Below are 112,513 nucleotides of genomic sequence, written 5' to 3'. Positions count from 1 at the left end.
GAAAGCGGATAAGCATATTATAATAAAAACTACCCATTTAAAATGTATTGGCTGTTTACTTGAATTAATCACAAGTTTTCTAATAGTGTTATTATTTCCAGATGCAGTACCGATATCTATATATATACATATACCTCTTTGCATATTATTCATTTTGACAATCAAAACACAGAAGAATCTTAGTTAATTTGCTGTCTTCCCTCTATCCAGAGTGTTACTGTACTAACTTTACTGACAAGTCACCCTTACTTTTACATTTTCTTTTGCCATTCTGATACTGGATTTTATTAACTGTTGCCTGGTCCGAGATCAGTTGCTCAAACTTTCATGAATGGTAAGATGCGTTTATTTGCCTTCCTACATTTCATGAACTGAAACTTTTTAATATGAATGAATCTTTCAGGATCCCCTTATCTTGAACGGGTCGATGATATTCTGGAGTTATGTAGTTCTAGCATCTGGTTTCAGCTCTACTGTGTTGAAAGAAATAGACCTCCATATGTCCGACCATCAATCATTTATATTTAAAGCTCCATCAGTCCCTCTCTCGGGCTGCAATCGTAGCGCTCCATCTCTCTCTTGCATCTTTAACTTCTGAGAGGCTTTGAAAACCTTGTGTAAAAGCTTCAAAGTGACTTTTCTTTCCCCGATATTATAAAATAATGCTCACTTTTCTTGGGTTGGGTGGGAGAACTTTGAATTTTGATGAGGCATTGCATTTGCTCAAACTTTTCAGTTTATGAGCGATAACCAGTAATGTAAGTGAATTTAGGTGGACCTTCTGTTTTAATCCTTTCATATCTGAACACAGCCTTTGTGCCCGTGGCAGAATTATTTGTTTGGCATTACGTTCGCTGCCGTAATTTGGTTCAGCTTCCATCTTTCTCGTGGCCTACTGTACAACCTTTTCTGATCACATTGAAAACTCATCACGCGGTAATCCTCTGCAGACAATAACACGGGCAGGGTTCCTCAAAAGTTCAACCTTAGGTTGTTTCTTTCTTGCATTCGCTCAGTCTGTCTTTTCTTCATGTTTTATACTGTATTCATCAGGTCACCCCTGTCAAATCTCATAGTGAACACACTTTGCATTTAATCTTTGACAAAATATGCCATTAATGCATGTACACAAGATGCTGACGCTCATTTAAAAGTATGTTATAATTCTTTAAACTTTTTTGTTCTCCACATTAATACTTGGGAATGTGATGTGAAGTCCTTTAAGCGCCACCTAGCCTTGTTTTTTGATTGCATTTGGGCGTAAGATGCAAGTAAACGGTCACTTTTGTTCAGATGGTTTTAATTTCCACAAGTGTCTGATTCATCGATCCAAAATACAAAGCCGAAGCAAGTCATTCTTAAAAAAACATAATTTAAGAGTTTACAGCCATGCTAGCAGCTTTGTTAATCTGTTCATGTAGGACAATGGTACTATGAGCTACATGCTAACACTAGCATGGCAACATTTTCAAGAGGAAAATGCTAACAAAATGAGGTGTAATGTTTACCAAGTTGGTTTTGTGTGTTAGCATGCTAACCTTTGCTAATTAGCGCTACACAATGTAGCCTACAGCTGAGGCTAACAGGGAGTCATTAGTTTCACAGGTGCTTGACAAAGCACCTAGCAATGGATGTGCTGCTAGCATGGCTGCAAAAGTAGGCTACGCTTTGGGCCCCGTTTACACCATCTGGATTCATAACGAAATCCTTCCAAAAGTTACAGTTGTTTGATGCTGAGCTAACTCTTACACAACTTTAACTCTGTTTGTTCCTGCACCAGACAAACGCCTCTCCAACATATGGCTGCTGTTAGGATCTTACCTGAGGCTGACAGAGGAAATCAGCTCTCCATTCTGCATTCATTTCATTATTGATAGGCGTTTGTCAGAACAGATGGATTGAGTGGGCTTACTGCTGAGTCTGTCGTCTAAAACGCAACCGTGAAGTCATTATGCTCTCAATACAATTCCTCCCTGGGTCATTTGTCATATGTCACCCTCCCTCTGTTTCATATTTTCTTGTCTCTTATCAGCCTAAAGGGTTCGATTACAGACACACAAACAACATATTAAAAGCATACATTCCTTATTACTAACCAACCTGGATCATCCCTGATGAATAAATTCCAAAAAGATCTTCCTCTATGGATTTTATACAATCAATAACCCCTTTGGTGCCCCTTTTACCTTGAATAATTCTGTATATTTTGTCACACTGTTTGCTTTATACCTTGATCTTGAAAATGCTGTCCTATGATGGAAATCAGCCTTGAGGGAAAGAAAAGTTACAATTGTAAGAAAACCTATAGTTAAATAAATAAAATGAACTCGATTGGCTGTAAATACATAAACAAGTTATCAATACATTTCAACTTGCTACCCTCTCAAGGCCATTTTCAGTGTGAGTCAGTGTCTGACACAAACACTAACACATATATTGGAGATGACCTTTATGTTTGTATTGTATAGGTCAGGAAGAGAAAAAGTTCATAAAAATAGAAAACAAGTACAGGTAGAAACCCATTACGGACTTATCTAACAAAATCCTCACCTAAAAGAGAGGATATACAGTACCAGTCAAAAGTTTGGACACACCTTCTCATTCAATGGTTTTTCTTTATTTTTCTACATTGTAGATTAATATTGAATGCATCCAAACTATGAAGGAACACATATGGAATTATGTGGTAAACAAACAAATGCTCAACAAACCAGAATATGTTTTATATTTTACATTCTTCAAAGTAGTTGAATGAGAAGGTGTGTCCAAACTTTTGACTGGTACTGTATGTGCCAAAAACATGTTTAAGACAAATTCACGATTATTTAGACGAACATCTTTTTTTGACATCAAATCACTTTTGAGTCTCAATACAAAGACAGAGAATCAGTAGATAAGTACAAGTTTGTGTTCCAAAATTGGACGCTCTGGCAAGTCTGTACTACTTCACAAAAAAAAATAAAGATTCATATTTGAAGAATGTCGATTCAAATATCGGCAATATGCTGCATTTCAAGAAAAGTGAAGAGGTTGCAGCACATGACTTTGAGAAAGTTGTTATTTTGGCAGAGGGATTTTATGAGGGGAAAGTGCTTGCCAATACAGTTTAATATTTATAGTTACAAAGTAAACTAAAAAGGTCATAACTGAAGGTCAAAAGTGAAAATCAGTTTGTTTAACATGTGTTAAGTAAAAGTGATTTATAAAAAGAGTTTTACTCCCATTAAGACAGATATAGGTTTATGCTCTCAGCTTGTATAGATCAGTGTTTTCTGCGCACCATTGGAGAGACACACGGTTTTATTAAAAGACGTTTCCTAGAGGGAACTTGTTCTGTAAAGGGACAAACTGACGTGACCTGGAATTGAGCTCTGTGGGACTTTTTAAGAGGCTGTGTGCCCCCGGGAGATAAATTGTCTTACAGACAAAGGTCTATTAGAAAGACGGGATCTGAGACAGCTCAGTGCAGAGCCAGAAACCTACCCCAGCGCTTAAGTGAGTCGATTAAAATTTCATGATCAAATCTCAAATGCTGCACTAAGGTCTAAAAGAGGTAAGACGGAGCAATCTGCTGGCGGCGTCCAGTTTAGTTCTTCTCAGTTAAGGAGGGAGAGTCAATGTGCTCTCCGATAATTGAAAATCTAAGGGGAGTTTTCTCGAAATGAATGTGTTGACTTCTTCATTTATTGCCATTATATGAGTTCTCAAAAGGATCCGTAATGAAAGAACCACAGTTAATATTGATTCTTCTGACTCTGAAGGCATAAGTCAAAATTGCTTAATTGAAAAGACACAATAAAGAAGCCAAAAGGTGAAGATGCGTATCTTCATTCCTAATCAAGAGCATTCATGTCGGCTGTACTTCCATCACCCCTTTAAAAATAATGATAAGCCCATGAGGCATTTAATGCAAATAGTCCTCAGATGAAACTCCTCACATTCTTGTTTACATATATTTGAAAAACCTTGGGTCACTGAACAAGCTGTGAGACAGCAGACAGATCTAAAGTTCACGTTGTGCCTTGAGATGTTGTTTGTTGGTGTTTAACTGAAGCACCAGTCTGGATGAATTAATCAAAAAACGAACGCAAGGAGGCTTGTGGGAGGATAGAACTGAATATAATGTGCGAGTATGTAAACTCATTTTTGCATTTTATTGATGATGCACATGAAAGAACACACTCAACTTTTTTTATTTTTTTTATAACATTTGCCAATGAAGGTTCATGCACCCTGGTCACTTTGGCAAGGTAAATTGGCTCTTGCAGACTGTAATGCAAAAATAATTGGTGTGTATGTGTGTGTTGACGTTTGTTTTTTGAATGATGAAGTAGTCGTGTCAGTGTGGTTTGTTTGGGTGAACTGCACAGACTTTATCTCTCGCTGCCAGAGATAAGTCAGACAAGTGCCACAGGTTAGAGCGGTCGGTGATTTCACACTACCTCTGCTCCTGGAGGCATGTAATTTCCTGAAAGAAAAATAATTGACTGCTTTGAAACAGTGTCTGCAAATACGGAATGTGTGCCAATGCAGTGGCTAAACTCTGCCTGGTAGAAAGTAAACTTGAAAGGGCTGGAAGGTGTTTTTTTGTCTGTTAAAAATGGTTTCACAATGTCCACTGAGCATTACTAATATGGATGTGGTCAAAATGTGATTGCTGAATACTTACAGCTGTACTGTACAAATATGTAAACCTGCATTCTTTTTTTTGGGGCCACTTGGGGCCATCGAATCAAGCTGTTGTGTTACATATTATCAGCGTACAACATTGCCTATTAGCACATTCAGCAGACACAACAGCCGTGTCTTTGTCCAATATTCACTCTCCTGTTAGCTCTGTTTTTGGTCCCCACCAACTCCTGAGGATAAAACCTGGCTCTTTAGCTGCTAGCTGTTCTACTATGTCGACCAGCTAGTCACTTAACTTTGAATTCTGTTTAGTGCTGAGCAGGTGGTGCACAGTGTGTTTATCAGAGCCTTTTCCATGAAAACAGCTCCCTTTATATCTGAGCTGTCAGACTGAACCGAAACAGTGAAGTTGAAGTGAATTGTAAATACAAAACATTAGCTTTAATTTAAAGTCATGTTTCTGTCTCTGCTGTTGTCAGCCGGAGCAGGCAGCTGTTTTAAGCACTGTTGAACCCACTAAGAGATTTTATTTCGGTCGCCAAATAAAACTGCACAATTTCTTCCATAGTTCTTTATCTAATATTTGTATCTGCTGTTATGGTAATTGTAGCCTACTTATAACATTGAACCAATATTAAAGGCGTATATTCTGTTTGTTTTTACTGATGAGAGGGGAAAATAGAGAGCCTGTTAACTCAGCCTAAACACATTATTTTGGCCCAGTTTATCAAGTATTTCCATTTGAATATGTTTTCAATAAAACAAAGTTGTGATAGTGAACGTATATCGCTCTGAAATGGTTGTTTTACTTATTCAAGATAATAGAAGGTAATATTGAAATGGCGGTAAAAGTGGTGAGGTTTAGTTATGCGCACATTTGCTCTTCTCTTATTGATAACGCCTATATTGTGACGGTTTGTCATTCTTTGAAAAGTGGGTCCCCTAGAAAAAAAGTTTGGGAAACACTGCACTAAGGTACAGCATATCTGCCCAGCGCCGAATAACAGACATACTAAGTGAGCTAGCTTAGAGTTGGTGGAGAACAAAACAGAGTTAAAAGGAGAGTGAATACCGATCTTGTAATGGCCAAGTTTTCACTCCAAATGGATGCTTTTTGCTGTATATAAATGGATCAGTGAATGTTTTAAAAGGTGATAATATATCAGTATTAGCAGCTTGTTTCAAAGTGCACTGCCCCTAAGTGCCTGAAATGTGTCAATGAGGCGGGCCATAAAGGCAAAACAATAAGCTGAAAGAAGCTAAAACAGCTTCCATAGAACTGCAGAGTTACTAAAGACATAGTTTAAAGAAGTTTCAGTGCACTCTCTGAGAAATGACTCACAAGCTGTATTTCTACAAGACATGACAGCCTCAAACTGTTTGCCAGTGAAGATTGAATCGGCTAGCTTGGCATAAGTACAGAAGCACCATATTCAAGCGATCACCCTCAAGAGAGCACCAGCAGCTACGGCAGCTGTTCATGGCGAGGAGGTTCAGACAACATGGCGGTCAGGGAGGTCACCACCAAGCGAGTGGAGACTCTGAACTACTCTGTGTGCCAGCGTTCCACATCTCGAGCGGAGAATCAGGGAAAAGAACATTTCGACTATAATACCATCTACCAGCTTCTCCTTTCAACACTTCCGCCATATTGTTACACCGAATTATTAAATCAAGGTAAAGCTGATGAAGTGGAACAAGCAATTAGGAACTCAATCACAGAGTAGCTCGAATCTCAATCTGCTCATTTGTATTAAGACAGTTTAACGGCCGTAGATCAGAACGGCGCTCTGCGGCTTTCCATTTAATGCACTTCAGTCTTTATTGTTCCTGATGGGCACATTTGTTCTGTAGGGCAAAGGCGTAGGAGACAGCTTTGAAGAGGTTTCAAACATTCTTAAAGGTATCACGTCTTTGCTCTTTCTATCCATCATTAGGCTAACAAGGACTTCCATAGCAGGGTGATCATTTGAGAAAGATGTGGAAAAACACTCCCTAAAAGGACGCCTTCTGGAATGAAAGTAAAAAGCTGAAATCATTAAGGTTTGTGAAGAAAACATCATCACCGTTTCTTGCGTAGGTGTGTTTTAGACTGAATGGATGAGAGAAGAGGCTTTTTGAAAGATGTTCTTATGAATAGATTAAGAAGACAACTGTTACCAAGGAAATCACTCACAATGATGTTTTGGATGACTATTAAATACCTTTGTACCTTCCTTCTTCTTTTGCTATACTGTATGCTTTTTTTCTATCAGCTCCCAATAAAGCTTGTATCTTGGTTCAGTTCAAAGCTTAAAAGTCATCGGAATTTTTTAATGGTCTACAGTAGCCCAGAATGGACAAACCAAACAATCCCCAGGACAATTGTCTGGCTCTGTTTGAAGGTATGCACAGTCCAGCTACCAGCACCTAAAGGTCACTAATAACCTCTACAAAGGAGCTTATGTTTATCTACGATTTGTTGGTTTATTTTAGTTGGTTTGTTTGTCAGAAGGATAATGGAATATCTACTAACGCGATTTTCATGAAACTTTATTGGGTGGAAGGGTGTAGCATGGACCAAGAAGAACCCAATACATTTTGGAGAATATCCAAATCACAGGGCAGATACACATATTATTCTTCATTTTCCTTGTTGTTCAATTGATATAAAACTGAAGTGCAACAAATTGTTGTAATTCTCAATTTTACACTGGTTTTTATACCAATAAAACAACTGAGATATAACACGTTAGAGAACTCTTTTTATGCTTAACTAAGCTTCTTTTCAGCTTAGTTTTAGATTTATGTAGTGCAGACTTTAAGGTTGTATTCATTTTCTAAGTGAACTCTAAGCAAAAATCCAATTCAGTTGACTTTGGCAAATTTTGACGCTTTGGTTAGAACCTGGCTAGCTATTTCCAGTCATTATGCTTAAGCTAAGCTAAGCTAAATGATTCCTGTCTGTAGGATTTTTGACAAATTACTGATGAATCATGGGGAAAAAAAGTATTCAGGAAACAAAACACTAGCAAAAGAGATTCTCCTTAGCATTGGCTTGTACCCGACCTATAAAGCATTAATAAATGATTAATTAACCATTTATAAAGCCATTAGTTACAACATATAACACTTAAAGACGGCTTGTTAGAAGGTGGCACTGAACTCATGGGCATAAGTTTTTGTGTAGGGAAAACTGTGAAGACCAGGTTTTAAGCGTTCTTAATGATATCCTGTCTGTTTGGTTTTTATATACACTGTCAGCTTTCTGCTAATGAACATTTTAATTCCGGAAAGTGAGCATGCATTTCGCTAAAACTGCATACGCGGAACCGTCAAAAGCTCCACCAGTAGCTATCTGGTTCACTTCAAAGCTTAAAACCCTTTATGTTGAAAAGTTCTGTATTCTGCAGATAGAATATGCATTCTCCAGCTCGCCCTCCTAGACTGTTTCAACTCCACCTCTCCCACGTATTAATTGATGAAGTTTCTGGCATATGCTGGTCACACTTACCAATAGCTTTGTGTCAGTCTTCCTTGACTTGGCAGGGGCAGAGTTACTCAGTGTTATCAGAGGCCAGGGGAGGACAGAGGCAGCCAATTGAAGCTGTTCGACATCTCCGGCCACTCCATGACTTTTTAATGCTCTCCGTTCCATTTTTCTACTTTATAATTCAGCAGCGGGACAGTAAACAGGGAGCTGACGCGTCATTAAGGAGGAGTTCAGATTGCGGGGCCGACTGGCTTTTGACTCCATCTGCTGGTCAACCACTTTGTTTCTGCGTTTAATATGTGCACACTGGAGCTCTGTGAAGTGAGAGCAATAAAAGAAAAACAGTGCAGGGAATATGTAAAATAGAAACGACTTCAAAGGAAAGGCTGCTTGTGTGGCAGGCGGAATATTAAATAAAAAAAAGAATGTCCGGCCCAGGCAAGAGAGAGAGAGAGAGAGAGAGAGAGAAAGCAAAGAGTGTGTTCCCTCACACTGAGCGGTCTGGGTTTCCTCAGGTGACACAGAGCTAATCTCAGAGTACACATCACAGAGGAGGCCTGCTGTTCCCTTCCTCTCCTCCGTGCCACCGCGCTCCCCTTCAGCCGCCAACGCACCATCAAAAATGCAAAAACCACGGCATGGAACCGAAAGTGGAACATGGCTCGTGGTGAGGGAGAGGGGGGGGCGACGACTTACAGTCAGAGTACTGTATTAACAAGATACACCGGTGAGCGCAGAAGGCCTTTATAAGGATGTGGGGGGGGGGGGGGTTGTTATAAATTACTAAAAGAATCTTGTAGACTTACACGCTCATTAATTGACTTAAAAAAAGGAAAATGTATTATTGCTGACTGCATTAAAGCTTTGATTCAAACAAAAGGAGACATGAAAAATGTATAATAAAATTTAAAAAAAAACAGTAGTTAATTAAAGATTCAAGTTCTCAACACCTGTCTGACAGACGTTTCCTGGGAAAAACCTCTCTGCCACGTGGAGTGATGCATTTCACAGATTGGAAAGTGAGCAGCGAACGCCACAATTGATTTCGGGGAACAAAAAGAGCGCCATCTTTGGAAACTAAACGTCATTAAAGGGGAGCTGTAGTGATTTAGTGTTGCTCCTCTCTGTTTCACAAGAGACGGATTAAAGAAAGAAGTGAAACCTGAAGCAGCAGAATGAACCAATACTGTAGCGTAGGTTTTTTTTTTTGGACTCTTGCTGCAAACTCCATGTCCCCAGTTAATAATGCTGGCTTTCTGTTGAAAACATAACCAAGGTTATTTTTTCAAACTTAAATAAGCTCCTTCAGGGCCAAAGAAAACCTTTATCAAGCGTTTGCACGTACTCCTCATGACGAGAAAACTAAAATGTTAAATAATAAATAGGTTTAAATGAGTACCAACTGAACAAAAACAGACCTGAGCCTCACCTAAAATTGAATGGCAATATTTTATTAAGTTAGGAAATCAACATATTTAAGAAATGTCATTATATACACTGGTTCTACTGTATGTTTTTTTTTTAAAAAAGGACAAAAATAAGCTTGACACACCAAGCTGATACATGTTATAGACTTTGCATTTCACACACCCATAAATAGTGATCTTGGTTTCAAATTATAATTACAAGTTCATGTCATCCTCATGACTGAGTGGATGATGTGCAATAACCCCTCCCAGTATTTATTTGTTCACATCAAAAAAAAAAAAAAAAAAAAAATCAAGAACACTGTCACTGAACTGTTCTTAAATACCTTAAAACTACACTATAAAATACATGAAGCATATCTACCATGTGTTCCATGGGAAACAAAGAAAAGGCAATGGTATAAGAAATCATTTCTCATGAAATATTGGTAAGCCTTAAAATAAACTTTCAAGCGATTTCAGTAAGGTCATGTACAACAGGTAAAAGAGGCAGAGTTTTTTTTTTGCTTTTTTCACCATTAAAGCAGGCAAATAATGCTAACATTCGCTACTTTGTTCAAAATATACAGAAAAACGACATTGGTGCAAAACGCTTCAGTCAGAGCCGCTAGTGGCATAACCCACAGTAAACAACTAAGCTGATATTCACAGGCTGGAGCGGGTCAAAGTGGAAACGTTTGACAAATGTGTTGTACAGTAGTGGCTGTTGTAATACAGTGATCCAGTGATCCAGTGTTCGTGACCTGTAGGGAACGCGTGCACAGCTTCGATTACAGCGGTACCAGCGTTCCTCAGTGTTCCTCAGCGTTCCTTAGTGTTCCTCTTTGTCCCGGCCTTTCTTGTCCTTCTCGTCCTGCAGGGCGGTGCCCAGCTTCTTGATGAGCACCGACAGCACCTTGTCCAGCGGGTCCATCACGCCCCTCTGCAGCCACTTGGGGATGGTGGTGCGGGCGTGGTGGAAGCCCAGCTTTTGCAGGATGTAGTCCACGCCCACTGGGTCAATCTTACGTCCTGTCCAGGAGATGAGCCTGAAGACGGAAGAAATGTTAAGTTTCAGTTTCCAATTGTCATGCAGTATTGTTTATGATTTTAACTTGAGAAAAGGAGTGTTTTTAAAATTACAGACAAGTTGTTCTTTATATCTTATTTCCGTTATTGTATTTTAAGTCTATGAGATTATAGAATAAAATGCAATGCAACTTATTTAACTATCCAACAGTATGCCAATACAAAACTGGCTCCATCTCAACCAGCTGGTTAAAACTCTAAAAAAAATAGCACTAAAACATCCCGGAATCCTTTTACCTGATGTTTTGTTTAAAAACTATTATATTTATTGCATCACAGATAGGTGACACAAACAAACAATCTAAAATAAGGTAATCATAACTCATGAAGTCCCCCTCCATGAATAAAGGATAAATAAATAATAAGAGAAATAACAACATTGTGTGAGTCTGTTCTTATATGATGATTCCAGTTTTTTTTCTATCAGACTCTATTTTTCCAGGATAGCGAGCTTAACAATTTGGGAATATATATTTACAATCCTCCAAATGATGTAAATTCACCACGATCAACTTATTATGGGTCTTTTTTTAAATCGTCTGAGATAAAACCCAACCCGTCCCTAACTGCAAAATAAATTGATGCTTACACATTAATGCTATTATTACAACTTATAAATAAATAAATGATCTATTAATAAATATTGTACTTGTACTTAATAACATAACTTGAGTGCAGAACTTTTATTCACAGTTTTAAAACAAACAACAAGATGAAAACAGCTTGAAATTAAATTTCAGTGTATCCTATATATGCTGAATTAGTAGCAACACTTAGCTGACTGAGTTTATGCTACTCCTACTATAAATAGTAGAAAGTTTTACTTCAGTGTAAAAGAAGTTAATTTGATATCATGTTTTGTTTGTATTTCTTTCTTTTTCCTTAAACAATGCATCATTGTAGAAGTCTGGCGTGGCCACGAGGTCACGCAGAATGATGCTCACACTGCGTCACCAACGCTCTCTTCTATTTTTCCCTCCGCTGCTTTTGAATGAGCATTGTTCATGAATGAGCGCTGTTGAATGAATTTGACTCCGTCACAGCGGAGGGTGTAACCCTCCACATGTCAGCGGTGCGGTGGAGCGGAGCTGACCTGAGAGTCGGCTCCAAGTGCCAGGTGTTGCACATGAACTCCCTCCAGTCCACCGTGGTGTAGTTGATGCCGTCGTCCTTGTCGTTGTCGTTGTCCGTGGAGCTCTCGTCGTGCAGCGCCGTGGGGCTCTTCTGGCCGGGACGCGCCGCGAACATCCGCGGGTTAAAGAGGGCTGAGGACACAGAGGGGGAGGGTGGGGGGAGGAGGAGAGAGGCATTAAGGAAGCTCCGCTGCCCTGACGTTTTCTGTCTTTTTTTTTTAACATTACAAACACATTCTCCAGCCACAACATCCAGAGGCAGAACACAATAAACATTCATTAATATCCCCTGAAAGCGGAGTCGGCACCTCCATGGCATACACCTGGACTCCATTCACATTCAAATACCCATCTGCCCCGCTTTGATTCATCAGGACGGATCAAGCTCTGGTGAATCTCCTCGGCGCTCGCCTCTCTTCTCTTTCTATTCCCTCTGCAGAATCAACAGAACAAAGTCGCGGGCGCTATTCTAATTGTCAGGGAGAATGTGATGGGTTGCCGGCATAAAAGGTGCTAATTTGTTCCTCTGTGACAATGAGAAAGCACTTAAAATGCTGCCGGCATTGAGCCCTCTGACCTCCCCGCTGTGTGTGAAAATAACACTCAGCTGCCTGTGCTTCATGCTGCTCTCCCAAATGTGTCCGGCCGCATACAAACAGCTTCACAGCGACGGAGGCAGACAGACGTGGTTCATATTGTTATATTTCTATTGTGTTGCTGGTGTCTGGTTTAGAACGTCGGTGGCTATTTTTTTTTTTACCCTCAAATAAAAACTCTCTTCATTGTTGCACCTGTTGTACATGACTTCCCAGAGAGTGCGGCCGGTTGAAACGACTGAACATTGTTTATTTTCTCACTGACTGACTGACTGACTGAAGGAACGAATGATGTAAAGCCAAAAAAAAACAAAAAACCTTTCTCCTTCTCCTTCAGGTAGGCAGACACCAGGTCGTGAAGAAACATGATGAGCTCGGCGTCCATGGTGACGCAGATGTGGTCTGTGAATTCTGTCACCACGCTGCACTCCACTTTGGGTTTGCTGTTGGAGTCTGGAACAAATACAAACAGTCATTAAAAAGACCAGAGATTTTGACGTCCTCAACGCTGGTAGCTAAGCAAGATAGATAACCTCTGGAGGAAAAAAACAACTTCATACGTGAACGAAAATGTGTTTTTCACATCTCAGGGACAAGTTTGCAGCTACTGGACGTTAGTATAGTGATTCCAAAGGGGACAAAAAAATAATACTATTGTGTACGAGCGTTTGGCGCTGACTACTAGCCCGCTTTGATCGAATGCAACATGCCACAGCCGCTCAGTGAAGGTCTGTCTCCAGAGTTGCTGAGCGCTCCCAATTCTTGATTTATTTATCTTGTCTTTATATTTGAGGCTTATCTCAAAATAAATTTCGATTAATCTCGCCCAAGGATAGGTGCGCTCCATTGTTGTGGTTGTTTCCACGGTGCCAAACTGACCCTGAAGTGCATAGATTTCTTCTTTTCATTTATTTTTCTTACATTGATCCTAATGAAATCGTTTGCATCATCGACTCATTTTTTTTGTACAAATAAAATGATGTGAAGGGCAACGGTTTATACATTATTCGCCGACAAACATAAGAGGATACAGTCCATCAACAGACGTGTTACTGCCTTTATGTACAGTGACATCGCTCCGCGGGCTCCAGTCCTACCTGTCAGAGAAGGTTCATCAGGATCTTGCACGTGGATGGACTTGAAGTCCAGCTGCATCCTGGGTAGAGCAAAGATAGTCTCCGTCTCGTGGTTGTAGCTGGAGGAGCTGCGGAAGCTGCTCAGCAGGCTCGCGCTTTTGGCAGCCGCTCCGCTCTCCTGGTTGTTGGCTTCCACGTTCCTGAGCAAGTTCAACTCTGAGACGAGAGATAAGACGCGTCAAAGCTCTGGAGTGTAAGGCCGCGTTCGCTCTCCTCTGCTTCGTTACGTACTATCTGCACCTATTTTACATTCTAGATAACAGGCAGCAGCTGAAAGGAAAGGCAGACGGAAAGAAGCCCTCATGGAGCAAAAAAGAAAAGAAGAAGAAACTGCTGTCTGTCTTCTTTTAGTCAGAGCTTTTTAAAAAAAGTTAAAACTTTGAGAAGACACTTCAATGAAGCATCTATTTGCATTCAGTTTCCACCAACTGCAATAAATCCTTACTTCATTAAGGTTATTGATCGATTGTGAGTCGTGTCTTCAATATTCCTTCAACTACATTTACATCCATAATGGCAGTGTTTATGTACTTCAACATGCAGCATGTGTGATTAGGGATTCACAGATCTCATACGCAGGATCGATATCAGCTCTAATACTGAATTTATTAAGGCCAGACGTGAGCGATCCACATTTAAAGGATGGTTCACCTGTTTCCAGTCCATCTTAAAACACTCCCATAACGTAACAATTTCTGGTTGATGTAATTGTTGTTCACACAGGCCTTTAAGAGATCCATTTTCATTGTATTTGTGTTGTTTCCAGACAGACTTGAATGCAATGTGAATATTTAATATTAATATTTTTTTGTCAGTGTCATTTTAATTAATGGGAAAAAGAAATGAGATATCGGGGAAGACAAAGTTTGATGCGCATCCCTGTGTGTGATGATATACATAAATAAACAAATAAATAATTAGGTTACCTTCATTCCTCATGGCAGTGACGTAGTTAAACCATTCTTTGACTGTGGCGACTCCATGTGGGGGGTTTTCATGGCGCCGGCGGGTTATTTTGGTTATGGTGGCCATTGGACTCTCGAGTGCACCACAGGGTTTGGTGACCATAGTGTTATGACCGAGATGGAAATCTAGTGTCTGAACTATGTAGGTAGAGTCGTCTTTGGAGCCTGGACGTGATAGAAACAGAATCTGGTTATCAGAGAGGGATTATGTAAAGCAGCAAATGTTATTATTTTTTTTATTATATAATCATTGTCAGACACCAGTCCCGCAATGAACATTTTGTCTCACCGTCCTCCCAGATCTTCTGCGCCTCCGTCCAGAAGGCGATGTTGGGCTCCTCCAGGTGGAACAGAGCCCACGACTTGGAGCGGAAGTTGGGCCCGTGGAAGCAGGCCAGAGTCATGTGGTTGCCATGGAGGCTCATGGAACCGCCCAGCTGAACGGCGTCCTCAGGCAGGGGCATCTGGAAGAGGGAGATGTGGCAGCCGGCGATTACCTTCAGCACCCCGGGCCAGTGGCGGTGATGGGCGGCGTCCATGTCTGTGTGACAGAGACGGTTAGGAGGCACAGGGTGAGAGGCTGACCGGAACGTGACAGGATCAGTCCTGTGCATTAGGATGCTTTGAAGCCTTATGAGGCCTACAGTCTTTTTAAATGTATGCTGCTTGTGCCTTCTTTATTTATTTTTAATTATCTCATGAGCATGTTTGATTACATTCAGTTGTTGAACCGCTTTGTCAACCGTTTGAACGAGTGGTATACAAATGAAGAACATTAGAATTACAAATCAGTTCACTTCCAGCGCAACTACCCTAACACACTTGCTGTGCATACCTTAATATGCCACAGTGTGCATTCAATATGTCTCCCAGCAGCGAAGGAAAAGGGCATGCTTACAGAGCTCTGCGGAGCCTTTCTCAGCGTTGATGACGGGGGTCTTGGGGGGCAGGTAGGGACCGGGGCCCCAGGTGGAGAGGGCCCGCTTGCTGGTGTCGAACTGCTGAGTGAAAAACTCCTGCAGCTTCATGCCGATCTTGATGAGGTCCGGTGTGGTGGAGCGTGAAATGATCACCTGGAAAATGTCCCAATGCAAGTCTCCGTGGACGAAGATTTCACTGGAAGGGCAGACGGGGGAGAAAGGATGGGGAGGGAGAAGGGTGGGGAATAGGCAGGATAGAAGATTAGGACAGTTGAGAATGTAGAAAAGAGTAAAGCAAGGCAAGAGAGCAGATGGTAACAGTGTAGATAAAACACCACTGCATCTGGAATTACAGATTTGTATCATTACGTTGTTACACTGGATGGCCAAGTAATTAAGAAAGCCATATTGAAGGTCTAAAGAACCAGAGCCTGCGTTCTCAAGTGTTCTTGATGCTCAGCTGGTCCTCACTGCACAATAAATAGCATTAGCATTCTATCAATGATGATCATGATGAGCCTCTGCTGACGTCATCTCCCACCTTTTCTCCGATAGGCTGGTGTCCACGGTGCACAGGTTGACCTTCCACTCGTCTTGGAGCTGCAGGTCGGCATTGCTGAAAACTCCCATCAGGATGCTGGAGCCCATGTAGTCCACGCGCGCCTCCGTCGAGCCCATGGTGATCTGGATCTTATGGCTGGGTTGCTGGTTGGGGTGTTCGGAGATGTGGGCTAGAAAAAAAACAAAACAGCAATTGGTTTTCACTGCAGCTTTAAGTTCCCGATTACAACCAGAAAATCCAGTATATACTAGATACTTTACTGTTAAATAGTTTCAATTTTTTTTCCAAAAGGTTAAGGTAGTAAATGAATAATCTCAACGATTTTCATTTAAGTTCATTTCTGTTAAGTCAGTATCTATCGCAGAATGAGGTAGCCCAATGGTGGTTGAGCTCCGATGGCCTACTGATGAAAGCGCTTGCATTTGCTGTATTACGAACCGGGTTTCTGTGGTGAATTGTCCTTTAATGACAAGTTTCCCCATCACCCAGCAGTGGTTGGTCTGCCAGACCAGTGTAGGCAGAGCTAATGCAACAGACTCTCTCTTTAACTCACTTGTGTATGAAGCAGTGTTTTGTCTTTTCCCATCTCTGCTATAGTTGCAAGTAAACAGTTGCGAAACAAAGAAAGAGCAATGACTACAGACCATGAATCTTCAAAATGAAATGCGAGTGTGGAACTTTGCAGAGTGAGATCAAAAAAAATTCAACCAGCAATTACAGCTCATCGCCATAGGTGCCGCCAAAAGGAATAAATTGGAGATCTTTGGGATTTAAACTTTAAATTACAAAAATAAATGTCCTTCCCCTCAAAATAATCATAAAGATTTATTTCACTTCAGAAGCAAGAGCAAGTTTTTACCTTAGTAAATATTTTTATATTTATAGTTAATATTTCATTTTTTTTAAAATAAGTTTCTTCATAAAAAACTAAAACAATGTAAAAAAATCAAGGGCAGTGACCAGAGTGCAATCTGCTACATAAAGTTGGAATTTATCAATGAATAGTGTTACATGCAAAGCTGCAGCAGTATACCCATGTACACAGGTTTGAAGAAATAGTCCCTTCTAAATACTTTATATTTACAAATGTAACACATTAGCTTTTTTAAAATCACCAAATGCAATATATTTAATGAAGTATACATTTACAGTGATGTAGTAAAGTGAGAGTAAAATGTGACAGTGTCTTTACGTCTGCAGTGTAGAGTGAGAACTCTGCACTAAACTCTGGCTCGGGTCCACATCCAGTTTACAGTCTGCTAGAGAGCCGCCAATGAGATTCAGATGTCTGGAAAGTCGACGCTTTGTTTACTTACAGACCATCTCCAGGGTGTTCACGTCGATATTGCCGCCCACCACCCCGCCCTTGGAGTCGAGCTTGGAGCGGCCCAGGCCGACGGACATGCTGATCTCTCGGTCCCGGTTGCTGCCTACCGACAGTCGGCCCTGACTCTTCAGCCCGCTGGTGGTCCAGCTGCGGGGACAAACACAACTGTGAGCTCTCCTGAGACGCCGCTGAATAATGCAGCAGTGCTCTCTATGAAACAGAAAGGGCTCTCACTGTGAGAGCTTGCCCAGGAATAAACACAGGTAACTGGAAAAGGAAAAAGAACAGCAGACCTTGGAGCACTAAATCTGATTGACTTTTCAAAATGTCGGCTTTTAAGACAAACAAGCCATTATGAATGAATGAAATTTATTTATTTATTCAGCACCTTTTATGCAAAGAATGCAGCAGAAAGTGCTTTACTTTATCCTTTCGATAGAGAAAATCACAAAGCTTTTTATCAGCAAAATTAAAAAGATGCGTTTTGAGTTGGCGTTTTAAACTGTCCACTGAGTCAGCAGGGCTTATATTTAAAGGGCAGAGTGTTCATTATTTTGGGGGCCTTGGGACTTAAAGTAGCATCCCTAAAGGTTTTTGAGCAGCTGTGGAGAATCTTATGGTTCTGGGAGGATCATAATAGTGGAGTCTGTGTTGTAAAAGTGGACAAGGACATTTAGCGCCTTAATAAACTAAAAGAAAGACTTTAGAATCAATTCTAAAAGAGACAGGGAGCCAGCATAGGTTGCGTAAAACAGGACTTATATAATAACTCGTATTAGTTGTTGTTAAAAACCTTTGCAGCAGCATTCTAAATGCTCTGCAGTTTTCCAACGGCTGCTTTTGTTAGGCCAGTATACAAAGTTTTACAGCATTCAAGACGACCAGAAACAAAAGCATGAACAAGCTTTTGTTTGGCATCTTGCTGGCTCAGCAGAGGTGTCATCTTTGCTATATTACTCAAACAATAATAGACCAGTTTTTGTCAACGAATTGTGTTGAGATCATAATCTCAAATGACACCGGGTATTTTCTTTGTATATCATTATTTCAACACGTCAAATGAATGTCATTCTCAGGCCAATTTCTAATGTCTGAGTAGAGCTTTTTTGTAGACACAACTCTTGCTTTATACATAAACAACACCTACGCATGAATGTTTTAATGATGGAAGAATATCCTAAAGTCCTATATCATTTAAACTAGAGTTAGAGTGAAGGAGAGGCGTCGTATACCCTGACTTGGCGAGGAAGCAGCGGGAGACGCATGTGTTGCTCAGAGAGCCCACACACTTCCAGCGAGGAGGAGACTTTTGTACTTTACGATGACGCAGAGTTCATAAAACAGTACTGCCTTGGTTATGAGGGTGTTGTGCAAGTCAAAGATTCAGCTGGGTTTTTCTGCAATCCTGACTTAATTTAAATGAAAGTTGAAACGGCTGCTTATCATTGAGACCGGTGAAACACAACAGTCAAGCAGACATGAATTGAGGCCGTAAGAGAGTGGGCGATAAAGGAGCATAAGGAGCTGGAATAACAGTGTGGCAGCAAGGAGACACTCCAGAGACATGAGTCTATACTGGTGTACATGCAGCAGCAGAGTACTCCAATAAAGGTAAATAAATGATGCCGACTATGTGCAGCTTGGTCAATAACATCTTCAATTTATGTCCTCCCCTTTACTTAATCCCTCGATCCTTTCACACTACAGCAGTGTTTTCCAGACGATGTGTCGATGATAGATTGGGCTTTCTTTGTCCAACCGGATACGGGAAGCAGGAGTCACATTCCCTATATTATTGTTTTATCATTCTCAGCTTCTCATGGCCAACATGAATCCCTCAAACACTCTTTCGCAAGAATTACTTCCACATTTACGTTTGAGGCCAATTTTAAGCGAGGCTGAGAGGATGTATCTACACAAAGCCCTGAGGGTGGAAATACTGCTGTCTGTTTATGCATAAATACTTCTGAACTATTGCATCATCGGTTTTATTTTTGCAGAGAGGGAACAAAATATTAGGAATAAACTGTCAAGTAAAGTTCATATAAAGTTGGGAAAATGTCTTGGTCAGCTTATTTCTCATTAAAACTATTATCATGAGATTTACCTTTTATTTATGTGATATTATATTATATTAAATTTGGGAAAATATGTTTATTGCCTTTATTGCCAAGAGGTAACATTGATACCACTCTATTGTCTGTACAGTAATGGCCAGCTCCATTAATTAATCACATGATATCTTATTTTTGTCATCCATATGCAGCCCAGCTTGTACGTGGATTTTGTCACCTTTTAACTGAGCCAGGCCAGCTGTTTTAAAGGCGTTATGCTAAGCTAACCATCTCCTGTCTGTAGCTTCATATTTAGCATTTAAACATTAGTGGTATCTATTCTGCCTGCCTGAGAGCGACCTTACAGATCTAAACCTTGCCTTAAAAAGTTAAATAAACATTTTCTTGTTAGCCTAACAGGAAACCGACCTTTGTGCCCTGCAGGTTTATCAATCGTCCCATTTCATTCACAGCGAGAATAAGCATTTTAAATAAAAAGTCACTCACGTATTGTTTCCCATGACGTTGCTCATGTTCATCTGGACGGTGAGCTGCTTCAAGTTGATGGCGAACACCACCAGTGTCTCCCACGGCGCCCCCTGCTGACCCGCCGCCTTACCATTCTTACTGAAGGCGGGGGTGGAGGTTTTTGTAACCGAGTCTACACGAGAATGAACAACAATTAGGTGAAAGGTAGTAGAGGACTAATTATGAGCAGCATGTACCAGTCATCATTGCAAAAGGGACATTTTTGTTTGAATCCCATCTGGAAATGCCAAGAGTGTTTGTAGTCACCTCTCCTGGGAGCGGAGGAGTCGGACACGCTCCTTGTGCGTCCAGGTGCAGGGGACTTGAGGTGGCCCAGGCCCGGGGACATGTTGCTTCCGGTGGAGTGCTCCGAAAAGACGTTGGGGGATTGGGGCATGTGCTGTGTCCCGGTGCTGCCGTCCCACGTCCTCCAGTAGGCTTTCCGGCTGGACTCGGGGGACAGATGTTGCGTGACGTTCTCGGCCGAGTCCGGGGTGGCGGGGCCAGAGGCTGAGGCGAGGTAAAGGTTGAGAGGTGTATAAGTAAAAGGACAGCCGTGGAAATGTCAACATGATGCAGTGGGAGGAAATGTTGGCTGAGGGAAGGTCAGCGAGATGGGATATAATAAAAAATGAACACAGGCTAAACCCGTGGAGATTGGTAGGTAAATGAAGGCCGACATGTTCGGGGGAAAAAAAGCGATTTTCTTTGCATGTCTCTGCATATTTCTACAGTAATATTTCTTTTGTCCATATTATATATTTGAATTGAAGGCCATGTTAAAAGTACGCAACTGCAGTAATACTATTCTGAAAAGACTAATTATGTGTCAGAAGCAGAGAAAAGCGCTCTGTTCATTTTGTTAGCTGCCCAGTAAAAGCGGGCGGTTATTTTCTACAGAGCAGCGGAGAGGTTAAACCATATCATACTTATGCAACGCTTAACAAACCGACGGAATGGTCGGAGGCTCACCTGGCAGGTTGATGGTCTGGTCTCCCAGGAAGAGGCGCCTGGCGATGCTCCGGCGGTACCAGGCCCTCGGGAAGGCCAGGATCTCACTCAGTCGCCTCATGTCGTACTTGAAGGAAGCCGAGCCAATGTCACACACAGCTAGGGGGAGAACATTAAATCTGTTACATTGATACATTAGTCTGACTTTTTAAAAAGGTTTAACCGTGCAAATAAACTGATAGCATCTGCTCCTTGAAACTAATCTGTCGGGCAAAAATAAGCTCTTTCGCATTCTGACATTCAGAAATTGGAAAGTTGTGTAAAGTCTTGTTGTAGCTGCTAATACATTTTTTTTCATCAGCAGCTACTGTGCCTTATTATCAGTAGACAATTTAAAGGAAGATGAAGGGCAACATCAGCAGCCTAACTGTGCTGTGTATCGATAAATACACGGCGCTGTCCGTGGTGCTGAAGTAGTAACGATTTCTCTGAGGCCTGCTTTTCTGTCATTTATGTCTCGGATCTTTGATATTATCCCGTTGCCGGTGAACAAAACAAACCCGTCCCCGATGATAAAAATGTAGAAATCACCTACTGCTAATAATGTATTTCACACATCCTACGGATCCTACGCCGTAAGTATTCAGCGCCGTTGTATAAAGGACTTCAAATAATATTTATCAATTTTCCTTTTGCGAGGAATTTATCAGATTCCCTGACTTTCCCCTGCTTGTATAAACACCATTTCAAGTCCTCCAGAATGTTTGAGACCGACCCTTGAACCGAGAGCATTAGTCAGTTTAATGCGTTGCATGTCTCACAGAGAAACGTCTCTTTCTGGGGCCGCTGATGTACCTGAGATGTTGATGAGGGTCGTGTCCATTTTGCCACCCTTAGCAGGAATAAAGCTTTCAATGAAGGTGGGGCCTCCGGTACGCCTCATCCTGGACAAGCTGACCTTTACAAACTCCAGGTTGATACTCAGAGAGTCTTTCCTTCCTGTTACTGAAGAAGGCTCCTCGTCTACTGTACCTTAAGGAGAGAGTGTGATAGTCAGGACAGTCTCAAAACATCATTTTTATTTTACATTCATTGTTATCCCCATATCCATTGGATCTAGCAGGTTTCTACATCATCTCCACAGTAAAGGAGGGAAATAAGTCATTGTCAGCAGCGACATTAGAAACTGCAGCCCTGTATTATAAGCACATTAGAATACGCCGACACACTTTTCCTTTTCCCTTTCCTTTACCTAATGGCCCTTGGCCCGGAGGCAGGCCTGTGACAGCAGATTTCTGCTTCCCGGCGCCGTAGGGGTGGAAGACGTAGAGGGAGAAGTCAGACATGCAGGCGGTGAAGCTGAGGCCTGAGGAGTTACTGGGGGGGCCCGTGAGGTCGGACTGGCTGCTGCTGTGGCGGCTCCTGCCCAGAGGGCTCCCCAGCAGAGGAGACGCTGGAAGGAGGCAGAGGAGGGCGGAAACACACGGAGGAGGGTAAGAAATGCAGTAACAGTCATCAGGCATAAAATAGCTAAAATATGACACCCAGTAGACAGTGGACTGTATTTGTAAGATTTGTGATTTAAACCTGTGTTTGATGCTACGTGGTAATAATTAAGGTTAAATTCACACATGTTGAAAATCAAATCTGAAAAACATCATAGAAATTAAATGTCAGAAGTTTTGTGAAAAAAGCTGTTTAAGGTAATAAAATAAAATGGCACCAACATGTTGCAACAAGGGCATTTAGGCTTCCCCATATGATTTAGATTATGAACACAGGGTCTTAATAATAATAATAATAATAATAAAAATACCACACAGAGAAAAAGAGTGACGGTGCATGCACTCAGAGCATACTGCTGTTAGCGACGGATGCAGAGAAGGACTTAGCAGTAAGTCCTTCAGTTGTTATTAAACGCACAGTCACAAAAACACCTTCCTTATTCTCATGCGTCAGAGTTGCACGACGCATACTTAGCAACATCATTGAGAGGACAAGGCTCAACAGAGTGGAGACCCAAAGGAATTGTCTGCTAAAATCTAAATGCATCGGATGCATACTAACACAATTTTTCCTTTGGCTTAAGAACAAACTGTCGTTTACTGTAGATATGCATGGACTAAATATGAAATATGGAATACACAGAGATGCTCCATAAAAAAAGCAAAAATAGGGGGAAAAAGACATAGCAGAAGTTGCATGATGTTGCAAAAAGACTGACTGGAGGGCAAAATAATGAATGGATGAGAACAAGCTGTGAGCAATGTAAGATCAAACAGGGCCCAGACGTAGCATGGAGTGACAGCTAATAAATATGCTCATGATGTTTGAGAGACTTCAAAAGACTTTTACTGCAAAGGTTTTGTTCTTCACATATCTCTGCATGGATTAGAGCGTCATTATTACGCAAGACGTGCTCTACGTACCTTTGCTGGGGGGTGGTTTGGGGATATGTTGCCCTGGCGGAGTGGAGGAGGGGTGGTGAGTTCCCTCAGCGGGATGGGCTCCTGTCGGAGTCTCCAGCTCGCCACGGTTAGAGGAGAAGACCAGGTCTAAGGAGGGCAGTTTGAGCATGCACTCCACCCTGGACATCGGCAGGCAGCTGAAGCGGATCTGAGAGGGCTGCAAACACAGGTGATAACTCACTACTATGTCAGGTGTCTAACTGTAAGTCTTTATGGCTTGATAGATAACAAAAAAAGGGACTGAATAAATCGTGGAATTAATGACATAAATATGATGCAAAGTATCAATAACAAACATTACATCCATAGCTTACATGCAATTATCTTTGAATAGCTTCGGATTTTAATGACCTGCAATTATTGCAAATGTTTGGAAGGTAAATGAGCTCTTGAGTACATAAGAGGTGAAAAGTAGCAGCCATCAGATATGTTGGAGGGAGTGTGGATCATTTAGTGTGGATCAATGTCCAAAAATAACAGTGTTTTGGGAAAATGAATGCCAAGGATATAAGGTCTTTGTGAGTTGTACAGTATCTTATCTCTGTAAATTCTCCAAATTCCAAGAAAGCTAAACGGGAAACGGCAGATATTTGGTTATCATCCAATGAAAAGCAAGTAAAATAGCTCTTAAGAGGAAATGCGAGAAGGATGTTTTTGTTGCTGCTATTATCCAACGTTACAAATGTCTTGGCAATAAAGATTCTCGTGAAAAAAATGGAAGAATAACAGTCCGTCAGTACCTGGACTCTGACGTAGACAACCACATCCACAGGGAAGGAGGAGTAGGCCGATGTGGAAGAGGACACCAGGGAGGTGGTGGATTCCTCCATCTGCTCCACCGTGTCAAACTGACCCATGTCCTCCTCCTGGGTAGCCACCGCTGATGGGAGGTGCACAAAGACATGCGGTAAACACCACAAGAGTCGACTACCAGTACCAGAAGGAAGGCTTAGACGTTTCAACGGACAAACAAACCTGCGTAACCCCTCTCCACTGGAGTGATGGGAATGGTCTCCAGCGCTTTTTCCAGGAAGTCCAGCAGACAGGGGCTGATGACCATTTCCTCCGGCAGAGTCTGGAGGGCCACCCAGGCGTACAGCTTGGCCGTCTTTACCCCGCCACTGCCCTTACCTTTGGCTGCGAGGACACATGGGAGTTTAAAATCATCTGTATTTAGACAAACCCTTCTCATTTCTTAAAGTTTAAATCAACCGGAACCGTATTAATAAACGTTTTTGGAGTTTTCCCCACTGTGTTGCGCATCAATATGCATGAGCCCAGTTTGATCAAAAGGTACCCTCTGGATTCATGCCTTGAAATAAAGGATGAATTCACATGCATTTGATTTGTTGGGCTCCGCGTATTGATGTAAAATCATCACATCGGAGCTCCGCAGCGCTCTAATGTCGGTGATTACGGACGGTGCTAGGGCATGCAAGGAGAAAGGAGGGAATGCTAAGTACCTGATGGAATAGGTGGGGGCGGGGGAGGTAGGAGCGAGTTAGTCTTGCTTTGGGCTGCATTGGGAGGGCCGCTATCTTTCATACCATACAGCTTCGACTCTTTGGAGAGAGTGCGAGGAGGGAGGATCCGCGCGAGGCGTTGGGCGACTCTGTCTTAAGTGTCTTGGAGTTGTAGTGCAACTAAAAAGGAAAGCAAAATGGAAGATTGGATCATTTAAAGAAAAAAAGAAATATAAACTAGAGTAGAAACTTGTGGAGACTTTAGATGCTACCAGGGAGCAGACCTTAACGTCCACTCCTGGAATGTAGAATACTGTGGTCTCCATGTCGTTGGATTTGGTCTGCAGGGAGGAGGGGCATTTCTTGCCAGCTAGGAGATGGGTGGTGGAGGTGTAGGTGGGCTGCAGCTTCTTCTTCTTGGGAGGAGACTCCTGGTCCAAACTCCTGAGGCTTCGATCACAGCTCCTGCAAAACCCACAGGAAGACAGAGGCATATCAATAAGATGTGCTTATGCCTAATTCTGTTTACTTATCTGAATGAAGAAGGTTTTACTCTTTGCATCCACTAAGGACAAGCTACTGCAAAAACTTTGATCTGGAAAATCATTCGAGTAGATTCTCTAATGTAGAGTTTGATTTTCTTTCTTGAGGTTATTAAAAAAAAAATAGCAGGGAAACTGACTGAGACTTTCAATGGAAATCTATTCTCACCGCGGTAGTTATCGGAATAAGAAGTGTGCCTTTCATCGTACCTCCTGAGGGAAATGTCCTCATGCTCTGGTTGCTGAGTAGTGGGGTGAAGGACACACTTCCCGCTGTCAATCTCCACGCGCACATCCAGCTCAAAGTCGATGTTTCTTTCAGTCGCCGGGCCGCCGAAGCTGCGGTTGGCAGGCGTGCTCGGCCAGCGCTCGCTGAACAGCTGACTCACAGCCGAGAACCCCGAGGACTTCCTGTGAGACGCTTGGCTGGGAAGAAAGAAGAAAGCGAATGTTCAGTGAATGCTGAAAACCGTGAAACATTATTCATAGTACAAAAGAAATAAAAATCGGAAAGAAAAGTTTCCGTGCAACTGTAATGTGAGATTAAAAAGGTGCCTCCTTTCATCTAACGTTCATCACTAGAATGCTTGAGATGGGGCGAAAAAGAAAAAGACGACTCACATGGGCCTTCGGTAGCTCGGCGGTCTCTCCCGTTCGAACTCGTCATCCTTTTCCGAGTCCTCGGAGGAGGATGAGGACAGGTCATCGCGCCTCATGTCGTCGTGCTGGAAGGGAAGTGCGGGTGAGAAGACGGCAGGGGTGCAGGGGGCACTGAAAACCGAACCCTGGCCCTCGTAAAAGGATGGAGAATGGAGGTGATGGTGATGAGGATGGGATGGCTCATCAATCGTGACTGACAACAGGTCCACCTCGGTCTCCTCAGGAAACTTCAAAGAGGGGTAAAGAGTCAAACTCACACAAGGAAACAGCCTTCATCAAGCTCTTCATACTTAAGGACATGATGTCTTAAGCAGGAAGTCAGCCAATGAATCATAACTTCGAAGGAGGCGGTGTTCTGTTAATTGGACCACAGGGTGTTTTGTTTTGTAGTCTATAACTGAATGCTGAAATCAAATCTCTCAGCACGGTTTAGATGTCTTGTTTTAAGACAGGTCCAATGACAGAACACTACCAGCCCTCAACAGTCCCAGAGGAGCGGAGAGGTCATGCACTTTCTGTAAAGAGGAGGAATGAAAGAGAGACAGTGTGAGACAAGGAGAGAGATGAGGATGAAGTGATGCCCCCGAAAGGAGAAAAAAGGAGAAAACACACTCTCGAGAGGATGACGATGGAAAGATGCCCAAGAAAGCCTTCAAGTACAAAAAGTCTGCTATCCTTAAAGACAGCTGTAGAAGAAAAAAAGATAGAAGTATTGAAAATGTTCGCCAACTGAATCGGAAACCATCTGGACTTGAAATTTGAAAACGATGGGTCATTATTGGCCTTTTATTTTCATTGACTGGGAGTACGTGGGCGGTTCAAGCTGAACGACAGAACATAAGGGCCGACAAGTGAAGCAAACTCGGTCACGTGGCCTAAAGCAGTGTCCGTCTGGGTCTGTCATCATTAAAAGAGTAAATACCGGAGGCATTGTTGCGAGGAACTATTTCATCATTCCAGCAGGAAAATACCTGATTTATTAACATTCAATCAGGGCATTATTTATTTAGTTATAAAACTGAATTGACTTACTAAACTTAATTTAAAAAAAAGGTGCGTTTTTACTAAACATTGTCTGGAACAAAAAAGGATTTGTGTCAAATTAGTGGATTTTAATCACAAATTGGTTAGGACTAGTTTGAGTCTCCCTGTGTCTCAGCTGGATGCCTGGCTAACTTGCAATAACTGCAAGACTCCAAAAAGTCAATGTGACCAGCAAAGAAATAGTCCAACACATAACTTCGCCTAAAAACACAAGTTGTAAATGGTTATTTCTTTGGTTTTTGGACGGATTAAATAAAAGACATGTCAATTAGCGAGCGTTAGAAGAGCTAATAGATTGGTATTTGTTGCCTTGTACATGGCCAGTCTTTATGCTAAGCTAGGCTAACCGGCTGCTTGCATTCCCTTAATATCGAACATACAGATATGAGATTGGTAGCAATCTTCTCCTCTAACCCTCAACAAGAGAGCAGAAAGGTAGTCCTACCATGCCAGTCCTTAAAGACCTATTAGCTGTTTAGACTTGTCTAGTGCAATATGGAGCATTTCATCAAGAGACAATGCTAAACAATTTGTGCCACTAAGGTTGATTAGGGGGATGCTTCTTCACAGCAGAGCAGACTTAGGTGAGGGAAGGAGTGAAATTGTTTATGATAAACTTTTTTTTCTTTACGGGAATAACAAATAATTAGAATTTTAAAATCATGCGCCAATGACCTTTAAAGCCGGATTGATGTCCATCTGTCATCTGTGTTTGATCGGATATTGTTTGGGGTGAGAGAGGAGCTACAGTTGTGATGAACAGCAGCTGACAGGCTGTGATTCAGAGCCTAGCCATGCATAGTTAGAAACCAGACAGTATATTAATGTTTAAGGCAAGTTGATTTGGTTATTTATGCAGTTTCAAAACAGGATGATAACGTGCAAGTCTATAATTCATTAGCAGCATTCTAACGCTGCACTTGTATTTACAGGCAAGTCTCATTATGCAAGAAAATCAATTTCTGAGAGCATGCTTGCGTTATCCAAATAAAATCCTGTTTCTATCTCTCATATCTCTGTGGGTGAAGGAATGCTGCTGGTATTTATCCAGTGAGTGAGTAGTAATAAAGACTAGAGAAGATTTATTCCACATATACCATCACATAAATCATAGTTTAACTAGGGACACAAAGAGCGGGATTAAAGTCAATTATCATGCAAATAAACACACTGTTGTTCAATAGAACATCCTGTTTTGATTTTGCATATTCAAAGTTCCCATCAGCACGCTCAAGGTAATCACAGAGGAGAAGAGGAAACACCAGTATTTCTTGCTGTTGGTTAGGTATTTTAATTTGTTAAATGTATTCTTTCGAGCCATATACCTTGAATACCTCTCCTGGACTGACCGGTGCATGTGCAGAGTCCAAAGCCTGATTATTTATCTTCAATTGAACAAAAGAGTTATTAAAAAAAGAAGCTCATCCAAAACGAAAAAAATAAATCCTCAGAGCGTAATGGTCTCTCCCTTTGAGCCGTCTTTAAAATAAAACGTGAAACCCATGATCACACGACATGTGAGTCGCATTAAATATCAGGATGTATGGAGATCAATTACAGTGACACATCGACATGAAGGATGAGATGATTTTGATCTTCAAACTGTCAACATAAAATGGCACAAAACGGAAAATATCCACTTTCATCACACTATGATCATTTTAGTTATTGATTTGGTTAAAACATATGTTTCTAGAGCATACTTACAACAGTGCAATCAAATCTGTACAAAGGTAAGATGTGTTCCTTTAGCTCTCGCCATGTTGTCAGCATGTGAGTTGCGTTTTACATTTACCGTGTCCTGGATGTTGAAGGTGACCCGAGGTCCAGGTGAGGACGCGTCCACGCGCATGTCTGGTAGATCATCCACATCCCCGATTCTGGAACTATGGACACAGTAAAGCAAACTGATAAGATACAAACTGCATGAGATGCAATAATACAAATACTTTAAGTTGTAAGTGACATGAGTACAACATTTCTGCCAGCAACAAAAAAAATTAAAAATAAAGATTTGTGATGGAAAAAAAAAAGGTCCTCAAAGGCATTTTAATGACAAACTTTCACAAAGTAACGACTTAGTCATTATTTTTTCCATTCCCCAAGTTTTCCATTATTTTGCGATGCTAAGTCATTATTCTGAGATACTAATTCATCTAAAATAATGACTTAGTATTTTAAAATCTAAAAACTTCTATTCCTATTCAATCTGCTTAAACCTGGTATTTCTGCACAGAAAGATTAGGATTCCATGTCTGTGTTTGCAGTATTTTCATTCTGTACTAATACTATAAGTCATTATTTAAAGATACTAAATCATTATTTAAAGATACTAAGTCATTATTTAAAGATACTGAGTCATTATTTAAAGATACTGAGTCATTATTTTGGGATACTGAGTCATTATTTTGGGATACTGTTATTACTTTGAGATGAGTAGGCCATATTTCATTATTTCGATATAAGTAATTATTTTAAAATACTAAGTAATTATTTTAAAATACTTTGTTATTATTATTATTATTATTATTAGATACTTAATAATTATTTTAAGGTTTGTAAGTCATTATTTTGAGATGAGTCAGCCATTATTTAGAGATACTAAGTCATGTTCTTGAGATAATGAAGTCATTAGACACGAGAACGTGTATCATTGCAATGACTGATCTATTTGTTTTCATCCCGCTGGAGCAAAAGAGCTTGGATACAACATACACTACATTATTGTTGATTTCATAAAACACTGTAACCTCTCAATCAAAGCTCAAAGCCAAAATTGTTACCCACCAGATTCATTTCCAGCTGTTTTTTTACTCATTCATTCTGACCCTGAGTTAACGTTTCCCCATTGCTTACAGCGTTGTCAACGGTTTTAACATCATTACTACATTCATTCTGAGATATCTGCATAATTACTATAAACAAATACGCTAAGCACTTCCTCTCCTCTACCTTCCATTCTAAGTTGTGAGTCACTGCATCCTCTTTGTGAGAAGGTTAATAGGAAATGCGTCTCAAAAACATGTAGCGCCAAAGCATTGATGTGAAGCAGAGGTTAGTTTGTCTTGTTTGTTTACAGTAAATGCTGGATGAAGCACCCTTAATAGTGTCATTTCCATAATAATACGAAACCAGGCAGGGTAAGTGGCTACTCTTGCCCTCATTTGTTTTTTTTACCTCTGTCTGTCCATCCTTTTTAGAGGAGGTCGACCTGCTGCCGCCGAAATGCTTTTGGAGCGGTTGTAGCTTGGTTTGTAGCCAAGACCCCACTTATCCTTTAGAGAGGCCGCCTGGTCAGCAACAAACACAAAGTCAGACACAATGTTTCCTAAATCTAAAAGAGAGACACTCAGGTCTTGTAAGGTATGATGGGTAACATTTCAATTGACAGTGTCCAAAACGTCATCTGATCAATACAAATTGCTTATTGGGGATGGTAAATGGATGAGCATTCACCCTCATGCTGGAGCGACGCAGCTTCTTTCTGACATCTCTCCTGATGTCGTTGACGGCCACGGACTCCATCTGCTGATAACGTTGGATCTCCTGGTTGATGGTGCCTTCACTTGCCCCTAATTTCCTGTGGTTAAAAACAAGAACATGTAGATAGTTTTAAAAGGACGGCAATGGATTGTTGGACTTTTTTCTTCACTAGTTGAACCATTTAGAATCATTTATATCGCATCACAATATCACATCTTACTTGAGGTCGTCGATGACCTTGGCCTGTTCGTTCAGCTCCCTGATGTCCACCACCCTCTTGGTGAACTTCCTCCCACGAGCGTCGATTACCTGGTTTCCCATCGCCATCTGCCTCCTGGGGTCAATGGTCTCCTGTTGGGTCGAAGCATTGATACACACCCAAACATATTTATCTGATAAAACCGATGTCGAAATGAAAAAAAAACCTTCTGATCAAACCCCCAAAGATTTCCGCCAGGCAGCTGCTGCAAATGTGAATACAGCCTTCTAAAATCTGTCTGAAAGAGGTGAACTATTTAGATTTTTAGGATTCAATTACAGCAGAGTTATATGCAGCCCGATCCGCACACCACGTATCATCAAAAACACTAGCCAACACCACCACCACTTCCACCATCACCACCACCACCACTCAAATTTCAAGAGGGAAAACAAAGCTTTATTCAATCAGGGAATTGTCTAACACTAATTCATTTTTCCCCCCATCATTAAGGCTTAATGAGTAGGGCAGGGAAAGCAAATGCTAAGCAACACCATTCTCCATCATCATGCTAATTAGTCAAAGCATGACATAGCACTGCTCAGCATTTTGGAATAAACAACCCCTCAGGTGACGACTGAGATGTAACACCACCTAGCAAGTGATTTAGACAGCCCAGAGAAGAGTTTAACACTGTGGGTGGCTACATACACAGGCCCAGGAGAGGGGTCTTTGGGCCCTGGCACTGCCCCCTCGGGGGCGGGGCGATGCACAGTTTAAGTAGTCAGCTGGGACAGACACACTCTGAGGCCTGGGGCTGAGGCCCAGGATGTGGTTTACCAGACGCTTCCTTAAGGTCAGCCGAGGGCTGAACTGGCTCCCTGGACTCTGTAGACAACGGCAGGGACAAATGGATGCAGAGGTGGAAGAACGGTCGACTCGGATCAGACTTTACCTTCTGAAGCTTTAAAAGGTAAGCCAGGTAGGATTTGCTCAAATGTACTGATATTAAAGGAATAGTCGGATGTTTTGGGAAATACGCGTAGTTGCTTTCTTTCGAGTTAGATGAGCAGACCACTGTCATGTTAGTCTGTTAAATATGAGGCCACATTGGGAAGCCAGTTAGCTTAGCATATAGCCTGTCCAAAGGTGAGGAAATCCACCTATCAGCACCACTGCAGCTCACAAAGAAACACATTATGTCTTGATCTGTTACTAATGGAAAACCAAGGTGCAAAAATCTTCTTATCAGAGTCTTATCGTCACTGTGAGGTTGCCACACAACCAGCGGAGACTTAAACCCCGCCCCATAAAATCTGGTAAATTCCGTTCTTCAGACAGAGCCGGTGTAGTTGTTTCTAGGGCTGTGTCTCAAGGTAAGTCTCTTCCAATCGGAATATCAGCGATTAGATCTCCAGCTCCTCCAGTCCAAGTCGACGTGTCCTTTGGCAAGACATTTATACCCCAAATTGCTCCTGAAAGCTGTGTCTATGAATGGCTTAGTTAGTCCTGATCGGAAGGTGGCACCTTGCATGGTAGCCCCTTCCATCATTGTATGAACGGGTGTGAATGGGTTAATGACACGTAGTGGTAAAGCGTTTTGAGTGGTCCAAAGACTAGAAAGCTGCTATACAACAAGTCCATTTACGATTTACTATTTACCTTTTATTTCCCAAAATGTCAAACTATTCCTTGGATTTGTGTCAACCACCAGTGGGAGGCTCAATAGCTGAAGTTCACCGTTTATGTTCTGTGGTTTTCTTTCATAACTGAAGATATCTATACCATCAATTTCTTTAGATTTTCCAGAGATCTTCCTGACTGATGAGAACCAGAACAGCTGATCCACTGCTGGCATTATTTTCTGAACATTAAAATGTGTCATCACAACTAAGCAGAAAGTGGTATTTAAATGACAAAATAAATCTATCTGTGGTAGAAATCATTAAAACAATAGCCCAAAGGGAGAGCTGGGACGTAGATGAACCCATCATTGACTGACCATGTGGATTGTAGGTGACATGGAGTCGGCTTCGTCCTCATCTGAAAGGTCCGCCATGTTGACAGAGTTCAGGTCGGCGATGTCGTCCACGTCCTCCTCGCCCGTCAGTGACGTCAGCGTGTTGCCCAGCGCGTTGAGGCGTTTGCCGATGTTGGGATCCATGTGAACGTCGATACCGCACATCTTCCAAAGCACGTTCAGGGTCCAGGTGCCGGCACTACTGCTCTCTGTTTTTGAGGAGGAGGACGAGGAAGCCGTGAGGGAGAGGAGAGACACAACGGCTGAGGATGTGGATGAAATTAATGTGAAATAAAAGTTTTCAGACAGCTGTCTCATGGTTATTATGCAGCTCCTGGGTGTGATCTTTATTTTATGAACCAGAGCTTATTTAAAGGAACTTGCCTGCAGAAGGTTGCCCCGTAGTCCTGGAACATACTTCATATGTACCATCAGGGACTACACCTGTACACAGATCACACACAGACAGTCAATATTTCAGAGGAGCTGCGTGCACAGAAAGCATTAACTTTTTGGACATACTGAAGTCTGAACAATAATATAGATCTAAAATTTTAAATGTATCTATGCATGTATGTATTTTTTTTCTCGTTAAGCATCTATAAAAAGAGACTCAATTCCTTTTTTTAGATATGCAACTTGAAGACTTTCCTTTCTTCACTCAATCAATGCTTTTGACCTGTATTAAAAGGGGAATAAAACTGTAGCAAAACTAACCACGAGCAGAAATTCACACTAAAATACAAAGCGTCACTCACAAGCGTTCATGACCATATCCCCCCGGATTTCAGGCTTCCAGTCGTCCCAGGAGGTCTCGAAGCCCTCGGCGAAGCGGATGCAGAAATTCTTGAAGTGGCCTTTGCTTACCAGGGACTCGGAGGAGCAGGCGGTGATCAGTGTGCTCTCGATGGTCAGGACCATAGCTGAGCCGGTGTCAAAATCTATGCTGTGGTTGGCCTGGCGGAGAAGCAGGGAGAGTAGGGAGGGTGGTGGTTACCAAGGCCTCAAGTGAGGGTGAAGTACATGAAAGAAAAAAGAAAAAAAAAGAAAAAGAACCCACTTCCACGTGTACGAAAAAAGGCAGAGTTAGCTGGTAACACTTCATTCTACTGTACTGTGCATATACTTATCCGTTCAATAAAATCCGGATCAATTTGATTTAGTTTCATGAGATTTTTAAATAAAATGTTTCACCAAATAATTTCAGAAAAGTCCACAAATTACTGATCTTGTAAATACACCAATGAGTGAAATGTTACCTAGCTTTTCACTTTGTTAGATTGTGTTTAATTGCAGTATTGGGGAGAAAAAAATGCCCTGAATTTCTGGTTTGACTCTAAATTGGTCCTAAAATAGGGGTCTGATCATCATCCCAGTCATAACTGGAGGCAGGTAAAAAGCATGTTTTCCTCCTAAGCTAACCAAGTATCTGTCATTATGAAACAGACCGCAGTTTTTTTGAACAATTACTGCAGGAATCCAGGTAATTTCAAAATGCTTTCTCTTACAGAAGAAACAGAGCCTGCTATGTCATTAGATTGTGTGTGCGGCACAAACAATTTCATGGCAGTCTCTGAAAGATGAGCCTAAAAAATGCCCTTGTTTCCATTTTAACAACAAGGGAATTCTCTGGACACCAACTGGCATAACCTCTTTTATTTTTAGAATGAAGTAGTTTAAAACACCCCAGACACCAACTCAATCTTCATTAGTTGCTGTTGTTATGCCAGCTTTGTGGGTTTGAAATGTGATTGTTACAAAGTGGTGCGACCTGCCATATTCACAACAAAAAGAGCACTCTCGATGCAGTGTACTTGTGTCATGGAAGAGTATTGATCACAGTAAGTCATTGTCCCACAACAAGCCATCACAAGAGATGTAATAAATTGTCGGTTACTTTTCGTGCATTTTTTTGCCGGCCTACTGATGTGCTGGCCCCAGCTTCAGAGTTGATGCCCTCCGTAGCTGGTACTTGTCCTCTCTATGGAAATAAGTGTGACATAACAGCTGGTATATCTTGTCTCTATGGACATACTGTAGTAAAGCATAGTACTGGAGTATAACAAGTCAACCGATATGGACCATTCATTGATATCCAGTGTTTCCCCTAAAAGTTTCTATTAGTGTGTAGGGGTGGCCTTAAAAAATGTAGTATGTTGCACATTTGTGTTGCTGTTTATTGTGGTATAGTTGTGCATCGTATCAGAGGTTGCTTGCTTTGCATTTGTAAGTGTACATTATAGAAGTTATTGAGGGGAATGAATGTGTGTGTGTGTGTGTGTGTGTGTGTGTGTGTGTGTGTGTGTGTGTGTGTGTGTGTGTGTGTGTGTGTGTGTGTGTGTGTGTGTGTGTGTGTGGGGCAGACTGATGGACAGTCAGCCCACTAACAACTTAGGTAGGGGAAACACTGATATCCAAACTGGAAACAGAGGAATTGTTCTTTTATGAAAGTAAAGAACAAAAGTGCAATTGTTTTCAAAGGTTATTAATAACAGCAAAACCCATGTCATGAACACTGGTACAGTTGATGTTACCAAGTGCTGATGGAGGTGATGATAATCATTTCCTTTTTAAAGAGGGGATGAAGGGAACAATTTGACAGAAGAAGCCCCAAAATGATTCCTGTGCGCTCTACTTTTTTGAAGTAAGAATAAGATTCTTATAAAGAGTGCTCCTTACTATGGACAAAACGTAATCTTAAAGACGTGCTTAAAGTAAAACACCTTCTGCAAACTGTGGCTTCTATGTGTAACTGCTAAAAAGGTAATCATGGTACTTTAATGCCAATCAAAGATGCTAAAGCTTGTGAGAGTTTTTAGATCTCTGATTGCATGATTAGCATTAAACATGACTACAAATGTAAATGTGAACATTTTAACAGAATGACCTTGAAGCCAGCAGATTGCAACCCTGCCATTGGTTATATAATTAGCAACTACGATATATGAACTTTGAAATCTGCGTCTAGGAGTTAGTTTGTAAAAATGTTTAAAGCTCTACAATATTGACTTTGAAAGATCCAAAACTAAGCAGAGCTGCTTACCTGGGATGTGTTGGTGATGGGTAGGCAGATGCCCAGGTCGTGTACGGTCAGCTGCAGGAAGAGGGTGCTGAAGGCCTGGGCGGAGGTCTGTTGGATGCCTGGCAGCTTGTCCACCACCTCTTTGGTGGCCATGTGAATGTCTTTGTTGAGGGCCAAGCGCTGCTCGTTCCAGTTGTCGTATGCTGCCTTGTAATTCAGCCAGAAGAGCACAGCTGCAGGAGGGCACAAGGGTTGGTTTGAACTAAACTTAGTATTCACATCCTGAATGAGGTGTAAACACATTAGATTTGGAGACTTTAATGGTGCTTCTTCGTTATGTGTGAACTTCAGATGCAATTTCATCACTGAGCCATCCTTTTTCAAGCCGTGTTTGAGTGGGTAGAATACTTAAGGAAACTGTTGGCAGTCTCATAACCTGCCACGTTCATGATGCTTTAAGTGTCAACAAACAACGTTAATAGGAAAGGGTCACATTTTTCTTCCCCTCCAACAAAAACTAGGGACCTTCTTGCAATGGGATCACACCAGCAGGGAAGCCAAATCGCACCAACTTTTGATGCCAAAGGCTAAACAAAAGTTTTGCGATTGCATTGTCTGCACAAATACAGACAGAAATAATAACACCTGGCAAAGAACTCAAAACCTCCACTGTGGTAGTTGCACACATTGTGACACACACACACACACACACACACACACACACACACACACACACACACACACACACACACACACACACACACACACACACACACACACACACACACACACACACACACACACACACACACACACACACACACACACACACACACACACACACACACACACACACACACACACACACACACACACACACACACAAAACAATACCAGCCACTAACCAGAACATTGTTAAGGTACTCAGGATAAGCTTTGACATTTAATCTAATGTGGAGAAAAGGTGAACTGAACCTCTGTCAAATGCCACCGGCTGGGCGAAAACGATTGGCCTGTTGAGCGTGATGAGGACGGCCTCCTTGTCTGAGGAGCCACTGATCTCCTCCTGCAGAGCGTTACGCAGACCGATCCTTGTTCGGAAGTACGCCACCTGGTGGAAGTCCGAGCCGGCCTCTTCGTACACCTGTAAAGCGAAATGGAGAGAGAGGGCGTCACATGACGATCTCCTATCACCTTTAAGTTGATTCCAGACTTAAAAAAACCCTAGAGCGCTTTCACTTCACCAGTGGGAGACCCAATCTGTACCTGGTGCTTGACTATCTGTCCAAGAGCCAGGTGGAGATCTACTTGACATTTGCCAAACAGCTTCAGGTAACTGCTGCTGCCACCGGGCTGAGCCTTGCACTGGATCCTGTTGGAAAGCTCCAGCTCGATGAGGCCCGTCTCGAAGCGCACAGCTCGCATGGAGGGAGTGGTGGCGGTCATCTGGATTCCCTGCGAACAAGAAAACAGCATTTGGGAAAGTCCTCAAAGCTTAACTGGCACTCAAAATACAAAATAAAAATAAAAAACGCTGGAGAGGAACCGTTTACTGGTTTTATTCCTTTAAAACAATGCAAAGTTTGGACCAAAAATCTTCACCTGGTTGCTTCGGCCACTGTGACAGAAAGAAACTGAACATGATGTACCTTGAACATGAGGCTGAGAGAATAAAGCAGGATTTTGGGCTTGTCTGCATCTGCTGAGGTGTCGGGCTCGTTCCACAGTGGGATGGGTTGCTCTCCTCCTGCACGCAAAGAGAGCAAACAAGTCAACCTCACGAGCCCACACTGACGGTTGTGAAGTGCAACATTACCTGTAATAAAGTGGGGTTGTGTTGTCTGTGTATATGTGTCGGCTCTGATGTGTGCCTAAAGTGTCCCAGTGCTACATTTAAAAAAGACCTCAATGCGAATATTTACCACACACCATTCTCATTATCCTTCACCATAAAATGGTGTAAAACTCACAGGGCAATTGCATCGATCAAGCTTAGCGAGGTTTAAAAAAGCCTGACCATCAATACCGTAAATAAACAGTACTAGATTTGTGTCGGTGCCTCGGGCATTGTTTTGTGAGGAAAACAATATTTTTCATTGACTTAAGCAGCCCCTGTAGGCTCCAGAATACAGCTGGGAAAAGTCAGATGTTTAAGATTAGATTAACTTTATTGATCTGAGAGAAAACACTGGGCCATAACAGCAGCAAAACAAAAGGATGTAGTTTTCTGCAGGTTTTGTCCTACAATATGATAATGAGGTGAAGTTTGCACCGCAGTATAGAAATGTTGGTCTTTGGTACAGTACCTGAGACCTTCTGAATGACCTCGTTGACCTCCTTCATGAAAACCTTTTGCAGGAACACCAGGTGGTTGAGCAGGTCTGTGGTCAGGTTGTGTTCAAATGAACCAATCTGCACGTCAGAGAAAATGAGTGAGGGGGGAGTTAGGATCTACATTGGCTGCTCCGCTCTCCGTCTGGTAATCTTTTACTTGTCCTCCCCCATCAGGAGTCTCTTACCTCGGCCACACAGCGCAGGTAGTTGCCCTGGAGGTAGTTTCCTGGCTTTGCCGGGAAGTCGTCGGGTGCCCAGCCCTGGTCCGAGTGGCTCTCGTGGTCCTCCATGATGTACTCCCCTGACATGGTGACGGGCGGCAGGGTGAGGCTGGCTGATGGTGGCATGGTGGACATGTCCACCGGGGACACTTTGGACTGGAAGCAAAGCTTGTGGTTCGGCAACTCAAAGGTGAAACTGGTTTGTGCCCCTAAAAGAAAAAGCATAATTATTATTACTTATTCTCGGCATATCTCAACGTTTATATAAACACCAGAACATTCAGTAAAACAAGCCTTTTAAGAACTATAAGGAAAACATAAAATCGGAAATCCATTTTTTCCCCACACAGGACAGGTGGAAATAATATTTTCTCCAATTACTTTGCATCATTGTGGAAATTCAATATCAGATCTCCTCTCTCACACACACAAACAAACACACCTGTCATGCCATGGCTCTTCATGCGACCCATTTTGTACTCGGCTTTGAGCGAGGGCAGCAGGGCAGCCCCGATGGTGATGCCATCTATCATGGCGCTGAACTTTAGGACGATAGGCTTCTTCTCCAGGCCTTCGGGGAGCTGAGGGAACTCGTTGGCTTCTACGGGGGTCTGATTGATGCTGGATGCTTTTTCCGAGGGTTGCGGGGTCGGAGTGTCCTCTCTGTTAGGAGGTTGACTGTAAGGGGAAAAAAAAAAAATGTTCACCCACTCAGTCAGGATTGTAAAATTGCATATTAGGGACATCTAGGGTTGAAAAAATGTAATAAAATGATGGAGCCGGGGGAGAGGGAGAGATTATGAGTGCAAAATTTCCAAAGAAAAATGTTTGGGTTGGTAAAGGAACCACATCGCCTCACTTTACAAGGTTGCATAAACTTCATCACACGACAAACACTGCAGAAATATGAGGCCCCGAGTGCAAAATATATATGACTTAGTATCTATTTATATTATGTAAAAGATGATATTCGTCATATGGGACCACAGAAACGGCAAACTTTAGCTTTTATTTGATAACGTATCAGGTAAATAAAACAAGAAACTGTTTTAGAATGAGGATAAATTTTAATCTATACCGATGTCAGCATTATGCTCTTAAAATAGCACAGAAAGAACATTAAAAAGAAAACATGCATATGTATGTTTCAGGACCATAGATTCTCTCAGAGGCCTTCCTTACCATAAGAACACTTATGCCACTAATGTGTTTAGACGTAACAAAATCAAGAGGCTATACCACAGATTTGCACTGGGCAGCTCAGTTTTTTCTCCTAAAATGATCTCTTTAATCTTGGAATTATTTTTTTTCCATCATCGTAGGATTTACTTATTATTCACAAAAGGTGTTGACTTTATGAAAGGCTTGCTCTGTCAGGTAACTGTTGCTATGTTCATGGCTGGACTGGATTTGGCATGCAGTGCTTTAGATTGGCCATCAAATCAGTGTCAAAACTTATCGGGGTAAATTGTTGTTGTTGGAAGTGACACACACACAGAAGAAATTGCTACTATTATTTGTGTATTATGTGTGTGTGTGTTATTATGGAGAGCTTTGCATATACTGGCTCATATTGCAGTGAACATCCAATTATAGAAAAGTTGTTTAATATCCCGAGCACACCTACAACTCTATAAATATATTTACATAATTCAGAATATTACCATGGAAACAGACCACGCACACAGGCTTTGGAAGTAGTTAACTGGCAACAGTGTGGATATGCTGCAGTGACCTGTCACTTATGGAGATGAAAGACTCCTTATGAGGATTTTATTAAATGTAGATTACAATTTAATGACATTAGTGTGTGGCGGGACGGATTGATTTGGGATTTTTAAATATAGTTACAAGTGTACAACATTTTTGAGACGGTTTCTCATTACTTTTAAATGCTATTAACGAGCCACTTGTGCATAACTAGGGACATTTTTGGCTTTTTAATCTTTCAATTACTTTGGGTGTGTTGATGACAAGGTTGGGAGCTTCTTTTCTAATTTAGAAGTTCAACCTTGGCGCCTATCACAAGCCTTAAATAAACCATGTAGCCAAAATAAAAATTCAAAAAAATCAGACCTTTAAGGACAAAAATTTCCCCATTGAAACTGATCAAAACCACAATTTGGTCCCACGGCCATCAGCGCATAAAATCAAGCATTCTATTATACAAGGTTTCCAATCTAAAAATGATTTTTTTCCCCAGCAGATGGGGCCAAAATATAATATTTTCCTGGTGTCCACTAGGGGCATCGCTGCTATATTATGGAGCAAATACAATGTATCAAAATCACTATTGTTGCCAATCACTGACATATCCAAGACTTTGAAAAAAACATGGTATTTAGTAAATAATAACTGTGGCATTATGTAAACAATAGGGCATTTAAATTCTAAATAAATAAGGTTTTGGGGTAATTATGATCTGATGGACTGATGCTAGATAAAATATTTAACTAATACAATATTAAAATAATATAAATATATATTAGAATAGTTTTTTCGACAGGTATATCTGTGTCCTCTAAATAGATAGGGGCATCGTTTTTTCTAACAAGGGTTAAAAGATAAAAAATAAATGAAGGGCACATACACATTGGAGGGCTGGCGGATGAGGTCGGAGATTTGTTTGGAGAGCTGGTGGGAGCTGCGGACCATCATGCTGTGCAGAGTCGCCGGGTGCTGGGGGATGTTGATCATGATGGCCCCCACTTTGAAGACGGCTGCATTGTTGGTCTTCAGTCCTCGCTGGGCGCTGTACAAGGCCTGGGACTTGGCGATGTTGCATTTGACCACCGTCCTGAAACACAGAGTGAAGTGGAATGAGCAACAAGATGGAATATTTTCCAGCTTAAGTGGAATATCTGAGAGGACATCAAACAGTGAGAGACCATGCAGACTCTGGACAGCATTCAGTTTTCTGGGCACGGGTGGAATGAGCAATCACAACAGTGACACATGTTCCACTACGAATGAAGAAGGTAGTGAATGGAACACTATGGAGGTTGAATGCAAGGTCTTAAGCAGACATCATTTTGTGAGATCTTGTCTATTGTAGCAAATACATTACTGTCTCTATTCTTAGATAATCTGGTATTTCAGCATGGGGAAGACTAAAATATTACAAAACTCTGCTTTCATAAACACAAACAGTTAACATTTGAACAAGCTGAGCCCTGAGAAACCGTTCACTAAAAATACACATGGATGACGGACAAATGAAGGATGTGGAATCGGGGCTGTTTTTTTGATTCACTAATGCATGGGACCCCTAAATGTTGGCAATAACATACAGAAACTCTTGTTTAGCTGTGCTGGTGGGAGATGTTGGGAAATCCTCCAGTCTATGCAAGTGGTTTGAAGAGAAAGCCAAGGAATGTAAAGGGGGGGAGGAGGAAGAAGAGCAGAAGAAAGTGTGAAACAGTTCTGAGACGACACCATAAGGTGAAAAGAAAGTTTTCTACGAGCAAGAACATTGAGAAGTCACTCCAGGTCAAATCGTGATGGTCATGTGCCCTTCTTTTGGTTTAGAAAAAAAAAAATAGAATAATCTAAGCCATCATTTAGCATGAAAACATCTCCAAACAACTGCTGACATGGCAGACACAAAGCTTTAACTGTGACCCCTTCATTTGGAATGGAGCCTGATGCTGATTATCGCTTAATTAATGTCTTTGTCTGCAAACTGTGTTTATTTGAAGCAAACAAGCGAGTAGGAAACATATGCAAATGTCACCGCAATCATTCTTACTTACATCTGAGTTTCATACATGAGTAGCAACTACAAAGTGCCAAGTTGTGTAGCATATACAGATCCAAACACATGAGTGCAGTTCACGGCGTACAGTATGAAAATAGGATTAAGTCTCGGTTTTATTTTCACAGTGGGAGCATCTGTTAAATAGAATGAGATGAAAAAATAAAAAAGAAGAAGCTACTTATTGAAGCAGCAGTAGAAGTTGTAAACTGAATCAAAGCAGCGTGGAGATGTCAGTCTGTCTCGATGCATGACTACAAGGCTTGTAACCTGATTAGGGTCGTTATGTTTTGAGGAAATTGCTTGCGGTAAAAACAAAAACCTCTGTTAGAAATTTCCCCCCCGGCTGGAAATGAGTCGGTAATTGGCTCCCGCTGAGCACCAAGCACTTAAAGGAAAACCCTGCATCTTTTAGTTTAAACTCCGGGTTTCATTGAATGTACTTAACATTAAATCATCCATGTGACAGTTCTGCTTCTGTGTTCTTGTACAAGTAGAAGGTATTCTTCCCTGACCTGCCTCACACATTTTATAGCAATAAGCGTCTTACAAAAGGTCAATATCCATTTTGGCGAAGATGCAACACTTATGGGCTGACAAGTTCTCCGTCTTTGAGACCACAGTTGAAATCAAATAGTTGTTCTCTTGGATGGCACAAAACATTAAAGAATATTGTAAAAAAAAACAAAAAAAAACATGATTATTTCTAATTACAAAGTAAAAAGTAATTAATAACATTTCAAACTTCAAAAACAGCGTGGGTTAGGATCAATATGCTATTCAAAGGATTTCTTTGAAGATGAGACATAAAAAAAAAAACTTCATATTCAAACAAAAATAATTGTTAAAATCCCTCCTCTAATAGGCAGAAGTTAAAAAGTATTTGTACGTACTGGATGTCAGGAGTTATGCCCTCCAGGAGAACGATGTTTACTCCTCCTATGTGAGCCGATGCACACGTCTCTGTCATTTTCTGGTGCAGGATATCTGCTCACACATGAACATAAAAACAAGCACACTATATCAAACAGAACAAACTTTGAATAAAAAGTCTGATGAGGTAAAAAAAAATGCATAAAAACTATAACAAACATTCATTCCCATCGATACCCACACAGGTCTAGATCTCACCTTTCATCTTCTCCTTCAGGGTGAAACTTCCATGGATCTTCTTCAGCTCGGCCTCCATGGTCAGCCCGCCGATGTCGGCCTCCAGGTGGGTGCGGTTCACCATGCCGATGCCGAACACTATGAGCGTGACGTGCTGCGGCTCGGAGCTCACCAGGCTGCGGCGCCGCCCGCCTGCTCCGGGGGGCTTGTTGGGCGTGGTTTGGTCCTGCTGCTCGTTCTCAAAGATCACTTTACAGAGTGGCTCCGAGGGCCGACGCCCGCCTTCTGCAGGACAAAAGGAGAGAGGAAGCAAAGCACACATGTAGAGGAGATTAAAGTAAAAATACATATCACAATTCAACCACTGTAGGAGCATGAAAGATAAAAGATAAAAAAAAAAACATGTGTTTATGCCGCTAGTGTGTGACTTCATGCACAAGAAGAGGATTATGTAAATTGGATTCACGATTTGAGACGCTATTTGCTTTGCAGCTCAGTCGCAGGTGTATTGAGAAAAACACAGTTTCTGTTGGTCTTATTTGTGCAGGTGAATTCCCTCCTGAGTATCTTTTCACTTAAGTAATTTTTCTGAAGACTAGACATTATTAATGGGGTATGGTTTTAGTACATCATGATACAGTCTTTGTTTAACTGCAGGTTTAGCCGATTCTGTAGAAACACTGTCCGACCACTACGAGCTACTCTCATACTCAATGAACACCTCAGAGGAATGGTGGGTCCTAACTGGAACAAAAGGTAACACCGGGCGCGCGCGCGCGCGTGCGTGCGTGCGTGCGTGTACCAGTAACAAACAGGGCTATTTGTAATAAATATAGAGGATGGATTTTGAAACGTGATGAAAGGGAGAATATCTGGGAATTGAAACTCCAGGAGAACAGCAGGGAGAGATGCATATTTTGTCATTATTTATCAAAATCTGATCATTTATATCATATATAATCATTTATATTGTTTGTAGTAGTTTATCAGTATGTTTTATTGCCAGATTTGTTCAAGGCACCCAGAGAAAAATAGGCCGGTGTGAACCCAGCGTAATATCAGGATAAATTGACTAGAAATGTTTTTAATTCATAGAGCAAATAGAAAGCAGAGAATCAGATAAGTACAGTATTATGATTCATTACCAAGGAGCACATTATTACTGATAATGAATAACATCAAGTATTACCAAAATAACAGCAGCTATGTATTGACTATTGTTTGTGTAGGATACGCCTACGAAAATGATTCATGTATGCATTATAAATATGAATGGAAAAAAAAAAGTAAATATATGCAATGTATAATAAAGTCATCCCAAAGTCTGGACAATAAAGTGATCATAAAACAGTGAAGACGCAAAAGACCTGCACTTCAGGTCAGGAGGGAAGGAAGGAAATGTGTCAGAATAGAATTGAGAGCAGGTGGGTTCAGGGGAAGACAAAAAAAAAGGAGGAAGGAAAATCAGCAAAGGAAAAGTACAGTAAGCAATGTCTTCAAAACATAATGTGCTGAAGTGTGGGAAGTAAAGCGGAATAAAAATGCACGGTTGGGAGGAAGGACGGAAATGAGGAACTGGAGGACTTGCTGGAAGCCGATTCCCACCTGAGAGGCAGTTCTCTGGGGAGCTTTTCTCCAGGATGCCGGTGGGATCGGAGATGAGGGAGTAGAAGTTGAGCAGCTTATACATGTTCTGCCAGCATTCTGCCGACGGCTCGCTCTGCTCCGACACCGTGATGGAGTCCGAGTCGTCCATCTGGATGGCCATGTGGTCCGCCACGTCACGGGAGCCCTTCCTCGACACCTGAAGGCGTTACACAATGTACCGCGTTGTGGAACAAGTGAAAATGTCACAACACGCGTCATGGGTAAATAAACGATGATTTATTTCTTCTGCCATTGCACTGCTGTTTACTGCAACGGTGTAGTTTTGAGCCTGTAGGCCGTCACGACAGACGAGTAATGAGATCTGGGAGATGACATCACCTAGTCGTGACAATCACTTCAGTAAACAAAAGAGTAACTCAGTTACTTCTGCAGAAAGAGATAACCGAGTTACTTCTTTAACCTCTGTTTTATCAGTGGAATACACTGTGGAAGTCTGTCACTAGTCCCTCGGAAAAATCTAATTTAATAAAAAATACTTCACTTAAAAAACCTTAGCCTCTTGACGTTTGAAGCACAAGTTTCAACTGTCAAAAAAAATAATGCTCTGGTGTGAATCTATCAATAAATCATGCCAGATAGGTTTACAGAACATTCTGCCATATTTTTAGTTTTGTCTGGAAACTAGGGACTGAATAAAGTACTTTGTTACCAACATCTGATACTTTGTTTCACTGAATGGTGCCCGTCCTCAGAAAATCTTATTATCTACTGGCTCCCTCTAGAGTTTGTGTGTATAAAATGACAGTTTCAGAATTCATTTTGTGATTTTACTGATCATATTTAATATTGGCAACATTTTAACATTGATTGAAAAAGATCTTGACTTATGTCCTCAGGCTGGTCAAAGTTATAGATTAAAAAAAACAAATATGAAAACATAAACATTCGGAACGGGTTACAATGTTGTTTTCCTGCCAATATTAATATCTGACAGAAAACAAACTTGGACCTATTTCAAGTGTGTATGCTGTCCAGGTTGGATGTCTACATTGCTTTGCGATGCAAAGTTTCGATTTTCAATTCACTTTTAATATTACTGCTATTAAATATATGGTTTTGACCTTTGTTTTTAAAAGATGACCTTAAAAAAGTAAACTCTTTCTTATTGTTACCTTAGAGGTGCGTCGCTCTGAACGTCCCAGGGAGGTGCGTCCTCGAGGCTCCCTTCTCCCCAGCGTGTCCATACCAGACGGAGGCCCATTAGGTGGTAATCCTCCAGCCATGCCTGCTCCTGCTCCTCCTCCTCCTCCTCCTCCTCCTCCGGCCACCCCTCTCTTGCTCTTCAGGGTTTGGGTTCCGCTGCGTCCCGCCCCGTTGAGGCTTCCCCGGGAGCTGCGGCTGAAGTCGGAGGACCTGAAGTGGCGGTACGGCCGCGCCTTGAAGGTGGGCGTCGGGGAGGCCGAGCCGGCGGTGTAGCGGCTCAGCTTGATGTCCGTCTGCGTGGCCTTGATGTCGTCGATCATGGTGCTGAACTGGTGGATGAGGCGCACCAGGGCCATGTCCACGCGCTGGCTGATGGCCTGACACGCCGTGGTGAAGTCACAGTGGAATGTGTTGTAGTGGCGGCGGTTGAGGTCGTGGAAGGACAGCGGGGCGGCGGTGGGGCCCTGCGGAGCGCTGGTCGACTTCTCCATCACCACCGCGTTCAGGCTGAACGTCTCGATCAGCAGCGCTGGCTTGAACTCAAGGGGAGGGAGGTTCACCATGCCTTGTCTAAAGACAGAGGGAGGCAGACGGAGGGGTATTTCTCTGGACATTCTATACTCACGTTTAGATTGCTAAACTAAAAACACAATGAGGGAAAAAAATAACAGAAATGAATGTCCTTCTAGTTTATTGTTTCATCGCTACGATCTATTTTACCTCCTGGATCTTTTGTTCTTCCTCTCTTTGGAGGTGTCAGAGTCGACGATGTCCGCTCTGAGACACTCGAGGTTGCCAGAGAAAGACAGGTGCTCTCCAAAATACATCTTGTAACTAAGAGGAGTGGCGTCTTGGGCCTGGATGCCTGTGTAGCTCAGCAAAGGCTTGAAAACAACCTGAGGGTGGGGAACAGACATCAAGGAACAAAAATGAAGACAACTGTATGAACCCTGCAGAACAAAAAAAAAAAAAAAAAAAAAAAGAGTCTGCAACAGCCACACAGATAAACATGAATCAAGGACAGAAAAAAAGGCCAAACAATGTAAACACATCCAGCCCGGCTAAATGCTCCTTTACTGTTTATTCTGCCACACAGATAGGGACTCCTTTCTTTTTGTAATTGCCTGCCTGGTGGAAAGTTTAGCAATCAAGCACAACAGCTGAAAAAAATGACATGACAGGTGTATCCACGGCACCTGAGCGTCGGCCAGCTGAACAGCAGCGGGGCACTGGTTGCCCTCCTCGATGTCGGCCATTTCGTCCTGGCTGGTGCTGTGCTGGGAGTGCTGGGAGTGGGTCCCGTCCAGGGTGTTCTGGTCGCTGGACAGCACTGTGTTGAAGTCCGACGCTGAGGGGATCGTGGGCAGGTTGCACGTGACACCTGTAGGGTGTGGAGGAAATGGTTTTGGGATACATGTGGTGTAAGAACCAGGTAGGAGCTGTGGGCGTCTGCTGTGTTGTCCTGCAGGATGCGTGCACGCCAGAGCATGTGAGCAGAGGAGCAGCTCGGTGTGTGCACTACGTTACTAGATAATGGACACGTAGGTACAAGCTGCAGTCGGTAAATAGAGTGCTGCAGGGTGAAACACTTTACCACTCCACCTCCTCTCAACAAAAGATGTTAGTGAGAATTGAATGGAAGGCGATCGTCACATCACAGGGGAGCCTTAAGAGGACCTTTATGGCTATTTTATGCTCAATTTGGAACTCTGAAGAGCCACATCACATCCTGCTAATGTGTTTGTGAGGAGCTGCTCTCCCTAAGCTGCTGTGCTGCCACTGACTGACACCTGAGTGAGTGTCTATAATGACAAAGCTTATCGTCTTGGGCACAAATCCGTATAATAATAATAATAATAATAATAATAATAATAATAATAATAATAATAATAATAATAATAATAATAATAATAATAGTACCAACACAATCGGAAGTGCTCTGCTAAATTGTGATGGTAAGATTTGCCTTTTCAAAGTAAATAATAAAAATGATTGAAGGAGGCTGCATCCACACTGATGTGTTTTTGATACGCTCACGGCAAGTGTCCACACGACTCCAGCGTTTTCAGCCGCCTTAAAATAGAGACTTTTGAAAACTATAACCCCGTTTTAGTTTGATTTAGTTGGTTGCAGTTCAGTCTGGACGGGTGGAAACACAACATTTTGAAAAAGTCCTTCCCCGATTTATCACACCCCTCTCACTTGACCCTTTTCTGGAGGAAATTGAAACGACATCAGCCTTGAATATCAGTGATTAATTCAACAGTGATTAATTCACACCCGTTGCTGAACCTGTTGTCCGTGCTAGCAGCTGGCGTGTAGTTAAACTCTGCATTTCATAACGCTACAACTGCCTACATGCGCAGGAGGCGAGTTATTATTCAATCAATTTGGATTGTATTTGCCACTGCTGTTCTTCCTCCTTAATATTTTCTGCAACCAAACAAGTAGACAATCTGCTTCCTGTTTACACTGTAATATGCGTTATCAGGTGTGTGAGTTATCAGGTGTGTGAGTATGGACGGAAATCTATTCTGAAAACGCTTGTCTGGACGGAGATGCTTTTTAAACTGCCTTTTAGTGTGGATGTAGCCTCAGAAGATGAGTGGGAGTACAGAGGAACAGAGTGCTGGAGAGAGCAGCGCTGTGATGGATGAACAAACATTTCAGGTTGATAAACTCCACTAACGTGCTCTGGTTCTCACAAAATGTTTGACAGCGAGAAAACAACATGCTCTTATCTATCTATCACAGTTGCACAGCTACAGGCCTGTAGCACAGTAACAAGGGATTCCAGAGAGTTTAATAAGCTACCACTTCACTCTTTTAAAATCAAACACGTTTTATATCATCCTTTTTAACTATGACCATGTACAGGTTATAAATAAATAAAAACTGATGTTGCTGGATTGGTGCTCAATATTGGCAAATAACCCAATGCTGGGTATCTATACTGGTGGCGGGGAAAGGAAAAAGTGGCGTCTGTGCTTTCTAACTTAAAGCTATAAGTTGAGGTTTGCATTGTTTGCTTAAAACAGTATTAATTGTTAAATGTATATGTAATCAAGTTCCCTTCAGCATGAATGAAAAGGTAATTTTGTTGTATTCACACACCAACAACAAACCTGTTTCCAGGCTTTTCTGTGGGATGGATTTACACAGGGTACAAGGTGACTATTGAACTAACAAAAAGGGGGGACAAACCAATAGCTAGCTGGCTAACTAGTTCATCAACATCACCAGCACAACACTGAGCAACAACCCCTGACCTCCTTCTGGACTGTTAACTGTTGGTAGTGATCGGTACTGGTAGTGGTTGACAGGAGAATCCAGTGGGTCTAGTAAAACAGCAACATCATATGAATCCTGTGGTGTCAACGCCACTGTACAAAGTGATGCATGATGGGGATTTGAACAGCATTATAACACAACATCGAATAACAAAGTAAAAATATCAAGGGATATTCTGAATAAAAATATGTTTTTTTTATAAATATCCAATGAGTATTTGACAAATTGAACCCCCCCCCCGCAAGGAAAACAATGTCTGACCTGTCTGCAAGCTGTTGTGCTGGGGGCGACTGACGGTGGAGTCCTGGGTAACAGCCCCCGTCCTGTTGCCCACAGCGTTGGACATCCAGTTGTAAAAGCTGACGGGGGACGGCTCTGACAGCAGCGGGTGCTCGGTCAGCATGTCTGTCCCTAAACTGTTTCCTGAGCCCCAAAAGAAAGAGATTGAGAGCACATTACATCATGGAATAGACTATGGACACAACACAGACACTGACTGCTGTTCACGGATCATTCTCATCTTGCATCATCGAGGCACATGTGGGTTTATGTCAATTTCAATATGGGGATTATAAAAGTTAGGACAAAGACATGGTTTGTACAGTTTTCAAGCTCTTACATCATACACACACACACACGCACATTTCCATAAATAGTCATGGTCTTACACTTTGATGAGGAAGCAAAACATGTAGATGATGTGCTTTTTCTTTTTTTTTTTTTACACTTTTTGCTTTTGTGGTTGCCTCTCTGGTGATTTTTGTTAAGGCGACTTTGCCAAATGCTCAAATGTAGTATGTCTGCGTAGTGAAGCAAATTGATATCAGCAGGGGTTGTTGAAAGTGTAAAACAAGGTAAATAACTCATGGCAAACTGACTCTGCATATTGGTTCACTGTGGGCATCCAGGAGGGACCAAGCTGTGAATCTATTTCGGTTTGTTTGTGTTCACATTACTGGACGGTAGAGGTCAGTCTTGCAGCAAAAATGACAACAAGACTCTAACATGCTGCAATCAAGTGAACTCCCACTACTTGGCAGTTACCAGAACCTTCCACGTCCTTTAAGCGGTGGTCCTTTACCTGTGCGAGTGAGGGAGCCGCTCTTGGCAGCGGTGGCGGCAGACGGTTCGTTCCTCTGGGGCATGCCCTCCAGCAGGTTGTGCAGACTGCGAAAGCTGCCTGTCAGGTTACTCAGGAGGCTCTCCTTCCTGGGGCTGTCCTTGGCTGGCATGCCTACGCGGCTCACATGGGCGGGTGAGTCAGCTGCCGTGTCACCGCTGGTGTAGCTCAGCGACTGGTATGGATGGGAGCCCTGCGTAGGACAAACGTACAGATGGTGTTCGTGCTCTACCGCTGCCTGTGGCTTTTTCATAATTCAAAAGACAGGTGGGATACATGGCGACGGCCGCGATCCATTATAGAAATAGTAATAGTTTTGGGGCAAAATAGCTGACTGGCATGTAACAGTTTATTTTGGCAGAGAGAGGAAAAATCTCATGTGTTTGCACTCTGATCCCCCCCGGCTCTCCACCGGTGGAATCAGCTTCCCACCACAGTCGGGACAGCATTGTCCTGAAATGTCACTTGCGGTAAAAATAGCAACTAGTGTTTGTCAGGGCTGCAGTATGATTGCTTTCAGTATTGAAAAATCTGATGATTATTTCATTGATTAAATGATTAACCGTTTGGACTGTAACATTCTTGCTTTAAAAATGTAAACTTTTATTTAAGTAGTTGCTGATTGATCTCCTGTCCATCTACTAATCAAATAATTAACTAATCATTTCAACTTTACCGTTTTTGGTTAAGTGTATTTGGTATTTGAGTATTACGGCAGCCTCGTGAGGCAATTGAGGAAAAAGATTCTGGTGATCCACTTTCTAAGTCTGATATGTTCGACTTTTTTTGTTGTTGTAAAACTTATTTTGTGCACCATTCTGCCATGTTCCAGATGGGACTAAAAGCGTTTGTGTTTGTCCTGAGATATGGGGATTTTTTTTTTTAATTAAAATTGCATTTAAAAGACAATTAAACATAAAGTGAGAACAAACTAATTAGTAGCTAAAGATTAATAAAAAATTGCAGGTTAAGAAGCAATAAAACCAAAAAGCAAAGTTAAAAGGTTAAAAATAAGTTATGTATCTAATTAATTGGAAGGGCGTGGTAAACAAAAATGTTTTATGCCCCTAATGAAATGATCAACAAACAGCTTGTTCAACAGGTGGGGAACATAGAAACTAAAATAAGAATCATCTGACTCCAAAGAAGAATGCCACTCTGATAAAGGAACCCTGTTGAACTGTATCTGGGGATGTGAGAAGATGATAAAGTTTTAAATTTAATTATTTCCCCAAATAATTCAATTTAAATGGTTGATCTCTGCCTAATTCAGACGGTTTCTATGGGAGAAACATGTCATGCCCTCATATCAGGCATTGGCTTAATGAACTTGTCTGCTGTATATTTTATGTTAATTTTTACATTCCCGATAAACAAATGCTTTTGAGGAATGTGAATATATTGTGTTTTTCCTATATGATGCAAAACTGGACATCTTTGGGTTGTGTACAGTTGTTTTGACGAAACAAGGCTTTTGAAGACATCACAAAGGGCTCTGAGGACTTACAATGGGATATGCAGATTAATGGTAATTGGTGCCTTTGAAACAGATTAATGGTAGTTGGTGCCTTTGAAACAAAACAAACACATTGACTATGCCAATGTGTTTGTTTTGTTTGCCCGCCTACTCTCATGCAACGTCAATTTACAACAGATAACTAAGACACAAAAGATGAACTAGTTCTCAAAGCTGTACCTTTATCCTGAGTGCAGACTCGTTGTGCGTATGGGACTTGGACAGTTTCCTCATGATCTCCACTCCGCTGACGGGACCAGAGTTGGCTTCTTTGGGCGGGGGTCGACTGCATGCTCCCTCCAGCAGCATGGTGTGTTCACTCACTGTGGCTTCACAATAATGACATCAAATAAAACTCCTAGAAGAACCATGTGACTGCTGCATAAAGTAAAAGTCTGAGGATCCACACTACATCCCTGTATGTCTAAAATCTCCTTTCCTGCCAACAAGTGGGTCTATTTATAGCCGTGTAAACACAGAAGTTGAGGTTATGAGTTTCACATTCCATCTGTGGTGACAGATGGGTGGGTCACAGTGGTGTTAGCGCAATGAAAGCTGCAAGTTCCCACCTGCGTCGAATTCAAATTCAGCTCCGTCGGCGCTGGTGTCACTCTGCAGTGCGGCGCCGTTGTCCAGGCCCAACAGGGTCTCACCCAGGCTCTGCTGAGGCTCCTTGGGTTTGGCGAGCTGATTGGGCCTTATCAGACCAATAGCTTTGAAGCCCTGAGTGACCACTATGAATTTCATCCACTGTCTGGCCAAAGCAACCAGGCCCTTCTTCAGAGTCACAAGGGCTGGAACCCCGTCATTCTGGGATGGAAAGGAAAAGATAGAAGTACTGGATCAGTGCCACCGATGAAGTGATTAATTCAACCGGCGAAGCAGAGCCAAGAGAACTTAAGACCACTTAAAATAATTGGCGGTTATTTTTGTGTGAACCTGACTCCATAGGAGACTATATCAATTTGAGGAGCCAATTAACTAAACATGGACAGACGTAAAAAGAGGGGAGTCAGACGCTTCGCACTCACCATGGTGGCCTCCTCGATGACAGAGTAGTCGGCCTGCTGCAGATAGCGGTGAAGGATGTTACAGAGCATGCAGGAGGGATTCTCATGCAGGTAGCGAGCTCGTTTGGTCACGCGGTTGTACTTGCTCCTGATGGGGATGTGGATGCTCTTTTTCTGTTGGGGAATGACAAAAAAAAAAAGTTGAAATTCAAAGCCTAAAACTAGTGCATGTAAAAAATATAGTAAAACTAGTTCCATGACATAAAAACAAAGAAAATGCTGGATTTCCTATACATGTGTACATTTGTTTGGGGTTACAGGTGTATTGCTGACCTCAAGAGCTTCGGTCATGATGCAGCCCATGACGGCACACACGCGCAGTGTTCCCTCCATGTCCAGTTTGCGTAGAGAAGATTTGAGCTGGTCGATGGGAACCAACCAGGCTCCGATGGCAGGTGTGGCTGTGCTGAGCAGATTCAACTGCCTGTAAACACAACAGAGAGTCAGAGGATCTTTGATCACCTTTTCATAACCATTCCTCAATATATCCTGATCTGTATTGTTTTCATCCATTTCAGCTAAAAAGTTTTTGCCATGTTTTATCTCACAAGTTGGTTAACATCAGATTTCTCTTCCTTAATCTCAACTGCAGACGAGAGATATGTGTCGGTCAGTTGACTTCTAATGAAACTCAGAATGTACCTGACCTGTTGAGGCTGACAGGTCTGAATCAGTAGCAACGTTGTTGATGCCAACAGTTGCCAGGGGACACAAAAGTTTGTTGTTTTTCTAAATGGCTGGCGATCATATTTATAAAAACCTTTCTCCAGCATTTAATACTTAACTTATGACACAATCTTACTGCCACAACTGACACTTTAATGTTTTCGGTCTAAATGGGATTTTCAGTTTGAACAGTTTAGCACAAATCATGGACTTAGGGTATGTGAAAGCATTTGTGTAAAGAGGTCCATATATTGCATTGGAGTCGTACCTGGAGATGGCCTGTGAAGGTGAACGCACGTTGGTGGGGGCAGCAAAACTGAACCAGATCTCCCTGATGGTCAGCTTCATGCTGCTGGAGTCAGGCGGCGGGGGCATGAGGGGGAGGTCTTTCTTCAGGTCGTCTGACTCCACTCCTTCATCCTACGGAGCACACAGGGAATTTTGGGGAAATGAGTTCCAGTATTGCAGCTTTGAGAAAAGATTTACTGCTGTCCTCTGTGACTGATTAAAGCTTTGATTTGGCATCATGGCTTATTTTCAAGATCAGAGTGGATCTCGCCTAGTTTGATGACTTTAATCTCTTTTTTGTTTGTGGTTTAATTTTTTTTAAATATGAAATTAAAATAAACCAGCCTTATTGAACTTATTTTGCATGAGCAAGACAATTTAAAAAAAAGGCTGGCAATAAGCAGTGATATTTCCACGTTTGCCAAACAAAAATTAGAAAACACAGAATATGAGGAAAAAAATATAAATACTCCACAATTTTAAAATGAGACATGCCGTACGTGTGCATCTCACTTCAGATCAGTGCAGCAGAGCTTTGATTCTCCGTAAACATGTTCACATTCACCTGCACTTTCTGTGACATTTAGGAGCCTGTGAGATGCCAAGTTATGTTTTAAGCCTACAGCTGCAGATGAATTGGAAATGAAATCGGCTCAAAGAGAATTAATTTTGTCCTCACATAAGTGAAAGTTTGAGGTCACTGTCAGCAGAGCTCGGAAAGCTTTCATGTGCTTGTGAGCCTCATGAATATCAGAATGTGACTCTCAAATGTCACTTTAAAAATGTTAAGTTCAAGTAAGGTTAAAGCAGGTTTAACGTTGGTGCGTAACTAGTTTTTAACTTGAGCCTTTTTTTGCCACTTCACTTGAGCATACATCTCTCACCTGGTCGTCTGAGTCGGAGTGATCATTGGCATCGGAGGCGGGGCTTATAGTATCATGAGGCAGGTTGTCATCAGAGACGTCAGTGCTGTAACCGCTGCCCGTCTGAGAGCCTGTCGAACCATTGGACTTGGACATTCCCGTCTTCCCCCCAGTGTCTGAGCGTCCCATCACGCCAAACGAATTGTAAAGAATGGCTCCTGACTGACGGCCCCCTGCAATGCCAGGCATAATGCATTTCAGTACACAAATTCCCCTCATCCCTCATGATACAACACATCTTTACATTTCTTTCATGTCCTTAGGATTTCAACTTAATTGACTTTTATTACCTTTGACCGTGAGGTTCTCAATGCCACATTCAAACATGATCCAGCCCCATTTCTCTAGAGATGTCGCCGAGCGGCTGAGATCTGCCGCTGTGGCCTGGGCATCGGTTTCATCCACCATGGAAAACTCCTCCATCTCCTCCAGGCCAAACAGCACTTTGGACTTCTCAAAAGGGATCGCTGTGATGGCACACGTGCCAATGTCTATGAAAAGCAGAAGAAACAACGCAACTGTTAGAACTGTGAGAAATTTTGTGAGAACAAAGACATTTGAAAAAGATTTTATGATTCATGATATGTACAAAAAGTCAAACAGGGCTTAATACTTTTGTAGGTCAAGTTTTGCACACCGTCAATGAGAGCGAGTACAGCATATTAAGGAATAGGTTGTAGGTAAAAAGGTCAGTGCACCGCTTAGCGCTAAGAAGTGCACCGACCGGAACCGACCTGTGGAGTCGAGGCCTCTCAGCTGGCTGTGGATGCGGTGGATGTTGAGCCTGGCGGCGATCTCTTTGCCTTTCTCGATGCCGGCGTTGGAGCGCAGCGAGCCAGAAGACTGAGGCTGCATTTTGGTGGCTGAGGCGTACTTCTCCAGCATGACGGATGGTCGGCCATGTTCTGTGGTGTTGGGCGTCTCCTCTACGATGCCCCTGAAAAGAGTTGGATGAAAATGTGCATTTATTATTTGAGCTTTGTGGCCCTTGTTGCTACGATGTTTTTAGAAGACAGAAAATGTCCAACCAACGTCATTCCTGATCCATCTACCAAATTTTCATTACAATTCAGAATTTTCACCTTTTATATGCCAGTTTGGTTGTTTTTTATGAAAAAATAATACATTTCTGTGTACTCAACACTTTAATTTTTTTTGTGAAGGAAAACAGGAATATAGTATGTATTTGCCCCATCGAACAAACATCAGAAAATGGCTAAATATGGTTTTTTTAAATTTGAAATATTTTCCAGTTTTTATTCATCTTTTGATGAACTTTTATTTATTTTATTTGTAAAAAGTAAGCTTTTCTGTTGTTAGGTATTTTGAAATGTACAGCACTTTGATTTCAAGCTGTAATAGCTGTGTGATAAAAAATGTCCCTAGTGAGGCACAAGTCAGATGTTGTCAAATAAATATTTTGTACTCTGAGAGCACAAAACATACATTTACTTTTGGAAAGGAGAATTAGTTATGAATAGAAGAAGTATCTAAGTGAAATATTCCCACATTCCTAAAGGTTGCCAACGTACTGAATTGGTTCCAAGGTTAATGGTACTCTTGTAAATTACACCCAAGCAAGCACAACTGACTGTGTGCCAGGAGGCCTTTTAAAGGATGCATAGAAGGTATATTTGTCCTGAGCACACTACTCCAAAAAGCTTAGTCATTGCACCCACACCTACACACACCTACACACACCTACACACCCACACACACACACACACCCACACACACACACACAGAGTAGTGGAGATGCTTTACCTGTTCATTCTGAACTGGGTGGCAATCCTGTCGAAGCACAGCGCCACCAGAGACACATGTGTGACGCACTTACTGGAGCACGACGGTGACCCCTCCTCTACAGAAGCCTGCAGGAGGCAAAGGTTCACCTGCACGACAAAAAAGAAACAAACAAATAGACAACTCAACCAAACTGAACTAAACCCCACTGTGCTAGAATATATTGTTCTATGACTTTACAAAACAATAAACGACACTGTGGACATAAATAAAAGCGTTTCCCACAAGAATCTCTTTAAAGAGACAAATGACTGTTCCACTGGGATGAATACACCATTAAAATGATTAGTATACTGTGTGTGAAGCCATTTCTCCCAACTGCGAGATTGTTTTGCTAGTTCTCTACATAACGATATACAGCTGGCCATAAAATCAATATTAAGAGTTCAAACTGATAAATATGTTTTTTATATCCACTCAAACATCTAGCGCTTACAGACTTTAACTTCCATTCATTTGGATAAAAAAAAGAATCAGAATGGTTATGATGATACAATATATGCTACATTTCATAGATCTATTGTTGCAAAAATGTATATTCTTTGTAAAAATGTAAAGCAAACTAAAGCGATGCTCAAGATTCTGCGCTTGCTCTTGAACCTCTCTTTGTCGGGGCACAGCTTGACGAACACCGCTGGCCTCTCATTATTCCGGGTCACGGGTCTTACCTTGGGGATGGAGACGTTGGCTTGGAGGCCCTTGATTTTCACATTATCTGGTTTGACGGACAGGTCTGTCTGGCCATGGGTGATGTTGAGGGAGCCGGGGGTCGTGCCCTCCGTCTTGGACAGCTTGTGCTCCTGCTTGCCTGTTTGGCTCTGTGTGGATCAAGATAAAAAAAAAAAAGAAAAAAAAAACAGAAAAAAAAAACAGCGGGGCATCAGTCATCGAGCGACAAAGCTACTTTTAAATTGGGAAGCTGATTTGCTTAAAACATTTAGAATAGAAACACTTATTTCTTAGTATTAGTAAATACTTGAGTGACACATTCATCACTGGAATTACAGCGCTCGCTCTGTTTGGAATCAACTAATATTAGAGTCAACATTCAAAAACCTCTATTATGATGAATTAATATCAGCACTTTGAGCGATATTGCTCTGTTTTGTGCACTGTTGTACTTACCGACTCGGTGACCGTGGACTTGCTGATCTGGTAGGCTTCGTTGAGGACTTTCCCATGCAGGTCGTCCAGAATGGCTGCAGGATGACGGATACTGGCAAAGTGGACCATGGACTCGATGTACCTTAAAAGAGACCAAACAGACAGACAGCTGTAATAAAAACGACAGACTTTCGTAGGGTTATAAATATATCTTTGTTAGAATTGTTCATAGTTGTATTACAAACTGTTCTATCAGAACTGATTCAGATATAAAAATTGTGCTTTCCAAGTATAATGAAATTTACCATGTCAGCTCTTGAAGTTTGGCCTCTCTTTAACCTTCTAGCTACAGTTTGCCAATCTCCACACTGCTCTAGCCAAAAGCTAAGTGCTATAAGGCCATCGTAAACCCAGCATGGTTAGCCTTTGGCAAACATGATTCACACTGGTAGACAACCAAGAGCGAGAAGAGAATCTGAAGCACTGTCGGCTGAATTTTAGATCCAAGATGCAGTGTGCATAGGGATTCAATTGGCTTGAAGGGATAGTTCACATAATATTTTGGGAGTGGGGTTGTATGAGGTACTTATCCATAGTCAGTGTATTATCTACAGTAGATGACGGCAGCAGCCGCACCAGCATAACAGCAAAGTAAAATACTGCAGTGGACGGGGACTGCAGCAAAACTTATTTAAGCCACCTAAACAGATCAATATCAGTTTGTGTTTAACGCTATATTTAGAATATTTTCACTGCTTTATCTTGCCGTCACACAGCCCTTTTGGGGATCTGAATCCCTTGTATCCATCAATGCTGCCTTATCAAACCAAACTCCTTTGACATAAACATTAACTTTACCTCACAGAACTCTGGAGTTGCTGGTCTACCGCTGCCTCAATTGTTTAGTTTGTTTTGTATTATTGTGTGATTTCGGTGACACCAATCATACCCTTTAAAACCCCAAAGTCACATATCACATTTACCAACTAACCTCTCGAGGCAGCAGTAGACCTGCGACTCCTGTGTCCTGCGAGTTTAAAATACTTTTTTAGTCTAAGGAGTCTTGTGGGTTTGGAAAGAGCATAAGTCACAGCTTCAGTTCCGCTTCGGAAAGGGCTGTTTGATGGCAAGGTAAAGAGGTGAAAGTGCTCTAAATATAGTGTACACTAAAACTGAGATACCTTTTTTTTAGGTGGCTAAAATACGTTTTGCTGCTGCCCCTGTCCACAGCATTAAATTGCTCTTTTCCTGTCTGGTTCTCTCTTCTGTATGTATTACACTGACGAGAATGTGGGAGAAAAAAAACCCACCTTCAAAACATCTGAACTATCCCTTTAAACAACACACACAGATCAAATAAAATAAAAAAAACTACTTGAAGCAGAGTTACTACCTGTCCAGGGATTCAGCCACAAGGGGCGTGAGCACCACATTGATGGCTCCCTTCACCTCCACTATGGCAGTGGTCCTGGTCTGAGCTAAGGGCTGCTCCAGAGTCCAGTCGTCTGTCGTCGTGTCCTCATCCGTGTTCTCCATGGCCCTCTTATCCAGGGGGGTGTATGGTGTACTGTGAAGGAGGGAAGACACAATCCCTGATCATTCCTTATATATATATTAATAATAATAAAAAATACATCAGCATAAGTTGCTACTTGAAGGGACAGTGTGAATGAATACATACTTAGGGTGCTATTGAGTATACTGAGATACACAAATACAAAAAACACGCTTTCCTTAGTGGATAGGTTTTTACTGTAAATAGTATATATATATATATAAATATATATAGGATAAACTTGGTGAAAACAATGTGGCTTAAATACCTGTTGTTCTCTCCCATCAGCTCAAGTCCTCTGTCCAGTAGAGAGCTGGCTGAGAGGCCCTGCTTTATCACCTGTAATGTCAAAGATAATGTTGAACACTAAAACTGATGTCCTGGGTGTTTTGGGGATGGACACACATCATTTAACCATTTTAACAACCAATACCAAGACTCAATTCTGCAGTTAAACTATAGTATTTACATGCTGATGGACTGTTATTAGAGAGAGAGTTAATTAATTAGTCAAAAGACCTTAAAGCTGGGAACAGAGAGCTGGTCAAAGGAGGTGGCGCTCTCCTCACTGGTGGGTGTGTCCAAATCTAAGGGGCGGTGCAGCGACGACTTTGAGGTCCTCTTATTGGTGGGCTGCTTGACAGACCAATTTGAGACCTGTCAGAGGTGAAGTAGAGAGTGTTTTAATTGAAAATAAACAAGATAGGTATAACTACAGTTAATGCTTTAATAAAGGCAAAATACATTGAGCTAAATGACACTCTGCAGATGGAAGTACTTGTTTCGTCGATTATTGTATGACCCTAAGATTTGCATTTATAGAGTAACGTGAGAAACCTTACCTGGTAGTGGGCTAGGTAGCTCTGGTAGCACGCCATGACGTGAGGCTGGCGGGTTACGGGGCCGGGCTCAGCCGTCTTCTCCGTCTCCACTGAGCTCTCTTCCTCCATGGCCATGGCTGAGACGAAGGAGGCCTGGGATGTGTGGCTGGGTAGGGGCTGGGGCGGCAGCGGGGGCAGCATTGGGGGCATGGGCAGGGGACGGGGCTCAGTGATCAGCTCCCCGTTGAGAACGTAGGTGAGGGGGCCCTCAACGCTGTGGTAGATGGAGCTCCGGCTGGATGGGGGAGGGTCAAAAATATTTACACATGAGCATCAAATAAATACGTCAGGGTGAGGTTTAAGCCGGTTGTTTCACTTAAATGACAATTCTGTTATCTTAGAACAAACCCCTTAAATAATATGAATCTTTGATATAAGTTTCCGTCTAGTGGCAGGACTGCTACAGTTATGTTAAAGGGATAGTTTGAATGTTTCTAAGTGAGGTTGTACGGATACTTTATATAGTCAGTGTATTATTTAGAGTAGATGGCAGTAGGCACGCCCCCAGTTTGGAGAAGCTGACATGATTAAAGGCACAGGAGCAACGCAATATACCGCTGTGGATGGGGGCAGCAGCAAAACTGTATTTTAGCCACCTTAAAGAGGACCACCTGAGAAAATTAAATAACAGTTGAAGTGAACCCCATACTTAGAATTATTTTACTGCTTTTTTTCCTTGCTGTTTGATCACCCTAATCGAATGCCCTCTTCAAAGCATTGGGACTCCTAAAACAGTAATTTGACCTCACAGAGCACAGGAGTCGCCCAACTAACCCTTTAAAAACCTCAAAGTGCTAGGTAAAATTACTGTTTTTGCCACTTTTGTGTCTTTTAAGAAAGCATAGATAACTGCTAAAGTACCCGTTGAAAAATATAGCGTGAACTTTAACTGACATTGATTTGTTTATGTGGCTGGAATACGTTTTCCTGCTTCCCTCGTCCAATGTGGTACATTGTTTTGCCTTCGTGTTGTTTTTACTTCGTGTTGGTACTACTGACTATGGATAAGTACCTCACACAACCCCACTTTAAATCATCTGATCTATCCCTTTAAGAAATGCAACCAGCCAGAATCTATATCGCCTCTTTTCTGTATATAATTCTATGTTCTTGAATTCAGCCTCACATTTCAACAGGCTTGTATGGGTTGAAACCTTTCCACGAAACTGAATTGATTGTTTGTGTTGGAGTGGAGGCTGTATCAATCAAAAAGCGTGTTGCAATCAATGTGAGAACATTTCGGGGTAATAGAAATATGACAAGGTATTTGCAGTGCAAGACTGAAAATCCAATTTGCAAAAACACAGCCGCAGTAAGTGGCTGCCCATGGATCAAACATCGCATTTGCCACAACCCTCCTGGATCACATCCATCCTTAAATGATCGAATCAGAGCAATAAATGAAAAAGCTGCAAGGTCTTTAGCTTGGGGGGGGAAGTTGCTTAGCAAGATGAAATGTAAAAACTTGTTGGGCATTAAACATAAAAATGTCATAACAATGTTAATGTATTCCGGCATGTTGTGCCATAAGGACATTTTCGCAATAATTGCAAAGATATCGGCGCGAGTCATCAGAACTTATTTGAAGCAATTGTTTACTGCCTGTTTTCCATACGGCTCTTCAATGGTTTCCAATAACATGCTGTTAAAAGACCTTGTAATTCTGTTTCACTACGCTATAATAATAATAATAATAATAATAATAATACCTCTGATATTTCATAGTAACATCCCTATAAAACGGACCAATTGAAGACACTTTATGAACCATCGTATTCCTGCATTCATCACAATCTAAAAATGTAAATGTAAATCCTTCAGAATGACCCCTAAAGCCGAACACTTCAAGCGACACAAGTCAGAACTAGCTCGATAGGTCATTCATTTATCTGATCTTACGGTTAGTGTGATCTGTCTAGACTCTAACATCACCGTAATCCTGTGCTTAGCTTTGTACTTGATCCCACCGTCCTCCCAACCCTTTAACTTTGAGAACTTTTCCACAGAAGCTGAGCTCAATATTCCGCGCTCTATTTTCTCAAGCACATTATCATTGAAGCTGACCTGTAGTTGTGGTACTGGGGCTGCTGTGGCTGCTGCATCTGCTGCCTCCTCTTCTTCTTGCGTCCCGGGTACGTCCCCGGGCCCTCGTCGGCGCTGCTTATCGGCTCGAAGTCCTCGGCAGCCGAGAAGTAGGCCTCGCTGTCGGCCACGGACATGCTGGAGTCCGCCGAGCGGTACTGGTGGAAGGTGTTGGAGTCCGCAGACGGCGTGAAGGGGAAGGAGCCGTAGCTCCTGCGCTGACGTGGCGAATCCAGGACGTTCTCGTCGCTGCGGGAGACCTCGCTGCTGAACTGGACGCCTCCGGACAGGACTGGCGGGGGCTTGTCGGTGAAGACGGCGGCCGACAGGCTCTTGGTGCTGCCCAGTCGACTGGACTGCACAGAGGACTGGCGCTTGAGGGGGGAGCAGAGTGGGGAGCGCACTGAGGAGCGGTCCTGGGAGCTGTTGGGTGAGACCGGAGAGACCTCTGGGACATCCTCTAGGGTGCTGCGCAGAGAGAGGAGAAAGTGGTTTGGACATCAACATTAGAGATTATATTTAAGAAGTAATCACACCCTTGATGAAAATCCTGCCTGTGCTGCTGGTTCCTACAGCACATTCTCTGACCGGTTATTTGTACAGTAGGTTACTCACTCAGCAGGGCTTTTGCCGTTCATGGGGAACATGCGTTCCTCTGTGCTCGGCGAGGGGCTGTCCCTCTCTCCGGCCAGCAGGGGCAACGCGGCACTGGATGTGCTATTTTCTTCAGAGGAAGAGGCGGAGCTGTGGGAGCGTAGGGGCACCTGGAGACTGAGGTGTTGCTGGCCACGCCTCTCAGGCAGCTCAGGGGGCAGACAGGGCGAGTGCGTGTCCGTCTTCAGTCCGACAACCCTCCCTAAAGAAACGTATCATTTGTTTATCAACTGTCTATACTTTCAGACATGTACTTTTTTTTCTGCAGCATTGTGATGCAATCAGTATTTTGCAGCCCACGCATTTATTCTATATTTTCATAGACAAGAAGATGATAAAAAGCTCAATGTATGAGCAAACATTCATACGTAATGAACCCATACATAAACAAAGAGCTGCAATAGGACTCCCAGTGGCCCCTTTTATGGAAAGAGTAGCTGAATTTAAAATTGTAGATATGAACTATTCTGAATTTTGCTTGGGGGTCCACAAGCCTGGGGACGGTATCAGGAAACCTATATCAAATCTTTGCAAATGCATACCATCCACTTTGGGCGTTTCCTTGGTAATAATCCACTCCCCGGCTGGAGCAGAGACTGGCCGTAGGACATGTCTGCGTCGGTGCTGGAGGAGCAGAACGCAGACGAGGAGGACGGCGTCAGCTCCTCCAGCTTGAAGAAGTCCAGGCCCATGTTGGTACCTCCGAAGAACCTGCAGCCTCCGAGGCAGCCACAGCGGTTCCTGCTGCGCTTGTTGCGGATGCCGGCCTCTTCTGGCCACAGGAACCAGAGTCTGAGGAGAGGAGGGTAAAGGGAGGGAGGATCAAAGCAAACGATGGAGTGGTCTGTAGGTCTGTAAGATGTTGTCCAGTCTTGAAGACTTGCCGGGCTTTTGTAGAGTGTAGAAGTGTTGCATTCGTCTCCCTTTCTGAGTCAATATCTCATAATCATTTAATACCTGGGTCTTTGTTGTTGTCAACTACAAGGAACTTTTATTGTTTTTACTCCTGCAGACAAAATTAGTAGTGTTTTGACTGCATTTCCCATGAGCACCACCGTCTTGTATCCTGATCTGGCTAGTGCATTCATTTGTTTAGGAAGCGAGTGAACCAAAGACTCAACTTCTTTTTAATACTTTTTTTATTTTCTAACACAATCTGGTTGCCGGATGCATGGCGATACAAACTACTGTTGATTGCCTGGTGCATGCTGGTCATTACGCTCAGTGAGCCACAAAACACTTTGCAGCGCTTGTTTTGCTTCACAACTGCAGCTAACATTAGCCACGTGCTTCGGTAAATTCCTATTGATTCCTTTTTTTTACTTTGCTGATCCTGCCCCAGTATCAGCCATAACCAGAAAATACAACGACAAAAATAAAATTCCCAAAAGAAAAAATCTCATCCTAATTCCTTTTAATTGGCTTGTGTACTACTGACTGCCTAACTTTGCCTGTATAAATGTAAACATAGGCTCTTAAGGTCTGCATTTCGTAAATCATTTTGGCATGAAGAATAACTATATAGAAATAGCATATTCCTATTGTTGATGGTCCCGTTTCATACAAAGGTCATATAGAGGCATCAGTATTCAATTGAAACCGTTTCATAACAGTTAAAAACTCCTTGAGGTAACTTTTAGTTTCCAGTAACTTTCTTGTGCTTTGACCCGAGAATCATGAATGTACAAACATACACACTTTACACTTTCTCATAGCCCACACACAGGGCATTAAGCTAAAGTAATAATAAAACATCATGTCAAATTACTAGCAAGACAAGAACATCTGTACTGATAATAGCTCCCTGCAGACTTTTTATGAGCTCTTTCATTATGTTGAATTCATTATCACAGTAGTCTAACAGCTGATTATCACATATCATGAGCCTGATCCCTGTACATGACAGAATATGAATCATGTCGTTCTGTTCAAACAGACTTACTTTACATTACGAGCTGAGCATCTTATGACTCATTATACAGAGGTGTGATACAGCCAGTGAGTCATTTCTACATAGAAAAGAAGTTCAGCATTGACATTTTTCTTTTGTAGAAGGTGTTTTTTTAACGTCACCGGTGTCCCTTGATTGAACGGATTCAAAAATCAAATAAAGGTGAACAATATTCACCAATAATACAAACAAGGAATACCGCAATGCTGTGAGGAAAAAAAAAATGTAGGAATACCTTTTGGTGTGAGCGTCGTGCAGCTCCAGAAAATGCCTCTGGACTTCACATTTGGCTGGATGGTCGGCGGCCAGGGCAATGTCTGCCGTGATGAGGTTCAGGTTGACTGAACCCGCCTCCAGCCAGACAGAGCGTCGCAGCAGGGTGGTCTGCCCGAGACCCAACGGCTGACCAGGACCTTGACCCTGTCCGGACGGCTGCAGCCTGGTCGCCTCGCTGTGCTGCTGCTGTTCTATGTACTGCCGGATGTTTACGTCTTGCACCACAGCGCTGATGCCTTCCCCCACCGCCTGGTTGTGCAGGTTGCAGTTGGCTACGCGGATGATGGCCGTCTGGGGAGGTAAAAAAAAAAAAAAAAAAAAGATACACAGTTAAAATCTAACAGCTCATGACATGGATTTAAATGAGTTCAAATTTCATAAATAAATATATTTTCCTGAAATAAAATCCATAAAATGATTGGCGCTAATTACCTTGATGCTGGCAGCGCAGCCATGCTCCACAACGAAGAGGTCAACTCCATCCATGGCCAGTCGGGTCATGGTGTACTTCAGCTCCTCTGATGTGCGACAGTGACCTGGCAGGCAGCTCAGCTGGAAAAACAACCACCATTTAGTAGCAGAAACTTTTCAATGGCTGCAAGGGTAGCCATCTTTAATTTAGTCTAGCTGTGCATTCCATACAGCTACATGGCCAGAAGCCGCAGCTGCTCTGTTGTCAGAAACTAACGAGGGCTCTCAGGCAGAGTTTTTAAAAATATCCTTGTTAGTATTCGCAAACAAACAAGACATTTTGTGAAACAGGCTTGTTTTTCTCTCAAAGTTACTTCATACATCACGGTGTTGTGGCTGTAAGCCATGTACGGTGGCTGTGAGTACATCAATAGCTGTGCTGTGAAAGGCGGTTTTCTCCAGCTGTCTATAAAAAAGTGGGCTTTCTGAGTCATGCATCATTAGACAAAGCTTCACAGCGGTCTCCATTTATTATCTGATGTCAGTTGGACATTTCCCTTCACACCGGACAGTTCTGACCAACATTCAAATATCACAAAAAAAGCCATAATGAGCGGATTTGGTAGCTTCCATCGTGAGATTCACAATCACGCACGCACACGCACACACAGACACACAGACAGACAGACAGACAGACAGACAGACAGACAGACAGACAGACAGACAGACAGACAGACAGACAGACAGGGCTTCTTACTAGTTCAAACCAGTGCTAGAGTGCTCGAGCAGATGAAGAGGAAATGTGAGAAATGAGGCTCAGGCTGTGCAGCATTTTGTCGTATACTGCCTGTTGTTACCTTGGCATCGCAGATGCGTCGGTCGACGCCATGCTGGCAAATGACAGAGGGCTTGGGTTGTTCCAGCTGGAACTCTCGGGACACGCCGTGGAAAAGGAAAGTCTCCCCCCACTCTATCATACTGGCCACCTAATAATCACAGGCGCACACAGGCCCGTTAGTACTTCAAAAACAATCGATAAATTCATGGACTGCTGGGGTAAATGCACAAACAAGAGTAGAATAAATACAGTCATTGTGGGGGCGGACAAAGCACAAGGAAAACCTTACAACAGAATACAATCAAACATAACACCCGCCACAAGCTAGAACATGTAAAAATGATGACTTGTCCTGTCTCAACAAAAACTGAACGTTATAAATGCACAATAGTTGGCTCGTATTATATTGTACAGGTCGTTTATACAAGCAAGCGTTTTTGAAATGTACTTTACCACAGTCACACACACTCCCACTCAGCTGACCTGAAGATCCATGATGTAATCATAATCTTCAGGCTGCACACATTTATCCCCTCCACATTCTAAATCGCTCCTTTACGTAAGCTAAACAAACACACAGACACACACACACACACACACAGACACACAGACACACAGACACACAGACACACCTGTGGAACTGTGACCCTGCCGGTGAGCCCTCCAGCCTGCATGTCGATGAGCCAGGCGTACTCCAGCGTGTCGGTGCCCAGCGTGAGGCCCTGAGCCGAGAACATGGCGTGGGCCCTCATCTGGAGACCGGACAGGCTCAGGTGGCCATCCCTCAGAACCCCGTCCGCCGTGGGACGCTGTGGGGGCGAAAAAGAACGGATGCACACACACACACAAATATTTTTTGTCTTATATCACCAGCTTGTGTAATCTTCTGCTTTAGTAAAAAATCAGTCGCTAATATCCCTGTTCATGCCAGAAATGTATAAAAAATGAGCTTGTTATCTCAGTAGAGGAGAGAGATGAAGGATACACATTCTTTGTCAGGGATTAAGGAAAGATATTCACTCTGAGCAGCAAATAGGATCCGATTTATGGCTAAAGCTTAACAATTCTGTGCGGTTATACAATATGCAGGTGCTTATGCAAAGATGTGGCTGGTGAAAAGCATGTTTCTCTCTATGCAATCTTTATTCATGGTATTTTCTAAGGACTGAGTCACCCCATTAGTTGTCAGATTAAAGATTAGTTGTTTGTGTAATAATTGTTTTTACCAACGAGAGGTGTACGGAAGCCCTGAAAGGCATTGAGGAAAAAAAATCCTGGTAATCCATTTTTCAAGTATGATCGAAATTGTTCTTGTTAAAAACATGTGGTTAAAAGGTTTTGCTAGGATAGTTTTTCTAAAGGTACTTTCTGTTCCATGTTCTCAACAAGAATAAATGCATTCATGTTCGTTTTTTTCCAGTTGGATTTTAATTTCTCCACTATAAACAAAAGGTGCATACATCTGTGTATTAGCAAGTCTTATAAATCAAAACTGAAGTGGAAGAAAACATGAGTGAGTTAATTAAGCTATTTAAAACACAGGGTTGTAGTGCAAATCAGCCTCTTGTGGCTGAAATTAGTATTACAACAATGAAAAATTGAAAATGACTGACAAACAAATGTAATAGCTAATAACTTTTTTCTCACGTGTTCACAGTCATGATCACAGGAGAGAAAACTATTTAGATTAGACTGAAAAAAAAAAATGTTCTCTCAGGGCTTCCATAAAGTAGCGACATAGTTAAAGCTAATTTATTTTCTAAAGCATTTCCCACAGACAATAAATAAATATAGATGCTGACTTCACTTTATGGAGCCAAAATAAGCAGCACATCACATCAGACACACGTGCAGCTGTGTTTCTGACCTGGTAGTTGTCACTGATGAAGATGTGAATGGGAGACAGGAGCAGCTGAAGCATCGTCTCCTTGTAACCCTTTTTCATCTCAAAACACAGACGCTCCAAGAAGCCGGATGGACCTTCGGGACCCTCGCTGCTGCAGTGCTGGAGGAGCCGAGAAAGCGAGAAAATATGAGGAGTCATGCATCAACTTGTTTTTGTATACATAAATGCACACAAACATAAAAAGGCATGGCTGGCGGGTTTGAATCAAAAAAAGAATTCCTTGCAAGCCATAAAACAAATGACGGTAAATAAAGTGGACTAAAAGTATTTTTACACACTCCCCTTGAATGTTCACAATGTCTCATACATTTCATTTTCAAAAGGCACTCCTCTTTTATATATTATTTAAATCTGTTTCTATATATGAAAAATTCTATTATACAGATACATTTTTTTGTCTCTACTGCTACATTCCTATTATATTAGTGCACAATGTATTGACGTGATATTTTTAGTGTCATAATATTTCATCGTATCCCATTTCTTCTCACCTACACTGATCACTCTCATGCTTTTTTTATTTATTTTTTTAAAAAGGAAATCCAAAAAATAAAAGTGAACTATTGGCGATCATTGGTTTTACCATTGGCAGTCGGCCGTGGACTTTGTAGAGGTTGATGAGCACGGTGATGTCCCAGGGGCGCAGGTCCAGGGGATGGAGGTTTGATCTTTCCCTCTGCTCGCTGTCCTCCATTCCCAGAGGAGACCAGCCGAGGCCGGAGGAGGTGGCGGTGGACAGCACAGGGCTGGATACTGCCTCCTCAAAGTCTGTGTACATGTCGTCCTCACCGAAATAGTTTTCCTGCGGGACCAAAAAAGAAATTACAGCTAAGACGGCCTTATTCTTCATTGCACCAATTCTTGCCTGGTTCACCATTATCCAAAATCTACATGGAGCATCCACAGTTTTTCATTGACCTTCTGATTACATTAAGTGCAAAACAACGACACACAAGGAAAGAATAAAATCCAGAAATCTGTTATTGGAGACTAACAGGAAGATTCCCTACCTTGATGGAGATCAGCGCTCGGAGCAAAGGCCCATAGAGGATGATTTGAGAATCGGGGGACATTTCCATCTCCACGTGAAGTCTGTCGGGGGGGAGCTCCGAGGGGTCCGCGGGCATCCTGCTGTGGGCAGCTGAGGCTGAGGTGGAGGTGAAGCGTGGTTGGGCGTTGTGGTGCACCCCGCTGTGCTCTGGGGGACGCAGCGCCGACAGCATGGATTCTTCCATCTCAGACACTTCAGACGCAAAATCACAGGCGAGTTAGACAACACTATTTAAAACAGCTCGGTACAGACATAAGTAAGGAGGACTGAGCAAAGATTTAAAAGGATTGCTACAATTTCTTAGTCATTCTATCACGGCTGGCTTTAGAACCAACAGCAAAGAACTGATACTAAAGCAGTGAGCTTACGCGACTGTTTGAGCTGCTCATCGGCCTTCTGGGGATAAATGGGGTGCCAAGTGTAGTCAATGATGAGCAAGAAGTTGGGTACGCTCCAGCAATCCACCCAGCCAGCTCTGATACAAGGAGAAGAAAAAAAAAAGACACACTTAGAGTTTATCATCGTTTCAAGAGGATTTTCCGGTACATCGTTCGCTTTATGGACCGTTCAATCCGAGGACCTACAGTAAGGGGCAAGAGACAGCAAATGGGTCGCGCCTGATTTCTCTGCAGCGCCGAGGGCACTGGTCCGGACAGAATTTGATCGTTACCTCCCAGGGGGGGGGGAGTGGGTCTCTCGCAGTGCTACATCAGTACAGTCTGGGTCGGGGCGATGCATTATAAATTATCTGAATGTTGTCTTATTGTGTGCAGAGTGAACGATGCATGTGCTACTACTACTAAAGGTTCTCCAGCATCGTCGTGAACTTTCCCTGACCCTGAAACAGACCCTGCTTTGCAACATTCTCCAAAAGGGATGCAGACCAAGAGGTATAAAAAAACAAGAATACACAATAAAGGGTTTATAAGGAAATAAAAAATGTTGTGACAAGCACTTAGAAAAAAGTTTCTACCTTTTATCTTCATCTCAAAAACCGCTATTAAACAGGCTATTGTATGTTATTTGAAAAACCAAGCGAGGCAGCAACTATTAAACCAAGAAAAGCCTAAAAAGTGAAGGTTAGTGGTACATTTACTTTAAATCACCACCTACTACCTAGGATTGATGTGAGTCAGTGTGTTACAATGATGAGTCATCCACCACTTTGCTAACACACTCGCTTCTTTTTCTTTTCTTTTTTTTGCCCACAACTAGAGAGAAATACCTCCCAGGTTTAACTCACTCTGCGTGGGTGATGTTCCTCCAGCGGGACTTGGTGGCTTTGGGAGGGGGAGCGCTTTGGTTTTCCCCCGGCATGAACATGTCTGGGGGCAGCTTGACGTTCTGGTACTCTTTGGCCAGGGTGAGGAGGGGGTCGCGGCTCGGGTGGCACTCTGGCAGGGACAGTCGCATGTCTGTATCCTCCGCCTGAAGGAGGACGAAGCACACACACATGTATACGTGCATTCACCCACACATATTCATAGTCGGTGTCAAAGTATTTACATCTACGGGCGCATTGCAATACAAAAGCATCTAAACAAGTACATGAAGCCATATATCTGTAGAAACATTTTCTAGACGGATAAAAAAAAAAAAAAAGTCTTTACAATGACACTCAAATAACAAATCATATCCACTTAAAGCATGGCTCACCTTCAAGCTGAAGCGGGTATTGCAGGTGGTGGGAACAAACTCGTTGAAAGGCAAAGTGAAGTCTATATTGAGCGTTTCGCCACATGCTGCAAGGTACACTATAGGAGATCAATAATGCAATTGATTAGTCTGCCCTGCCCTGGGATTAAGTATGAGTATATACTGTATGTACAATATATCATGACTTAATAGAGTCAAAGTATCCTGTCACGGATATTTGATTCCAGTGCTCAAGAGGCATTAGGTGATCGATTGCTTTCATGACTGGATTATTCTTTTTTTAATTATTTAGCATTAGTGCTAGAAGATATGGAACAGGAAGTCTATTTGTTCCACTGCAAAACTAAAAAGACTACTGAATCACCCGATTATTTTATCATAGAGGATTTTACACATGAAAGTATTTTTTCATGTATTTTTAGTTGGGGGGGGGGGGACAAAAATTGTGTACCCAACTTAAAAAAAAAGGTTTTTTAAAAACAATGAATTTGTGTAGAATTCTACTGTGTTTCAGAAAAGAAAAAAGAAAAATACAAAGTAATGTGTTTGATTTGTGTCTGTTATTTTGCCTCTTTTTTTATATGCCTTCATTTATCATCACAGAAATATCTGTACATTTGTGGTCTGATGTGTTGCAAATTGTTACAGAAATCTGGTGCAGATACTAAGAGCTTTAAAAAGAAAATGAAGCACCTGACTGAAAAAAGAATCTCAACTGCTTTAACAGGGAACGCATTACTGTCTTACTTACTGTACCTTTAATTTGCATAAAGTTCTTATTTGGCATCAAAAATATCAAATAGAGAAAATATATTAAATACTTAAAACATCTAGTCATAATATATACACTTAAAAATATGAATCTACAACTGTTAAAACATTGAATTCAGCTCAAACAGTTGAGGCTTCAGTTAGACTATTTGATAGATGCAAGGGGCTTCTAAGACCACCTTTCTTACCATTCTCCTGCTGCTTGGTGGAACAGTCGACCCAGTTGTGCTGATTTGCCGCCCAGATCATCTCGAACTGGTGGAAAAGGACCTTGAACTTCCAGGAGTAGGGCACAAAGGAGTAGATGTCTGGGGCGCTGTCACTCGCCCAGTCCTGGATCAAATCTAAAAAGAACAGAAGGAACCGTGATGAAGTGGGGGAAAAAACTGGACCTGTTCGTTTCATACATTTCACTAGAAAAATGCCAAGAGCTCATTTTTTAAGTCTGTTTACTGGAGGACTCACCGGTGAAGAAGTTTTTCTGGGCGTAGATGAAGTGGTAGGTGGCCTTGTACACCTCAATCTCACACTGCCAAGACTGAGGCATGTTCCACACCCGAGGGTAGCTGGCTATCACATGAAACTGAAATATAAAAAGGGAGAGGCAGAACACGATTTCACTTCTGGCGGAGCACTTACTATGTATATGCACGTTCGAAATTGCATCTGCAAATTTCCCAAATTTCCCCATGCATCTTAAGTAGGAGAAATAACAATGTTTCACATTTTTTTTAAACAAAAACTCGACGGCAAAGCTCCTCGTATAACTTCCTGCTACTTACAGCCAGCATCTCAGCCTCCAGAAGAGTCCTGTACTGCATGCTGCTGGTGGTGTCCACGTGCAGCAGCTGGCCTTTAATGGTAGGAGAGTAGCCTGAGGGCAGAGGAGAGGGACAGACAGGCAGGGCCATCAATTCTCAAAACCCAGAGCTGGGGCAAAGCGCTTGCAAATAATGTAATTTACCGGCAAAACTTGAACAGCTACTTATGGTAACTACATTTCTGGAGACAGAGGAGGGCTTTGACTGATGACTCGCGATAAATTATAAAACGTTCCTCATATCTCAAAGCATTGAGAATGTCACTGTTCCCTGGGGTCAGTTGTTTTATTCTGGATACAGTTCTGTCTGTCTGTCTGTCAGTCTGTGTGTCCTCTGCATATCTCGAGTACCATTAATCTGATCGACTTCACACTTTGGTCCTCAGCTATACACACACAAAGGATGTGCAGTGTCGAAGCTGGTGCAATTTGGACATGGTGCACGCTCAATATGAATGAACTTTGAATAAAGCAGGGGCATGCACCTCTACAGGCTGAGTCAAGCTGATCGAACTGCTTTATACTTCTCCTAGGTAGTCTTGGCTATATTTTTGAAAATAAAACCTTTTTGTATCAATTTACACAAGTACAGAGACTTTGGTAACACACTCAGAGTTCTTAGTTCTAATTCCTTGTGCAAAATAGTTCAGCAATGACTTAACAGACCTTGGTAACAGAGGTTGGTATTGCGTTTTGTTAAAATGAATTTCACTTGTGAGCAAACGGTTGCTTATTTATCAAGAGGTCACGAAGAAACATCATTATTCATTTGGTGTCGAGTTTGTTGAGGCAAATATCTGGCTCTTTAACTGCTAAATGCTCCACTATGTTTGCCAGCTTGTATGAGTATTGACAGGCAACCAAATCAGTCAAATTTAGGGCGGGACAGCTAAACAATGAGCCAATTTATACTGAAAAAGAACTGTTATGATTAATCTCAATGGAAGTAAATAAGTGAAATAACTTTTTGACATCCTAAAGTATGAGTTCATCCTGACATTTGATAAAGCTGCTCATCATGGCTGTAGTTCAGCCATTAGTCAGTGAAATAGATGATAACCAGAAGATGGGGAAACTGTTGACGTACGCATTTATAGGAACAAGATTTGCCTTTAAGCCAGAGGGACGTCTGCTGTGGCGACTGATCCGAGTGCTGCCATGTTCTTGTCTTATTTTTGCTTTAAACGCTGACTTACCATTCTCTCCTACAGTCATGGGGATGTTGACTTCCAGGTAAGAGCCTGCGCCTACATTCACATGGATGGCGTTGGTTTCCTAGTAACAGGGATGAATACAGAGCATGGGGAGGGGAGAGAGTAAACAGAGCAGTCACATACGCTGTCAAATTATCAGTGAGGGGGCCTTAAGAATAAAAGAAAGTCCTCAAATCTGACCTAAATATGTTCAAAAAAAAAGAGGTATTAGCTTGACAATCTCTCCCTGTCTCTTTGATATTTTCATTCAACAGGCATTTATGTTGATGTTTAGTACGCACTTCACACGCTTAGCTTCATGAAAATCCCTGCACTGCTCCAGGATGAAAATTTGAAAAAGCATAAAACATGAACCGATATCGATAGCAAAAACACGATGAGGCATGAAGATAAAGATAAGTGGAGCAGCAGGGAGAGGAAGAAAGATCACAGAGGTTGGCAAGAAAGTAATAAAAAAAAAAGATATAGAGAGAAGAAAGAGTCACCCTGTTTTTGGTAAAAAGCAGATCGATGGTGGCGTCAGCGATGATGTTCATGCGTAGCTCGAAGGCCTGGATCTGCCTGGGTTTTCCTGGCTCTGCAACCTCTGTGACTTTCATGGCCTGGTAGTCAGCGGGCAGGAAGAACTTCCACAGACAGTCCCTGAGGAAATTAAGAGTTTGGGTAAAATACAAGTCCATATCTGAGAAGCCCAACTCTGAAGCCTTGAGTTATACCTGACCAGAACAGCACTCTTCTTACATCCATTTAACATCTGTATTCTTATGCTGTTCAAGTACATGCAAAAGACATAAGAACAGTTCTATGTTTCCCGACTTAATTCCATTTACAAATTGTGCCACACTGAAGGTAAATTGGCTTGAGTTTAACTGCCATGGTCCGTCCTCCAGAAGCTTACAGGAGAGCTTCTGTAAAAGTGCAGTTTTGTGCCGATTTGTGTCTCAATTCTTGCAACGATGTTAACCACATTCAAACCATTTCTCACCGCATGCCACGTTTTATGTAGTTTTCAAGAGTTACAACAGATTTCATCTTGAAATTCTTTAATAGAACAGAGTGGTTTTGTGCGTGATCATCACTCACCTCTGACGATCTGCCCAGGGGCCGTAGTTGAAGTCGGTTCCTTTTCCGCAGACGATGTCCAGACCCCAGCATGGAGGCAGGTCCTGAAGCTTATCGCCCTCGCTGCATGTCTCTGCCTCCTCACCAGCCTCCTGCTCCTCGGGCACCAGACCTGCTCACACACACACACACACACACACACACACACACACACACACACACACACACACACACACACACACACACTTTAGAAAGCCTTAAACTACTCTGGGCAACAAATACTGTAATAAACACAAAGCTGTACAAAACAGAAGCAATCTCGAAACTACTTTACTTTGACTCATTACTCATCTAGCCAACGTCCATTGGTCGTGCTCATATTTTTCTGCTAGTGCTGAAGTGCAGAGGGTTGTTTGATAAAAGGGCTGCACGATATTGGAAAAAACTGACATTGCAGTATTTTTTTTCTTTCTGTGATATACATTGCAGTATGACAAAATACAGGAATATTCACCAGTTGATGAAACAGTACCTGTTTTAATAGAAAAAATGTAGTAAGTTTTAAAGTTAAATGCATCAATCTGGTGCCCCTTGAAAGCAAAACCTATGAAGATCTTTGTGCTCTAGTAAACAATTTAACATATTGGCTACAATGTCGATGCTGACATGAAACATATCGTGCAGCCCTATTTGATAGTAAAACACAGTATGTCCTGATTAGAAACAATTCTAAAAAGCTATCTCAACAAAACAATAATTTCTCAGGAGGATTTTTTGGGTATTGTGGCAGCACTGCAGATGTTTGGGGTTTTATATTTTTTCGATTTTGTGTGTGTGCATTCATGAGCATACCGGGTTCGTCCTGGTAATAGTAGATGTCAACGTCGTTGGACTGCATGACCACAAAGCCTTCACCCATCAGTCTGGGAGGTCTAGAGGAGAAATCCACAAGGTCAGAGTTTAGAAGGCAGAGTACAGATTATACGCAGAGGTTATGAAGAGTTACCAGTAGGGTTCCAGCAGGTTAGTAGACAACTGAAAAGGTACCAGAGCATAAATTAAATATTCAGTCTGCATTGAAGCCCCATTCTGGCATGAAAACACTCTTTCACCTTTATAAATGTGGCCTTCCTCTTATATAGTTTTTGCTTCATCCCACTGGACATTCCAGTAAAGTGTAAAGACGGGTCAAGGACTGTCGGAATGGATCCTCAATCACAGAGGGGAAATGGAATTTTACATGCTGTGTCATTCAGCTGAAGTGCAGATAATGGTTTTGTGGTATCCTTGCTTTTAAAAGTAGAACATTAAAACTGCCAGGTAAAAAGAGAGGGGGGGGTGACTCATTCAAACATTCTGCCAACATTTTTTCGTGTTAAAATTGTCAATCGCCCAATTCAGATATATACATCCTTATCTTTATTCAATATCCAATAGGCTGAAGCTCCTGTACAAACTAAAAGCAGAGTCATCCATTTAATGTAGTAAATGTACGTGAATGTTTTTAAATGTATTCAAATAAAACTATTATTTGCAATTACCACCTAACAAATGTGGCGACAAAAGCTCACTTTGATTTTCATTTTGTTAAAATAAACAAAGAAATATAGAGTGAGTCCTCTGCCTGTGTTTAAGATTCACACCATACATTACATATTGCAGGATAAATAGGAAGAAACAGAGAGAGCATTTCACAGAAATGTCCATTTCAAACTTTACAATGATATGAATCTAAAGTAGTAGCGCACCTTTAAAAAAAACATAGAGGCAGTTGCTGTACCAAAAGAAGGCAGCAATAAAAACATAAATAAAGGTCCGCACACTGCCGCTCCCTTAAGTGTGATTTATTAAATTGCACTGAAGGGAGCTACAGACTACGGACCTCTATTTATATTTTCAAGCTTTATAATGATCTCATTTTTTATGGTCATTATGGTACTCTTCAAAAATGAGTGGCAAAGGATATTTCATCATTATTCTTCCGGCAATAATTCTAAACAGTTTTAGTACTGACAACGACATGAGTTGAAAAATGATGTGTACAAGTTTCAGAAATAGTTTTGGAATAAATAAATAAATAAATACCAAATTTGCTTCATTATTAATTTCCTTCTGGTATAGCTTCTATATGAATGTAACCAGTGACCCCTCTGGATCTGCCAGCCTTTGCAAATGAGTTAATCTGCAGCTCAATTAAACGCTTCATCAGTAAGTGACTTGGACTTACTCGTCATTCTGCATGCCAAGGTAGCGCGGACTGGGAACCAGCATGACGCGCACGTTCTCCAGCGAGCCTTTGACGATGTGCATGAACTGGTCCAGGTGGCTGGATGGCGGCTTGGTGGCGTACGTCAGGAAGGCATCCTCGAAGTTCACGCACAAAGTCTGGGGCAGGTAGTGGTTCCCAAACGCCAAGCGACCCTACCGGAGAGAAAAGACGCATACGGTGAAGGGACCAGGCCTGAACACTTGTTTTTTTTTTTCCTCAACAATGCTCTTCAGCCGTTTCTAAAAAGGAACTTACGGTGCTGATGTTAACCTTGATGACAGGAATGAGGGAGCGCCAAGATGACGTGTGGTCTGGACTCTCTGCTTTGATGTTCACGCTACAAAGGGATCGAGAAGACATTCAGTCTTAGAGCCGTTTAATGGTGCTACATTTCCAGTCAGCCCTATTTGTTTGGCCTTCAGTGGGAAAAGACGACAGCTCTCCTCTGTGCAGACACTCTAAATGCATTTGGTCATAACAGACAGAGAAGGGAGCACATTTGTTCAGCCTTTTTTTTTTTTCTTTTTTCCAGACTGCTTGTCATCAAATCTCCTATCAAGAATCATCTCTGATGGGTATTTTGTTGATTCCTGTTTTTTTGCTGTTTTATTTACCACATAAATTTGTGCATTGTTACTAACACTAAAACTAGGTGATTTACCCAATGACATTTGTAAAACATTCTAGTCCAACTTAAGACAAGCACAGAAGCAAAATTATGAAAGTTCTCAGCTCTCAAGAGCTTGTATTTATCTTAATATATCTTTATTACTTCTATTTGAGCTTTTAAAAAGATGTTGAAGTTTCATTTCCTCTAAAACAACCCTAACAATTGAACAGACGGATACAGTGTTTGATGAGCCATTGGTTTTACTTCTCGAGTGTCTTGTTTCGATCCTCTTGTCCCTTCTCATCATCTTTCTTGGGTGTTATGAGCGTGGGGTCCAGTCCGAAGGTCTCCTGCAGTCGGGCGTAGAGGTCGGTGCGGTTGTAGACGTGAAACTCGAAGCCGTTGACCGTCACGTAAAGCCGGGTCTCTGCCTTGGGGTCTAGAGACAAGAGACAAGAGAGCAAACTCATGATGAGGTCTCCTTCCACGTGGTGGTTCATGCAAAGTGGGAGGTCAAATATAGAGTTTTACAATATTATGTTATAATATATTATTATTATTATTATTATTATTATAGGGCTGATAAATGAATTCAACAATTAAATGATGCATTTAAGGCTTACTTTCTCTTTAGCTAAGGGACTTACTTAAGGGTGTTTCACAGAGGGCCTTAAAAGGTTTCCTTAGTTAAAGACAATCTTTATTTATTTACTGTATTGAAAGAGATATTATAGCAGTATATTACTGAGTGGAAAGATCCCATTGTATAAACCCATAGAGTGACCATTAATTGCAAAGCTCCTCTTTCCATCACTCCGTCTGCTCGAGTCACAGGTAATTGAGTTTTGTTTTTTTCATTGCTTTGGCTAAGAAGGTCTTTTGTGGAACTAACTTTAAGGGATTCCTTAAGTATTGGACCAAGATAAGAAGAAAACCTTAAATACTTAAGTGGAAATTTGACGAAAGCCTTAAGGTGAAGACTTAAGGGTGTTTTGTGCAACAACAAAAAAATTGTTTTAGGAAAATCTTAACATAAGGTGATTTGTGCAGCTGGCTCCCAGGCTAATGACAATCTCTTAACGTAAGCTCCCCCGTCAACAACTCTACTCACCATGTTGTTTCTGTTTTGGGTTATACATCTTCCACCAGCGAAATATGAGGAAGCCATCCTGTATCCTGTTACAAAAAAAGAAAAGCATTCAGTAAGCAAGCGATAGATAAGGTTCTAGAGTGACAGAGCAGAAGCAAAGGATGCAGCACGGGCCAGGTTACCTGATTGACATGTCCTGGTCGATGTAGTAGACGTCTCTGAACATGACTTTCCCCGACAGCACGGAGAAGGAGAAGGAGCCTACGGAGCGTTCAGACACATTTTGTTTTACAGTCACAAAACAAGTGAAGGTATCATATTTATATTAACAAGAACAGTGCGGTAGAGTTATATTAAGTTATATGAATGCAATTTCAAAAAGCAAGTTTAAAGATGTTTAGATTTGATCACAGTGGTGTCAATTAAAAAGTAATGAAAAGTATTCTTCAAATAATTAGGAAAGTAAACAAAAGATGTAATTAGATGGTTGTGTGAGCCTTGGTTTAAAAAGAAAAAAAGAAGAAGTCTGGGAGTTGGTGAGATATTTAATCACTTTGTCTCTTCTCATTAAGAAATAAAAAACGCTTAATTAGGATCTAATTGTATAACAAGTAGGTCAGAGTCGTCAATGAGTAAGAAAACCGAACATGGTTTTCCATCACCACTGTTTGGCTCAGTTACTGCACGCTGAGAGAGGGAGGGAGAGAGAGAGAGAGAGAGAGAGAGGAGAGAGGAGAGAGAGAGAGAGAGAGAGAGAGAGAGAGAGAGAGAGAGAGAGAGAGAGAGAGAGAGAGAGAGAGAGAGAGAGAATCATCCAAGCTGACACTTCCACATGTTTGTGGACTTAATTAAGTTACTTTTTCCTCCGACTGTCTGAAGAGCAGATGTGTAAATCCTCTCACTAGGAAACCCGTTTTGGTCAGTGCCTCGCTGTCAATCTATGCAGGAGTTATTTTTACTCAACTCAGGCCTGGCAATGACAACACACACCTTCAGACAAGTTCAAACCTGCTCATCACATAACAAACTGTGTGTGGACCTAATAGCTGTTTGTTGAGAAGGTTTTGTTTGTGTTGTTGTGTTACTTTGGTGCTTTAAAAGGTTTAGTTCGGATAAAATTGCCCGTTTGTCATTTGAGTCTTGTGGCTTTGAAGATTCAGCATAGATGGATATAACGGCTTCAGTTTCCAGTGCAGTGCAAACATTCAAAATTTAGCGTATACTTAAGCTATTATGATTTTTTTTTTAAAGGTGGCTAAAATATATGTCTTGCTGCTGCCCCCGTCTACAGCTTTGCTACGATGATGGTGCTCCTGCCTGCTTCTCCAAACTGACGGCTGCCACCGTCATCTGCTGTTGGTAATACACTGACTATGGATTGGAGTACGGAAATAGATGAGCTGGCACACGGTTGACTGCTCACTTTGTAGCAACACGTGTTGGCAAAGAGACTGAACCATGATATCCTGATTAAATTACATTTGAATGCTGCTTTTGTTATCCTTTTAGCACTTGATATTTACTCATAGCCAGTTAGCTACAGGTCTCTGTCAACACACTCTGATACAATGTTCAACACAAACACGTCTCATTAGACAATCAGCATCACTGCTCTGACTTGCTTTTTTGGTTAATTTTGGGATTGTAAAGTATTAAGTGTTGTACTGCAGAACAGATGATCTCTCCAGGTGTACTCTTTAGTAAAGACATTGATGTTTTTGGAAGAAACTAATGACTCGCTGAAATATAATGAACTATGGCCTCGAGGTGCTTTTATAAATTAGGTTCTGTGTCATTGATGTAGAGGAATTCAATCAGGTGTTGGTCGCATTTTGCCGTTCTGGCTCTATGAAGATAATCAGTGAGAGGAGCCGGCTCATCATGAAATATTCAGCAGACTGAGTTAACGCCGTAAACTGAACGCTATGGCAGCGTTCCTCCTCCCTATTCATCACTGTGTGACGGAGCTCCGGATGAACACACCGATATGAATGTAGCCATCCTTGTAGAGTCTGTTGATGATGAGGGTGAGGATGAGGCCAATGTTGCGGGAGTTGTAATAAGTTAAATAGATGATCCATCCACAGGACAGAATGGTGGCTGAAAGACAAAAACATGGTCCACTTTGTTAATACAAGAAATATTACAAACAATAAGAAATACAACATTTTTGCTGTATTTCTTATCGTGACGGGTTTCTAGCGATGTGTTTTCTTGAGAATTCATGTGACTTGAATTCTCAAGAAAACGTTCCAATGATCTGTATATTTTTCTCCACATTGCAGATACAGAGCACTTACCAACGAGGAGCCAGATGAAGTTCGAATTGTGCTTGGTAAGAAAGTCATCCAGGTCCACGAAGCTGGGGAAAGTGCTTTCATTGCTTTTGGGAGCATGCCCATCCATGGCTACAGGCTCTCAGTCCGATACCTAAAACTAAAACAGTGAAATGTCAGGTAACTTCCACGGCACAGGAACAAAAGAGTAAAAAAAGGCCAACAAAATAAAAAAAGGAGGACATTACTAAGCCCCACAGCAAAGACAGAGAAATGTAATTTAAAGATTTTTAATGCAAGCATTGGTACTGAGTTCATTTCCCAGGAAGAGGTTAGCAGACTGTTCTAGCTGTTCTATTATTTGTCATTATATCCACATTACTCATCATCATCCAGCAAAAATCTCATTGTGTAAATATTTTGTGATAACCCTACAAAATCGAAATATCTCTTTTTCTCCATATTGCCCAGGGGGTATATCTTTTTTTATTTTTTTTAAATCATTTGACATAACATATTTAGAAATAAAGTCTAACTTATCTTAGCAATCAACTGTGTCGTACGGTTTTGGAATCGTTTAAGAATTGAAATCATTTGTATAGTACCCAACATCCATAAGCGCTAAGCTCGCATAGTGTTGCTGTGTGTAACACCACTCGTGATCATAATTAGCGATGTGTGCACCTACTTTGTATGTCATGAGGACATCGGCTGTGTTTGGTGACGTGGACTTTGCTTTTACAGGGAGGATTACTTTATTTTGTTTATGTGTAGCAGGGGGCTGTTGGAAGGGTGTTGCACATTAAGGGTGTTGTGTGTGTGTGTGTGTGTGTGTGTGTGTGTGTGTGTGTGTGTGTGTGTGTGTGTGTGTGTGTGTGTGTGTGTGAGTGAGAGTCTCTCTCTCACACACACACACAAACACACACACACACACACAAATCCTCATCTAATCCATCTTAAATGAGGTTGGCTGTAAAACCCCTGAGATGTAACCAAACCCTGCACTCTCCCTTACAGAAAGAGACGTTTCTAGATTAGCCTTTCTGACAGATATTTCAAAGACACAATATATAATTATCTGTTCAATTTGTCATTTTGTAACTTAACAGAGTCTCTATATCATGCATGTACTTGACATCAGCAACCTGTCAGATGCTAATCCAAATCAGGCTGTTGGGTTTATTTATTATGTACAACTAGGCAGGAGGCAATTGCAGTGTTTGTATGATTTTTTTGGGAATCACAAGTGCAAATACCTCAACTAAATGTAACCTCATACATGTATCTGTTTACATGTATCTGTGTCGCAATACAGGTATTTCTGTAAGGCAGCTCATACCTGTCATCCCAGAATAATCAGTGATGTCTGTGACTCATCACAGGCACCTGTTTTCAGTTTTGGTTTACCGGTGACTTAAGCACAGCGAGGAGGGTAAATACATCAGCTAAAGAAACTACGTATCCATTTTTTAGTTAGCCAACACAGCTAATCCCAAACTTGTTCATGGTATGCACTCTCCAAACGGATACTGTCAACATCAGACGAAACACACCCCACCAACAGTCCACCTAAAGGCTGACGGTTTGGGGGGGATATACCAGATATATCATCATTGCAGATAATGACAAGGAAACATACATACAGCCACTGTCAGATTACTGACACTTCTTATTGACATACAGTACCAGTGAAAAGTTTGGACACACCTTCTCATTCAATGGTTTTTCTTTACTTTTTTCTACATTGTAGATTAATACTGAAGACATCCAAACTATGAAGGAACACATATGGAATTATGTGGTAAACAAACAAATGCTCAACAAACCAGAATATGTTTTATATTTTAGATTCTTCAAAGTAGTTGAATGAGAAGGTGTGAACAAACTTTTGACTGGTACTGTATATATTATCATTTGTGCAGTGGAATCTGGTGACCACTGCACAAGCCTTGTTGAACACAAAACATCTGACAGAAACACAAAGTGCAGATGAACCCACGCCTTGTAGAAGAGGACCTGAGACCTTTATTATACATTTAATAATAATTACTACACAGGACAATCCACAACATTAAGTGTAGATGCTGTTGCTAGTCTCTGAGACAATGATAACAACGTCCCTCGCCTGCCTTTGGGTTTGTTTACATGCTTGGACTCAGGTGTAGTCCTGATCCCAGAGCCACACACCTAAAGCTAGCTGGCTGGCTAACAATACCTTCAGCACGAGCAACCCCAAAGACCTGTCCCCTCACGTGCTCCTTGTATCGTGAACACAAGCGTCCAGTGCAGCCGGACAGCTCGTCGGCTAATGACGTGTTAGCCTGTGGGTTATGCAGGTGTGAAGCTAGCCGCTACACATCATAGCGTTAGCACTGAGGCTAGCTAGCAGGCTAGTGACAGCAGGCCGCACCCTTTACACTTCTGCTTTCTTCAAACCCTGAAAACAAGTCACGCGGTGTCGGTGAAATACCTGAACGTCCTCGACAGAACACGTGGTTTCATCTTTGCTCCAGTTGTCCAGGAGTTGCTGTCCCTTTCGTCGTGTCAGACATGGGCATTGCTAGCATCCTCTGGTGGATATTTACCTGGCAGGCGGCCAGTGAACATCTCTTCCGGTATTCTGCCGAGAGCGGCCGCAGAATTGACCAATAGGAAAGGGTGGCAAGTTAGAGACGGGCCAATCAGAGGGCATCGCGAGCGAGGCCACACCCACACACGGTGTGACAGACAGATCTATCGACCTATCAGCGTCGATGTTTTTATAGTAGAGGGATATGAGCGGTGCTGTGTTGTTGCTGTACAGGTTTGTTGAAACCATTGCAGGGTCAAGGAAACGAAAGTTTTTCAGATTATAATAACCAAAAATATTAATATAGTAACAAAAAAAAAAAAAAAACATTATGACAATTAAATAAAAGAATACACATAAATATATTTCAAAACAGTGAACAGAGCAAAGAAATGAAAGTGGTTTATCACCGTGATATTTCATAGTGTTGAGCTAAAAGCATTACGTAAAGAGATTCCCTTTCAATATTCAGTGTGGACTATATAGTGAAAATAGTGAATATAATAATAATAATAATAATAATAATAATAATAATAATAATAATAATAATAATAATAATAATAATATAATAATAATAATTCACTATTATATATTATATATCTGAATATAGTAATTCACTATATAGTGGTCGGGGGCTTCATGTTTCAAAGAGTCATACCAGTCAAACGTTTGGACACACCTTCTCATTCAACTACTTGAAGAATCTAAAATATAAAACATATTCTGGTTTGTTGAGCATTTGTTTGTTTACCACATAATTCCATATGTGTTCCTTCATAGTTTGGATGTCTTCAGTATTAATCTACAATGTAGAAAAAAATAAAAATAAAGAAAAACAGCTCGTTGGCTAATGACGTGTTAGCCTGTGGGTTATGCAGGTGTGAAGAAAAACCATTGAATGAGAAGTTGTGTCCAAACTCCCCTTATATAGCCTATCCTGTGCAGTTTATACATGGTATTTATTGGTATATTAGGGTTTTTTCCTGCCATCATCTTGAAATAGAGAGTGTAATGTGTAGGCTGGTAGACAGACAAAATCAGCACTTTAAATTCAGCCTGTTACACATTTTATTGTTGTAGATATTTTGTTTACATCTTAATTTTAGTTTTCAATTTCCATTAGACTAACCTTGTTTCTCAGGAAAGGTGAAGTATTTGATTAAAAAAAATTATCACATTCACTTAAAAAAATTCCTGCCACCTGAATATTTGTGCGTATTGGCTTTTAAAAAAAGTCCCAAAATACCTTGACAATAGTCTTTGGTTAGATGCATGCAATGAGTAGTATTCCACATGAGTGAAACTATTTTCTTAGATGCTGATGTTTTTCTTAGTGTTTCTTAGTTTAGCTCGTTAGCATGCAAACATCTGCTGATACCTACACATATAAGTTAAGGCTGATGTAAGTGTTGGACAATGAAAATTCTGAACTGATCATAGCACTAGATGAAAAGTCAGAGAATGAAACAAATTCAAATTAAACCCGACAGGGGTAAGAATGTCTGTGCCGAATTTCACAGCAATCTTGTCCAACGGTTTTTGAGAAATTTCACATTAAAAACCACAAATATCAACCTCATGGTGGAGCTACAAGAAAATTTGAGGGATCACTAGGGTCGTGAAGATTCATCCTCTGGGAACCATGATGTTCAAAGTGTTCTGCAAATCCATTCAGTAGATGATGAGACATTTCACAAGATAAGTGATAACTTTGACTTGCTGGTGGTGCAAGAAGAAAAGTCATCAAGTCAATAGGATGCATCCTCTGTGGACCATGAATGTTCAAAATGTTCTGCCAAGCAATATAGTAGATGTTGAGATTTTTCACAAGATAATTGAGAACTTCGACCTGCTGGTTGTGCAAAAGGGAAAAGTCACCAAAGTCAGTAGGATTCATCCTGTTGGGACCATGATTGTATGTGCAAAATGTCTTGGCAATCCATTTAATAGTTGAGATACTGATGTGATGGATCGACCGACCGACCAACATTGACATGCCTTGTGCCAATTAAATGTTTTCACAACATGGGAGTTATTTTTGAAGCTCTGCTTTGTTTATCCATTTGAACCATTCCTACAATCAAATTCACCTATGCAATAATAGATTCTGCGAATATTTAGTTGTTTCCATCAGTGGTACTTTTAAAATGCTCATCGTAACACAAATTAGTTAATAAAGTGATTTGAATATCAAAGTAGCTGAAAACTTTTAACTTCTGACCCTGGAGCCAAAATGAAAAAAAAATAAATGAGGCAGTATTGACTTACTGTTCTATTCTCATCCGATCTCCCTTCACTCAAAACAAACTTGTGTCAAAGCACCAGAAACAGTTACGGTTACAACATCAACTTCTGTTTTATCTCTAAGAATTGCCAGTGCTCTGGGGTACTATTTAATGTAAGAGCCTGTTGTCATGCCCTCCTCCAGTCACAGCAACAAAGCTTCCCCAAAGAACACGTAGGAGTCGTTTTACTGAAAAGGTGCCAAACATCCGGCTGAAAGCTTTTCCCTGCCAATCAATTCTTCCCCTCAAGACCGACCTATTTTGGCAGTGACTTTAAAAGAAACCATATCTCACATGAATTCTTTTTCCTGTTTTTTTTTAAATAAATTGCTGAAGGAGGTCCCTATACAGGCATCTTATTAGTAATTAACAGCTCCTTCACTTTTGGCTCATTCCCCTCCTGTTTTAAATATGCAACAGTTCAAGGTCCTCTGGAGGACACCTAATTATACTTTTCCAGCTTGAGGCACTTATAGATAGACTAAGATCTTGAAGCTGCCTTTATTTCATCCAGTGATTTAGAGAAAGCAGCTTCCTCACAGGTTTCATTTATGGATAGCCACATCTCAGAGAAAGTGCGGTCTGGTTGTGAAGGACTCCACAGATCATGAACTGCCTCAGTTTGTTCCACATCACCAATAAATCCACTGTTAACTATACTCTTACAGCTCCCAGCAGGTCGATGTTATTATAATGTTATTCAGTTACATCTTGAATAGGTGGTTAGCTGCCAAATGGGCCTAATGGTGTGTATCTGATCGAACTCTCTCCTCTGTCCTGATTCTCCTGGACCTGTCAGCGGCGTTTGACACGGTGAACCACCAGATCCTCCTCTCCACCCTCGAGGGGATGGGCGTCTCAGGCTCTGCACTCTCCTTGTTTGCATCCTACCTGACAGGTCGATCCTACCAGGTGACATGGAGGGGGGCCGTGTCGGAACCACGCATGCTGACTACTGGGGTTCCACAAGGTTCAGTTCAGGGCAGTGAAAGGAACAGCTCCTTCCTAGCTCCAGGCCATGGTCAAGCCCTACACCCCCGCCCGACCACTTCGCTCTGCTGCCTCGGGGCGACTGGTTCCCCCGTTCCCCCGGTCACAGCTTTTTTCTGTCCTGGCCCCTCAGTGGTGGAATGAACTCCCCACTGACGTCAGGACAGCAGAGTCGCTGCCCATCTTTCGGCGCAGGCTGAAAACTCACCTCTTCATGAAGTACTACCCTGAGCCTTCCTCGTAGCACTTATTGTATTCGTATTAGTTTGTTGCACTTATTGTATTTGTATTAGTTTGTTGCACTTATTGTTTTCGTAGTAATTTGTTTCTGCACTATACTTTTGCTCTGGTTTATGCTTTTAGATGCTTGTTTAAGAAAGGAGATGCACTTATGAATTCTGGTGATTAGTAATTCTCTTGAATACCTATGTTGAATACACTTCCTGTAAGTCGCTTTGGATAAAAGCGTCTGCTAAATGACTGTAATGTAATCAAAATCTGAATTAATAAAACAATTGACTTGAGATGGGGGAACCGGAACTGCAAAATGCTGACTCATTCCCGCGTCACTCTTTGCTGCTTTCAATATATTGATGAAAACCTTTCTGCAGTTAAAGAAAAATATAGTGTTAATTTGGCAGACTCAGCTCCATTAACCTTGTCTAGTACCAACTTGGTTGATGGTCAGCCAAAATTGAGCTTGCCAGAAGAAATTGGAAAGTGGTTTGAGTCAGATGAATTTCAGCAATTTAATATAAAAAGAAATCCTGATTATGACTAACAACTACTGAGAAAACTATCCAGCATGTGGTGGCAGAAAAGGTATGGTATTAGTATTACACAACACACAACAGCCTTAACCTTGTTCTTTTATTCCATAGTTTTAATTTTTTTCTGCATGTTAACTGGCCTGTAGTCAATCTCTTCTTGTCTTCCTTTTGTTGTTCTCATTAGGGTTTTGTTTAATAAAATATAAGAAAACAATAAAGTAAAATGGAAGGGAGCAAATGTATTAAATATAGAGAAGACAACATGTTTCTCTATAAAGCGGACTGTCCTGAATTCAAATGTTCTGGATTCAAAATGACATGTAAATGTAGGGAAAATGGAAAATGGCACACCATTATCAACTCACCGTATTACACTGTCAAAACCATTTTCATCTCTGGAAGCAATGCATGTAGCATATCAACTAGATCGCTTCATTTTAGGATCACCAGTAAAGATGGATCATCCTAACAGCAAATACTAGGGTTGTTGGAGTGGGAAGAGGGAAAAAAAAGAATCGTATGCAAATCCGTGAATTAATTTAATGATGACACAGTCAGATCTGCTTTGTCAGGAAGGATTGTGATAAGACTTCATTGACTGTTGTCTTATTCTTTAATGAAATCTTCGTGACTACTTACAATGTTTTTGTTATGTCACTTTATCTGCACAATTCAAATTCAGCACACAGACTCATTCATTGTATTTCTTAAAAAAAAAAGCAAAAAGGCAATCCACAAGTTCAAAAGGTTCTGAGGCTATTGTAAAACACAGGCAGCGAAGAAACCGATAACTCATGTTTTAATAAATATGATTTTCGAAATCAAATCGCAAATATCCTGGAGGGTACCTCAGCCAATTCCTAGGCCATAAATTAACACAGAAGGCATAGAATACATGAATAATTCATCTGGCTGAGAATCATTTCTTAAAACACTAAACTCACATTATGCTACACAGTTGATCAAGGCAATATATCAGAACTTTAATTCAAATGGCTCATAATTGCTAACAATCAGTCTTTGAAATCATGCCGTGAATTTATTAAGACACAAAAAAGGGAAAGGCAGAACGTTTTTTCTTTTCTTTTCGTTTCAGCAAAGCAGAAACAAAGTATTCATTAATGGCCGTCTAGAGAATACACACGTGCATGCGTTGATGTAACAATAAAAACAAATCAAAGACAATACGACATCTGTTTCCATTGACTGTCCAATATGTAAAAAAAAAAAAGTGCAGGTGTCAGAAGCTCATGAGCACGTCTCGTTCCTGCATGCTGGTGTAGAAAGGCTTCCCGAACACGAACGAGTGTAGCCCCGCCCTCAGCTTCTCAGCGAAGGCCATGACGATGTTCAGGTCCCCCTCCACCGTCAGATCCAGGTCCGTCTTCAGGTTGCGCAGGGATTTAAAGGGCTTCTTCCCTTTTTGCCTGTGAAGAGCAGAGGGGAGAGACTGTGTGGTGTAAATGCTAACAACATACAATGCTCGGGGTCAGAGGATTTGCATTAGCATCTAGTTTGAGGCTGCAGCTGGTGCACAGGAGCGCCGATGCCACGATGAATTATGTATGCCGCTACTGAGCATAAACAATGTTGTTCGAGGCACCTGTGTAATAGCACGCCCTTTGACCTCAGGCTGTTAGCAGCACCATAACCAAGAGCTTTCATCCTCTCACGCGAGCACCTAAATAGTGGCTTTTTCTTGTGTAGTTAGTGTTTTCTCTGGAGTGAGATATGTTCAGACTCTAGCTATGAATTCAAAAATCACATCTCTGGGACCAATTTAAGTCAAATTTATACAAAAATGTGTTTTTCCATCATCACGGCAATATTAATCCTGAATTATTTAGTCGGGGGGGGAAAAAAAGAGAAAAAAAGGGGAATTAGAATTTATATAAATTAAAAAATGACTGCATATTGAATTTTTTATAAATAAAATAGAATTAAAATAATTGAAAAAAAATAATCATTTTTGTGAATATTAAGGCGTCATGGAGTTTTGAACCCCTGATTGAAATGTATCTTTAATTCCCTTCACTCTGTCTCCTCCAATTAAACAACAGATGACCTCCATGTTTCATATCTGAGGTGTTGGTTCTAAAGTAAAACAGCCGTCCTCTGTTTTCTTTTCTTCAAAAATGTTCAAAACATGTGTAACAGCTCTGCAGAGTTGAGGGCAACTGAAGAGTTGGGTGATAATTCTCTGTAGGTTCATCCCCCTCCACATTACACATTTGATATGTTGTAACCATAAAAATATTCATCAGTGCAGCTTCAAAATTTGTAATATGGTGCCACAGTATGGATGTACAGTTTTGAAACACCATGTGACAGAAACTAATGGAGCCATAGTGTGTGGGATTTTTAGGTGCGTTTGTTTTGTTTGCATTTACCGATGCAACTATTCAGCCACTTTTAGTAACCCCAGTGTAAAATGTACTGCCCTGTTAGAATACCTTCACTTTGAGTGACAATGGTCTCAAAATTTGAAGTAAGAAGCGCCAGGACCAAAAGTTACTCCTTACATACTTTTGATGCATTTGCTCAAGTTCCCTCATTCTTTCATTTACAGGAAAAAAAGCCAAATCATGTCTAAGTAGGAAAACTAATCGGGGAGCGACTGCTGTCCTGAAGGAGTGGGGAGGTCAGTCCACTCCTTTAGGAGCACAGAAGGAGATGAGTCAGGCCCAGATGGAGCGATGACCAGGTCGCCACGGGGACAACAGAGTGGAGAGAATCTCGAAATAAACTGAAGACACGGCGGGCTGCAAGTATCTCAAATAAATAGTTGGGGCTTAAAAGGAGAGTTTGGATGTTTTTTGACTGGGGTTGTATGAGGTACTTTTCCATAGTCAGTGTATTAACTTCAGGGCACACCTCCAGTTTGGAGAAACAGACAGGAGTTACAGCACGGAAGCAACGCAATTTACTGCTCTGGAGGGTTGACAGCATTAGGATATATTCAACGCTTTAACTTATGTTCAAACAGCTCTTTCCGACGGGGAACTGAAGTCTTTACATATGCTCTCTTCAAAGCCACCAGACCTCTTTGACGTTTTTTAATATTGTTTCAAATTGTTCTGTTTGTCCCATCTCAGGGGGCGTGCCAACCGCCATCTACTGGAGGTAATATATCAATATGGATAAGTACCTCATACAACCTCACTTTAAAAAATTACTAACTACCTTTAAGGTTATTTTAGAGCCGTGCCAGAAAGTGGTTTCTGCAACCGTGATGGGACTGGAGCGTGACTAGATAAGATTATTTGCACAAAGTCTCGAGAGAAGAAATGTAAAGCTATAATACTGGTTTCTCTATTGTTTTATCACGTGAAACAACAACTGCCTAAATGAGAAAAGCATTAAAGCAAAGCCACCGGGTCACCTTGACACCTGGCATGCCGTCTCATTTCTTCGCCTCAGCGGGGGAGGAGACAAGAGGAGCGAGCATTTTTTTGTCAGTGATCGAATGACGATCGTAAAAACATAATTTAGAGCTCTGATGATGATGGCATGTGCTCTGCATCATTTTCCCTGATCGGCACGTTTTTTCCCCACCACACACGTGCTGTGTAGATGGAGGAAGCTGTCATGACGATTCATCGCCTCGCTTGGCTCGACATGCGGCCGCCTGGTCACAGCTTCTCCCCAACACCAATCACCATCATAAACCAGTCCTGTGAGTCTGACTCACCGTCAAACAGGCTACATTTTGTTCACGTCATTTAAGGTATCTTTTGGTTTACACAAGCTTGGAATTGATTTACATTATTGAAAAATCTGCTGATTATTTGTTGAGCCTATAAAATGTGAAAACTGCCAATCAGAAGTTTCCAAAGCCCCCAGGAACAACTGCACATTGCTAGTGTTTTAGTCTAATATTATAGTTGTTTTATATATACGAGGGCCCTCAAACATCAAAGGTCTGAAATGTCTCAAATGCCTTCAGCTTTTTTCCATTACTATAAAATTTGTCTTGCATAGACAGACTATAGCCATCTCCAGAGCGCTGTGAATAATAAAGCTCTGGCTTGTTTTCTTTTTTTTTAAAAACCAATCACTATCGTCGTGGGCGGGGCAAAGCACAGGAAGAAGCAACAGTGCACTTGCAAAATATATGATGCAGCTAGCAGAAGAGGAGGAGAACACCACGTGAAATAGGCAGTCGAAAGCACATCTGGTGAGTCAGACTAGCATCAGATCTGTTGGGGAAAAAATGGAAGAAATGGAGGAAGGTAACATCAAGGTGCCTCCTCTGACCTCACCCCTGGTATTGTGTGATATTATCTGTGTTGATCACACCTGGTTTTATTATTGAATTATTCTTCACTATTGTCGACTTGAGAATTTAAGCATTTTTTGTGTGTATGTATGATCTATGTCCAATGCGTGCATGTGGATTGGGATGCTGGCAAGGGTATTGGAGCCCAAAACAAATTTCCCTGCAGGACATTAAAGTATATCTTATCTTATCTTATCTTATCTTATCTTATCTTTCACAATCAGACAAAGTGCGTCATAACTTTTGCGTGTGAGAACATGGCTGCTACTCTAGTGTTACAGAGAAACAGACGGGGATCGTAAATGAAGATTGCCTGTTGCTATGGCTACTATTAAAATAAGTCATAATAATGATCATGAATGTAGATTGCCTGTTGCTATTGGTTACTATTAAAAAAAAAATGTAATTTCTACATCTTTCCAGCCTCATATAGGTGTTGCCAGCTCAGCAACACTGTAACAGAACAAGGTGAAGTGATTCCAATCAGTGCAGGGAGCTTCACCAGTGGAAACATGTAATTTAATCATGACCTTTGCTATGCACCGGTTGGTATCGTAAACAAACAGTGTCTAGATATCATTGGACTCAATCCAAACACTAAGCAGCTCAGGTTTCTCAGCTACTGTGTTTGTGCATATCCATAAAGTCAACCGCAGTAGTGTTTGTGAGGCATCTCAGTCATTCCTGTCCGCTTGGTCAGAGCAGGGTGAAGGATGACTCACCTGATCTTATGACTATTTCTTCTCTACTGCTCAGAAGAATAGTGCCTGTGTTCTTTGTACTACTTGTTCTGCAGAGAGTCGGATCATATATTCAACTCTTTCTTCCCTGCATCCACAACGTTGTTTTGGTTTTGAACTCCTCCTGCAGGCCCACCGTACGTCTACCTAGTGCTGTTTGAAACTGGTTTAAACTGGACCCTCACCCGGGACTCACAACTGTTTCTCAATTGGAGTCCATGTCGCCAGTTCCCTATCGTTTCGTGTTCGGTCAATTGTCCCCCTCAGCTTGCCGTACCTTCACCTCTGCACTACAAAACCCTGGGGATAACAATACCAGATGCAAAAAAAAAAAAAAAAAAAAGTACTGGCAGTGATTTTGACTCCAAACTTGTGAAAGTGTGATACAAAGCTTTAGGGTGTTTCCCGTCAGTGTCGCCGTCAGAGCAAGGTCAGCGGCTACGGTGCAAAAAGTCGATTACAAAAACAATGGCGGGCATGTAAGTGAATTAGCAGCTCCGCTATTTAGATTTGGGGATTATTTTGTTTCCTCTGTTGAGCAGGGGGGGGGTGTTAGTGAAGTGGTCTTTTGCCAAACAATCATCCTTTTTTGCTATTTGGATTAAAGTCTTAGCGGCGACAGCTCTTACGTTTCGTCCTCGATGTACTTGAGCAGCGTGAGGGCCTTCCTGTGGAGCAGCAGCAGGAACTGGGCCAGGTAGGTGCTCCGCAGGGACAGGCCGGGCTTCAGCATGAACACCTGGGTACGACACAGGACGTCAATTAGTAGTCCAGGCTACGGCTCTGCTGCAAAAAGGCCTGGAATAAAAACCCATAATGTCCCTCATTTGTGCTAACCTTGAGAGGGGAACATAGTGCTGCTGTCTTGAGAAAAACTTGCAACTCTTGGAACGCTTGCATACGAGCGGCTGATGGGTTGAGACCCTTGGGAATAAATTCTACGGTCTTATATCTGTGGGCTCTGGAGACCGTATCAGTGAGGTTTGGGGGAGCATCATTCAAGTATTTGCTGCAGCCTGATATAAGGACCGGTCTGTGATCAATAGCATCGTACCGCAGACAAAATACGAGAATAGCTTCACAATATTATACACAGAAGTGAAGAAAACAAGGTTAGTCATAGACGGCAGTAATATATCTACTACTTCTACTTATTGATATGACAGTCAGTCTCAATAAGCTGGTTGAGTCCTCACTCAGAGCTAATAAACTGCTTTATTTGAAAGCAGAGAAGCTTGTGATTCTTTCTGAGGAATCCATTTCAGAACATAATAACGCTGCAAAAACTATTTGAAGCAGAAGTGGATACAAAACAGAGTATATAAAGAGAACAGGCAACAAAATAACTTAACATTGCCACCATGTTCTTGCCTGAGTAAATTTGGTTCACTATCACTTTAACTAAGTCTGACTTTATAAGGGGGAGCTACAAAAAGGTTCATCACCCGACCAAAAAGGGAACGAGAACAGTTTTATTTTGTGACATTTTTAGGCTTGATTAATAAGAAGCAGGTGCCTGTGAAAGGGTTTAACAATCAGAGATATGTGACATCTAATTTCACTCAACTTGGAGTGGAAGAGCAGGTTTTATCCACATTCAAGTCGTGCACTTCAGCCTCTTCTGGCCGATAAAAAGGATTTTCACCTGCCGAAACTTTTTTTCCAAAGATGAAAAAAGGAACTCCATAAATTGTTCTTTTCCGATGTTAGTAAGTCATAAGCACAGAAAAGGAAAAAATCTGATCAGACTTCAAAAATTGATGACCTGATTTTTTTCCTCACTTTCCTCTCAGGGCTTCCTCAAAAAGCTAGATTATTTGTTAGTTTTTAATATCATTTCCACTATTATTATTTATGTTAGAGAGTAGATTTAAGCAATTTTTTTTAACTTTTTTTATTCCTAACTAACGTATCCCTATTGGGGGTTGAAAAAAGATATGAGCAACAAAACCTGCTGTTTGATTTAAATGGTAAATATGGCTTTTATCAATAGTGCTTTACAATTTCTCTCACATTTTTCTTGATGGTAATGAGAATAATGGATGCTGTTACATCATCTATTATGTTCCTATGTTACTGTTTTTGTCAATATGTTTCAGTTTTCTTTTTCTTGTCTTGTTTCTTCTGATTCAGTTAAGCATTTTTTTTTTATTGAATTGATTAATAATATGGAAGAAAGGTGCTGCTGTAGTCTTACCTCATCTATAAAAGACTTCACCAAAGTGTCTTTATGCATGACGTCTTGAAATATATTCCTAAAAAAAAAAAAAAAAAAAAAAAAAAAAAAGGCATTGTGGTTATGATAAGGCATAAGCATTTTTAAATAGGACGTAAAAACTTCAAATTAAATAGTGCATTACACGAAACAAAAGTTATTGTGTGCGCACGACTCACAGGTCAGGCGTGAAGGTCTCGTCAGTGTGAATGACCGTGTCGGGGGGGATGTCCTCCTCGCTGTCCGTCTTCCACAGGGCGCTCAGCTCGGACCGCATGTAGCGCCGCTGGTTGTAGGTGTGCTCGTGGCACGGCGGCATCTGCTTCACCGTGTTGATGTCCACGTCGATGTGCGTGGTCGGGTACGGGGAGTAGAGCACCTGGCGGAAGGGCAGGACGAAGCTGCCTGTGGAGTCCTGGGAATTCAAAAAAAAAAAAAAAAAAGAAAAAAGGATGGGATACATATTGAATACCTGTCAACCCTCAGGTGATCCTACAAGCAGGTTTATATTAATGTGCTAAGTGTGTAGGAAATCTGCTCCCTCCACACAAACATGACTTTCTAGAGGAAACAACAACAACAATAGGAAACTTTATCAGAGCTTCTTTTGAACGTATCTGCCATGGATGTATACACATAGGGATGGTAAAGCTACCCTGATGTTCTTTCTTTGTTCATGTATTGTGTTGTTTTTTTTTTTTTTTACATGCAGGCCAGAAAAACTAATAAATAATTTCAACTTTGTGCGAGCACACGGCTTCCAATTTCCTCTCTTGTTGTTTCTCTCTGGGCCGGTTTCTCTTGTTCCCCGCTGCATCCTATGTGGAAATCTATAAGACGATCCCACAGGAGCTCCACATCACAGCCGAGATGTGCACCGTACTGACTCTTAATGACTGAACTAACAAGCACCAGCAGGTTGTCTGCCGCCGCCTCTTATACTGTTCCTGTGGACATAAAGAGCCACCCGCCTGCGTGACACTAAGCCCTCATGCCTGGCACAACAGCAGTAAATAATAAGTGATGGTTATGTTGAAAACTGTGAGACGAAGAACAAAAATAATCACTTATAACGCTTGCTTACCCATAACGTGAACATTGGATAATAAAATAAATAAATAAAGAATGAAGACGACATAAAAAGCGACATGCATTCAAACAGATCTGAATCAAACGCAGTGCAGTAATAAAAAGATGTTATTGCAACTATTTCGAGTGAGAAAAAAAAAAAAAGAAGAAAAGAATTGAGGTCATCACAACATCAAACGAGCAGGGAGAAGAGAACAATAACCAGGCTCGTATTCAAATAGCATTAGAGCTGTATAATGAGAGGGAACTGGTGGCTACCTTGAGCAGACCCTGAACAAACAGGCCCGTGTCATATTTAAAAGAAGAGTCAGCCTTGCAGAGGCGGGAGCACTTCCTCTCAGCCGGGGTGAGGAAGAGGCAGAGAGTCCGCACAATCTGCAGAAAAAGAAAGCAGACAACACAACACTTTCAAATATTGGGTTTAATTTGCCTTCAAGTGAAGGAAAACAGCTTAAATTTGACATCATTGCAACTATTTTCCATTAGAAGACGTGTGCAAACTTATGCAACCATGCCGTATTAGGTTTCCTATTTAAACATGGACAGAAAATAGATTGCTTTTTGTTTTCACCTTGATCCTCCTGCTTAAAAAACGTGGTGGATTTATGCACACTGCCAGCACATTTATTCAAGGAGCTACATCTCAGCACAAATCTGACTAAAGAAGCCACATTTTGGTTATAGAACCTAATGTGTCATTGAGGCTTGAGGCTTGTTGTTAGACACAAATAAAAAGTCTTGATTTAGTTGGTGCTCAGTTCTAGCCTCAAGTCAATAAAACTACAAATTAAGGCGGTGAATCCCTTTAATATTCATTGGGCAAACTGTTAGCGGCTGTTTTCTGCTGTAGATCTATTAAACAAACAGTGTATGCAATATCAGTTTTCTTTGTCGGCTCGGCAGGTCCAGATTTTCTCCGTTTGATTCCAATATCTGCCCACTTGCAGAAGCTAATAAGCTTTCTCATGTTTGGAAACCGTTGCAGGCATAACCGAGCTGCCAATCCTAGGCAACATTTTCAAAATACGGGCTCAAGCAGCAACAGAGAGTGAAAAAGCGCATGAGGGGCTCATTAAACTCAAAAACAACACACTTCAAAACATTCTAAATTATGTAGATGCATTACGAATATGTTTGTGTGCGGCCACTAATACTGAGCATTTACCTTATTTACTTTCTCCGGGTTGCTTCCAACCACTATCGAACAGCCGCAAGTCTGCAGATGAGAGCTGATGGCCCTGAACCACAGAGACAGAGACATGCAAATTACAACCAATTAGCTTCATTAGCATTGCGCTAATCGTCAATGACAGCTTTTGGGAATAATGATTGAAGCAGAGGAAGGAGGAGGACATGAGGCTTTAGATGGAGGGGCCAGTGGAGAGTGACATCTGCCTGGTAATCATTGAATTTACATTTTTACTTATGTTGTGGTTCATTTTCTGACCTTTTCAATATATTCTTATGTAAGTAGTTAGTTTTATGACCTTCTGTCCTTATTTTTTGTATTTAGTTGTTAGTTGGTTTTAAGCTTTAAGCTTAGATTAGCTCTAACATACAGCTAGTCTGTACGGAAGCACTGAGAGGAGAGTGGAGAAAAAAAAAATTCTAAGAAAAGAAGTTCTGCCAGGAAAGCCTATTAAAGTTCCTTAGATTTTTTTTTTTTTTTTTTAAATCTGTGAAACAGGTGGGAAAAAGATATATGCGTATGAATTTCGTTCTGATCAGGATCATTTTTCGAAGTGTTTGTGTTGCAACACTAATTTCGGCCACAAGACGCTGAGATGCATCACTTCACCATGTTCTAAATAGGACTAAAAGCGTTCATGTTTTCATCCAGCAATTTTTTTTTAACACAAATTACAGATATTGCGTGTTAGCCTGTAATAAATTTTGATTAGAAATGGATTTGAATATGTGCTAATCTGCCATTGGGTATAACATGAATACTTTACGCTCTATTTAGAACATGGGGTAGTGGTGCAATTCAGCCTCTTGTGGCTGAAATGAGTATTACACAAACAAAATCACTTGCCAAAAAATTGTATTTAATTTTTTAGTTTATCATGCTACACAGATGAAGAAAAATGTAAGGAATTTAGATCAATTATCCTGGAAAAATCTGTTTTCACCAGTTCTAAAGTCACAAACACAGGAGAGAAAACTTAAATCACCAGAGTTTCTTCTTTTCTTACTTCCCTCTCAGGGCTTCCGTAACTCTGCAATTCTCCTATTAAAAAGCTCCATCAGCTATAAATATCCTTAAGATTCAAGTAAATAAATTACAGTGCACAGATGCTTTGTCATCACCACAGGATGCTGAGATAATCCTTTTAAAGTCTGGAGCAATTGGGCGCTTTACTGCCGGTATGGACTTTCCGGACTCTCATCACTAACAGTGATTTTAGCTTTCGTCCTTTCTCAGGAGGAAACTTCGGCTAAGTGGCGAGCCATTAGTCATCATCGGAAGGTTGATAGGTGTTAAATGGGCATTGTTCATCATCTGTCTTCCATTTGCCTGTGCAGGAGAGTGCTTACTTGTGGAGGAAATCCTCGTGGCAGCTGTCCCCGATGTCATCATCATTTAGCACGGTGTCTTTTATCTACTCAGCGGGGGACAAATTAGTCATTTTTAAAACCGGTCTCAACAAAGACAAAAGTGCTGATGGGCACATTTGCAGGCATCGCGATGAAAATGTAAATACAAGAGCACCATTCTGAAACAATGTAGGAAACAGCAAGATGAATTCCAGGGAGCTTCTTTTGTCGCATTAGCATATTAGAAGGAAGCAAGTGTGTTGAATCACACTGGGTGGTAATCTAGGCAGGGAGCCTGGGTAATTTAATCCTCTTTGAAATATAAACTATTTGAACAATTGAAACAATTGAAAAGTTGGTAAAATAGTTTGTTTTCCCTCCCCCAGAAAAAAAATCATATGTGATTGTTTTCAATAACGATATCCACTCCTTTACTGTCAATACCTCAAACCATGACGCTTTGATGATAAGCTATTAACTCTGCCATTGACAAGAAAATGATTCACACTCATTTCCAAAAGCTTTAAATTCCTGAACAATCATTACGGTTCCTTTTGTCGATCACTGGAAGTTCTGAAGAATGAGTGGTAATGTGCGTGTGCTGCTCACATCTATGTCTTCCGGCACACTGTGCGACTTCATGGAGGCCAACAGCTCCATGATGGGGACAATCTCACAGCTCAGCACCGAGATGATGTTGTAGCCCTGAAGTCGAGGGAAGTGGAAACAGTCAACTGAAGAACTGCACAAACACTAGAGCCGGGTTGACTTGAGTGGAGTGAAGATTTAAGGATTCAAACGGCATGTTCTGCATTTCACTAAAGAGATGGAGGCCTCAATCTCACAACTGAAAAAAACACAACTGATACTGTGGTGTTACCGCTGAATTCTGCACGGTGATTTACAGGGGATGGACAAAATAAAAGCCATTAGAGCTAGACTGATAAATCAGCTGGATCGATATACAAAGTTATACATGGTTTGTCTTCCAGAGACCGCTGACGAGATTCAAAGTAAAATGTCCCTCTCAGTACATTTATTGGTAACAATTAGTTTAAGAAAAACTGTGAGGGCTCCATGTTTTTGGATTTTTTTTTTTTAACTCATATATTATGTTATCAGTATTGGTTGAAAAAAAAAAGGTAATTAAGCAACTATTATAAAAACTCCGAAAAATGTTAGGTTAAAGGTACGTTCGGTTGTTTGAAATGGTTCAATACACACAGCTGTACAAGAAATTTGCCTGAAAAAAAAAAATCAGTGTAAAAATCTAGGAAAAATAATGATCTGGATTGGGTAATGCCAAAGAATAAGTAACAACATCATTGTTCTGACCAGACACAATGCCAGCTGTACTTGACAGGGTTTGACACTCGATGGTACAGATACAGACGGACACATTATGGTCAGTGCCAAAAAGGAACTGAGGATCAATATCCAGCCATAAGGCCAGTGAGCAGTACTTGGCAGCAACGAGGACTCTGCTATATATATATATATATATATATATATATATATATATATATATATATATATATATATATATATATAGTTTTCAAAGCAACACAAGATGAGTAACAGAGTACTAAAAGGCAGAACTGTGGGTGCATCAGGCAAAATAAAAAACCCTAGTTAAATATTTATTATGACAGGGGGAACATTCTGACAAGAGGAACACCGTCCAAAAAGGTGAAACTAAGTGAGTATCAGGGATATGAACACTACTGGATGACGTTCAGCCTCGTAGGCCCACTTTTAACAGCAGCGTCTGAAACGGTGATGTATTTTTAGTGTTGTGCGTCGTGTTATTTTGTCTCCCCCTATTATTACCCCCTCACTAGCTTTCTCTGTAGGAGCTCTCAGACCTAATTAGCTAATTTAGCCCTTTGTGTTGGGAGGCTGCAACTTTATTATCCTGGCAATGTTGTTGCAATCCCAAATGGGTAAAACAGGGGTGATAGATTACTTAATATCCATTTCAAATCAGGAACTAAGGATAGATCAGGTCTTAAAGTAGGTTTATGGGTATAAAGGGTAATCATTTGCCTTCTCTCGTGACCAGCAGTGAGAAGTAAAGGGAACAGCAGGGTACCTTCTGCATCCAAATGCGTCCCTTGCGGATGACATGCTTTAGCCTCTCCACGCAGATGGTGTGCAGAGGCAAGTAGAAGGCCAGCTCGGTCTGTGGGAGGATAATGGACAAGGCGCACGTGTTCTTGTCCCCCTTCAGCTCGCCGTCGAAGATGAGAGACACGATGATGACGCCCTTTTCTGCCAGCACAAAGAACTTCACATCCACGGCGCCGCACTCAGCGCTGCGCAGAATCTCCCCGTTGAGTGTGTGATTGGCCAAAAACGTGACCTCTCCGTCGCTGAGGAACATCACTTGATCTCCCTTCGGCGTCCAGATGTGGCGCACCCGAGGACCCAGGATGTTGTCCCAGTAGGCGAAGGTGGCAGCCAGCAGCGGGCATTCTCCCTCTACTGCTACCTCGGACTTTGCCACGGCTGGTGACTGGGGTGGACAGCCAGAGGACATCGGAGTGGGCCTGGAAATGTCACCGTCTCCCCCAAGTGGAACCAGCAAATGATAAAGAAACCTACAGGAAACGACAGTTATCAATTCTTGGTAAAAGAGTAGTTTCTACTTCTGTTCCAAATGTCTCTAAAGCAACACATCTGGGTTGACACCAATGATCAGGAGTTTTCAGCTCACTTATAGAAACAATCCAATAAACACAAGGCTTCAAGCGGAAATGAAAGTAAATGGTTTCGGGATGTTCAAGTCAGCTGATACTTCATGAACAAACGCAACAGCAACTTCTCTTTTTCTCTCAATGTTGTGCTTAAAAAAACATGGAAATCTGAGAGTTTGTGCAATACAATAGTTATAATAGTTTCTGTTACTGTGGATTCTTTACTGTTTTTTTATTGCTCAATTGCTTATTTATAATCATAATTACTTATTTTATATCTTGTTTTTTTTTACTATGTCTCTTGTTTGCACTATATCTATGCTGCTGTAATCCTGTAAAATAATAAAGGATTATCTTATTTTATCTGATCTTATCTGATCTTATCTGATCTTAAGAACAAAGGTCTCACCAGACTCTTTTAAAATATATTGCCTTTTCATGCTTAATTGATTTGTTTGCAAAATATACACTTGTAAAATATATACCCAAAAGCCTATAGCAGCCTTTATACATGTCTGAGATATTCTGCATTCATGCTTTAATACATCTGCTCTGGTGAACCCCACACTAGCTCTCTAACTAGCCTCAGCCACACTAACACATAACATCGCGATAACTTACTTCTTCTCCGGCTTTTTTGTGTTAAAACCACCCCGCAGCGTTTCTACAGGACGAGATCTAGATGTTGCTCTCGTGTCACCATTGCACGTCTTCTGTTACTGCTGTAGCATGTAGCTCGACGCTTGTATGCTGACCAGCCAGCTGCAGTGTTGTTGTCTTCAACAACACTTCCTGGTACGTCAGCGCTACGTCATCAGATGATAGTGACGCACAGCGACCTCTAGCGAACGAAGCGCGGCGGTGGACGGCGAGTCAATGATGTCATTTGTAGTCCAGGCGAGCACCTGCAGGGAAATGAGTTATTTGAAATAATTAACTCGGAGCCTGTTTCACAAGAATGACACTTTGTGTTTGCCTTTTAATGTCCTCCTCTGAGGGTGCTGTGAGCAACCCACTTCAGTCCTTTTTTCTTTTTTTTTACCACTTTTCCTCCCTTCAACTACACCGCTTTATATTACATTCATGACACCTCCCATGAGTACCTGGCTGCAGACCTCCTCCAGGTACTCCAGGGGAACCTTACCTGTGTCAACAGATGTTAACATGATTGTGTTGTTTTTTTTTCCTTTGAGGATATATGTGATATATTCCAATTTCACAGGGATTTTAAACCGCCCTCTAGTCCTCTTTTATCATAAGCAACATGAGGAATAAGATAAAATAAGATAAGATAATCCTTTATTAGTCCCGCAGCGGGGACATTTACAGGATTACAGCAGCATAGAGGATAGTGCAAAACAAGAGACATAGTAAAAGATAAAAACAAGATCAAAATAAGTATTATAAATAAGAAAATGAGCAATAAAAAACGGTAAAGAATGCACAAAACTGAAATATTATATATACATATATACAGACAGAATAACTATTATTGCACAGTGCATTTGTGTTGTATTGCACAGGTTTTTAGTGTCATGTCGTGGTCTACCGGGAGCAGAGCTGGTTGTGCAGCCTGACAGCAGCAGGAAGGAAGGACCTGCGGTACCTCTCCTTCACACACCGGGGGTGAAGCAGCCTCTTGACTAGTTTGTTTAGTCAGTAATGTATCTTTTCAAACATCCACAGAGCATGTGAAGATAAGCTGTGGGTGAAAGTGTGCACAACCCTAAACCGTTACCCAGTGAGCCCCTCCCATCATGGTTGAATAACTGTACCATCAACACCTTCACACCTATTCTCAGCGCTGTTTATTTGTCTAAACACTTGAGCTTACACCAATTCACAATATTTTATCCTAATAGTCTCAGTAAGACACTAATGGGATGGCTGCCGCTGTTGGCTCTAAATGGCACATCAGAGTGAATGCTCCTGCAAGCAGTGAGCCCTAACACTCTCAATTCCACAGAGAGTTGAACAATTGTATACTCAGCTGTAATGCAATCTAAGACACATTTGGTGGTGTCCTGTCATTTTGGGAAATTTGCCTATTTGCTTCCTTGCCTGGCAACCTCACAATGAGGACAAGAGTTTACCAAGTCACAGCTCCCGCCAAAGAAATAGTCCCGTACATTAGCCCTTTAAAAAAAAACTTATATTGACAGCTTTAACATCCGAATATGGTGTAAATATACATGTTTAACGTTACATAAGAACAAAAACGACTCGTTATTACGTCAAAACTAAGTGAAAATCTAGAAAAAATAGCTTAATAACAGTATTAGTAAAAAAAGTAATGCAACAAATAACTTTGGTATTTAGCTAACCAGTCAATAATTAGTAGCAGGAAAACTCAAGCTCGCTAACTAGCGTTAGACAAACTCACACTGACAAAGCTCAGTAATGACATCGCCATTACTTACTTGTTCTACAGCTAACTAGCTGCTAGCTGCATATTTAATGGACATACATGTGAGTGCTTACAATGTTCTCACCCAACTCTCAGCAAGAAAAAGAGAGAGTAGGCTAAGCAAACTATTCCTCTCAATACTTTTTATTACCATTTAATTGATATTGGTTGGGTATAAGCGCATGGTTATGAAGTGACTGTGTTGTCCTTCAGCTGAAATCTACTAATTACATCTAGACAGGATTTGACAGGATTGTTCAGCTGTTTCTGAATATTTAGGATTTATGGGAACTTTCTCTAAATCATACTGAATATTCTTTGACACATTCATATTTCTCCATCATATCTACCTGTGTTTATTTCCCCTCTTTCTTTCCCAAAGCTGACATTATTCCTTTTTCATTTTGTGTAAGTCTTTGCCAAACATTTTCAGGGTGTTCTCATCATTGCCCGCACTTCTCTCTATGGCTGGATTTCTATGAGCCACATCATGAAGAACATGAGACTTAGTCTTTTTTTTCCTACAGAGCTGCAGCAACAGCAAACCACGGACAATTTGTGGACGGTCAGCCAACAATTTAGCTTAAAAAAAGTTGGCTGCTGCTGAAATTTTCAAGGTCACTGACCGTCAAAAGCCACTCCAAATTGCGTGGCTACCCTCTGGCCACCCTGCTGATGTGATTGCATTCTGTGAACAGCACTGCAGCCTTGCTACTGCAACAGAGAAGAGCTGCTTCCCATTACTCTGTATTCCTCAGAGGCAAAAGGATCTATGGCAAATTTGTAGAACTATTTTAAAGCAACATGTAATTTAGCTCTCTTTTTTCCAGTAACTTCCACATGGTAGATTGTCTCCAAATCGAAGGTGTTAATAATAAGTCTTCTATTATCTCTGCCCTAATGAAAGTAAAAAGTGTTTGGTCTTCATTTTTAACCATAGTCACTCCAGATTAAAATGACTTCAGAGTACCTCATCACCTTGCTTTACATAAAAGTGCCTCAAGATCTTTTCCCTTCTTGTTATAAATCCTTTCATCTTCAAAAGCTTCAGTTCCTGGATCTCAATTTTGATTAATTGATTAAGCATTTGGCTTTTCATATCTCTTTCGAATTCTCACAAATGCCATTTTCTGAAAAATGATCTCGATTGTTTGGGTTGAGTATAAGATTACAATATATTTCTTTTTTTTTAAGTTTACATTCAGGTTATTACCACCTTATTGCCACCTGCCAACCATTTGCCGTACAGTTTGCTGGTATGACGGCGTCACATGGTAATAGGGTGGAAAAAATGAATAACGTATCAGGCCTTTTGTGGCTGCAGACCACCACAAAGATGCAATCAGACCCTCTAATCACCCGCAGTCAGAACAGACCCGACCAATAACCAACTTACTGGCAGTGTTAGCACACTGTAATGGTGTTACTTTGTTCCTCGCAGGTTTTCTCGCACCAGGACCGAGGCTTGGATAATCATGCATGTCGCCCACAATATCTGTGTCTTTAAAGTACCACTTTTGGACGTCTGTTACATCCCACCCGCTTCAGTGGGTGCTAACCACAGTCTTTTATTCACATATTTGATGTTGATCATTACACTAAATACTTACATGCACAAAACAACTCTCTGCCTACACAATATCTTTCTTGGAAATATAGGGAAATAGTTTCTTAATGTTGAAGTAAGACTTTCTCTCAGAACAGTGCTGTAGTTTTCTCCTACTACAGGCTTTTAAAGGAACAGAACATATTGGGTAATACACTTTGCTTTCTTGCCCAGAGTTAAATGAAAAGATGGATACCACGCTCATATTGGTTCATAGAATATGAAGCTGGAGACGTTAGCTTAGTGTTTCAAAAACCCGGCGTGCACATGTTGGCAACGAAAGTGGCGTACTGCCCCAGCCATCCAGAAGAGTTAGCAAGCTTTGAACATTGAATCAATACTGTCACCAGCATCAGAATGGCTGGTTGCTGCATGCTTGGCTGTCAGAATCGATATTACAACAGCGGACTCAAGTTCTAAAGAATTCCGACAGGATCACAACCGTTTCAGAGCAACATGGTGTTTCTGTTTAACGAGTGACCGTTTTAACTGTTGAATTTCAGCCAAATGCCAAGTGGTCACTCATAGTAACTTACCTAAAAGGTAGACGTAGAAAAGAAACACAGGCGAGTGTGTGGTTTGTGATTTGAACAGCTGTTGGCTCTAAAAGCAGTGGCTGAGAGCCACCAGTCAACACGGTCACTCCTTAATGAATCCAATGCTTCCCCTCTCAATGTAGACTCTTTTACATTAGGAATCTCTATTTTAAATTTGTATCACTTTCATCTGAGCTCATCATTCAACTTGGAGAGCAGTCTTTTCATGCAATGCTTTTTATCTATATGTGCCCCAAATGAGTGGGAGGTAAATCTGTCTGTGTTGCATATTTCCCATTCACAGTCCTTTTTATTTCCATTCACAAAGAGTCTACAAAAAAAAAAACCTCTGGTCATTTATCTAAACTTCAGTATCCCTGACTTCAAAGGATCCCTTTTTTTTGTCATGATAATCACTCGCAAAAGAAACGTTCTGTTTCACAGTTTCACACATAATTAGCTTCATAGATGTGAATCCAGCAGCTGCTATTGCTATGCGCTAATAGTCCATAAGAACTAGCCTGCACTAACTGTAGAGAGGGTGTAGGTTTTAACTGCATTTAAATATGAACAAACCACTGCATTGCTTATCATAACCATGTAGCGAACGGCTCTCCAGCAGATAACTTTTTTGCCATTTCAGTGGCGTGGCTCTATGGATGGCAATGTTGGTCTGTGGGTTGGTCGGTACATACTGAAATGTATCTAGACAACTTTTATCTGGATTGCCATGACATTTTGTAAAATCATTCATGGTCCCCAGAGGATGGAGCCCAATGACGTCTCACGTTTCCTATAGAGCCACCTTGAGGTTCCCACTTGTGGTTCTGAAAGAAATGTCTCGACAAATATTTGCCATGAAATGTGGTGCACACCTTCATGTCAACTTTATTTTTGTATTATTCCGTGACTTTAATTCAGATTTAGACATCAGATTTAGACATAGACATTTTTACATAGAAAATTCATAATATGTTATATTATATAATATAATAAATACACATTTCAGTCACGTCCCAAGATTTTCACTCAGTCCTGTAACCCTCACACATTTCCCCCTCCCAAAAATTTGGGAAATTACACAAGTCACATGACCAACAGGTAGTAGCGTCAGTTGAGTCTCGATGACCATGGGAAGACCGAAAGTAAATCCTCTTAGTCTGACTGCCAGTGAAAAATATCAAGGTAAAGTCCTGTTGCCTAAATCATTTCTTAGATGTTATTGTATATTTTGTAATAATAGTTACATTTCAATTTTATTTCGTCTGTTGTTAATTAAATTAAATTAAATTAAATTAAATTCAGTGTAGATACGTAAAGCCCAAAAATCAGAATTTGCCTTTGAGGGCAAATTACTGATATGTAATAGAATGTGATTGAAAGTACTTGTTGTTACTTTCAGTACTGTTAATCATATGAACCACCTTCACTTCGGAAATCTAGTAAAAAATAAATAAAATAGCCCGAGATTGACCACAACACATTTTGAAAAGAATAATTGTGTGTTATTAGATACAGTGCTGAAAATAACAATGAGGTTTAATTTTGAACTTGGAAATTTAAAAAAAAATCATCCTTTAAAATTCAAATAAATTAAGTCTTATTATTGTTCACTTACTTTGAAAGGCATACTAAGCAGGAACTGTCACTTACTGTTTTTAAACACAACACTAAAATCACCCCCTCACACCCAATCGATAATTGAGAGTAATTATTTTTGTATGAGTATATAGTTGTTAGGAAAATCCTTCATAATATACCTTTAAGGTTAGAATGTTAATTAATTACTTTTGATGAAGACAGTCAAGACACTTAATAGCGTCTCGCTAAGTCAATTCACATGGATCTCTAATGTGTTTGGCTCAGTAAATACCTCATGAATTGCTAATTCAATTTGGATTAAACACAATTCAATTTGGATTTTAAGTACAAAGCTACATTGGATGACTGAGCAGCGATCTCTGCTAAAAGCTCTGAGGTTGTGTGGAGTCTGTGGCTGTGTCTCTGTATCTGTGGCTCACTTCATTAGTGTCGGTGTGTTTTTTCTCAGGGAGACGTGATTGAGAGGAGTGACAGCGCCGCATCTCTTCTCGTCTGGCATGGAAGGACAGGCGGGCTCTCGTTTCCGCCCAGGCCGGCAGCCTGATGCTCACCGCCAGGATCCATTAGGATTGCTATGACATCAGTCCTTTCCCCACTAACCGACATGGCCACGAGAAATGGGGCAAAGCTGCCCTCAGAGCAGCCTCCGGGGCCTCCATGGATCCTAGTTTTTTCTCATTTTCTGCCAGCCCTTTGTGATATAACCTCCTATTTTCCTTCACATACCCTGAACACACACATATTGGTGGTAAAAGCAGACATGCATGCCAGGTTCATGCTGTGTTGGGCATAAAGTCATATAAGATTAGACATTAAACATAAAACACTGACGAATGAAGAGATGAATCACATAAGTACGATCACAAAGATCCACAGTCTGTCACGTTCATGATCACGCTTCAGCAAATGCTGATCCTGCCAATTCAAATTCACTTCAATTTTTTTAAAAGGGTGAAGTGTGGACAGGCTACTGGGCCGTAATAAGCCCGGTCCCTTTGTATGCTTTCAAAGCAGCCTCCAGGTTTGAAACAAGGCACAGTAACAACGATCAGTGTCACCAACCAAAGGAGGGAACTTCAAAGGACCTCATTTTCTCTTGCCCAGCTGCAATGTGGCTGGCTGCCACGGGGCAATCATTATAATCAGTAAAAAAGGGCTTTGGATAGACAGCTAAAGAGACTAACAATGCAGGCTACTGTATCTGTCTCAAATACTGTCTCAAAGACTGATCAAGAGTATTAGAATGATCAGGGACAGGAGCTTTAATGGGAGTTGATGAACTTGATGTCTGAGAAGCACTTCTATCAGATCTCAATGGGTGTATATATGTCAAAGGATCATAGTAAGGAATACAAATTGAAATATGATGAACAGTATCAGGACTCTGTGTAAATGATATAAAGAGTCCTAGTTTCCCTGGGTTGATGCATTTTAAAGATCATCAGAAATAAATGTAAAACTATGAATTGATCTATTTCACTAGTGTAACATTAACAAAGTGTTATCATTTAACCCCAAATTGATCATTACAAACTAGAAAAAGCTTGATTTTCTGAAGGAAATTTGCAGTTACGTTGAAGCTATAGTACAAGTACAGAACAAATACTGAACCAAGTTGAAATGACAGTTAATTATAAGAAGTTAAGTTGAAGTAAAGTTAAGTTGTCTTTTTAATTGTTTAAAAGTCAATTGAAGTATCAGTTTAAAAGTTTTCTTTTTGTTTAAAGGTGACCTTTAAGTGTTTGTCGAAGTATAAACTGAACAGACTTCAGTTGAGGGGAAAGGGATAAAAGTAGTTGAAGATTTAGTTGAAACCCTGAGAGTAGTTGAAATGTCAGTTGAAGTCTATAGGTAACAAACTGAGCTAGAACTAGAACTCAAACAACAAATTAGTATCAGTTCAAGCAAATGTACTTAAAGAAGATGACAGTTGAAGTGTCTGTGAGAACGTGAGAAAATTTAACATACAGAATAAGAAACCTCCATGCTACATTAAAAGTATTGTCAAGAAGAAGAAAAAGTGTCTTCAGTAGAGTGCAAATCTCTAATAGGTGTGTCTCCATCACAAAGAGGAGTTGAATCTCATTCAGTTGTCCCTAGCAGCAAACTCACACCCAAGATAGCGGCAAAGTTATCAAAAATGGGGATGTATTCTCTTCTTACTGTGCCTAACTTTAGTCGATCTTCAACTATTGGGTATGGGATTAATCTGCACAGTCTCTGGTACAAAATGAGACCAAATCTTTCTATATGGATATCTGTTTTCGAGCCATGACAAAGGCCTAAATGTGTCCTGCAACAGACTAGGTAAGGCTTGTTACTGAAGCAGTCGTTGATCACTTGCTGCCCTTGCAAGGGTTGAAGAGTCAGCTGTCAGCAGACAAAGACGGTATAAAGCAGGCAATAATCACAACCATGAGGTCCTTGAGCAAAGAGTCATAAATGTGCACAAAAAATATTAGGCATATGGGTCCAGTAGCATTCAAGATAAGTCGTGGGAAGACAGACAGATACACACACACACACACACACACACACACACACACACACACACACACACACACACACACACACACACACACACACACACACACAGCCGAACACATGATCTCCCCACAGGCTTACGCCTGCCAGAAATAATAATACTGGACTATTCATTGTTAGGTGATATTAACATTACACATTTTACAATTCAAAATCTACCAGAGCTCCTAAAACGTGGATTGGATTAGATCAATGCAAATGACCTGAGGTATTAGCAAATATTTCAGGGTGCCAGCACCAGGAGTGTCAGTCTAAACAGAAAGGAATCAATAGCTGCTCCACTAAATGGAGATTACCAGAATGTATTAGAAGCCCAAGACCATTTCAGGCAAAAGCCTCCAATCTGTACTGACATCTGAATAGTTCAAACTTAGTGCCACTTTTCACCCTGAACAAGCTTTCATCAGGGGTATGCTATGATAACAGAGTACCTATGATCTCCTTTGATTTTTAATACATCCTTTCAGGTTTGATCAAGTTCCACTCTAAATGCGTTCAGAAAGAGATTTTTGTGGGCTTAATGTCACACATACCTGCAATCATGTCTTTTAATATGCGCTCCAGTTGCAGAAGTCATGCACTGTGCATTTCTGGCTCAGATGCACCGGTTATTGTCCAGTCTAGACCTACTGGCTGTGTTTGTGTTGGAATTTCATGCCTCACATGTGCTCATCATGCTTTATTTGCTCTGCCGTGAGCTGTGGACCTTTCAGAACACCTGCCCCTGCTGCACCATTTTGCCGTGATTACATAATTTGTTTATACTGGTGTTAACCGGTCACCCTAACACCCCGCGGCTAACGTTTGTTTACTCCATCTCACAGGATGTGATGATGCATGAGGAAAATGCCAATGCTCTATTTCAGCTGATTTCAAATCTGCCTTCTCTGGCTTTGAATCACACATTCAGCACCAACTCAGCGGCAGACTGGAATTGACTGAGCCTGCAAATTCATATTTCCCAAAATTTCATGGGGAGGTATACTGTCTTTACAGCCTTCCAGCAACAGCTGCTACAGTAGCTCAGCGTACTGTACCTAAGCAGCTTCCTTTCATGTGTCATTTAACACGCCTCCCCATTGGCAACACACAGAGCCCTGCAACAAAGATTCTCCAGTCGGTCCCTCCCCCCCGTCTCTGCCTGAGAATCTATTTTAACCTACCTTGCTGCATCTTTCTTAAAAAAAACAAAACTCTACTAGAGGCCTGCTGTTTTGTCAAGGTGTTGCTTTGTCCCTCGCAGGTTTTCTTGGGTCAAGACCAAAGCTTCCACAATCCCTTTGAACTTGTTTTCCAATTCCCTAGGTCTAAGTGCCAGTGGCACTCGGCGGGGCTGCTTTACTCAGAACTCAGACCTGAGCTGCAGAATTCACTCAATATTCTGTTGAACTTTTTTTATATAGCTTTCTGCTGCTGCACACAACAACAGTGTGTTGCCCATTCTCACAAATAGGTTGTCATCAACCCATCTGAGAGGAATTGCATCCATATTGGACAATTCTACTCCTTTACATCTAATGCTAATGTACAGTGAACAGGGTTGGGTGTTTTACTTAGCCAGGCAGAAAGTAAAGGTGTGTTAGTCGGGGTGGTGGTGTATACCATTTTACTAAAGCTTAACCACGATCATTGCCTAAGATTAACCATATGTTTAAGTTGCCTAACAATTAAGGGTCTCTATACGGAATTCAGAGCATATCTATTGCTACCACATGGCTCTCAGCATGGTGACAGCGGAGCCGGCGGCTAGCAGCTGACGATGTTACCTGGAAGTTGGCGCTTAAGTGTCCAGGCTTTTCTCCCCCCCTTTGTCCTATTCTTACGAACAGTTATAATTTAAATTTGCTCATCTTTGCGGTGCAAAGTTTGTGACAATCTAAGATATCAGAACAACTGCAAAGCAGAGGGATGCAATAGTTAAAAGTCCCGGTGTTGTCATACAATGCCTCTCGTCCAATCAATACGGTTGTATCACATCATTCAACATGTTCTGGGGTTTCCAAGTATTTTCCGGTATATATACACGTTTTTGTCTTGGATAGACTTGGTTTTCTTTTAAAGTATTTTTTTAATTATTTTATTTTCAGTGATATTTACATCACCAACTCATCCCGCTCACTCACTTGTATGTACAAATGTTCTTTGGGGCTCATGCATGCCCTGTTGCTCTTATTACCATTGTGCCGTCAGACACTTTTAAGTGTCAGCCCCGGTCTCACTTCTGCAGATTCAAATTCCTCCCGACATCCTTCCTACAATGCTAAGACATTAAGGGACTCCCAGTCGTTTCCAAACCATGACAGTCTTTGGAAGGAAGCCAAGCAGACAGCTGTGCGGGTTTCCCGCTCGTCTTTTATCCTGGATCAAACAATCAAACAGACGAGATAAAACATGCAGCACTTCTTCTGCTTATTGCTGCCTGTGGGTTTTTTTTAGGAAAGTGTTGAACAAGCAATAATGATTATTCAGGCGGCTCCTCTCTCCAGACGTGCTTGGAGTGACATTCTGCCGTCTGTCAGTCCGACTCACCTGGCAGCACCTGCTGAGAGGGGGATGTATTTATTTAGGAGCAGGTGATCCTTGTTACCCAGATA

At 41.4% G+C, this 112,513-nt stretch overlaps 2 protein-coding genes across 2 annotated transcripts; both read right to left on the bottom strand.

Annotated features, from left to right (window-relative positions):
- Positions 1-9,537: 9,537 nt before the first annotated feature.
- Positions 9,538-83,637, bottom strand: kiaa1109 (KIAA1109 ortholog). Its single transcript, XM_054614637.1, is given in 92 exon segments — positions 9,538-10,556; positions 11,690-11,861; positions 12,644-12,778; positions 13,423-13,617; positions 14,388-14,591; positions 14,716-14,967; positions 15,325-15,542; positions 15,888-16,077; positions 17,225-17,382; positions 19,797-19,950; positions 20,085-20,327; positions 20,790-20,927; positions 21,624-21,800; positions 22,021-22,221; positions 23,198-23,393; positions 23,977-24,116; positions 24,212-24,373; positions 24,700-24,819; positions 24,822-24,879; positions 24,984-25,164; positions 25,452-25,667; positions 25,863-26,128; positions 28,271-28,330; positions 28,741-28,831; positions 30,123-30,235; positions 30,402-30,525; positions 30,649-30,779; positions 31,339-31,515; positions 32,630-32,856; positions 33,032-33,091; positions 33,406-33,604; positions 34,545-34,628; positions 35,691-35,902; positions 36,645-36,813; positions 36,936-37,124; positions 37,319-37,416; positions 37,976-38,081; positions 38,189-38,433; positions 38,667-38,902; positions 40,815-41,021; positions 42,872-42,965; positions 43,110-43,373; positions 44,694-44,892; positions 45,869-46,469; positions 46,620-46,795; positions 47,096-47,280; positions 49,452-49,613; positions 50,272-50,503; positions 52,007-52,155; positions 52,396-52,636; positions 52,858-53,010; positions 53,170-53,320; positions 53,831-53,982; positions 54,735-54,946; positions 55,064-55,264; positions 55,508-55,710; positions 56,538-56,665; positions 57,245-57,394; positions 57,702-57,822; positions 59,074-59,247; positions 59,504-59,574; positions 59,755-59,892; positions 60,078-60,351; positions 62,181-62,666; positions 62,814-63,054; positions 63,395-63,430; positions 63,433-63,644; positions 65,039-65,370; positions 65,512-65,631; positions 66,348-66,476; positions 66,961-67,137; positions 68,196-68,333; positions 68,818-69,036; positions 69,245-69,477; positions 69,654-69,760; positions 70,529-70,713; positions 70,942-71,039; positions 71,901-72,056; positions 72,178-72,295; positions 72,495-72,586; positions 73,729-73,807; positions 74,232-74,388; positions 74,830-74,980; positions 75,661-75,740; positions 77,036-77,229; positions 77,333-77,414; positions 77,952-78,126; positions 78,799-78,863; positions 78,960-79,038; positions 80,761-80,877; positions 81,078-81,213; positions 83,524-83,637. Coding segments are annotated over 91 exon segments (15,516 nt in total). The 5' UTR covers positions 81,184-81,213; positions 83,524-83,637; the 3' UTR covers positions 9,538-10,339.
- A 4,556-nt stretch (positions 83,638-88,193) lies between these two features.
- Positions 88,194-102,024, bottom strand: c9orf72 (C9orf72-SMCR8 complex subunit). The gene is made up of 10 exons (XM_054613888.1): positions 101,846-102,024; positions 100,621-101,128; positions 99,138-99,233; positions 98,529-98,593; positions 97,156-97,228; positions 96,249-96,365; positions 95,081-95,316; positions 94,884-94,941; positions 93,316-93,425; positions 88,194-89,094 (listed from the first exon to the last, which is right to left on the bottom strand). Exons 2-10 carry the CDS (start codon positions 101,065-101,067, stop codon positions 88,908-88,910), a joined length of 1,389 nt encoding a protein of 462 aa, XP_054469863.1. The 5' UTR covers positions 101,068-101,128; positions 101,846-102,024; the 3' UTR covers positions 88,194-88,907.
- Between the last annotated feature and the right edge of the window lie 10,489 nt (positions 102,025-112,513).

The sequence above is a fragment of the Anoplopoma fimbria genome, chromosome 15 (assembly GCF_027596085.1).
Source record: "Anoplopoma fimbria isolate UVic2021 breed Golden Eagle Sablefish chromosome 15, Afim_UVic_2022, whole genome shotgun sequence".
Classification (NCBI taxonomy): Eukaryota; Metazoa; Chordata; class Actinopteri; order Perciformes; family Anoplopomatidae; genus Anoplopoma; species Anoplopoma fimbria.
Note: the sequence above shows the minus strand (reverse complement) of the source record. Positions and strands in the feature narration are given on the sequence as shown.

What these genes read in the sequence shown, in the direction of transcription:
- c9orf72 (XM_054613888.1), bottom strand. Translation starts at nt 101,067, where the DNA reads ATGTCCTCTGGCTGTCCACCCCAGTCACCAGCCGTGGCAAAGTCCGAG. An exon ending in CACGAGGATTTCCTCCACAA is followed by an intron (nt 97,229 to 98,528) that starts GTAAGCACTCTC and finishes TCTGTGGTTCAG; the next exon opens with GGCCATCAGCTCTCATCTGC. An exon ending in AAGTACATCGAGGACGAAAC is followed by an intron (nt 89,095 to 93,315) that starts GTAAGAGCTGTC and finishes TGCTCTTCACAG; the next exon opens with GCAAAAAGGGAAGAAGCCCT.